This window comes from Mus musculus, chromosome 14, assembly GCF_000001635.26.
Source record: "Mus musculus strain C57BL/6J chromosome 14, GRCm38.p6 C57BL/6J".
Lineage (NCBI taxonomy): Eukaryota > Metazoa > Chordata > Mammalia > Rodentia > Muridae > Mus > Mus musculus.
In genome coordinates this window covers 41,919,032-42,063,210 of record NC_000080.6, presented here as the reverse complement: position 1 = coordinate 42,063,210, position 144,179 = coordinate 41,919,032, and the positions used below count along the sequence as shown (strand labels likewise).

The 144,179-nt window shown below is 40.9% G+C and overlaps 2 protein-coding genes, 1 long non-coding RNA gene and 1 other non-coding gene across 4 annotated transcripts in view; 1 reads left to right on the top strand and 3 right to left on the bottom strand.

Moving 5' to 3' along the window:
- Positions 1–59,389: 59,389 nt before the first annotated feature.
- Positions 59,390–119,227, bottom strand: 1700024B05Rik. Its single transcript, XR_874537.2, has 5 exons — positions 118,882–119,227; positions 66,878–67,040; positions 65,791–65,922; positions 64,929–65,109; positions 59,390–60,154 (listed from the first exon to the last, which is right to left on the bottom strand). It is a non-coding gene; the product is annotated as an RIKEN cDNA 1700024B05 gene (transcript).
- Positions 95,306–100,500, top strand: LOC115486427 (disks large homolog 5-like). The gene is made up of 5 exons (NM_001374187.1): positions 95,306–95,444; positions 96,234–96,396; positions 97,640–97,771; positions 98,432–98,615; positions 99,735–100,500. Exons 1-5 carry the CDS (start codon positions 95,312–95,314, stop codon positions 99,738–99,740), a joined length of 618 nt encoding a protein of 205 aa, NP_001361116.1. The 5' UTR covers positions 95,306–95,311; the 3' UTR covers positions 99,741–100,500.
- A 10,946-nt stretch (positions 119,228–130,173) lies between the features above and the next one.
- On the bottom strand, positions 130,174–138,262 carry 1700049E17Rik1 (RIKEN cDNA 1700049E17 gene, gene 1). The gene is made up of 5 exons (NM_001358038.1): positions 138,107–138,262; positions 137,216–137,378; positions 136,139–136,270; positions 135,277–135,458; positions 130,174–131,297 (listed from the first exon to the last, which is right to left on the bottom strand). Exons 1-4 carry the CDS (start codon positions 138,234–138,236, stop codon positions 135,287–135,289), a joined length of 597 nt encoding a protein of 198 aa, NP_001344967.1. The 5' UTR covers positions 138,237–138,262; the 3' UTR covers positions 130,174–131,297; positions 135,277–135,286.
- A 785-nt stretch (positions 138,263–139,047) lies between these two features.
- Positions 139,048–144,179, bottom strand: part of LOC115488376 — a 37,089-nt gene continuing 31,957 nt past the window's right edge. The window contains exons 2-3 of the long non-coding RNA XR_003951231.1: positions 140,708–140,810; positions 139,048–139,681 (exon numbers count right to left, since the gene is read on the bottom strand). This is a non-coding gene — a long non-coding RNA (uncharacterized LOC115488376). The remainder of the gene's footprint in view (positions 139,682–140,707; positions 140,811–144,179) is intronic.

The following is a 144,179-nucleotide window of genomic DNA, read 5'->3' as shown; positions in this document are numbered from 1 at the left end:
AAGTGGGAACAAAATACCCATGGGTGGAGACAGAGAGACAAAGTATAGAGCAGAGACTGAATGAAAAGTCATTTACAGGATGTCCTATCTGACTAATCATTCCCTATAGTGTCACTACACCAGGTGCTATTGTGGATGCCAACAAGGGCTTGCTGACCAGAGCCTGGTATAGCTATCTCCTGAGAGACTCTGTCAGTGCTTATCAAATACTGAGGAGGATGCTCTCAGCCAACCATTGGACTGATCACAGGGACCACAATGGAGGAGATAGAGAAAGGACCCAAGGTACTGAGGGGTTTTGCAGCCCCATAGGAGGAACAATATGAACCAACCAGTACCCCAGTGATCTTAGGGACTAAAGCACTGCCCAAGAGTACATATGGAGGGAACTATTTCTCTAGCTGCATATTTAGCAGAGGATGGCTTTGTTGGTTATCAATGAGAGAAGATGTCCTTAGTCTTGTGAAGGCTCAATGTCCTAATGTAGGGGAATGTCAGGACCAGGTAGCTGGAGTAGGTTGGTCAGTGAGCAGTGGGAGTGGGTAGGGGATAGGGGTTTTTCATATGAGAAACCAGGAAATGGGAAAACATTTGAAATATAAATAAAGAAAATAATTAATTAAAAATATTTTTAAAGTAATAAATAAACTGAACTTCTAAATTATACAGAGATTATGAGACTTGAGAAGATCTTGGCTAATCTTCTTAACCTATGTGTCCTTGTATAATTAAGACAGGTTTCTTTGTGTGCTGGGGAGGGTAGTTGAAGGAAACAATTTTAATTTTCATCTGGAGGTGGCTTGTTCCCTAAGGATGAGGATGAATTCTGACCTTGTCTGTCAGGAATGGCACCGAACCATACATTGTTGTCCTGTTTCCAGGCTGCAGAGCCCCACTGGTTTCTGAGCCTTATTGGCTGTTTGCTCTTCTCTACAAACCCTGCTCTCTCTTTTGGAGTAAATTGTTCCCCATTATATGTACTTAATTTTGTGTTTTGTCTTCCTACAGGATGTTGAGTAACTGCTTAAGTATTTTCAGGACCACTAATATTAGTTCTTTTATATAAGATTGAGTGGGATTATCATTTCAAAATCTGCACATGATCTCCAGAAAACAAAGAAAAGGAGTCAATTTGATAAACCAGAAATAAAATAACATGGGAAAAGCTTAAAAACCAGTGAATGAATTCTTTGCAAACTTCTATGATAGTGAAAGACTGTAGAAATCCCTAGGAATTGGAGTATGAAGTGAGACTTAGTACAACGTCTATGGGCACAGAAATCAAATGTTGAAAAAGCTTAGAAGACAGATAGGACAAAATATATTGAGTCCAACTGATGCTGGGGAGTCAATTAACAATTCAGAGAACATTGGCTCTGAACAATGGCCTCCCTGCTCCTTTCCTTCCAAGTAGGATAGGAGCAGGAGGAGAGGTACTTGGATAGGTCTTGAAGTTAGCCTTTGCTAAAAATGAGTAAAAAATCAATTTTTCACAGTCGGTACATTCATACAGGAAAGGAGGAGATGACTCAGCCACTAAAGGTCCTGAGAGGCCACACTGAGCTGGCATTCATGAACTCTCCATTATTCAGTAAGAACAACTTCACTTGATTAAGATGCTTACATGACCTTTATACCCAGCACTTCCCTCTCTGCTACTATCTGTCATGGTGGAGGATTTTCTCAGGGTTGTCTCTTCTGAGCTGTCAGGACAAAAGCAGGCTTTTCCTCTGATATGTTTTGGTCTCCACAAACTCTCCCCTCACCAGCCAGAAAATCTCTTCTTGAAATTTCAGCCACTACCTGGCCAAACTCTCAATTACCATAGATGGAGAAACCAAAGTATTCCACGACAAAACCAAGTTCACACAATATCTTTCCACGAATCCAGCCCTTCAAAGGATAATAACAGAAAAGAAGCAATACAAGGACGGAAATCACGCCCTAGAACAACCAAGAAAGTAATCATTCAACAAACCAAAAAGAAGACAGCCACAAGAACAGAATGCCAACTCTAACAACAAAAATAAAAGGGAGCAACAATTACTTTTCCTTAATATCTCTTAATATCAATGGACTCAATTCCCCAATAAAAAGACATAGACTAACAGACTGGCTACACAAACAGGACCCAACATTCTGCTGCTTACAGGAAACCCATCTCAGGGAAAAAGACAGACACTACCTCAGAGTGAAAGGCTGGAAAACAATTTTCCAAGCAAATGGACTGAAGAAACAAGCTGGAGTAGCCATTTTAATATCGGATAAAATCGACTTCCAACCCAAAGTTATCAAAAAAGACAAGGAGGGACACTTCATACTCATCAAAGGTAAAATCCTCCAAGAGGAACTCTCAATTCTGAATATCTACGCACCAAATGCCAGGGCAGCCACATTCATTAGAGACACTTTAGTAAAGCTCAAAGCATACATTGCACCTCACACAATAATAGTGGGAGACTTCAACACACCACTTTCTTCAAAGGACAGATCGTGGAAACAGAAACTAAACAGGGACACAGTGAAACTAACAGAAGTTATGAAACAAATGGACCTGACAGATATCTACAGAACATTTTATCCTAAAACAAAAGGATATACTTTCTTCTCAGCACCTCACGGGACCTTCTCCAAAATTGACCATATAATTGGTCACAAAACAGGCCTCAATAGATACAAAAATATTGAAATTGTGCCATGTATCCTATCAGACCACCATGGCCTAAGACTGATCTTCAATAACAACATAAATAATGGAAAGCCAACATTCACGTGGAAACTGAATAACACTCTTCTCAATGATACCTTGGTCAAGGAAGGAATAAAGAAAGAAATTAAAGACTTTTTAGAGTTTAATGAAAATGAAGCCACAACGTACCCAAACCTATGGGACACAATGAAAGCATTTCTAAGAGGGAAACTCATAGCGCTGAGTGCCTCCAAGAAGAAACGGGAGACAGCACATACTAGCAGCTTGACAACACATCTAAAAGCTCTAGAAAAAAAGGAAGCAAATTCACCCAAGAGGAGTAGACGGCAGGAAATAATCAAACTCAGGGGTGAAATCAACCAAGTGGAAACAAGAAGAACTATTCAAAGAATTAACCAAACGAGGAGTTGGTTCTTTGAGAAAATCAACAAGATAGATAAACCCTTAGCTAGACTCACTAAAGGGCACAGGGACAAAATCCTAATTAACAAAATCAGAAATGAAAAGGGAGACATAACAACAGATCCTGAAGAAATCCAAAACACCATCAGATCCTTCTACAAAAGGCTATACTCAACAAAACTGGAAAACCTGGACGAAATGGACAAATTTCTGGACAGATACCAGGTACCAAAGTTGAATCAGGATCAAGTTGACCATCTAAACAGTCCCATATCACCTAAAGAAATAGAAGCAGTTATTAATAGTCTCCCAACCAAAAAAAGCCCAGGACCAGATGGGTTTAGTGCAGAGTTCTATCAGACCTTCAAAGAAGATCTAATTCCAATTCTGCACAAACTATTTCACAAAATAGAAGTAGAAGGTACTCTACCCAACTCATTTTATGAAGCCACTATTACTCTGATACCTAAACCACAGAAAGACCCAACAAAGATAGAGAACTTCAGACCAATTTCTCTTATGAATATCGATGCAAAAATCCTCAATAAAATTCTCGCTAACCGAATCCAAGAACACATTAAAGCAATCATCCATCCTGTCCAAGTAGGTTTTATTCCAAGGATGCAGGGATGGTTTAATATACGAAAATCCATCAATGTAATCCATTATATAAACAAACTCAAAGACAAAAACCAAATGATCATCTCGTTAGATGCAGAAAAAGCATTTGACAAGATCCAACACCCATTCATGATAAAAGTTTTGGAAAGATCAGGAATTCAAGGCCCATATAATATCATATCATCCGCAAAAAGTGATATTTTGACTTCATCTTTTCCAATTTGTATCCCCTTGATCTCCTTTTGTCATCGAATTGCTCTGGCTAGAACTTCAAGTACTATGTTGAAGAGGTAAGGAGAAAGTGGGCAGCCTTATCTAGTCCCTGATTTTAGTGGGATTGCTTCCATCTTCTCAGCATTTACTTTGATGTTGGCTACTGGTTTGCTATAGATTGCTTTTATCATGTTTAGGTATGGGCCTTGAATTCCTGATCTTTGAAAGACTTTTATCATGAATGGGTGTTGGATCTTGTCGAATGCTTTTTCCGCATCTAATGAGATGATCATGTGGTTTTTGTCTTTGAGTTTGTTTATATAATGGATTACATTGATGGATTTTTGTATATTAAACCATCCCTGCATCCCTGGAATAAAACCTACTTGGTCAGGATGGATGATTGCTTTAATGTGTTCTTGGATTCGGTTAGCAAGAACTTTATTGAGGATTTTTGCATCGATATTCATAAGGGAAATTGGTCTGAAGTTCTCTATCTTTGTTGGATCTTTCTGTGGTTTAGGTATCAGAGTAATTGTGGCTTCATAGAATGAGTTGGGTAGAGTTCCCTCTACTTCTATTTTGTGGAATAGTTTGTGCAGAACTGGGACTAGATCTTCTTTGAAGGTCTGGTAGAACTCTGCACTAAACCCATCTGGTCCTGGGCTTTTTTTGGTTGGGAGACAATTAATGACTGCTTCTATTTCCTTTTGGGATATGGGACTGTTTAGATCGTTAACTTGATCCTGATTTAACTTTGGTACCTGGTATCTGTCTAGAAACTTCTCCATTTAATCCAGGTTTTCCAGTTTTGTTGAGTATAGCCTTTTGTAGAAGGATCTGATGGTGTTTTGGATTTCTTCAGGTTCTGTTGTTATGTCTCCCTTTTCATTTCTGATTTTGTTAATTAGGATGTTGTCCCTGTGCCCTCTAGTGAGTCTAGCTAAGGGTTTATCTATCTTGTTGATTTTCTCAAAGAACCAACTCCTCCTTTGGTTAATTATTTGAATAGTTTTTCTTGTTTCCACTTGGTTGATTTCGCCCCTGAGTTTGATTATTTCCTGCAGTCTACTCCTCTTGGGTGAATTTGCTTCCTTTTTTTCTAGAGCTTTTAGATGTGTTGTCAAGCTGCTAGTATGTGCTCTCTCCCGTTTCTATTTGGAGGCACTCAGAGCTATGAGTTTCCCTTTTTGAAATGCTTTCATTGTGTCCCATAGGTTTGGGTATGTTGTGGCTTCATTTTCATTAAACTCTAAAAAGTCTTTAATTTCTTTCTTTATTCCTTCCTTGACCAAGGTATCATTGAGAAGAGTGTTGTTCAGTTTCCACGTGAATGTTGGCTTTCCATTATTTGTGTTGTTATTGAAGATCAGCCTTAGGCCATGGTGGTCTGATAGGATACATGGGACAATTTCAATATTTTTGTATCTGTTGAGGCCTGTTTTGTGGCCAATTATATGGTCAATTTTGGAGAAAGTCCCGTGAGGTGCTGAGAAGAAGGTATATCCTTTTGTTTTAGGATAAAATGTTCTGTAGATATCTGTCAGATACATTTGTTTCATAACCTCTGTTAGTTTCACTGTGTCCCTGTTTAGTTTCTGTTTCCACGATCTGTCCATTGGTGAAAGTGGGGTGTTGAAGTCTCCCACTATTATTGTGTGAGGTGCAATGTGTGCTTTGAGCTTTACTAAAGTGTCTTTAATGAATGTGGCTGCCCTTGCATTTGGAGCGTATATATTCAGAATTGAGAGTTCCTCTTGGAGGATTTTACCTTTGATGAGCATGAAGTGTCCCTCCTTGTCTTTTTTGATAACTTTGGGTTGGAAGTCGATTTTATCCAATATTAGAATGGCTACTCCAGCTTGTTTCTTCAGACCATTTGCTTGGAAAATTGTTTTCCAGCCTTTCACTCTGAGGTAGTGTCTGTCTTTTTCCCTGAGATGGGTTTCCTGTAAGCAGCAGAATGCTGGGTCCTGTTTGTGTAGCCAGTCTGTTAGTCTATGTCTTTTTATTGGGGAGTTGAGACCATTGATATTAAGAGATATTAAGGAAAAGTAATTGTTGCTTCCTTTTATTTTTGTTGTTAGAGTTGGCATTCTGTTCTTGTGGCTGTCTTCTTTTTGGTTTGTTGAATGATTACTTTCTTGGTTGTTCTAGGGCGTGATTTCCGTCCTTGTATTGCTTCTTTTCTGTTATTATCCTTTGAAGGGCTGGATTCGTGGAGAGATAATGTGTGAATTTGGTTTTGTCATGGAATACTTTGGTTTCTCCATCTATGGTAATTGAGAGTTTGGCTGGGTATAGTAGCCTGGGCTGGAATTTGTGTTCTCTTAGTGTCTGTATAACATCTGTCCAGGCTCTTCTGGCTTTCATAGTCTCTGGTGAAAAGTCTGGTGTAATTCTGATAGGCCTTCCTTTATATGTTACTTGACCTTTCTCCCTTACTGCTTTTAATATTCTCTCTTTATTTAGTGCATTTTTTTGTTCTGATTATTATGTGTCGGGAGGAATTTCTTTTCTGGTCCAGTCTATTTGGAGTTCTGTAGGCTTCTTGTATGTTCATGGGCATGCCATTCTTTAGGTTTGGGAAGTTTTCTTCTATAATTTTGTTGAATATATTTGCTGGCCCTTTAAGTTGAAAATCTTCATTCTCATCAACCCCTATTATCTGTAGGTTTGGTCTTCTCATTGTGTCTTGGATTTCCTGGATGTTTTGAGTTAGGATCTTTTTGCATTTTGTATTTTCTTTGATTGATGTGCCGATGTTCTCTATGGAATCTTCTGCACCTGAGATTCTCTCTTCCACCTCTTGTATTCTGTTGCTGATACTCACGTCTATGGTTCCAGATTTCTTTCCTAGGGTTTCTATCTCCAGTGTTGCCTCACTTTGGGTTTTCTTTATTGTGTCTACTTCCCTTTTTAGGTCTAGTATGGTTTTGTTCATTTCCATCACCTGTTTGGATGTGTTTTCCTGTTTTTCTATAAGGACTTCTACCTGTTTGGTTGTGTTTTCCTGCTTTTCTTTAAGGAGTTGTAACTCTTTAGCAGTGCTCTCCTGTATTTCTTTAAGTGAGTTATTAAAGTCCTTCTTTATGTCCTCTACCATCATCATGAGATATGCTTTTAAATTTGGGTCTAGCTTTTCGGTTGTGTTGGGGTGCCCAGGACTAGGTGGCGTGGGAGTGCTGCGTTCTGATGATGGTGAGTGGTCTTGATTTCTGTTAGTAGGATTCTTACGTTTGCCTTTCGCCATCTGGTATTCTCTGGAGCTGTGCAGGATACACTCGGCAGGATCCTGGAACTAAGATGTCTGTGCAGGGTACACTAGGCAGGGTCCCGGAACTAAGATGTCTGCTGCCAATGCTCAGGCAAAGAGCTCCCGCACCAGGCAAGTCCCTATCCTCTGACTGGGAAAATAGTCACCTGCCTGTACAGGACACACTAGGCGGGATCACAGAACCAAGATGTCTGCTGCTGATGCTCAGGCCAAATGCTCCCACGCCGGGCAGATCCCTATCCTCTGGCTGGGAAAATGGTCATCTGCCTGTGCAGGATACACTTGGCGGGATCCCGGAACCGAGATGTCTGCTGCTGATGCTCAGGCAAAGCGCTCCTGCGCTGGGCAGATCCCAATCCTCAGAATTCTTAAGATCGCATGGCTAGTGTTGTGGGTATCTGGTGGTAGTTAGCCAACTGTGCGCCCTAGCTACCCAGGTGCTGCTCGGACCATAAGGGGCTTGTGCCCCTACTCAGACCGGGTTTTTGCTTCCCTGACTAATGCAGTCTCAAGTCCCACTCGATTGGATTGGTGCAGATGCTGTGTTCCACTCACCAGAAGTCTTAAGATCGCTTGGCGGGTGTTGTGGGTAGCTGGCGGTAGTCAGACGACTGTGCGCCCTAGCTACCCTGTGCTGATCGGACCGGAAGGGGCTCACCTTTAAATTCTCTTAAGTTAGTATGTAAATAATGATATCATTGTGTAACGATGATTTAATTTTTCACACCAAGAAATAGAATGTTGCTTTCTTTTTCTTGGACCTAAATGGTTAAATGGAACCAATGATGGAAATCTTCTGTCAAAGTTCCCTCTCTAAAGAAAATTCTTTTGATTCCTGACTAAGGAACAGAGTGTGGTATGTGTTTCTGGTTGAGGCCTCTTATCAAGTTAAGGAACTAAACCAAATTTCCTTTTTAGAAACCCATAAAAGTGTGCCATCTTGTATCAAAAGTTTCTTCTGAGTGTGATGAGAACAACTTTTTTTTTTTCCCACAGAGATATTGTCAAGACTGAAGCTTCTGTGTGCAAAGCAGAGATCTGCTCAACCTTTCCCAACTCAGTCCATGACTCAGTTTATGTTCAAATAATGTATGACCTTATTAGTGATGCAAGGTAGATGAATACCTCCTGTATTCTCCTCATGGGAATAGTCTAGACCAGAGTGAGATTATTTTTCTCTTTCTGACTCTCTCTTTGTCCCTTAATTATGTTTCTGTTTGCGTCTGTTTCTCTGTCTCTGTCTATGTCTGTCTCTCTGTCCCTGTCACTCTCTCTCTCTCATGGCGGTTTTGAGATAGTGTTTCTGTGTTTATTCCAAGCTGGTCTCTACCTCACTCTATACACCATGCTGTCCTTGGGAGACTCAGGTAAAATCATGCACCACAAATGCCTACTGCCTGATTCTAAGAAATCATATATATCTTAAAGTATAGTGGAAGTTCATTGTAACAGTGACTGGAGCCCTTGTTCATTTAATCTAGATAGGGAGATTAGAATTTAAGCTCTTTGGGATCTCCAGAGTTAAAAGATTATCCTGTGCTTCCTCCTTTTCTGAGTTCCTTCTTCCTTTCCTGTATCCCTCCCATGTTCCCTCTCTCCCGCCATACTTTCTTCCTTCTTTCCTACCCACCTTCCTTACATCCTTCCTTCCTTTCATCCACGTTTAATAATTTCCTTCTTCATTTGCTCTTGTTTCTTTTTATATCTCTGTTTATTTCATTATTTCTTCCTCTAATTAAATTTGTGAAAAATTTTGAGACTGCTTCTGACACTATGGCTCAAGTTGGCATAAATCTCATAATAATACTATGCCTAAGATTTCCAATTGGTAGAATTATAGATAAGGGACAATATGCCCCATAAGATTTTTCTCTTTGGATCACTACTTGGCTTTCATTTTCATAGTATTAGTTTATGTGTCCAGGCTTACAAATTATTGAAAAAAATTACTTTTCTTTGTCTCCTCCCCACTTCTGTCTAATTTGTGGTTGAAGTTATTTATTACTTTCTGAATCTTCTTCAAAAGTTAAGGTCAGAATGATGAAGAAGTCTACAGCATTCACAGATGGGAGGAAAACAGGAGGAAGCAACACGATGTAAGACAGGGCTTAGATGCAGACCCAGGACAAAAGAGAAGGTGAGTGGAACAATGAGTCGGGTGAGAAGAGGTTGACTAAAAGTGTCATTGCAGTCTGTACTTCCTGGTGTGGACCACATTGCTATGACTGTAAGCAGTTGACCTCTGGAGAAAGTGAGTGAAGCATGTACACACATATGTCTACTTTTATATTTTTTCCTGCTTTTCTTTTACATCCATAATAATTTTGAATGAAGAAAAAAGAAAATCCTGACAAGGGTGAACAAAATGAAAAAGCATTACTATAGAAATCATTCAAAGTCCTTAGTGATCGGAGAAGTGCAAATCAAAACGACCCTGAGATTCCAGGTTACACCCATCTGACATGCTAAGATCTAAACCTACACTGACAGTACATGTTGGCAAGGATGTGGAGAAAAAGGAACATTCCTCCATTGCTGGGGGGATTGGAAACTTGTAAAAACCACTCTGGAAATCAATTTGGAGCTTCCTCAGAAAATTGAAAATATATCTGCCTGAAGATCCAGCTTTTCCACTCTTGGGTTTGAACCCAAAAGATGCCCCACCATACCAAGGGGCTACATATTCCACTATGTTCATAGTAGCCTTATTTGTGATACCCAGATGCTGGAGAAAACCCAGATATCCCACATCAGAAGAATGGATATAGAAAATATGGTTCATTTACATAGTGGAATACTACTAAGCTACTAAGCACAAGGACATCCTGAGATTTGCATGTACATGGGTGGAACTACAAACTATCATACTGAGTGATGTAACTCGGACCCAAAAGACATGTATGCTGAGGGGCAGGGTGACCCTGTAGCAGGACCAGCAGACACAATTAACTTAGATCCCAGAGACCTCTCAGACCCTGTACCACCAACCAGGCAGCATTCATCAGCATTTATGAGGCTTCAAACACATATACAGCAAAGGACTACCAGGTCAAAGTTCAGTCAGAGAAGATGCACCTAACCCTTAAAAAACTGGAAGCCCAAGGAAGGAAATGGCTAGTGGGGTGACAGTTGTGGATATCGTGGGAACATCCAGGTAGAGATGGGGTCTGGATAGAGGTATGGGGTGGGGAAGAGTTAGATAGTAGACCTGGAAGGGGATAAAACCTGGAGTGTAAGAAGATGATTAAAAAAAAATAATGAAATAATTCAATTTACTCTACAGAAACCAACTTTTAGAGAGAAGACACCAAGCAATGAACTGTCAGAAAGTTGTTTGAACAGAGTAGAAGCCGAAGACATGATGAAGCATACTAAGTTTACAAGGGATGACATCAATACATTAGTCAGTAGTGCTTCATGACAATGTTCTTTTAGGGGGTTTGGGGTTGTGCATACAAGTTGAGGTCAGAGGTCGCTACTGGGAATCTGCCTCAAATACATTAAAATTGTAATTTTCAAGAATAGGTCTCTCACTGATCAGGGACCTCAGCAATTGGCTACACTACCCAGTGTACTCAGGGATTTGCCTAGGTGTCGCCCCCACTGCTGTTATTACAGGTGCATGACTCCATGAGAAGCTTTAGATAGGGGTGATAGGACTCTGAACTCAGGCTTCAAGCTTTTGTATAATATTATATACTGCCATGTATTATTACATAGGCTGTTATGCAAACAATGGATTTCATAGAATTCTCTCTGTTCATCATCTCCTATCACACCGCATCCTTTATACTGACCATTTCTCAGAATATTCCCAGTAAACCTTTGATATCATCTTAATTTAAGTTTGGATTCAGCATGATAGAGAAAATGTGTGGCATTTGTCCTTTTGATTTTGGTTCATTTCATCTCTTTGACTGTTTTCCATTCGACTCCATTCTTCAGCAGATGACATAAGTTCATTCTGAATAACACTTCCCATTTCCCAATGTTTTGGTCTAGTAATGTGTTTCCAGGCAGATTCTATAATGTGGCTTTTTTGTACAGTACTGCAGTTCACATCCTTGTATGCAAGCACCTCTACTGACATCAATCTTCCAGCTAAAAGTTTAAATGTAGGATTGCAGGATAGAATGGCAGTTCTATTTCAGGACTTTGAGCATTCTCTAAACCAAGGTTTTCTCCAGCAGCTTTGCTAGTTTCCAGTCTTAGTGAATAGTGCTCCTTTCCTCACATCCTCCACACCATTTGTTGTTTGTTCCCTTAATTGTGCACATGCTGTCTGGAATGAGATTGCACGTTGGTGTGGTTTTCTTTAAATTTACATTCCTTTTATGACTGAAAATATTGAATATGGTTCATTATTGATTCACCATTTCACTCCTTTTTGGAATCATCTGTTCATCTCATTTACTGTGAAACCCTGTATTACTACAATTCTACCCAGATACCTGTGTCCTTACCTACATCTTGGTGTGGCTTCTCTTAGGAATTTCTGCCTATTATAATAAGATCTTTAATTAATAGTGATATGACTTTAGTCCAGTGTCACATCTTGGAATCTGATTTCTTTTCACACATATGAGGACCCACATGGCCAGGCACCATTTGGTAAGGGTATCCTTTCTTCAATGTAAGTTTGACTTCCTTACTAGAACTCACATGCCTTTTCTCTGTCAGGACAACTCATTCTGGGTGAAAAGGTCATGGGTGCTTTGTTGAAGTCATATACTTTGAAGAGGAGTTCTGACCTAGTCATGCCTAAAGTTTTCTTGTAGTACCTGTCAACAGGAACCATTTTCCAAAGTTTTACTGAGTTCAGATTTGTAAAAATTCATCCACTAGGCACCAAGCTCCAGAAGTTTGAACCAGCCTTGCTGACTAATTTGAACTGATCTTACTTTTCTTCTTACTTCACCAAGACCACTTCCCTAATGAAAGTAGAGTTTGCAGGGATCCACATGTTTATTTTCTCTTTCTATCTTGTTTCTTTATACTTGCTCATTGCTTCTAAGTCTCAGGTATTATGTTGAATGAGGCAGAGAGAATGTATACTCTGGTCTTGTTTCTTGTTTTATACAGACCTTTTCTCTCTCCCATTACCATAATGTTGACTATGTTTGTTGAATAGAAGATTTATTCGGGTGAGGCATGTTTCTCCTATTCCTAGTTTCTTCAGGAATTTTATCATGAGGTGATGATGGACATGTGCAATGCATTTTCTGCAGGTACTGAGATGACAATTCAACTATTAATTTTTGAGACTATTTTTGTGCTGAGATACATTTATTTGATTTACATCTATTGTGTTATCCTTGCATAACTATATCACATTTTCATTGTGTGTATAGAACTTTATTTTTAGATTTATTTATTCTTTGAGATAGGGTCTCTCTATGAAGCCCTGCCTGTTTTGGGACTCATGGGACCATATTGGCCTCAAACTCACAGATATCTGCCTGCAAGTGCTGCCTTTCAAGTGCAGAGATTAAAGTATTCTTATGCTACTACACAAGGCATTTCTTTGTTTGTTTGTTTTTTTTAAGACAGGGTTTCTCTGTATAGCTCTGGCTGTCCTGGAGCTCACTTTGTATACCAGGATTACCTTGAACTGAATGCAGAAATCCACCTGCCTCTGCCTCCTGAGTGCTGAGATTACAGGCATGCACCACCATGCCCAGCACACCGACATGGTTTTAAATTTGTTCTGGAATTCAATTTTCAACTGCTTGTTAAGCTCATATAACTTTCAGGGATATAGGTATTGCAGTTGTTGCGAACTGCGGTGATGGTGTTTTACTGTTATCCACTTTATAACAGGGGGAGGCAACCATGATTTTTTGGAATCTGATAGTGTTTCTTCCATTTCTGACTCATACAAACATTTGCTCTCTTTGAAAGATCTGTAGCAAAATATGATTGTGTATCTGTTTTGTTTTGGGCTTTTATTGCTTGGAAGACATTATCATGGCTTATCATTCTGTGTGTATTTGAGGTTTCTGAGTATTGAATGGTATGGGAAGGACTTGAACTGGTGTAACGCAAAGGGACATTGCAAAGAATCTCCATAAATACTACCCAAATTAGTACTTGCCAGCATGCCTCTCTTCAAGGAGCATTAGGTAGTCCAAAAATAGACTCAAAAATAGAACGGAAGAAGGCTGGGGATATTGTGAATTCTTTTTATAGTGAGGAATTATTCTGTAATCTTATGAGTCCCATTACCTTTTACAGAGAAGAAAGGGGACAGAAGTAATTGAAGCTCATGGGTATTTAAAATCTATACTCAATTAGGTTAGGGAGGGGAGCTGGGAAACTGATAAGATAACAATCAATAAAGCTAGGGTCAGGAGGCCATTCAGGTGTGAATTTATATTTCTGAGTGACTTTTCTACTCTTTTTTATAATTTATTTTTATTCATTTTCTAATCAGAATTACAAATAGGGACAAAACCAACAAAGAATGTTTCATGACACATGAAGCAAAAATAAAAGCAACTATATGAAACACCAGGAAAAATACATATACCACCTATCAAAGACAAACAGATCCCCTTAAGATAGAAGGAACACAGAAGTCAAGGAAATTCTGGCATCCCAGTGCAAAATCAAGGTTGAGAAGGAGGGGATGACCCAAATCTGCTGAAAGAGAAGTATGCCTCTAAGACACACCGTCACACTCCTGAGAAAGAAATGCGTATGGTCAAATTCTCTTAGCTACCAGAATGACAGGAATCTTCGTCTCCACCAGACATATTTCAGTGGGCCTGTGGTTATTCCACATGACTGAATCAAGCATACACACACCACAGGATTGCTAAGTAGTGCCACTTATGAAAAACATCCATAATTGTTTAAATAACATAATCATCTATTCTCTACCCATGAGCTGAGTTTCCTAATAGTATTTTCACCACTAATCTTCAGCTAAATCAACTAGGGAATGTCCCCATGATAAAACACACTTGACGTCTGTCTGTACTGCCAAGCTGTATTAAATGCAAATGACATAGGCATAATGTAAGTATTTATGTTGCTCTGTATCTGAATTTAAAAAAAATGAGAAGAGCTCTCGAAGTAAAGAAGAGTAAAAGTGTTCACCTGAAGACATTGTGCAAGCCAAGATTTACTGGGAGAGGCAAAATCTCTCATCATGTATCTCTTTACATCATCATAGTAACATTGAAATTATATAAATATATATCAATAAGACTTTTCTACTCTTAACAGAATACTGGCTGACACTTGCCTAAATATTTCCACCAACTGACATTCCTCAACCACAGGGCATTTAAGCTGATTTCTCTGCAGAGTTGGATTTGAATTGGAGAGCATGCACCTATGTACCTGCTGCCCCTGGCAGCCGTGGTTCTAATAATGTGAGAGGGAGGTCACTTCCTTAGCCTGACAGCAAAATGAAGATCTTTGAGCTCCGGAGATATAAAAACGTATGGACCTTTAAATGACCTGAAAGAGCAGAATGGTAGCAATGGTAACCTAGGATGGTGTTTGCAGAGGTGCCTGTTATGAAGGTAAGCTTTCCAACTAGATATTTACTGATAAATGGGCTTTAACATATCTTAAATCTGAAGATTTTTAGACAGGGTAAGGCAATATTTTTTACATGAAGCACCCGTTGCGATGTTAAATGTCAGGTAATTCATTTTGGAAGATTTAACAAGTAAGCTGTGTTTATTGTAGTCAGCACAGTAATCAGTAGTAAATTAAGTGTACTGGTTCATGTTTTTATAAATGATTTTAACAGTGTGAGGAGCCGAGCACATGCATAGATATTTAACTAATAAATAGTAAGTGGTTGCTTCTGTTTCTTCATTCATACACTGTAATACATAAACACAGAGTTATTTTGACAACAAGCCCCCCCCCAAACATAAAACATTCTACCTGCACATCTTCAGCAACTGTCTAAACAGCAAAACTAAACAGAAATACGACAGCAGGTCCCTACTCTTAGATCAACCTGCTGCCAAGGCTTCGAAGGAGATTCAGCATGAGCCTAGTGAATCACAGTTGGTGCATCTTAAGGAAGTCATTTTAAAAGATTTCAAAGTAAAAGTGAAGTGCTTAAAACATGGAAATATTGTTTCCCCAAGGAAGAAAACCTACCTCATTTCTCTAAGGAAAAAAACAAGATTAAAGGTGATTCTAATTTTAATAACAGTATATGTCATTTGAGTGCAAAGATGCATGTGTGAGCCCACATCTGCAGTGCTTACGAATGTCTAGACAACAGGATCTCAGCTCTGTGCATGTCCTGCATCTTCTTCACACCCTCAGTTCCTTCTATATCCTTCTCATTGATCATTAAAGCTCTTAGGTATATAAATTAGACTATGAATACAATAAACCAGAAATTAGCAAGCTGTTTACACAAATGACAATTCTTAAAGTAATAATAATAATAATATTAATAATAATAATGGGAATGATGTTAACAGTCTTTTATAAAACATACAGTGAAATGAAACAAACTAGTATGTTTAATATGCAAATTAGACATTTTAAACCGAAACTTAATTAACCAGAAAGGCTATATTACACGTGTACCTCAGTCTAATAAACAGGAAGAGCAATGGTTCCCATAATTCAAATAAGTAAATCATGTGATTATAAAACAGCATGTGGTTATATTGAAAAGCCTTACATTATGGGATAACTTGATCCACTGACTCTTCTTCTGCCTCTGGTGTTGTCAATGAAATATTTCACAATTCTGTGTAGGATTACATTTTAAAGTGTTCTTTGTAAATATTCACTTTCTTGAATCCATATACTTTTTCCAATTAGTCAACCTCTAACCTATTCTGTTAAGTTAGTTGTTTCTTCTGATACTACCTGGAGCCTCACACTCCACATGACAAGCTGAAGACAATTCCCTGATACTTGTCTGGCTACTATTCTATTCTGTCAGCTGCTGTTTGTATCATAGTTAATATCAGATGATAAACTGTATAGAAATACTGATGGGTGGTTGCATGCCAACATTTACTCTTCATAGCCCAGTCATTAAACTCTGTGTTTGTGCCCTGTCTCTATTGATAGGGAGAACATATTTATTTATGTATGTATGTATGTATGCATGCATGTATGTATGTATGTATGTATGTATGTATGTATGTATTAAATATTTTTTACTATTATGTATTTTCCTCAGTTAGATTTAGAATGCTATACCAAAAGTCCCCCATACCCTCCCCCCTACTTCCCTACCCACCCATTCCCATTTTTTGGCCCTGGCATTCCCCTGTACTGGACATACAAAGTTGGGGTGTCCAATGGGCCTCTCTTTCCAGTGATGGCCAACTAGGCCATCTTTTGATACATATGCAGCTAGAGTCAAGAGCTCCGGGGTACTGGTTAATTCATAATGTTGTTGCACCTACAAGGTTGCAGATCTCTTTAGCTCCTTGTATATGTTCTCTAGCTCCTCCATTTGGGGCCCTGTGCTCCATCCAATAGCTGACTGTGAGCATCCACTTATGTGTTTGCTAGGCCCCGGCCTACTCTCACAAGAGACAGCCATATCAGGGTCCTTTCAACCAATGCTTGCTAGTGTATGCAATGGTGTCAGCATTTGGATGCTGATTATGGGGTGGATCCCGGGATATGGCAGTCTCAAGATGGTCCATCGTTTTGTCTCAGCTCCAAACTTTGTCTCTGTAACTCTTTCCATGGGTGATTGTTTCCAATTCTAAGAAGGGGCAAAGTGCCTACACTTTGGTCTTCGTTCTTCTTCAGTTTAATGTGTTTTGCAAATTGTATCTTATATCTCGGGTATACTAAGGTTCTGGGCTAATTTATTTATTTTACTGTTTGAAAATATTACACACACATATATATTGATCAGATTGACACTTTACTACCCTCACAATCATCCATATCTGCCCACACCACTCTTTCTGACCAAATTCATGTGCTGTGTATATATATTTATAAAATTTTAAATATAACTTATACATTATATTATAAATATATTTTAAGTATATAATTTATATTATATTACATAAATATTTATTTCATTAATGATAATAATAAATATATAAAAATTTATGTTTAATACATATAAATATACATAAATATGTTACCATTTACATACACCTGAGTGTGAAGCCATCTATTATAGTATGGTTCTTATTTGAAGTACAGGTACATAATATAATCTGAGGGTTCACAGGCTTCTTGGTTAGGTAAGACTGTTGATCACTTTTTCACAGCAGATTTCATAGTATGTAGTCTGTAGGGTTTTGATATTTCACTATCATGAATATTATTTTAAAAAAGAAAGCTAAGTAAAAGATACCAGACTCGAAAGATTACATAGAGCATGACATTCAGTAGGGCATGTACACAGTTATGTTAAAATATTTATGTAAAAACCCTCTCCAATCTCTGACAAAATTAGATATGATACACTAATCAGTGTAGTATGAGAACTCCCAGATCTCAGCTACTTCAGGCATCTCTAGAAAATGCCTCAAAACAGATGCCTTATTTTCATCTCTCCAATTCTACACAATTCCCCCTTCATCTGCATTTTCTTTTCCATATTTAAAAAGCTAACACACTATTATATTTCACTGATGTATGCTGAGAGTATAATACTACTTCCCTTATAGCTATTGGTCATTGCTAATATGTATTAGTGTTGTTAAATTTTTTCTGTAGAATAAGATTTAGGACATGAACCAAATCCTTGCTCCAGTTGTTGTTTTCCTGCAATAACAAGCTGGGCTGCAATTCTCACATAAAATCTTCCAGAACACCTGGCCAACATAACCATACTTTGGTCATTAGTGGTGATATTTTCCATTCTGTCCAGGTCAGTCGTCACAGCATAGAAACTGGCTGGACGTGTATTAACCTCTTCTGGATAGTTTCAGTACTGCAAGGGGATCTATCACACTTTATCTAGATGTGTTGTGTATTGCCCAGTGTCTTATTCTGGAGTCTGGGTATTTCATGTGTATTTGCATGGGGATCCAAAGGATCTCTTCTGGATACGTTTGTCATTGGAAGGTGATTGATAGCCACCTTTTAATATTTTGAGTACCAAAAGGCAATCTATCCCACACTCTGGAAAAGGCACTTTGACTTCAGGTAAATTAGGGTGAAGTACTGAGCAGGAAGGTAAGAGCTGTCCTGTGAGACGTCAGAAGTCCCTTCCCTAGATGTTGTGTTGTAACCTGGAGAGCCCTGGCATTTTCTGTGATGTTACTAATGTGTGGTGACTCCAACTGCTCTTGGAGCATCATTAACTACCTTTATGGTTCACCCTTAGACATGCTGACAAAACTGAGCAGGCCTCTTGGAGGAGAGAACAATGAACATACCGAGACCAGAAAGAGGCAGCCACAAGATGGCCATTGGTCTTAGTGTTAAAGAGCAAGAATTAATGGACCAGGGGAAGTCACTGTGAATCCTGGGCATGAAAGAGGGAGCTTCCTACAGAAGGTGGGCTTGAGCTTGGACTTCCAGTAATGGGAATCAGGAGCTTGGAGCTTCTGGGAAGCAGTTTGTTTGACAGAGAGCGGGAAATATCAATGCTGCAGCTGCTCTGCAAGAGTTCCTTAATTTCATTCTGACTGTCAGAAGAGGGCATCAGGATGCAGCCTCCTCCTCCTTGCTGCTAGGGCTACACCACAAGCTGACTTTGATCTTAAGATGCTCTCTGGATGTCTTTGGTACTGGATGGCAATCTGTCTTATCCCATCTTCTGGATACTTTGGGTACTGAGGATCTAGCACCCTCTTCTGGATATATTTGATATTACATGGAGGACTTTCATCCTTTTCTGCCTGCTTTGAGTATAGGAAATAAATCTGACCCATTCTTCTAGTCACTGAAGCTACTCCATGACACAGGCCTCAAGGATCATGTGAATTCAGGCTATGTCCTGGACTACCATCATGCAGTGGCTACCACAGTCTGCCTCCTATATACTGAGACCTTCTGGTGCTTATTAAACTCAGTATCCTGATGCCAGTACAACACAGGTTGGGGTTCCTTACTAAGGGATCAAGGGCTTCAAGACCTACCTCATGGGCCTGGAAGGAAACCCTTCTAAAAAGTTCCCAGGAAGTCTGTGCCACAGGGTCTCGCCCACCTCAAACCTGTTACCACTTTTTTTAAAAAATATATCTTCAGGGGGCTGGTGAGATGGCTCATTGGGTAAGAGAACCCGACTGCTCTTCTGAAAGTCCAGAGTTCAAATCCCAGCAACCACATGGTGGCTCACAACCATCTTTAACAAGATCTGACGCCCTCTTCTGGAGTGTCTGAAGACAGCTACAGTATACTTACATATAATAAATAAATAAATCTTTAAAAATATATATTTATCTTCAGAACACAGATTTTCAGTTGTAGGTTCTTATTGCTACACAGCTTCCCAGAGCAAAATAATCAGTATTTGCAGGGAGGAAACTCAATATCAGGATGGCTATATATAATCTTCGCGGGATTTCAATGTGCCACCAAGGTGAACATATAGACAAACAGCAGTGCTGACTAAGGTGGGTTTCCCTGTGCATGGAGACAGCATCACCTTGCAACAGGCCCCACTGTAGACTCCAGATTCCAAGGATTCATAGACCCATGGGGGACACAAGCACATACACACACACAGACATACAGACACACAGAGACACACACACAGGCACACACATACAATTGGTACTCTATGAGGAGTCCATGTCTGTAGGCTTTTGCTACACTGCATCCTTGGTGTATTTCTTTAAGGTCCATGGATGTCTGATAGCAAATATCAAGAAAAGAATATACCCCTGGACATATTTCAAGTTCTGAGACATTTACTACTTTCATCTTAGACACAGGCAATCACAGCTTGGTGGTGCTAAGCACTAGGGAATCCAGGACTTACTTGCATCACATCAGATACTGGCTGACATTGCCCTCCAAGCACAGCATGGCTGGCTAGCTTATGCCATCCAGAGCCAGTAGGACTGCAGTATGTGCTGAGGTACCTGACTAGCCACAGGGGTTGGGAACGATATCCTATCTTGAGAACAGCTGCCCTGATTTTAGGCCAAGAAGTGGGAGGGAGTGGGTAGGGGAGCAGGGCAGGGGGTGGGAGGGTATAGGGAACTTTAGGGATGGCATTTTAAATGTAAATGAAGAAAATATCTAATAAAAAAATAAAATATCTAATAAAACAAAATAAAATAAAGAAGAGGAAACTTCTCAAGGAGTAGCTAAAAAGCTCTTGAAGGTACTGGACCAACAGTTTTACCAGTCCCTTTGAACTGTGTCAAACCATAGCAAAGAATTCATAGCCAAACCTTGTCAATAAACAGTGAATGATTTATGAATAGATGGGAAACTTCATGGTGCATGCAGACTTCAGAGTTCTGGTCTCCGGAAGTAAAGAATTTTTCTTGAATGGAAACACTACAAAACTCTCAGTAGAGTTCAGGAAAAGGTGGATGGGCCTCATTCTTACTTTGGGCCTATTGTACCCAAATACAGGGAGGGATTCATGCCTATACTATTTGATTGGAATGCCTGCTGCATTGTTTTCCAGGCTCAGAAAGAATCAGCTACCCAAACTATAACTAATACTTATTCATTACCCGTTTTCTCCAGTTCTCCATAAAGGTTATTCATCTGACTACCTGAGAGACAGAGTGGGCTTCTGACTACCCCACCATCCCCCCAGACACCTTGGACCAATGTCATAGTGATATTGCATAGCTCAAGATGGTAGACAAAGACAACACAATCAATTTGGAAAGGCTTTATTTACATGATTTTTCCACTATTTTACTGGAGAGTTTAGGTAGCATTTTTGCATGCATTCATCACACCCAGGTCAAGAAGGCAGAAGGAACAGATGTCAATGCCAGAGCCCCTCCTGAAATTATGGATCCATTAAAATTGAGGTTTCACTGGACCCGAGGCCTGTTCATCCTCTATCCATCCAATTGAGTCTTAGGTATCTTATGAATACAGGATCATATTCCAATCTCCAACAGACTCAGGCCTAGAACTGGGAACTCAAAAATGTAGAAACTGGAGAAGTGAGAGCTAATGGGACTACGAAGAAGCAATCCAATGTCCCTGTTGGCCTTTGTTCACAGATGCCTATTTTGTCTGGTTGTTTTGGAGAAAGAGAGATTGTGGGATTTTAGCTTTTGAAGAAGGGATATAAACTTTACAATTTGATGTTGCCCCTGTCCCTGACTTCTTCTATTGCCAAGTACAAGGGAGTTTTCATTGCAAAGAAATGGGGTTGTAAATCAGAGATTTCATGAAAACCCATGGCTCACTTTATTGAAACAATGTCTCCTCTCAAGGCAGTTGCACACTAACACATATACTCCAACTTGTGTAAAGGTAAAGGTACAGAAGTAGGTTTCTGTCCTCTGGGAAACAGAGACACCTGGGTAAATCGACTGTTTATTACATGAATGGACCCCAGTAGTACATTTATATTGGAGAAGAATCTCCCTCATATAAGGATCCTAATGAAGATGAGCTAGCCATGCCATTGCACTAACAAACTCTCCCCATTCAAAGCACTGGACTTGTAGTGAAGCAGAGAGAAATCTCTAGCTTTGGAAGGAGAAGTTGCCAAGAGGTATCTCCAGGGGCAAAAGAGAGACTCCAGGAAAGGGCACCTCAGAAACTGGTCAGATGGGGCAAGCTGGTAAGCCGGTAGGCCATGGAAGTTCCAGGTGACATCATCAGTAGCCACTTCCCTGGACAATCTCTTGTATCCAAGAGAACCCTAGAATCTTCTGTGATGTCGCCAGTGTTGTGGTAACCAGCACAGCTTGTGGGGTATTCCTTCAGATCCTCATGGGTTCCCAAGCAGGCATGTTGTCCATGCTCCTCAGGGTATTTCAGAGAGAGAATAGAATACACACAGACACCAGACCAAGGCAGAAGGAGGCCGGCCGCCCATCATGGTGGGAAAGGGCAAGAAACAACTGGTCATGGAGAAGGCACAGTGAGTCCTGGGCAAGGTTTGGGGAGCTCCCTGGGGGATGTGGGCTTCAGCTGGTCCTTCCAGGAATAGGGATTGTGATCTGGATCCTTCAGATTCCTCAATGGTAAAACCAGAGTCAAGAGTGTCTGATGATTAGTTTTACAGACAGCCTGGTATTGACAAGCCTGCAGGGGCTTTGCTGAGAGATCTTAATTTCCCCCTGAATGGCAAACTATGCAAAGACCAAGCTCTGTGAGAATAGAAGTGTTGTTCTCAGGATACAGTGTTCATGTACTTCATCTTTTTTTTTAAAGATTTATTTATTTATTATAGGTAAGTACACTGTAGCTGTCTTCAGACACTCCAGAAGAGGGAGTCAGATCTAGTTTCAGATGTTTGTGAGACACCATGTGGTTGCTGGGATTTGAACTCCGGACCCTCAGAAGAGCAGTCGGGTGCTCTTACCCACTGAGCCATCTCTCCAGCCCTATGTACTTCATCTTAATATAGTTTCCTCTAGGTTACATGAGCATGTGATGCCAAGAACAGGGAGGGCTATTCCCCTGCCTATGAATCAAGGTCTCAGACAGTTTGGTATTAAACGCACATGATGTGGACTGATACACAGTCTGGGTTCCTGTAGCAGTGTACGAGCTCTAATCATGCATTTGAAGAAGACTAGAAAAGCGTTGGCTAGTATGCTGAGAGGTACAGATTTGGTTGTTAGATATGAGCTGACAATGCCCTCCATTTATTCTTGCCTGGCCCAGTTTATGCATTTCAGGGCTAGGGCGATTACAATAAGAAGTCGGGCATATGTTTAGTGGTGGTGGTTGTGAACAGGCACCTAGCTGAGGAGCCCAGCTTGAAGACAGCTATGATGCACTATCAGGGATTCTCAGTGTCTCTAGATTTTCCTCTTCCTCAGGCTTCTGTGTGGGACAAAGCATGGTTTCCCTTTCCCTGCCCTATTATCTCTACAAGGTTACTAGTGTTTTTCTACATACAGGGTCTGCTGGGGAGGCATCACCCCAAGGCCCCACCATCAATGAGCAGGAGAAGAGACATGAGAGGTTGGAGAAGCTCAAAAGAGAGCTCCAGAACATAAAAAATGCCAGAGACGAACTTCAGGAAATCCTGGCCAACTACACTAACAAGGATTTAAATGACAGGTAGTCATTATGCCCAGTTCTTTGCTGACTATCTTGGGCCATCCCTGTTAAGCCCAGATTCCCTCATACCACAGGTGGCTACAACTCCAGGCTGTTTGCATACCCAAATCAATTTTGCTGATTGGAATTTCGATGCAGAACTTCAAGTTCAGATAGGAGTGAGATGGGGTCACAGGCACTTTTGATTCCTCCAAAAGTAATTCAGAGCCTATGGCATGATTCACAGTCTGGGGATGAAGGTAGTAATGTGTGAGCTCCCCTCCTGCCATTTAAGAAGCTTACACAGGTGTTGCTTGGTGGGATTTGCTAGGTAATGTTTGTTTATAGCCAATCCTTTCCATAATTGACCAAGTGGTAATTTGGGTCCATTGGTCCTGTCAACAGCTGGAGGGGCCTGTCACACATACTGCCTTTCAGTATGACTGGATTGGCTGCAGTTCATAATTGCTTTTCTCAAATTTTTTTCATTATACTCTCAGATAAACCGAAATCAATTTATTAATTTGGCATTCTGATTGACTGTGTGTATGTGTGTGTGTGTGTGTGTGTGTGTGTGTGTATCTGTGTCTCTGTGTGTGTTTGTGTGTGTGTGTGTAAAAGAGAGAGATTGACAGAGACAGACAATGGGAGAGATACTGGGTGCATGTGAGCTTGTGTGTCCATTTGTGCATGTGTGTGTTCCTGTGTGTGTGTGTGTTCCTATGTGTGCAGCTTAAGATCTAGAGAGTCTGTATCATGTGATATATCCTGAGGTTGTGCCTGACTCCATTTCCAGGCAATAATAGTGAAGAAGCCAGGGAGGTTCATTTTTAGTAGCACAGCACTTAACCTCTGTGCTCACTGTGGATGCACATTGGAATCTCCTGGTAGGTTATAGAGGCTTTTCCCTGTAGATATGATTAGGTCCTTTAGGAATTGATGTAGCAATAGAGCCAAGGATTATCAATTCTGTGTCTAAAACCAGGAGGAGAATCATACAGATTTAACGTGGACCCAGGCCTGTGACACAGATTCCTTGAAATTTCTGGGAGAACTATTTTATTCTTTAAAACCCCTTCAGGAAGCTGGGGCAGATCAGCACCCTGCCTTTACTTCCCTGGGCTTACTGGCCCAAGCTGAAGAGTAATAAGTTTAATAAGCACCAAGTGGAACCGGTAACAAGGAGGTAGGTCAAGTGGCATATATGGGGTGTGGTAGTTCATGATTCAGCTTGCATTGAAATGATCCTTGTATCCTTAGTTCACGGGACAATTTGTTCCTTGTCCATGCCCTCCCACAGGATCAACTTTGAGACATTCATGCTTGAGATGCAACATGACCAGGTGAACTTACCTGAAGAGAATGCCCCAGGATATCAGTGAGGCCTTGTCCAAGTGCAAGCAGTTGACTAAAGAAAATCAGTTCTACAGGTGAGTGACTAACAGGGTCATGACCCAAGACCTAGGCACAGGATATGTCTGCCAATCCTTGTCTTTGAACTAAAGTGGGGACTCAGGTTCTATACCGTTAGTCTCTAAACAGGAAGCCTGACTCCTTCAAACAAGGCACTAAGATTTTAACGTCTTGGATCATTTTGGCCAAGTGTGAAGAGTCTGGGAGCCCCTCAAGTCACTGTCCTTTCCAACTAAGTATCCTCAAGATCGAAAAGGTTTCCACCATGATGGAGATCAATAAGCCTTGGGCCTCTTGGGCTCTAAAAGTAGATTCATAGATGGGGTTTCCAGGAGAAACATAGAAAGATTCTGTGATGCTTGGGTCTCTTCACTCCTAGAGAATTTTCCCCCAGGTGGGTTTTTTTATACCACAGACTTATAAGCACATATAGACCCCATGTTCTTTTCTGAGAGATACATGAGTCCCTGTTGGTGTCAGGGTTTTCAAAAGTACCTTGGGTCTTCTGGAAAGTGGCAGTCCTCAGGATTTGATCTCCCTCTATGGCCAATCTGGATACTTGTTTGGGGCTGCCTGGGGATCAGGGCCAATGATGAAGGAAGGGTCTTTGGAGGAATGGGAGGAAGATGGATGCTTCCTGGATTCACCATGTTTTGTTTGTGGCTCAGCTTCAGGAACAGCCACCTCCTGATTGAATCTAACCTCATCCAGCACAAAGTCAGGATGTTGAGGAAGGAGAACAGACAGCTGATAAGGGAGCAGATTGCATTGGAAGAATGCAACATAGAAACAAAAATACTATGTAATGAAGGCAGCCAGAAGATCAAAGACCACTATACTAAGCAGCAGCAGGTAGGATGAATGAAGCATCAGGGGCAGAATGCCCTAATGTGTGATCATAAACACAGTTAAGCCTATGTAACCATCCTGCACCTTACCCAGACTCTCTCCTATTTCTCATCCAGTTTTACACTTCTGTGATAATTTCCAAGAATTTCTGTGGACTTACCCTCTTTTGAAGAAATTGGATTTCTGCCATGCCCTCTCCTCCCCATCCTAGTCGGCCACCTCTAGCTTGCCACTCTAGGCAGAGGAGATCCTGGACCCCTGAAGGCAACCCCTTGAGGCTATAGGGTATGGAGAGGTGCCTCAGGATGCCACTTCCTGAATTATCTAGGAACCAGGTCCTCTGTTCTGCTCTATGGCAACTCATCCTGAGGGGCTTGGGCCTGTCCTCTCCTTGGACAAAAGGGCAGACTCCAATTTTATTATGTATGTGTGTGTGTGTGTGTGTGTGTGTGTGTGTGTGTGTGTGTGTCATGGCTTGGCTGAAAAGATGCAGCGTCCTTTCACTGTCTCCAAGATGAGGTACTAGCACAGGATGGCAGTACCTAAGGAGCCATAAGCATAGCAGGGCTATTGGTTTTTGTTTTTGTTTTTTGTTTTTTCCTTCATGAGTATCCCCTTTAGAGTTCAATGCTTACCCTTGGGAAGAATTGCATGAAGCACACTCTTGCTGATTACATTACCCTTTCAGTGTGCATGAATTTCCTGTGACATGGTTTCTCTGGGGATTCCCAGATATAGGGGTTCACAAAGAGAGCCAAGGAAGGATTCAGCACTCCAGAAATAATAAGAGCCTTCACTTCAAAGTTTGCTAGGCTCCCTAGAAGGCCTCTGTTTAATGTTAGATTCAGACACTGATACACACTTATTTTCAATATCAAGTATTTAGACTATTGGAGAAATGTGGTGTTTTCCTTTAACTCCAGCACACTGTGTAGTTCACAATCCATTGTCAAGCAATTTTTTACATTTCAGAAAAACATCCAGACCCAGGTGCTCTCTGCCCCTTCTCCTATGGGGATACAGGAAAGATCTCAGATGAAAGGTCATACTGGATTGTCCTGCTGAGTAAAGCTTGTATTTGCTGGATCGCTGACATGGAAAGATCTCACCAGGCTTTTTTCCTCTTCCTCCCGTAGGTCTGAAATATTCTGCAGAAGCTCAAACAGATCAGAGACCAGGTCAAGATCTTGCTCAGACACAACTGTTCACCAGGAGCACTGGGTGTGCAAAGCAAATTAACCACCATTGCATCTAATCCTTGTAACCATGGCAATCTTGGGCTGCATTTTCTTCTTTTTTTTGTTTGCTATGGGTAATGAGGCCTTTATTTTGTCTAGCCTCTGGTCCAGCAAGACTGCCTGTTTGGAAGGCTTCAGAGAAGTACTGAGATACATCAAGATCTGCTCGGCATCCAGGAGGGCTCTGAGAATGCCAATTTTGGCTGGTCCTGTTGGGTCATCTAGAATTATATCATGGTGATCAGTCAAGTGAATTTGAAAAACTTTGAGGTATCATCTGTAACATCTCTCATGTTAGCCTTGGAAGGACTAGTCCATCAGCAGAACACCTACCCCAATGAGGCATGCCTATATTCATCCTGAACAGATTATTACCATCAGTGACTGCCTTTGCACTATTTCACCAAGGCCAGCAACAGGCTGTGGGTCTGTGCTGAACATCTGCAGCAAGAGAATGATGCTTAGCTTAATTATTTTGTTTGGTTTTGGCTAGAGTTTTGATTTCTTTGTGTCCTTGTTTTTCCTGTGTTTTCATTTGAAGTTTCATTATATATTCATTATCCTTTTGTTACTGTAATTAATTTGCTTTTTTTTTTTGCTAAGTCTATATACTGTATAAACTGACTCGCCACTTTAAGATGTTATTGAATAAAATTAGTGTATTGTTATGGATAAAACATCATCTCTAATTATTTCTATCATAAGAACATTTTGCATTTATGTGTGGTTCATAGATAGTCCTGTATGATTCTGTCAAGACAAAAATGTACTAAAGTTCTGAAATGGTAAGCAGGCCCCCATTTAAATACTTTCATTAAAAGGACCTATCATGGTCCTGGTGTCTCTTTCTAGCAAGAGAACACAGAATCAGACACTATTTCAGAGCATATAGCCAAAGGCATTATCCTAAGACAATGACCCGGGTGTGCTCATGTTTCTTGCTGCTTTATTCACAATAGTCAGGAAATCAAAACAACCCAGATGTAATATAACTGATGAAAGGGTAATGAATATATGGTTCATATACACAATGGTAATGAACTGTGACAATATAAATGAAATTTACAGGTTAATGAATGGATACATGAATAATCTTTCTGAGTGATATAACCCACACCCAAAAAGACAAATACCACATCATGTGTCTTATGTGGATGGTAACATTGAATGTCTAGAGATGTGCATTTAAACTGCAGTATCCATAGAAGGTAATGCACTAGTGTTGGGTTATAGGAGGATATTTCAAGAAAATAATAGAACACATAATTTGTGAAGGAGAAAAAGGAAAACAGTAGGACAGAGTGAGGTAGATGTCTTGGGAGATTGCATAGGAGTGTGGTGGCTTGAATATGGGGGTGGTACTTTTAGGAGTTGTGGCCTTGTTAGAAACAGTGTGTCAGTGTGGAAGGTTGGCTTTGAGACTCACATACTAAACATATGTCTTGGTGTCTCCTCACATCAATAAATCTCAGACTAAGACCTGGGACAGTAGACTACCATGTCCAGAATTTGGTAAAGTTGAGTGGGTTGGAAGTCCCAGACCCACAGTAGATGGCAAAAGTCTAACCTGCTTCCTACCATGCCTCTTTCATGGGACCAAAATCTCTACATAGGAACATTGCCTGTGGTCATTTAGAACAGAATAGGGTTCTCGCTGCTAATGAGGTACCTAGAAGATGTTAGGGTTCAGTCAATAAGCTTCTCTTCCTGGACATTCCTTCCTCAGAAGGTACTTAACTTCTAGTCTAACCTCAAGACATGTTATGCTTTCATTTCCATGAAAAACAATCAATAAACAGTTTAGAACCAAGGACTGTCTCTCTCATCAAACCAACTGTGGGTTACATGGAGAAAAAGCCTTTGCCTACAGAGCCTTGCCATCTAAGTCTCCAACAGAAGGCCCCTCAATACTCCTGGGCTAGTCACCTCTGAGCTAATCCAGAATTCCCCATTCCCTGATTTCAGGGCTAGTTCTCAGCCTGCTGGCCTCCTCCGTGCTCAGCTCCCTCTGAGACTTCTGTAAGTGCCTGCATGTCCAAGATTCTGAGAACCCCTTGCCCTGGTCTCCTTGCAGGCCAGCAGGCTCAAACCTGCTGTGAACTCCCTGCAACCCAGCACTGTCTGGATATCCAGAATTTCATGGGTCCCTGTCCCCAGACTTCTTAACATAGGCCCATGGAATTCAGAACCTCCATTCTCCACTCTTGCCTGTGGATTTCACTGTCAAATGGACTCCAAGGAGTCAGGGAACCCCAGCTTCCACCTCCCATGCCCAAGTCTACATTCTTCTACCCCCTAAATAGTGTAATTTCATTTCCATCCAGGTCAATATCAGAAAGTGGGCTTAGCATAAATACAATCTACCATGTCTGCATTTGATCTGCCCAGTGGGTTTTCCACACCTGTACTTCAGGGCTGAAAGCAAAGCCACACTAAGACAAGGAAGTAGTAAAAAGGTGGGATAACTGACTGAAGACTTTTGAAAGGCCATGTGGAAACTTACAATTGAAGAAGCTTTATAATACACAAACCCATATAAAGGAGGTTTAAAATAAAATACCCTATTATGCTCTGACTATTCCTCCCCTGAACACAATATACTACCCAATGAAAAGCCCAGGGCCAAGTTTGGGTTACCTTGTATGGGGTTGCTCATCATTGAGTCTCATACACACTCCCCAATCATTAAAGACTGCTGCCATTGCTCTTCCTTCCTTTCTGGAAGTCAATGGTAAGACCACATTGCTGAAGAAGATGGTATCTGGCACAGCCAACAATTCAGACATCTATCTCATTATTTTTGTGTGTTGAGAACATATCTATTACTCTTTAGCAGTTACTTGGAGATATTTGGCCCATTGCAACCCACCAAGTTTCTATAGAAGAGGAAATCCCTTGGTAGCTGAGATTGCAACTCCCAGTCTGCCATCACCCTCCTAAAATCTGTCTTAAGATCGGGCAACTGATATTGTAATTTCAGCTTCTCTAACTGGTCTAAACTGGAGAGGGAGCCCAGGGCCTCATGCATACCAAGCAGCAAACACTACACGAAAATACACTACACTTCACCACAACACACCGCACCACACCAAACTACAGTATACTACACTAGAGAACCCCAGTCCTCCTGTTTCTCTGAGATCAAATTTGTTTCTTAGCCCTTTCTCAGACTTCCTGCATGGATTATCTGCCCAAACAAGGTGAATGTCATAAAACACAGTGAACATTTTCTACTTTCATAATCCACATTGAAATTTGCTGTGAACTCTCTGCAGAGTTCATGAGCACCAGGAACACCTGGCCTCCCTTCTCCCCATTGCTACTTACTGGGTTCCCTCTCCATTTTTTCTTTTAACTTTTCTAATCTGAGGATACAGCCTTGGATACTCAGATTTTGGGTACTTTGTCATTTCCTTCAGACCGCTGTATTTGCTGTGTTTCTCCTTAGGACTCTGTGCATCAGGCTGAGTACTTAGTAGAGCTGTTTCTAACTTTGCATCAGCAGATACCCACAAGAGCTTCTGGCCCTCAGACAGGTGGTTCTTCAAAGCTTTAGAGAAGAGATGTGACTCTGAAGAACACCCTAACTGCTGCAGATGGATGGCTGCTGAACAAACTCCATGACTAGTTGTCCCAGGAGGGTTTTGGGACTCCTCCAAATCTGGCTGCACTGCAGCTTCTCCTAGAATTCAATGTGGACGCCTTACAGGTTAAGAGGATCAGTCAAGTACCAACAAGGTGGCCACATGGTCACATCCAGAAAGGCATGGTACGGGAGAAGCTGAAAGTCCTACATGGTCATGTGAAGGCTGCTAATAGAACATTAATGTCAGGGCAGCTAGGGTGAGGGTCTTGACCACACACACAGTGTCCCATATACTCTAACTTGGCCACACCTTCTTATATTGCCACTCAGTGGGCTGAGCATATAAAAACCATAACAAATATTGATGCAAAAATAATAACTTCTTGGAAACTGAATCTAATAACACATGCAAATGATCATTCACCATGATCCAATAGGCATCATCCATATAATATAAGAATGATTCAATATTTTGGAATTCATCAAAGTAATATACTATGTAATAAATTTAAGAAATTATTACTTGATCATCTCATTAGATGCTGTATCATCCCACGGATGCAGGAATGATTCAATATATGGACATCCATCAATGTAATCCACTATATAAAATAACTTAAAATGTACTGGATAATCTCATCAGATGCTGAAAAAGTGTTTGACAACTTACTATACAACTTCAAGATAAATGCATTGGAGGATTCAGAAAGTCACAGTCTATGTCTGAATATAATAAGAGCAACATAGAGCAATCCAGTTGCCAACATCAAAATATATGGAGAAAAATTTGAAGCCATCCCATTAAAATCAGAGACAAGGAAAGACTTTGCCCTCTTCCCCTACGTATTCAACATAGTCCTTGACATTTTAGCCAGAGCAGTCAGGCAAAAAAGCAGATCAGTGATACAAATTGGAAGGGAGGAATTCAAGACACTACAATTTGAGGAGTATGGGATATTTCACACAAGTGAGCCCCAAAAAAATCCAGGAGAGAACTCCTACAACTGATAAACCACTTCAGCAAAGTCAATGGATATAAAATTAACTCAAACAATCCAGGAACTTTCATCTACTCAAAGGATAATTAGGCTGAGGAAGAAATTTTAAAAACCTACATACTTCATAATAGTCTCAAACAATACCTTTGTGTGACTCTAACAAAGCAAAGGAAAGATCTGAATGACAAGAACATTAAGTCTCAGGGGCTGGTGAGATGGCTCAGTGGGTAAGAGCACCCGACTGCTCTTCCGAAGGTCCAGAGTTCAAATCCCAGCAACCACATGGTGGCTCACAACCATCCGTAACAAGATCTGACTCCCTCTTCTGGTGTGTCTGAAGACAGCTACAGTGTACTTACATATAATAATAAATAAATCTTGAAAAAAAAAAGAACATTAAGTCTCTGAACAAAGAAATCAAAGAAGACTATAGAAGATGGAAAGATCTCCCATGGTCATTGATTAGCAGGATTAACATAGTAAAAAATTTTCATCCCGCCAAAAGGAATCTACGGATTCAATGCAATCCCTATCACAATTCCAACTCATTTCTTCACAGAGATAGAAAAAGCAATTCTCAGATTTATCTGGAATAACATAAACCCCAGTATAGCAAAAACTATTCCTAACAATAAAAGAATGGCTGAGGAAATCACCATCCCTGATCTCAAAATATACCACAGGGTAACAGTGATAAAAATGTCATGGTACTGGTATAGAGAGACAAGTAGACCTATGGAAGAGAATTGAAGACCTAGAAATGAACCTACACTCATATGGTCACTTGATCTTTGTCAAAGGAGCCAAAACCATCCAGTGGATAAAAGACAGCATTTTCAACAATTGGTGCTTGTTCAACTGGCAGTCTGCATATAGAAGAATGCAAATTGATGTATTCTTATCTCCTTGTACAAAGCTCTAGTCCAAGTCACTCAAGGACCTCCACGGAAAACAAGATACATTGAATCTAATACAAGAGAGAGCAGTAAAGAACCTCAAACACATTGTCACAGGGGAAATGTTCCTGTACAGGACACCAATGACTCATGCTGTAGGACCAAAAACAGTGTCAAATGGGACCCCATAAAACTGAAAAGCTTTGTAAGTCAAAGGATGCTGTCAAAAGGACAAAATTGCACACACATATTGGGAAAACATCTGTACCAACCCTACATCTGATAGAGGGTTAATATCCAAAATATACAAAGAACTCAAGAAGTTACACCCCAGAGATACTAATGACCCAATTAAAGAATGAGGTACAGAGCTAAACAGAAAATTCTCAACTGAGGAATCTTGAATGGTTGAGATGTACTTAAAGAAATGTTCAACATCTATAGTCATCAGGGAAATGCAAATCAAAATAACCCTAAGTTTCCACTTCACAGCACCCAGATGGGCGAAGAACAAAAGTCAGCTGAAAGGTGATTCTGGCGAGAATGTAAAGAAAGAAGAATATTCCTCCATTCCTGCTGGGACTGCAAGTTGGAAAAACCACTTTGGAGATCAATCTGGCAATTCCTGAGAAAGTTGGAAATGGTTCTACCTCAAATGCAGCTATACCACCATGGTACATATACCCAAAAGATTCTCCAATATATTAAAAGGACACATGCACCACTATGTTCATAGCAGCCTTATTTATAATGACTAGACGCTGAAAACAACCCAGATGTCCTTCAACAGAAGAATGGATACAGAAAATATGGTACATTGTACTCAGCTTTTAAAAACATTACTTCATGAAAATCAAAGGCCAATGTTTGGAAGTTGAAATATCATCCTGAGTGTGGTATCCTAGTCACAAAAGGATACACATGGTATGTAGTTATTGATAAGTGGAAATTGGTCAAAAAATGCATGGAATGCCCACATTACAACTAACAGACCATGGGAAACCAAAGAAGAAGGAAGATCACACCAAAGTGTGAATGCTACAGTTCTACTCAGAAGGGGCAAGAAAAGAATGTTTGGAAGTAGGAGGAGAGAAGGATCTGGGAGGGAGAGAAGAGTAGGAGGTAAAGGGGGTTCTGGTTCAGATATGGGAGGAGATGGGGAAGAACTACGGAGGGAAAGTCATTTGAAAGGAGGTCTGTACCCATTGTGGAGGGGGAACTGTGTGCAGCCACTATAAAGTCTCAGATGCCAGGGACCCAAGAGATTCCCAGAACCCAACAGGGAGGACATTAGCCTAAATACCAAACAAAGGGGGAGTAGGAACTATACAGACCATATTCATTAGATAAGCATGGCAATCTTTTAAGGTTGGGGCCACCCAATCACCTCAAAAGTATTAATCCAGAATTCCTTCTCTCAAAAAGAAATGCAGGGATAAAGAGAGGAGCAGAGCTTGAAGGAAAGGCGATCCAGAGACTGCCCAAATTGGGATCCATTACATCTGGAGACACCAAACCCAGTCACTATTGCTGATGTCAAGAAATCTGATGCTGTCAGGAGCCTGGTATATTTATTTCTCTCTCTCTCTCTCTCTCTCTCTCTCTCTCTCTCTCTCTCTCTCTCTCTCTCTCTCTCTCTCCTTTTTTCCCACAGGTGGAGGAACATTTTTGTTGCTTTACCCTAAACACATTGTAACAATGATAGATAACATTTATATCAGGTTAGGATTATGGGCACTCAGGAGATGATTCAGTATATCAGTATATAGCAGTGGTTGTCAACCTTCCTAATGCTGCAGCAAATCTTTTATGAACTTCTTCATGTTTTGATGATACTCCTGCCCCCAGACCATGTAGTTATGGCAATGCTACTTCATAACTGTAACTTTTGGTATTTGGTGTCTCTTGAAGTGCTATGCATGCAGCAAAACATGATAACGAGCGAGGGGACCCACACTGTGAAGTTAGGACAAGGACTGAAGAAACAGAAGGGGATTGCAAACCCATAAGGAGAACAACAAAATCAACCAAACAGAGCCTCACAAAACTCACATGGACTAAACCACCAAGCACATAGTACATGTCGAGGTATCCATAGTTCCAGCTGGATACGTAGGAGAGGACTGCCTTATCTGACATCAATGGGAGGGAATGCCCTCCTTCCTGTACAGGCATGATGATCCAGGGTTGGGCAATGCTAGGGCACTGAGGCAGGAGTGTGGGGAGGAGGGGTTATAGGAGCATCCTCATACATAGAGGCAACACTAGAAGTGGAGGGGATGGGGTGTTTGGAGTGGGAATTGAGAAGGAGGATAACATTTGGGATGGAAATACATAAGAAAATCAATAAAGAAAAAGTAAACATAAAGGTATAAAAATCACAAATGGGGCAACCCTGGAGAAGGACAACCTACAAAAGAGATCAGGATCTACCGATGCAAGCCTCACCAACAGAACACAGAAAAGAGAGACACAGGCAAAGGAATACCATAGATGATATTAAAAAGTCACTCAAAGAAATTACAAAGAGTAAAAAACTCCTAACTCAAAACATCTAGCAAATGCAGGACAAAATAAAAAGAACAAAACTAAGAATAATAGAAAAAGAAGTGGGTGAGGGTTAACAGTTCAAAGACCCAGAAAACACCTTCGTTTTTAAAAGTCCTTAATCTAAAGACAGAGATAGCCTTAAATTTACAAGAAACCTACAACACACCAAATCCATTGGACCAATACAGAAAATCATCGTGTCACATATTAAACAAAAGTATAAATGTACAGAATAAAGAAAGAAAATATTACAAACTCTAAGGGAAAAAAGTCAAGTAACATACAAAGGAAGACCTATGAGAATTACATCAGACTTTTCACCAGAAATGATAATACCTAGAAGATCTTGGACAAATGTCTTCCAGACTCTAAGAGAACACAAATGCCAGCCCTGGCTACTGTACCCAGAAAACTCTTTATGACCATAGTTGGATAAACTAAGATATTCTGTGACAAAAACAAATTCAAACAATATCTTTCCACTAATCCAGGACTACAGAGGATACTAGAAGCAAAATTCCAACAGAATGAGTGTAATTATACCCAAGAAAACACAAGAAATGAATAATCTCACAAGAGCCCCAAAGAAAAGGAAAAGCATGTTGTCACCATTCCCTGCCCTATTATCTCTACGAGTTTACTAGTGTTTGCCAACCTACATGGTCTGTTGGTAAGACATCACTCCAACCCACCACCACCAATAAGCAGGATCAGAGAATGAAGAGGATGTAGAAGCTCAAAAAGTTTCTCCAGAAGATCAAAAATGAGAGAAACAAACTCCAGGGAATCCTAGCAAATTACACTAACAAGGATTTGAACAACAGGTAGTCATTATGCCCAGTTCTTTGCTGACTGTCTTGGGCCCTCTCTGTTAACCTCAGATTCCCTCATATCACAGGAGGCTACAACACCAGCCTGTCCACACATCCAAATTCATTTTGCTGAATGGGTTTTTGACACAGAACTTCAAGTTCAGATAGTCGTGAAATGGGACTCAGGCAATTTGATTTTTCCAAAGGTAAATCAGAGCCTGAGGTATGAATTACTGTCTGGGCATAAGGGTTGTAGTGTGTGAGCCCTAAACCTGCATTGTAAGAATCCTATACAGGTGTAAGTTTGGGGGAGATGCAAAGTACACTGTGTTTATTGCCAATCATCTTTGCAGTTAACCTGGAAGTAATTTGGGTTCAACTGGTCCTGTCAACAGCTGGAGGGGCCTGGTCCCACATACTGTCTCTCAGTATAACTGGATTGGCCATAGTTCATCACTGCTTTTATCAAATTTTATTCACTATACTATCAGATAATGTGTGTTCATTTGGCATTCTGACTGTGTTTGATTATGGGTGGGAAATCAGTGTGTGTGTGTGTGTGTGTGTGTGTTCCATTTAAGAGCTGGAGTGTCTGTATAGTATGCTGGGGCCTGAGATTTTGCCTGACACAGTTTCCAGACAAAAATAGTGAAGACAAAGGGAGCCTCACGTTGAGCAGCACAGCACAAGACCTCTGAGGTCATCTTAGGTGCACACTGGAAATGTAGTATCCTGTAGATACTGATTATATCCTTTGGGAGTTTATGTAGCAACAGAAGCAAGGATTGACAATTCCTTGTATACAAACAGATGTGTCATCACAGGTTTTAGGTGGATCCAGGACTACGACACAGGTTCCTGGAAAGTTCTTGGAGAGCTAGTCTATTCTTTCATGCCCCTTCAGGGAGATAAAGTAGGTCAAATCCCTGCCTTTACTTTCCTGCCTCTACTGACCCCCGGCAAAGAGTAATAAGTTTGATAAGCTCCAAGTGGAACTGGTAACATGGAGCAATGTTGTGGCATATATGTGTTGGGGTAGTCCACGATTCAGCTTGAATTAACATGATCCTTGTATCCTTAGTTCATGGGATTATTTGTTCATTGGGCCATGCCCTCCCACAGAATCAAAATTAAGACATTCATGCTCAAGATGCAACATGACCAGGTGATGACTGACCTGAAGAGAATGCCCCAGGACATCAGTGAGGCCTTGTACAAGTACAAGGAGTTGACTAAAGAAAACCAATTCTACTGCTGAGTGACTAACAGGGTTGTGATCCAAGCACTAGGCACAGGATATGTCTGCCCATCCTTGTCTTTGAACCAAAGTAGGGGCTCAGTTTATATACTGTTTGCCTCTAAACCAGAAGCCTGGCTCCTTCAAAGCAAGGCTCTAGGATTTTTACCTCTTAAAGTCATTTTGGCCAAGTGTGAAGAGTCTGTGAGCAACTCAAATCATTGTCCTATCCAAAAAGTATATTTGAATGTAGATATATAGATAAGGTTTCCATGGGACACCTAGAAAGACTGTATGTTGGTTGGGTCTCTTCTCTTCTCCTAGAGAAGGTCTGCCTTCTACCTACAGGTGATTTTTAAATAACATGGACATATAAGCACATATGTGTTCCAGGTCCTCTTGAGAGATACTTAAGTCCCTATTAGTGTCAGGGTTTACAGATGTACCTCGGCTTCCAAAATATGGCTGTCCTCTGGATTTGACCTCTCTCAATGTGATGCTCCGTGGACAATCTGGACAGTTGTCTGGGCTGACTGGGCACCAGGACCCATTGTGGCAGGGATGGTACTTGGAGGAGTGGGAGGAAGATGGATGCTGACTTGTGTAATCATTTGTTTGTTTGTGACTCGGCATCTGGCACTGCCACCTCCAGAGTGAATCTAACCATCTCCAGCACAAAGTCAGGATGTTGTGGAAGGAGAACAGACAGTTACTAGAGGAGCAGATTGCACTAGAAAATGCTCCAACGAATCAAAGAGGCTGTGTAAAGAAGACAGCCTGAAGACCAATGACCTATGTACCAAGCAGCAGCAGGTAGGGTGCATAAATCATGAGGAGAAGGTTGCAGTCTTGTCTAACCTTAAACACAGTCAAGCCTAAGCAACCATCCTGTACCTTATCCAGGCTCTCTCCAATGTCTCATCCAGTTGTTCATTTCTGTGATCATTTCCAAGACTTTATGTGCAGTTATCCTCCTTCAAGAAACTACATATTTGGGAAGTAAACAATCCTGCTCAACTAAAAGCTGCATTTCCTTATGATAGATAGGTTGAACACACAGTACACAAGTATTAGTGAAATTTATTACTAATGCTAAATGTGTTCTATGTGCTTGCCTCCATTGTAGTAGCACAGAATGTTGATTGATGAAGTCATTTGCTTCTTAGGGGTCATGTGAGATCACAGGCAGGACAAAATTTGCATGTATTAGATGCCAGTGGAATTGCCATATGAGTGGAAATCATTGCCTTTGGGGGGAAGGCTTGTATGCTTTCTTTCCCCTTTCCCTGCATTGCAAGATGGTCTCATCACTCTGCCTAGTTCTTGGCTCACACTGAAAGAGCCTGAGCAGGTACTTGTCAGGACTGTTTTCTCTCAGTGTTGCTAGAGTTCTTTCCTAGAGCTTATATTCTGGAGCTGACTGGATCAACAGGGATGTGAGAAAGGCTTCTCTCAGTCTGAGTGTTGGTGTGAGAGATGTGAGGCTTCAAGAATGAAATTTCACTAACACTCTCAACCTAGCCTAATAAATGTCCCCCCTAAGAAATGTTAGGGCCCAAGGGATGGATAGCAGAGTCCAGTGTCTCACCTTAAACATAAGCCTTCCATAGTCCCCATTCAACTGTTTCTCTACCATCCATTGTTATCTCCTCATAGTTTTCTACTCACTTATGATTATTGGACAGAGAGAGTGAAAGGTATGTATGTATATATATATATATATATATATATATATATATATATATATATAGAGAGAGAGAGAGAGAGAGAGAGAGAGAGAGGGAGGGAGAGAGAGAGAGAGGGAGAGAGAGAGTATGTGTTTGTGTGTGGCATAAGCATGTCTGTACCAATATGTATATTTTGTGGGTGTGTTGAAAGTCCACTTGTTTTGTTCAGTTTTTCTTTTTTGGCTTTATTTATTTATTTATTTATTTATTGGGACAGCATCTTTTTGTTTATTGTTTGTTTTTTATTCAGTCCTTCTGTAACATATTCCCTAGAAACCAGGTCTGTCACTGAACCTGAGACTTCCTGTTTTGTTTAAGCTGTCTGACCAGCATCTTTGAATCTTCTGTCACCTCCCAGGCAGAGATCTTTGTATGGTTTGGTCTCAATTAACTGTTATGAGGTTCAATTGCTCATAGCTAGGAAGGTCATGGTGTTATTTTCTATAATTTTATACAAACATTTTAGTGTTTTGGGGTTTTTTTATTTGTTTGTTTTTTTAAGTGCCAATTCATTACCAAGGAGGAAGACAATGCTGTCTGCTTCAGGTGTCAGACACACAACTTGGCTCACTGTGCCTTCTCATGAGTTTTATCTCATCATGATGGAAACTTCAGAAAGAAGTAGTAGGGAGGGGGTAGACCAGAGGTGGTCTTACCCAAGAAACCTGGGCTACATGTTACCCACAGAAGAATGTTTCAACAATTAATACCTTTCTAAACCAAGAGAAACCATGTTGCCAACACATAAAAGTGAATGAAAACATAGATAGTCCAACCCACCTTTTCCAAATCTTACCATGTGACCTCTGATTCCCCCTTACCAGTACTTCCATCATTCATTACAACTTCCAGACCCTGGGTTTGGAGGCCCACCCATGTGAGAAAAAAACCGCAAAGCAGGCATGGTACCCTTGGAATACCAGTATAATATGGGGCACAAAAGGAGTGCTCAAAAACAGCTAGATGAAGAAATGAGACAAAACGGGGCTCCAAGGATCTCGATGTTCCTATTGAAAGAACACTTAGGAACCTAAAACAACAGCCTATCTGTCTAAGATGGGAGTGTAGGGCTCTTGGAGGTCAGGGCGCAGGAGTCCAGGCACCCCGGAGTCACAAAAGATGGTTCCCTGGCCTGGTGGGAAAGCATTGGTGTTGGTTGAGGGATCACAGAAGCCAACTTACCTGGATTATCGTGGCTCTCCATCCACTGGTCCTCAGACTCCAGTGGCCCTGGCATCAAGCTTCTTCATGAAGCTCCACTTCTGGGCCTCTCTTTTGCTGCAGGGCCTTCACAAAGCACTCTTTCTCTTGCCTGCCTCGTTGATGCTGGCAGAGATCACAGGAGATACTCAGACCCCGGTGTCAGGAGGTCAGAAGACCGGTCCAGATGTGACCTTCATGGCCACGTCCAATCCAGCCACACGCTCTGGTCCCCCTCCTAGTTGGTCACTGCTAGCTTTCCTTTCTAGGCAGAGGAGTTCCTGGACCCCTGACAGCAAGCCCTTCCAGCTCTATGGTATGGAGAGGTGACTCAGGATGTCACTTCCGGAATTATCTAGGAACCAGGTCCTCCAATCTTCTCTATGGCATCTATCTCATTGCAGAGCTCCTTAGGCCCAATACATTCCTAAGACAGGACAGTCTCCAGTTTTATTGTTTTCTAATAAACTCTTTAGTAATAAAAAGTTAAACATGTTAAGCATTTTAAAAATAAAACTTAGACTCCTTTGCCTTCATTGCACTAAGATAAACCTCTGGAATCTAATGAGTGCCTTACTGGCTTTCACCAAGTGGATTCATGGAATCCAACACTGCATCCCTTTGCTGATATTGTTTTCCTGCATCCATCATAGACATAACTTTGCTTCTGTACAGATTCCCTCTCATTGTTTTGCAGAGTGCTGCATTTCAGAAAAATCAAGGCATGTTAAGTCACTAACCTCTTTTTGGCTGACATTACTAACGTGTGTGTGTGTGTGTGTGTGTGTGTGTGTGTGTGTGTGTGTGCGCGCGCGCGCACGCGCGCGCACAACTGTGTTCTTAAATTGTGTATTTTCTTTACTCACATTATTCCATTTCTTGATTTCACATCATAAAAAAAAACACCTCCCCCAATTCCCTTTCCACTCCCCTTCTTACCAACCTACCCACTCCTGGTTCCTGGCCCTGGCATTATATCACATGAACTGTAATGTGTTGAATTGCAGCTACTGGATAATATCTATGGCTAACTGTTTTTATTGGTGCTAGAGAGTCTTATGAGAAGTAGCTAAGCTAGGTTTAGAGAGCAGAATATATTTCAGCTTGGAGCTTGCTGGAGGATGTACTTCTGAACTCTCTTTTTTAGAACCTTGAATCTTGTGTGGACCCACTTGTGTGTGCAGAGGACCCATTTGTCTGTTTTATATCATACTTGTAGAAGCAGCAAATATCTGTTTGGAAAAAGTTCCTGACAAGGAAATCAGCACAGGCCCAGGGAGCACAAGTTGGGTTAATTTAAGAATCGATTACACATCTCAGGTCTCAATACTTCCTCAGTTGTCAGGAAATGTGCTGTAATATAGCAGTGTTTTTATTGGTTTGATGTGTGTGTATGGTGTGTGTGTGTGTGTGTGTGTGTGTGTGTGTGTGTGTGTGTGTATGTGTTTTTGCCCAGGTGTTTGTGAGCATGTTTATGTGTCATATTTGTGTAATGGTAGGTGCTTGTTGTAGGTGCAAGTATATAGTACTGTTTATTCATGTATTCTTTTCTTTTATGTGTGTGTGCATGTATATGTTAAGGCACGTATTCATGTGTCTCTGTACACATATGTATGTATTTGTTTATATTCACATAGTCACTTGGTGGGCAAACACCTTAAATGATATAATAGAGGACAACTTAAAAGAGAAAAGTACTCTGTCAGTTCATTTTGCATTGGGGAAACAGCTCTTCATCATGCCTCTCCACCTAGCTCACTAGAACAAATGGAGACAAACATGGTATAAAGTCAGATTTTGAAGGGTTTGTAGAAGGAAAAGTGCTTATCTGTATTGAAATCATTTGTAAGAAAAGAAAGGAAGGTGGAACCTGGAATTAGCAATGAGCCTGCTGTGTTAAACCCATTTGGCTGAGAGTCAAAAAGGCTGGCTAAGCCTTTGTGTTCCTTCTCTGCACATCATGAATAGTGACTGCACAGTGGAAGACCAGGGTACTTCTTGCATCTTCTTGGCATCCTAGTTTGTTTTTCTGTTTGCCTGCTACCATTTTCTTTCCAACTTTGCCTATGCTTCACTCAGTCTCCCTTCCTTGGAGTTTGTTCAGGGTGTTATGATTTGAAAGACTGAGTTGTTTGGAGTTGAGACTGTCCCAAGCCAAAGGGCCATAAGTATGGTGAAGTGTAAGAACAGGGCTGCCTCAGACAGCCCCTTAGGCTCATGATAGTCAGAAGAGCAAACACTCTGTTCTGTCTGTAGCCCTCTGTAATTCCTGTTATTAAAAACAGCTTTAAAGTTTCACCAGCTCAGGACAGGTATTCTTGCTTCCTGGAGTTCCAGATACAGAACTCCCAGCACTATGTCTGCCCATATGATGCCGTGCTTTTGCCATAACAAAAATGTACTAAAATTTTGAAAATATAAGCCCAGTTTCATCCTCCCACATCCAAGGCTACATTTTCTTTTTTTTTTTTCAAAAAGACTACTCTGCTTTATTTGGGAAAAATATAATGAAGTTTGACACATTATCTATAAAAAAACACACACAGTTAAACAGAAATAATTGCTTGTTTCAGATGGTCATGAGATTTTATAAAATACATGGAAGGCATACACTGCATAGCAAAGACATATATGTATTAAGGTTATCAACTTTGTGCAAATTACCTAACTATATGCTAACCAGAAGAAGGTTATCTTAAGAAGATAATGATGTCAGTTTTATTATCTCTCTATTACATGTTGGTAGTGACAAGTATTTCATTTACCATTTAATAAGATAAAGCACTCAGATAACATCCAAAATTAGCTATTCTATGCCACTGCATTTCTAAATATGCTTTAATCTAATTAGCAACTTTTTTTTCTTTTTTTAAAATATTTTTTATTACATATTTTCCTCAATTACATTTCCAATGCTATCCCAAAAGTCCCCCATACCCACCCCCCCACTTCCCTACCCACCCATTCCCATATTTTGGCCCTGGTGTTCCCCTGTACTGGGGCATATACAGTTTGCATGTCCAATGGGCCTCTTTTGATACATATGCAGCTAGAGTCAAGAGCTCCGGGGTACTGGTTAGTTCATAATATTGTTCCACCTATACGGTTGCACATCCCTTTAGCTCCTTGGGTACTTTCTCTAGCTCCTCCATTGGGAGCCCTGTGATCCATCCAATAGCTGACTGTGAGCATCCACTTCTGTGTTTGCTAGGCCCCAGCATAGTCTCACAAGAGACAGCTACATCTGGGTCCTTTCGATAAAATCTTGCTAGTATATGCAATGGTGTCAGCGTTTGGAAGCTGATTATGGGGTGGATCCCTGGATATGGCAGTCTCTAGATGGTTCATCCTTTCGTCTCAGCTCCAAACTTTGTCTCTGTAATTCCTTCCATGGGTGTTTTAATCAGCTCCTGGTTTTGTTGATTCTTTGTGTAGTTTTTATTGTTTCTTTTTTTTTTAATTTTTTTTAATTAGGTATTTAGTTCATTTACATTTCCAATGCTATACCAAAAGTCCCCCATACCCACCCACCCCCCACTCCCCTACCCGCCCACTCCTCCTTTTTGGCCCTGGCGTTCCCCTGTTCTGGGGCATATAAAGTTTGCGTGTCCAATGGGCCTCTCTTTCCAGTGATGGCCGACTAGGCCATCTTTTGATACATATGCAAATAGAGTCAAGAGCTCCAGGGTACTGGTTAGTTCATAATGTTGTTCCATCTATAGGGTTGCAGATCCCTTTAGCTCCTTGGCTACTTTCTCTAGCTCCTCCATTGGGAGCCCTGTGATCCATCCATTAGCTGACTGTGAGCATCCACTTCTGTGTTTGCTAGGCCCCGGCATAGTCTCACAAGAGACAGCTACATCTGGGTCCTTTCGATAAAATCTTGCTAGTGTATGCAATGGTGTCAGCGTTTGGATGCTGATTATGGGGTGGAACCCTGGATATGGCAGTCTCTACATGGTCCATCCTTTCATCTCAGCTCCAAACTTTGTCTCTGTAACTCCTTCCAAGGGTGTTTTGTTCCCACTTCTAAGGAGGGGCATAGTGTCCACACTTCAGTCTTAATTTTTCTTGAGTTTCATGTGTTTAGGAAATTGTATCTTATATCTTGGGTATCCTAGGTTTTGGCCTAATATCCACTTATCAGTGAGTACATATTGTGTGAGTTCCTTTGTGAATGTGTTACCTCACTCAGGATGATGCCCTCCAGGTCCATCCATTTGGCTAGGAATTTCATAAATTCATTCTTTTTAATAGCTGAGTAGTACTCCATTGTGTAGATGTACCACATTTTCTATATCCATTCCTCTGTTGAGGGGCATCTGGGTTCTTTCCAGCTTCTGGCTATTATAAATAAGGCTGCTATCAACATAGTGGAGCATGTGTCCTTCTTACCAGTTGGGGCATCTTCTGGATATATGCCCAGGAGAGGTATTGCTGGATCCTCCGGTAGTACTATGTCCAATTTTCTGAGGAACCGCCAGACGGATTTCCAGAGTGGTTGTACAAGCCTGTAATCCCACCAACAATGGAGGAGTGTTCCTCTTTCTCCACATCCTCGCCAGCATCTGCTGTCACCTGAATTTTTTATCTTAGCCATTCTGACTGGTGTGAGGTGGAATCTCAGGGTTGTTTTGATTTGCATTTCCCTGATGATTAAGGATGTTGAACATTTTTTCAGGTGCTTCTCTGCCATTCGGTATTCCTCAGGTGAGAATTCTTTGTTCAGTTCTGAGCCCCATTTTTTAATGGGGTTATTTGATTTTCTGAAGTCCACCTTCTTGAGTTCTTTATATATGTTGGATATTAGTCCCCTATCTGATTTAGGATAGGTAAAGATCCTTTCCCAATCTGTTGGTGGTCTTTTTGTCTTTCTGATGGTGTCTTTTGCCTTGCAGAAACTTTGGAGTTTCATTAGGTCCCATTTGTCAATTCTCGATCTTACAGCACAAGCCATTGCTGTTCTGTTCAGGAATTTTTTTCCTGTGCCCATATCTTCAAGGCTTTTCCCCAATTTCTCCTCTATAAGTTTGAGTGTCTCTGGTTTTATGTGAAGTTCTTTGATCCATTTAGATTTGACCTTAGTACAAGGAGATAAGTATGGATCGATTCGCATTCTTCTACATGATAACAACCAGTTGTGCCAGCACCAATTGTTGAAAATGCTGTCTTTCTTCCACTGGATGGTTTTAGCTCCCTTGTCGAAGATCAAGTGACCATAGGTGTGTGGGTTCATTTCTGGGTCTTCAATTCTATTCCATTGGTCTACTTGTCTGTCTCTATACCAGTACCATGCAGTTTTTACCACAATTGCTCTGTAGTAAAGCTTTAGGTCAGGCATGGTGATTCCACCAGAGGTTCTTTTATCCTTGAGAAGAGTTTTTGCTATCCTAGGTTTTTTGTTATTCCAGATGAATTTGCAAATTGCTCCTTCTAATTCGTTGAAGAATTGAGTTGGAATTTTGATGGGGATTGCATTGAATCTGTAGATTGCTTTTGGCAAGATAGCCATTTTTACAATGTTGATCCTGCCAATCCATGAGCATGGGAGATCTTTCCATCTTCTGAGATCTTCTTTAATTTCTTTCTTCAGAGACTTGAAGTTTTTATCATACAGATCTTTCACTTCCTTAGTTAGAGTCACGCCAAGGTATTTTATATTATTTGTGACTATTGAGAAGGGTGTTGTTTCCCTAATTTCTTTCTCAGCCTGTTTATTCTTTGTATAGAGAAAGGCCATTGACTTGTTTGAGTTAATTTTATATCCAGCTACTTCACCGAAGCTGTTTATCAGGTTTAGGAGTTCTCTGGTGGAATTTTTAGGGTCACTTATATATACTATCATATCATCTGCAAAAAGTGATATTTTGACTTCCTCCTTTCCAATTTGTATCCCCTCGATCTCCTTTTGTTGTCGAATTGCTCTGGCTAATACTTCAAGAACTATGTTGAAAAGGTAGGGAGAAAGTGGGCAGCCTTGTCTAGTCCCTGATTTTAGTGGGATTGCTTCCAGCTTCTCTCCATTTACTTTGATGTTGGCTACTGGTTTGCTGTAGATTGCTTTTATCATGTTTAGGTATGGGCCTTGAATTCCTGATCTTTCCAGAACTTTTATCATGAATGGGTGTTGGATCTTGTCAAATGCTTTTTCTGCATCTAACGAGATGATCATGTGGTTTTTGTCTTTGAGTTTGTTTATATAATGGATTACATTGATGGATTTTCGTATATTAAACCATCCCTGCATCCCTGGAATAAAACCTACTTGGTCAGGATGGATGATTGTTTTAATGTGTTCTTGGATTCGGTTAGCGAGAATAAGGCTACATTTTCCAACCGTCTAAGTAGTGTATCTGCATTTCCATCCAGGTCAATACCAGACAGTGGGCTATTGGCAAATATAGTCTAAAATCTCTGCATTTGGTCTGCCCAGTGACTTTTTCACACCTCTACTTCAGGGCAAAAAAGCAAAGCCACACTAAGAAAAGGAGGTAGTATGGAGGTGGGATAACTAACTGAAGATTTTTAAAGGCTACATGGAAACCAACAATTGTAGAACCATTATAATATACAAATCCATATAAACGAGGTTTAAATAGAATTAATCTCTTATGCTGACAATGCGTCCCCTAAATCCCATAAACTATCAAAAGAAAAACCCAGGGGCAGTTTTAGGTTATTTTGTTTGGGTTGTTCATCATTGAAGTCTAATACCCACTCAGGAAACATTAAAGGCCATTGTGATTGTTCTTGGATACTTTCCAGAAGTCAATGGTAAGACCACATTGCTAAAGAAGATGGTAATTGGCATAGCCATCAAGTCAGGCATCTATCACATTATTGTGTGTGTGTGTGTGTGTGTGTGTGTGTGTGTGTGTGTGTGTGGTGTTGAGAACATACCAATTCCTCTTTAGCAGTTACTTTGAGATATATGGCCAATTGCTGCCCACCACAGTACTTATACAGAAGAGGTAATCCATTGGTAGCTGAGATTGCAACTCATTGCCTACCATCTCCTTCTCAACATCTGTCCCAAGATCTGTCACCTGCTCTTCTGATTTCAGCTTTTCAGCTTTTTTCTAGTCGGAATTACTAAAGAGGGAGCCCAGGGTCTCAGGCACACTAAGCAGCAACCACTATACTACACTACACTACACTACACTACCCCAGTCCTCCTGTTTTTCTCAGATCAACTTTTGAATTTCCACTGTGGGAACATGTCTCATTTATGTTTCTGCACTGGATTTAGGAAAATATGTTTTAACCAAAATCACTTTTGGCTTTGTCTAGCATTGTTGGCAATGTTAAGGATTTTCAACTGACATGCAAATTTATGCTTATGTGAAGATTCAATACAAGAACACAATGTAGAACTATCAAATCATTTAACATTTCTTTGCATTGTGAGCTTTGAACTCCCATTTTTGACTGACCTAATGTTTTGAATGTTTTCTTCTTTGTTGTGTTTTTTGGTAGAAGCAGCTTCTGACACTTTAATTTTATTCTGACATGTATAATGTCCATTACCATATGAACCTGAAGACACTGAACTTATCAGGTAGCTTTAAAGTTGCTAAATATTCTTTTGCAAAAAAAGAAAAAAGAAAAAAAAACATTATGGATTGTGGAGAAAGGCAGGGGGTGTTAAGATACTTTTCATCAAAATAGTCAGAATATAAAATCTCTTAATTGGTACCTTGTTTATTTTAAAGGATGAGTTTACCTGAGCACAGATGTGTAGGCCTCTCAACCTGGTACTTGGGATGCTAGAGCAAGAGTTCATGCCCAGCATGGACAACATGGAAAGACTCAGACTCATTAAACTGAGAAAGAGAAAGTGTCTGACTACCTGGTACAAAAATGACCTCTATAGCCTTAAATACATAGTGAGTAGTATATAAATGTTTTTCTTAAACAAGTACTTTCTCTAACCATAAACTTGCTGTCTATGAGGGTTAACTTTAATTGTCAATTGCATCCAACCTGGGGCCATCTGGGAGGAGAGGGTCATCAAGGGATTGTCCATGGGTGGCCTGTGGGCACATCTTTGGGGTTGGTTCTCTAAATCAAATTAATTGATGTAAAAAACCATAGCCCACTGTCTGAGGCCCTATTCCCTAGGCAGAGAGGGGGTCCTGAAATGCATAAAGGGGGAGAATTGCGCTGAATACAAGCAAGCCCACATCGATGTGCTAGTGAGCATCTATGTGTTCATTTCTCTCTGCTTTGGACTGTCAGTGTGATGAGACCTGTAATGTGAACCACCAGCTGTTATGACTTCCTGCAATGATGGACAGTCCCATGAAACTGTAAGCTAAATGAACTGCTTCTTCCCTAAGACACTTTTTGTCTTGGATATTTCATCACAGCATGAGAAATGAAACTATCACCTCTAATGAGCATTTTCATTTGTCCACCCTGTCACATCTTTTCATTCAGAGACTTTGAACTATTTACTTAAGCTCTCCATAAAATATATAGTAAGCTTCTGGGGAGTGAACTTTCCCTTCTACAGTGTTAAGTACTAGAGTATATTTCTAGAGTATATTGTAGTTTGAAATCTCTTATCTAACAGTATCCATCTCCTTCCTTCTAAACAAATCTCTGCAACAACCATCTCATCAACTCTGAAATCACACCACACATCATACATCCTTGCTCTACTCCCCACACAACCTATGCACTAACCACACCATAACCATAGCTTATGTCTTTTGGGCAAATTGGATCCTAAGAGGATATACAGTGGGGTGATACATGGAGGAGAGAAAAATACATTTAAAAAAAGGAAGACCTGGAAAGATGACCCAGACAGTAAGTACTCTCTGCAAGTAGTAGGACAGAAAGTAATAGAACAGGACACTTGATGTTCTTATCTGACCTAGACATGCCACAAATGTGTGTATCCCTCCATGTCATAGTATTCACGTGTACTACATATATCAGACACACACATAAACACACACACACAAAGACAGACACATTTTTATAAAAATGTTTTATCTAACAACCATTGAAGAATGTCAGGCCCTGCCCCAGACTTTCCATTCTTCAGAGAACGATGATCTGTAAGCAGACCCTGAAGATAGAAATGCATAAGGCAATCAGTACTTAGTGAAAGGCTTTGGTCTTGGGTGACCCACTAGGCTGCCCTACCATTTCTCCTTCCTTGCATGCCATCTGCTCCTCACTGTCATGGTGACTTTCTTCTACTCTGTACAGCTATAGTCCTGTCATCTCCTCAAACTTAGAAGGTGTACTGAGATTTGGTGAAGGTTTCCTCTTTTTTGTGTCAATAATCAAAGGAAAATAGACTAGAATAAAACCTGTGATGAGATCATCTCCAGTGTCCTCTCTATTATTCCTGCTAGGAAAAACAAGGGGCAATGCCCCTGAGCTTCAGTGAATGCCAACCCTGGTTATGCATGCTGACCACTGGAGGTGTCTTTATACTAAAGGCTCACTCTGATACTCTACAGTCCTTGACTCAAAACAGCAGGAATGGGACTCAGGCATTGGTGTGTTCAACGAAGCTCTAATGGTTAATCTAATATTCAGGCACTGCTGTAAGCCACAATTTTACCTTCTCCCTCATTAGAGCAGTATTCTCTAATCCCAAGAAATAGAGATTTGGTGCAAACTAATAAGAGGTCATTAGGATTTTGAGATAGTTGGTCTGGGGAGGAAAGGGCAGAATTAGAAATTTTGCATCGGAGGCCCGTTCAGGGGGTGTTCATGTTTTTAAAAAGCCCTTGCACAAACAGCAAAGATGCAAGTCTGGTACATTCAGATCCAATGTCAGTAGAGGCTGCTCCCTTACCTGGCACACCTTTGGGGAATTGGGGACAACATCTCTCCCATGCCTATGCCACAGCTCAGCTGACAAGTGGCAGAATCATCTCTGCTGTACTCACATTCTTGGGGCTGGGTCACTGTTGCTCCTGCAACCTGGCTCAGCTCTAGTGTGCATCCCAGGTGATATGCTGGGTGTGCTGCTCTAACAGCTATAGTTTGTGAGGGGTAGGTAAGCTGTCACTCTCTCTTGTCCCTTGGGCTTCATTCCTGTCTACCTAAGGTGGCAAAGGGTAAGGGCAGGTAGGGCATCTCCCCTGAATTCTGGCCACCTCACTGCAGATGACAGGCAGGACCAGCTCTCTTGTGGTGAAACTGGGAAAGATTAAGAGATGTGGCATTTGTGTGTGTGTGTGTGTGTGTGTTCATTGGGCTCATGCCATCCCTAGTGTCCCTCTAATTCTCTGGTTGAGGATGAAGTTGTAATCTCTCAGCTACTGCTCTAGCACAACGACTGACTGCCTGACTGCCTAATGCCATACTCTCCAGCCATGATGGCCACAGACACATTTTCTGAAAATGTAAGTTCCACATATACACTGAATGGTTAATTTCTTTTGCCAAATTTACTGGATTAAGAACTACCTAGTATCTGAATGAGGTAAAACCTACAGATATATGTATGGGGACATTTCCAAAGAGGATTAACTAGGTACAGAAGACCCACCCTGTAGTTTGGTGGCACAGTTTTATGGCCTGAAATCCCTGACATATAATGGAAGAAATATTATTAAAATGGAGGAACTTAGAGATATAAATTTCCCTTGTAGAACAGATTTTGACATGTGCTGGAGATTTTGTTGTGTTGTTCTTTCCTGGAAATTTTTATTTTTTTAAAAAGATATTTTCTTTATATACATTTCAAAAGCTATCCCAAAAGTTCCCTATACCCTCCCTCCGCCCTGCTCCCCTTCCCACCCACTCCTGCTTCTTGGCCCTGGCATTCCCCTGTATTGGGGCATATAAAGTTTGCAAGACCAAGGGGCCTCTCTTCCCAATGATGGCCGACTAGGCCATCTTCTGCTACATATGCAGTTAGAGATATGAGCTCTGGGGGTACTGGTTAGTTCATATTGTTGTTTCACCTATAGGGTTGCAGAACCCTTCAGCTCCTTGGGTACTTTCTCTAGCTTCCTTATTGGGGGCCCTGTGTGCCATCTTATCTGTATTTGCCAGGCACTGGCATAGCCTCATACCAGACAGCTATAACAGGGTCCCTTCAGCAAAATCCTTCTGGCATTGTGCAATAGTGTCTGGGGTTGGTGGCTAATTATGGGATGGATCCTCGGGTGGGGTAGTCTCTAGATAGTCCATCTTTACTTTTTTTCTTTTTGGATTTCTTCTTTGACGTATCATTATCCAGCACTGAGTTGTTTAATCACAATGAGTTTTGTACCTATTAGAGATTTGTTTGCTCTTGGTTTTAAATGTTACTGTACTGTGTTGCAATAGGGTATATGTACTTATTTCAGTTTTGCTCAAATGTGTTTTGTGGCCCACAAACTTCTCTATTTTAGAGAAGAGTCTCTGGATTGTTGAGTAGAATGTTTATTCTTTGGTACTTGGGTAGAATATTCTGCACATATCTGTCCATTTGATGTGTAATATCATTTAATTCTCATGTTTCTCTATCTTTTGTCTTGATGACCTGTGTTCTGGAGAGAGTAGAATACTGCAAAAAAAAGCTCACTATTATTCAATTGGTATTAATCTGCAGTAGCCATAGGAAAAAAAAATATAAATGGAGACCGTGGGAGTAGAATAGGCTAGCAGGATACAGGTGATAAGGTGATATGAAAAGAAAAATGAATAAAACAGGGAGAGGTTTAATCTGAGAAGGATGAAGGGGACAATACAGAAGGAGAGGAAATTTTAGGAATAACTAACACTAAATTGTTTGAAATAGACTTAAGGCGTCATATTAATTTACATATATAAAAATTATATAACACACACATACACACTCACACAAAGTCACATGGAGAGAAAGAGAGAGAGGAAGAGGGGGAGAGAGGGGGGAAGGGATTAGGAAGGGGGAGGGGAGGAGGAGGGAGAGAAAGAGAGGCAGAGAGAGAGAGAGAGAGAGAGAGAGAGAGAGAGAGAGAGAGAGAGAGAGTGTGACTGTTATGCTACTGAGATAAAAAGTCTCCCCCAAGAGCCATAGGCTATCTTATAAAAAATCCTATTGAAGGCATGGTGAACTTCCTTTTGGTTTGTTTTTCAGGAGACTCCAAGTGTCTCTTAATGAACTATACACTATTGATTTTTTGTGGGGCCAGGGAGCTTGGGGCTGAGGGAAGCAGGCCTGGAACAAGAGGCAGTTGAGACATGTCCAAACCCTGGAAATTTTATCCTCAGAGTGGCAGCAATAGAATACCTTTAGAGTTTCAGAGAGATTATCTGAAAAGGTGTAACTGTAAATCATTTTGCAAAAGAGCATTTCAGAGAATTTTACTGGTTGTAGTGTATAACTGGAGTTGTTCATTTCTCCAAGTTGTAGGGTTGGACAAGGTCACTATTAGAAATAACTGTTTATGGACAATAAGAGCTTCTCTCATGCTTCAAGCTGAGAACCTAAGAAACTTCACTATTTGCAGCTAATGCAGAAAGTGTAGACTTAGGAATGAACAAAGCTTTAATTTAAGTTCATTAGGCTCAACAGCCATTTCAAGAGCCAAGGGAGAAATACCATATTCAGGTCAGTGGTGCTGTGTGTAGTACATGTCAAAAAAAGGGGGAAGGGTGCTATGTGCTTCCAGGACAAAGCATCAAGAACACTTAGGTTGCTAGAAATTGTATTCTATACTATATTGTTTATATTAAGTTATATTTATTATACTACAAAATTTTGGTGTACATCAAGAAGACGTTCATCTCCTTAGGAGTAGAGAGACACGAATAGAGGTTAGATGATGTTCCAGGTAGGAAGGGGCAGTGTATTTCCACACAAAGGTATATGGGCTTCCCCTCTTGCTGAGGTTGCACCATGCAGGGCTTCAGAGAAGGCAGAAACACATCCAGATCTTCTCAGCATTCAGGAGAAAAAGTCCAAGACTGTAAATTAATATTTGTCAAAGTCTGCCACCAAGAATATTTAATGGAGGTGAGTTAAGTAAAGTTAAAAGACTTTGAGCAAAATCCTGTAATATGTCTCATCCTTGTCCTATGAAGACTTAACTTACAAAGCCCCCAAAGAAACATGGCAACACTTGCCTTGATAGGCTATTACATCTGAAACTGCCTTACTACCTTGTCTTCAAGATTGACCACATGTTGTAGTTCAGTGCCACTAAACTGCCCCAAGAGAATACAGTTTAACTTGATATTTTGTTTGTTTGATTGTTGGTTTGGGTTTTGTTTGCTTTGGGGCTTAGAATTTTGGTGGTATTGATTTAAGGATTTGATATTTATTTTCTCTTCCTTTTTTCTGGTCGTTATTTGGATATTTTGCTGAAGCTATATACACTGCATATACTGATCCAGCTGAGTAGAGGTTCTTTTTAAATCCGTACTGAGTGAAATATCTACATTTTTATGTATTAAACACCCATGGAAGAAGTTACAGAGACAAAGTTTGGAGCTGAGACAAAAGGACTAGAGACTACCATATCCAGGGATCCATCCCATAATCAGCCTCCAAATGCTGACACCATTGCATACACTAGCAAGATTTTGCTGATAGGACCCTGGTATAGCTGTCTCTAGTGAGACTACACCTGGACCTAGCAAACACATAAGTGGATGCTCACAGTCAGCTATTGGATGGATCACAGGGCCCCCAATGGAGGAGCTAGAGAAAATACCCAAGGAGCTGAAGGGATCTGCAACCCTATGGGTGGAACAACGTTATGAACTAACCAGTATCCCGGAGCTCTTGACTCTATCTGCATATGTATCAAAAGATGGCCTAGTCGGCCATCACTGGAAAGAGAGGCCCATTGGACTTGCAAACTTTATATGCCCCAGTACAGGGGAATGCCAGGGCCAAAAAGTGGGAGTGGGTTGGTAGGGTAGTGTGGGGGGGAAGTATGGGGGACTTTTGGTATAGCATTGGAAATGTAAATGAGGAAAATACCTAATTAAAAAAACAGTAAAACAAACAAACAAACAAACAAACAAACAGAAAACAAGTCCAAAGCCTTCACTCTTAGGCCAGTGTTTTTAGCCAGGTATGGTGTCACACTCCTGGAGCCCCAGAATTCACAGGCAGAGATGGTTTTCTTTAAGCTCGGGGCATCATGGTCTAAATTAAGAATTCCCAGACAGCCAGGACTTCGCAGGGGTACACCTTTGGGGGGGCGTGGATGTCATGACCTACTCTGTGGATAAGCACTTCATGATAGAAAATGTATCTATATTGTATCCTTTAGGTCATATATTTAGATACTCCTAAAACATGGTACATGGAATTCACATGCTCCTGTAATAGTCATGCCCACCAAATTAATGAGAGTCACAACTATATTGCTCTTAGGAGATGCATTTTCATTTGGGGCTCATAAGAAATTAGGAAACCCAGAGCTATCTGCTTCTCATTTCCTGGAAATACAGCATTGGTGATAACTGTAAAGCAGAAATATTGACTTCCCAGAAAAAAAGACTTCCCAAATACCCATGTTGAGATTTCCCAGACATGTTGAGACATGGCTTTCTTTTTAGGTAATTTTATTGTGGCTACACACTTGGAACCTTTTTGAGTTTTGTTTATTTGGGTGAATTTAGAGCGTTGCTATTTATTTCTTTTGTTTATACGTATTTTTTGCCTGCTAGATGTCTTTGCACCAAATGCATGCAATTCCTCCATAGGCCACAAGAAGGCATGGTATTCAACCCAGAGATGCATTAATGTGATAGTTAGCTACCCTCGGGGCCCTCTGGTGGATAGACAAATGCTCTTAATAGAAGAGCATTCTTTCCTGTCCCTACCCTACATTTCTTCTTTGTCCTTCCAGATTGTGTGGTTTTTAATTGAACAAGATCATCCACAATCAAAGATAGAAGTTTCTGGAGACCTATAGGTTCAGGTGCTTGAAGATGGAATGGTAATTTTCGTAGGTTACCTGGCACCCATGCAGAGCTCTTGTGGGTTCAAGATAATACCATAACTTATCGTCAAGGTTGGAGCAGATCTGTCACCTCTCGTCTAGGATAACCATGCAGATTAGTCGTGAAATGCCTAATTGATGAACAGCAGAATTGAGAAGTTCCTCCTGGGTGTAGAGGTAGAGGAAGGAATAACTATTTAAGGCCAGCTAACCAGTGTTGGGATGAAGCTTCAAACTATCCTGCATGGATGGATCCTGAGGCAAACATCATATGCCTATAGTGGAGAGCTTGTCTGTGCAAGGCTAAAAAGGGAGAGCGGTGGTTGATATTGATGTTTAACCACAGTAGATCTCAGAGTGTGTTGAAGAAATCTTTCTTCCAGTGGATGCTTCATGCTTGTGAAGGTCTCCTGGAACAGATCTGATTTGAGACTAACTGTGAGTCAGAGAATTAATGTGTGAAGGAATTAATCCCCTGGATCCCCAAACTGCTGCTGTCAAACCAGGGCTTTTAAGCAGAAGCCTGAGAAGGACCGGGGGATGTGTTAAGTTGCTCACTGTCTTTGGACACCTTCTCTTTCTAAGCTAACTCTGACACAGAAAGGGACACCTGTAAACACACAGGAAACCAATCATCATCAAGTGATGCGGGTCTTCTTGTCCATCTTTCAATTCTCTGGTGGACCCTGAGCCTTATTTACTTGAAGGTCTTCAGTGTAGTGCTTGGCTGTTTTGGTAAATGCTACCTGTCGGGTAGCTTAACCTGATATCTAGTGATGCTATTTGTGCAGGTAGATAACAGCTTGACATCAGTCTTTAAATGACTAAACTGTCCTGAGTATGCAGAGTGGACTGAGACACTTCCTTTTCTCTTTCAGATAGATATTCCTAGGCTTGAAAGCATTCTGTCAGCCACTCTCAAGGACAAATCTTGGAGCATCCAAACTGACTATGGAGTCTCAAATTGACATTTGCCTTGTAGCTGTTGTAGAAGATGAATGAAGTTGCAGGCCTGGAATGTAACTCAGGGAGCATGGACTTTTATTAGGTTCAATCATAGCCCTGGGAGGTCAAAGAAAAGGAAAAATTACCCCATCTCATTTAGACTTGTTGGAGACAAAAAAACTGTGAGGCTCCATGGAGGCTTTTAAAGTCTGCCACCCTCCTCATAGATCCCTCTCAGACTCCATTTATTGCCCTTAATTGAGTACATATATTCTCTGGGGAAAGCTTTCATAGTTGGGGTATAACCCACAATATAAATACAAATACATAGATCATTAAATTCTGTGTCTGTGGTGACTGGCTGATGAGATGGCTCAGTGGATAAAGGTAATGCGACCAAGCATAGAGACCTGAGTTCCTTCCCTGTGACCCACATCATAGGAGAAAAAAACTCCATGAGTTGTCCTCTGACTTTCATGTAGGTGGGGGTGCCAGGTCTTAGCCCACAGCAGCAAGTGCCACAGAGTAAAGGCACCATGGAGGAGAGGTACCATGAGCACATATGCAGGAGAAACAGCAAGTATTTGGGGTGCAGCACTGGGGAGGCAGCCAGGTGAGCTGTCAGAAAAGCAGATTAGGGGTCACCCCACCCACAGTAATTATCTCTGGTTTTGTTTTTTAAGACAGGGTTTCTCTGTATATCTGTGGCTGTCCTGGAACTCATTTTTGTAGATCAGGCTGGCCTCAAATCCTCCTGCCTCTTCCTCCCGAGTGCTGGGAGTAAAAGTGTGCACCCCCAGCTCACTGTAATTGTCAAAGCCAAATGTTATAAGCATAGTCTGAGTCATTTGTTTGGAAGCAAGTCAGAATGAGATTAAATTGGTTCTACTAAAACTTTGTCTCAGTACATAAAGTTCTGGGGAAGGAGAAGAGCATTGCCTTGAGGGGAGGGGAGGGAAGACCATGGAGAAAATGGTCAAAGTCATACTTGAACAGAAAGTCTCCAAAAGCCAAAAGATGTACACTTTTTCATTGAATTATTTATTTCCATCTGATCACAGCCCCTCCCTCTCTTCCCAGTCAGACTCAATGTCCCACTCCCCCCCCCCCAATTCTCTATCCCCTTCTCCCCAGAGAAAGGGACCCTCTTTTTCCCCCCAGTACCAACTCACCCTGCCACATCAAGTTGCATCAGGAATAAGTGTATCCTCTCTCACTGAGCCCAGACAGGGCAGCCAAGCTAGGGAAAAGAGATCTACAGACAGGTAACAGAGTTTAAATCTGAGACAGCACCCACTCCAATTGTTCATCACTCACATGAAGACCAAGATGCACATCTGTTTCTTATATGTAAGAGTCCTAGTTCAAACACCTACATGGTGTTGGCTCATGGTTGAGTCTCTGTGAGACCCCAAAGGCCCAGATTAGTTGGCTCTGTTGTTCCTCTAGTGGCTTCCTAACCATTCTGGCTCCGACAACCCTTCCACCAACAGGTCCACAAGACTCTCTGTCCACAGCCTAATGTTTGGCTGTGGGTCTCTGCATTTTTACATGTACAGGGTGATGGAGAGGGCATGCAATTAGAGGGACAGCCCACAACAGGTCAAAATGGAAACCTCTCAGGAGCCTGCAGCAGCTACTTCTAAAAAGGATGGTGTCTGTGGTCTTGAGAAGCAGGAGACACATTCCTCCTGGGTACCTGCCATTTGAAATAAGGGACTGTGATAGAAATAATTGAAATAAGGCTGTGATAGAAACATCTCAATAGCCTGTGGAAGCTCTTCCTACTAAAATGTAATTCCCCTTTATCTTAACCTTAGCCCTGTACAATCACTGTATAGAATTCATTGTGCATGACTGCTTTCCAGTTGGCTTTGATATGTATATTTATACTATTATATCTGAATTTCCTATTTCCTTCTTATTTTGCTCTTGTGTAGTCTATGAAACTTGATGTTTCTTGATGTAATGATTCTTAAACTATGAAAAATTGAGATATAAGGGCTCAGTACAGCATACTTCAAAATGAAGGTGTATGCTGTATGTTGTCATATTGGAAACAATGTAATAACTGTGTAATGGTAGTTCTAGATAAATGCATGACTTTTAAAAAATGTTTGAAGAAATTATTAGAAAATGAAATAGAGACAACATTGGGACCAGAGAAATGTAAAAGTTATTCATGTTATGAAATTACTTTCACAAAACATTTTAGAGTAGTCCTGAATAATAAAGTATAGAATATGTCATAATATATGTCAGTCAAACTAAGTCAAAGCACTGGGACTCTTTTACGAGAGTTATTGTGTGCAATGTACAGAATCAGAAAGCCAGCAGAAGTACTGAGTTAAGGATTAAGCACCTCTGACCCATTCAGTGCTTTTTTAGAGGCTTTCCCAGCAGAGCCCTACCCTGCAAAGCAGGGTTGGATCTCCAGTACACACCAGCTACTCAAATGGATACCATGTTTCCTTTTGTAAAGAAATGGAAGAGTCCATTCAGCCACCATCTGGGAAGGCTCTATCTCATTTTCAGAGCCACTTCAATTGTAGGATTTTAACTTAGCACCAGCTCCATTGTCTTATGCCAGTATTCTCTGCATTGTCCACTTTCCTGTGGTAGTGTCAGTGATGAGCTCTGCACTATGATTTGTCCCTGTTACCTGGTGTTACTGCTCCCAAAACCTGCTTCTCTGATCAAAAGAGAAACTTCAAATCACTTTATAAAAACTGCTTTGGCTCTGAAAGGAAATGGGTGCTTCTACTTTTTTTACAACAAAGTAAACATACCTCAAGAAACACTTTCTATAGGTATGATCCATTCCACTAATATAGCACACAAAGAAGGACAAAAGTCCATATTAGGGGATGGAGAAATAGCTCTTCATTTGAGAATATGTTTCTCAAAAGACCCACATGGCATCTAACAGTCCTCTGTCATTTTAGTTCCAGGTGAAACCCAATAACTTCTTCTGACCTTTGGGGAAAGGCGTGCAAGTGTTGCACAGTCCTACAGAAGGCAAATCATGCACAAATATAAAATAAATCCAAATAACAAACAGAATCACCACTGGGGGGAAAAAACAGAGGGAGAAAACTCATAGAGCATATGGGCCTGGATTTTGTCTCAGCTTTTAAAAACATCTGGATACTGAATACTGAACTACAAACTGTGCTTGTGTTAAAACCCCAAAAAGGAACCAAATGTATTGTGAAACACAAGAAAAACAACAAAATAACCCCCCAAAAATCCCTATCTCAAAAGGACCTAAAATTGAATATCTGTAGTAGTAGTTACCACTGATAGAACATTTGAAGGAAAGCAGAAGCATACATGTCTGTGTTTTCTAGAGCTTTTATATTCCCTTAGAATATGTTTTTATTTCCTGACATTACAGAAATACTGGTATATTTCCCATTAATTTTTTCAACACTATCATTCACAGTATTTTAGCAGCAGCTGAATATTTGACATACAAGGAAACAGCATGGATATTTTTTCCATCATGAAGTCGGTATCCACAGAGTTGAACACACTATCCACACTGACTGTACAATCAACCGCTTTTGTAGCTCAGTCTGGCTGGGAAGTCATTATGGAACCCAAGCCCCATACAGAGATCCATCTTTGTCTGATAGGTTTGGGATTTCAATAGGGTGATACCACAGCTGAATAAAGAAGTTTCTTAAGAGTGAAGAGTTAGAGATCACTGTTTTATTCTTAGAATACATCCAATTTACTCAATAGTAACTAAAAGTGGGCAGTCAATAAGTATACTGTATAGCCTTATCAAAACATTAAATCAATTACAAAACAAAACAACAGCAAAGAAACAAACAAAAAACTTCTAATGAAACAAAAGGAAACCAAATAACAAAAGTAATCAAAGCTCAAACCAAAATCTAAAAACAAGAATTGTGCTAAAGAGCCTTCTTTGGCTGTCATTTAGCAGCACAGACTTACAGCCCATGGCTGTCCTTGGCAACACAGTAGAAAATAAGTTACTTCTGGTAACAATCTTTACAAGAGAAATTTAAGTAGGTCTCCTTTTTGGGAGTATGGGTTTGAAAAATATGGACACCCAAGACTAAGCAGAAAACATGTTACAGAATTTGGCTCAAAGTCTTTGCAATTTTGTAGAATGATTTTGTAATTTTCCTTGATGACCTATAAGGACAAGAAAAATGTACACCCTCAGAATCTTCCTGTTTCCCCAGTAGCTCTTAATGTGCCTCAGCACATGTCTCACTCTTGCTGAGCCAGAGCACAGATGAAAATAAGTGCTATTCATTGCAAGGAAACAAAAGTAAAGGAAGAAAATGCAGCAGATGATAGCCATGATTACTGGGGATGAGATGAAATATTTGCTTCGCACACGCAGGGATCCCACTATAGAAGTTCTCTTCAAAGGAGACCTTGTCCTGGTCTCTTCCATGTTCCAGTTTCTGCTGGAGTATTTCACAACTAGGGAAGGAAGGAAGAAAGGCCTGATTAGGATTTGTCAGTTCAGCTCTCTGTCCCAACAAGATTTATTCAGCTGGATAATCTATTATGACTTACCATTGGCTGAGGTCATTCTCTGCATCCCCAAGTGTCGTAGAGCACCTGGGCTTGGAATTATTTCTCAGCTTTTAAAAAGTGCTATAATCTTAACTGTGAACTACACACTGTACTAGCGTTTAAAAGAAAAACACTATATTACTCCAATAGTCCATGTATAATATATTGAATAATAACATTGTAGCAATGTCCGAATCTGAGTTCAAGGGAGTTGTGAACAACCTAGAAAACCATGTGGATGCCTTATGGGAAACCTGCCTAGAATTGAAGTGAAGGCTATGATTATTTCTTTAGTGCATGAACCTGACAGGGTTCCACTCTTCAACCCCTATATCTTGAAATAACCAGAGAAAACATATCACATGAAATCCACAGGCACTGCATGGGTCTTAAAATCAGAAAGAATGTGCTAACTGAAAATACCCCCGGGATGGAGAGATGGCTAAGTGGGTAAGAGCACTGACTGTGCTCCCAGAGGTCCTGAGTTCAAATCCCAGCAACCACATGGTGGCTCATAACCATCTGTAATGGGATCAGATGCCCTCTTCTGGGGTGTCTGAAGACCACTACAGTGTACTCATATAAATAAAATAAATAAATCTTAAAAAAAAGAAAATATCCCCAAGGCTAGGAACTGAATTTTTTTTTCTGTTTTTTATTAGGTATTTAGCTCATTTACATTTCCATTGCTATACCAAAAGTCCCCCATACCCACCCACCGCCACTCCCCAACCAACCCACTCCCCCTTTTTGGCCCTGGCGTTCCCCTGTACTGGGGCATATAAAGTTTGCGTGTCCAATGGGCCTCTCTTTCCAGTGATGGCCGACTAGGCCATCTTTTGATACATATGCAGCTAGAGTCAAGAGCTCCGGGGTACTGGTTAGTTCATAATATTGTTCCACCTATAGGGTTGCACATCCCTTTAGCTCCTTGGGTACTTTCTCTAGCTCCTCCATTGGGAGCCCTGTGATCCATCCAATAGCTGACTGTGAGCATCCACTTCTGTGTTTGCTAGGCCCCGGCATAGTCTCACAAGAGACAGCTACATCTGGGTCCTTTCGATAAAATCTTGCTAGTGTATGCAATGGTGTCAGCGTTTGGATGCTGATTATGGGGTGGATCCCTGGATATGGCAGTCTCTACATGGTCCATAGGAACTGAATTTTAAAAGCAATGGTCATGAAGGAAAATAACAACACACCTGTAAATCTAAGACTGTTGTATAGCACTCTGTCAATTATGCAAATTACTTGTGTTCACACAACACAAGCACAGTATACCTCAGTAACATGTTTAGTTTAGTATCCTAGTTAATGCTATTATAAAAATCTCCCAGGATATTTTGGAGTCATAAAAAACAAATCTTGAATGTGATAGGTACGTAATGGGCTAAGCATATACACAGCTCAGTCAGTGATAAACTTTCCTCTCATAAACCAGACTCAGAATCAGGGTTCTTGGCATATTATCCAATCCATCTTAGCAAGTTCCAAAAGCTGTGTAGAGGAGGTTTCTTTGCCAGCAAAGGATCACATGTTGGTGGTGGACTAGCCTCACCTTCACCATTTCAGTTTTGTCCCAAAGTAAACAGTTCCTTCCATTAGAGGTTCCCTTTGCCATTGCCTGACTCACTTGATGTCCAAAGGTATGATCCCAGAAAAATAAGAAGTCACTATAAATAGGATCCAATGGAACAATTTTCTCCCAATAATATGTCTGTGTCAGGAATATTTTGAGTAAGATGAGGCTAACTAGTTGAAGGTCAAATACTTGCATGGACTATCTAACACTGAGCAATATTTCATGAAAGGGCTGCATCACATAGTACATTTTCACTCTTTAGCTGATGGACATCAGGATATCATCTTCTTCTGGACTACTCTGAGGACCACTACAGCCCTCATGTGCCCTAGAAACTCTCTGGATATCTACTCATTGTTCTGGAATCTCTGGGTCAAAGGGGACTTCTTTTCTACTTTCTGAACCTTGCTTCTCAAACACCTACCTGATTTTATACTACCAGACCTGTCTGAGGGTCCTCATTTCTCCCAACCCCCATTTAGGCTGATTTTAATTCTGAGAAAATGATTTTGAATAACAGCAATTGCAGAATTCTACACAGATAACATAGTGTGAGTTCTTTAGGTTATCATGACCCTCAAGGGGCTCCTGAAACAGCCCTCCTTTGCACCACAGCTACGGAAATTCTGCTGGATGCAGGTACAGCTACATGCAACTCAATCTCTCAATAATTAGAATCTAAGACAAACTATAAGGCAAAGTTTTCCTGAGTAGAGGTAGGTGGAAAAGCAATGGTAGCAGGCAATGAGGAAAAGAATCTGGGATGCTGAGAAGACACAGTAAGCCACCTGACATTCCAGAGGGCCTTCATAAGTCTTCCAGAAGAGAAAAGGGACATAACACATGGATTTTATACACCAACCTCCTCCTCAACATTATGTACCATATTCCATTGATTTTCTCCAAAGGATTTCAATGAGAATCAGTAGTATTGCCCCTAGTCAGTTGAAAGTCTGACTTTATATGAGTTTTCCATCCTTTTTTTCCCCCCTTGGGAGCTAGGTAGAGTTGCATACTAATTGTTCTGCTGTACTTGATTTTTCATGGGTGCAATCTGAAATCTCAGGGGCTTTACTCATCATGCTTGGCCTCTAGAGACAGACATGGTTGCATGTCTACACAAATACGCACACAAACATATATACATACACAAACATTGTATATTCAAGCATCCATACCATAAACACTTGCAAAGGCATTTTGCATTACACAAGCACACAATTTAGAATAAACACACTGATTCACAGCTGGTACACACACACACACACACACACACGCACACGCACACACACACACACACACACACAGATACAACAACACACACACCACATACCACACAAAGACTGACACAAAAACACATACATCAATGAAATTCTTGCTCTTATCTAGCATATTTACTGTTGCATGAGCATGTAGTGGAACCTATGATGTGTACAAGGCTCTTAGACTCAAGGCAGCTTTGTAGCCCTGACCTGTACTTATCTCCTCTTCAGGAACTTTTTCTATGCAAATACTTGCTGGTCCTATAAGGACATTACAAGCTCTACACAGATATCCTTGACAACACAGCACTAAATTGCCAAGAAAGAGATTTCTACCTATAGTCTCCAGTAAGCCACGTTTTGACTTAGCACGGTCCCCTCACTAAACCTACACTGAGCCCTTTTTAGCATCAGAGAAAGACTGTGACTTTTGATCATTACTCAGGAACTGTTCAACACATTACTTATTATGTGATATTAAATCATCCTCAATATCAGTCAGGGAAAATCTAGATAAATGACCTGCTGTGACATTTCTGAAATGCAGCACTCTGCACAACTCTGATTGAGAATCTATCCAGACACAAAGCCATGCCCAAAATATATTTAGCAAAACAATGTCATCATAGTGATGTAGTGTAGGCTTCTAAGTATGCCCATGGTTAAGCCAAAAAGACAAGCCAGAATCTCCCAGGCAATAACTCTAAGCAGGTAAAATTAAGAAATCTAAAACTTATTTTTTAAAATAGTAGTATTGTTTAATGATTTGTTGATATAAATAAGAGACAGATCTCCACTTGATAGTGGACAGGAGATGAAAAGTCTACTGGACATCGAACAACAGGAAGTATCAGGTTTATTGAGAGACCTAGGCTCAAAGAACTAAGTTAGAGAATGACTACACAAAATCAGGTGTCATTAACTGGCCTTACAAAATACCCACAAAGGTACAGATTGGCATAAGCATCCATAAACACACATACACAAACACTCACACACGCAAAATCATAAGGGAGCAAAAAACAATGAAGAATCTGTCATGCTAGAAGACCAAATAATTTAGAATATGCAGAGCAGATGTTTCAACTGAGAAATTCAACTCTAGTATTCTTACTAGAGAAATAGAAACCTCTAGAGAACATTCTTCTTGGTCAGAATGAGTGGTAGATATGGAGAAATTTTTTCATGAAGCCTCAAAACTCTCACACCAAACCTGAGATTGTGAGAAGCCTTTCCTACATCCCTGCTCATTCAGCCAGCTCCAGACCACAAGGCCCAGGAACTCCAACTCCAACAGCACTCAAAGAAATTAGGATTGGCAAGCTGCTAGTCAGTCAGTGTGAATCAAAATCTACAGGGGAAACGGTGGGGGTGAGGGACAAAAACTTCCAAAAGGCAACAATGAAATTCACTTATTTGTCAATTCCACTAAGCTATCATCCCTGCAAATTACTTCCTACCTGGAATCTCACATGACCTCCATAAAGCAAATGGGCTACAAGCCTTTACATCTTCCTTCAAAGCTCTCTACTATTCTAAGAAAGGCTCCAGCCCAGCACTGTTCAAACTTAATAGCATGTAGAGTTGTGATGTGTAATCAACTAATCTCCCCTAGTGAACTGCAGATTATAGCAGGGCAGAAAAATTTGTTTGCTAAACATGCAGTTTCTTGAAAAAGGCTACCTCCACAGAAAGCCTTGTAGATGATCACCTAAATAAACACTTGGAGGAGACAGAGGTGAGTGCCTGGATAAGTTGGTGGACTGTTACAATGGATTGTCTATATGTATGGTTAGCCATGAGGGCAATGTGCCTCTGATACACATCATCCTACCTGCTGCTGCTTTGCACTTGGGATGTATGTTCTTGCTGGTCTCATCACAGAACTCTTTTCTTCACCAAAGGATGCCTCCTGGTCAGCCTGCTCTACCAGCAGCTTTCTGTTCTCATTCAGCAACATCCTTACTTTTTCCTTCAATTGATTGCATTCTTTCAGGAGGTGGGTGTGCCTGATGCTGAACCACAAACAAATAAAACATAAATGTTGATTCCCACCTATCTTCGATTTGCCTGCCACTCTTCCAAATATTATGATCCCTGCAAGGGCTCTGATCCCCAGACAGCCCAAGACTAGAGTCCACTGTATATCCATAAGTACCAAATAGAGGCAGGTCAAATCCAGAGACCAGCCACATGTAAGAAGACTCAAAATATTTCTGATAACCCTACACCAAGAGTGTTCCATATACATCACAGAAGAGGAAAACTTCCTCATGGTTGCTTATATGTGTGTAGTACCAGAAAACCATCAGTAGGGAGAGGGCAATGCCATCTTAGGGAGGAGAGAAGACCCAAAAGGTATAAACTCTTTCCATTTTTGTCATGGATCCCAGATCTTGTAATCTGCTGTCAGAACCCTAGAAGTTCAGGGTTGCTTGAGATCCCCAGCATGGTGGAAATGATTTCTATGCAGAAGATCCTGAATTTGGAAGAATAAAGACTGGAGGGTCTTGGACAATATTCACACTTAGGAAACCTGAGTCTAAGAGGTACAAATCCAAGACCCATGCCTCAAGGGAGGGCTCCTATTAAGAAACAGAGAGTATAGGACTAGAGCTCTCACTTTTGTACAAAGTCCTAGAAGGCCACAAGCATTCCCTGCCTAGTGCTGGGTCTCAGCTGTGTCTGGGACTCACCTGTAGGAATCATTATCTTCTATGAATTCCTTGTACTTGTCAATGGAATCACTTATTGACTGCTTCATTTTTTCCATATCCAACATTGTCTTCTCATGTTGTGATTTAATGATGGTGAATTCAGTGTTCATCCTGTGGTAGAGCATGGCTCAAAGAGCAAATATCCTCTGAACAAAGCAATCAAGTATCATGTGCAAAAAGGCTGTATCTGGAATTCCCAAGATAATTGTATGCCACATCCTTGCTCCTTCCAACTGGGTCCTTTTGGTACTGATTAAACTTATTATCTTGGGCAGAGGACAGAGAGCCAGGGGACAAAATGGAGATAGCTGACCCTCAAGAAATCTTAGGTGAGCCTGAAGGAATACACTAGTTATGTGAAATGTTTCTACTAGACTGTCCCACAGGCTTTGGTCCTTAGTTTTAAGGCTTTTTTTCCTCTCTTAATTTTAAGGCAGGAACAATCCTTTGTTCTTATTGCTACATGAATTCTCAGAGGGCATAACTAGTATATAACGGAAAAGGCTTTATAACACTTCCTACTCCAGGAGAATCCTATGTGACATCAAGGAAAACACAGGGAATAAAGAACCCTGATGATCAATTTGGGCCTCTAAGGGCTCAACACTATCATGCCCTACAAAGTGTCCATCACACAAATCCTCAGACCCCATCGAAGGACCCACAACCCCAGATCCTGAACAATACACACTCAACTAACTTCACACACAGAAAAAAATTAAAATGCCAAATAAATCCAGGTAGGTTCCATAGTCTCAGAGTACAATGAATAAAACAAGAGTAAAGCAGTAATGGCCTGCAGACATTGCATTCTTACACAGTAAGGCAGCTATTGTGACCAGGTCCTTCCAGCTGTTGACAGAACCAATCAGACTCCAAGCACCTCAAGGCCAAGTACAAAGGAGGATTACCATAGAACACACAGCACTTATCTCATCCAACAATTAAACAACTGTCAAGACTTCTTATAATGATTGTGAGAGATGACACACTCCATTCATGGGAGAAAATGTGGGTCAACAGAGAGGGCACAATACAGTCAACAGGATACAGGGCATAATTTTACCTGTAGTTCAAATCAGTATTCATGTCAATGTCCAAGATTCGAAAAAGTTCTTCCAGCTCAGCATTTATCTTCCTGATATAAAATTTCATATCGTCTAGTTTATTCATATTCTTCATATGATTAGTGATGTTGCAATTTTGGGATGATGTTCTCCCAGCAGACACTGAAGATAGATAAACACAAATGCATTTGCATAGTTGATAGCCCAGGGCAGGGGAGACCATTTTGAGTCCCAGAGAGAAGGTTGAGGAAGAGAAAAGCTAGAGACAGGATTAATCACTGAAAAAGCAGAAAGGCTATATTTGAGCTGATCTGCTAAGCTATATTCCTCTTCCCAACCACCACTGTTGGTCACAACTACCACCACACTCCTTATAGCATTTCCCCTTGCCCTGAAATCCAAAAGCTGCCTCAGACATAAAGGTTTGGGGAACATTTCCAGCTCATGTCATATGTTATGCCAAAAAAACCTGAAGTTCATAGTGCTTAGCAAAGGTCAACCTGGACTGTACAAATTACTGCATTGTAGACTCCTGGCCATCACTTCTCTAATATCTGTCTTCCTGAATTCCCAAGTGCAGGCATGAGGATGCTGGCGGTTGTACCATAATACTTTACTCATCAATACCTAATCATGTGTGTTCAAACTCAAAGTGTTTGAGACCTCAACACATGACCAGGTTAGAATCCTTCTCTGTTCTCTGCATCAGAGACTCATGTATCCTACAATAATCTAGAAGATGAAGACTTCAACTCCCTACCAATAAGGGACACATTGTTATTCTCATAGTGCCTTCTCAGGGCAGTCTTTGACACTAAATGAAATTAAATAGCTCCCAGAAAAATAGCTGCAGGCTTGTCAATTCCTGGCTCTGTCAAATGAATTATCAGAAATTCTAGACTCTTGGTCTGTCATTAAGAAAGTCCAAGGCGGCCACAGAGCCTCTGAGGCGGCGCCATTTCCGGCTCCAGACAACCGGCCACCTTCCTGGTGAGAGCACAGGGGTCCACACGGCCCGAGAGGCTTCTGCCTCACGTTCCGTGGGGGCCACCTTGGTTCCGGGACTCCCCAGCGGACGGTCTGTGGGTGAGAGTGTGGAACACAGAGGTCAGCACCTTCTGGAACGGGCGAGAGCCACAGAGTCTCTGAGGCGGCGCCATTTCCGGCTCCAGACAACTGGCCACCTTCCTGGTCAGAGCACAGGTGTCCGCACAGGCCGGGAGGCTTCTGCCTCACGTTCTGCAGGGGCCACCTTGATTCTGGGACTCCGCAGCGGGCAGTCTGCAGGCCAAAGCAACATAGCTTCTGGGAAAGATCCTGTTTTGGGCCTTCATCTTCGGCCAGGAGGAGGTCCAAACACCAGATAACTGTGCACCTCCCTGAAAGAGGAGAGCTTGCCTGCAGAGACTGCTCTGACCACTGAAACTCAGGGAAGAGAGCTAGTCTCCCTGGTCTGCTGATATAGTGTAACAAAATCACCAGAGGAACAATCAATCTCTAAACAGAGACAACTATAACAACTAACTCCAGAGATTACCAGATGGCGAAAGTTAAACGTAAGAATCTTACTAACCGAAACCAGGACTACTCACCATCATCAGAACCCAGCACTCCCACTTCGCCCAGTCCAGGGCACCCTAACACACCTGAAAAGCTAGACCTGGATTTAAAAGCATATCTCATGATGATGGTAGAGGACATCAAGAAGGACTTAAATAACTCACTTAAAGAAATACAGGAGAACACTGCTAAACAAGTAGAAGACATTAAAGAGGAAACACAAAAATCCCTTAAAGAATTACAGGAAAACATAACCAAACAGGTAGAAGACATTAAAGAGGAAACACAAAAATCCCTTAAAGAATTGCAGGAAAACACAACCAAACAAGTGATGGAATTGAATAAAACCATCTAAGACCTAAAAAGGGAAGTAGACACAATAAAGAAAACCCAAAGTGAGGCAACAGTGGAGATAGAAGCACTAGGAAAGAAATCTGGAACCATAGATGCGAGCATCAGCAACAAAATACAAGAAATGGAAGAGAGAATCTCAGGTGCAGAAGATTCCATAGAGAAAATCGGCACAACAATCAAAGAAAATGGAAAATGCAAAAAGACCCTAACTCAAAACATCCAGGAAATCCAGGACACAATGAGAAGACCAAACCTACGGATAATAGGAGTGGATGAGAATGAAGATTTTCAACTCAAAGGACCAGCAAACATCTTCAACAAGATTATTGAAGAAAACTTCCCAAATCTAAAGAAAGAGATACCCATGAACATACAAGAAGCCTACAGAACTCCAAATAGACTGGACCAGAAAAGAAATTCCTCCCGACACATAATAATCAGAACAACAAATGCACTAAATAAAGATAGAATACTAAAAGCAGTAAGGGAAAAAGGTCAAGTAACATATAAAGGCAAGCCTATCAGAATTACACCAGATTTTTCACCAGAGACTATGAAAGCCAGAAGAGCCTAGACAGATGTTATACAGACACTAAGAGAACACAAATTCCAGCCCAGGCTACTATACCCAGCCAAACTCTCAATCACCATAGATGGAGAAACCAAAGTATTCCACGACAAAACTAAATTCACCCATTATCTCTCCACTAATCCAGCCCTTCAAAGGATAATAACAGAAAAAAACCAATACAAGGAGGGGAACCATGCCCTAGAAAAAACAAGAAGATAATCCCTCAACAAAACTAAAAGAAGACAGCCACAAGAACAGAATGCCAACTTTAACAACAAAAACAACAGGCAGCAACAATTACTTCTCCTTAATATCTCTTAATATCAATGGTCTCAACTCCCCAATAAAAAGACATAGACTAACAGACTGGCTACACAAACAGGACCCAACATTCTGCTGCTTACAGGAAACCCATCTCAGGGAAAAAGACAGACACTACCTCAGAGTGAAAGGCTGGAAAACAATTTTCCAAGCAAATGGTCTGAAGAAACAAGCTGGAGTAGTCATTTTAATATCGGAAAAAATCAACTTCCAACCCAAAGTTATTAAAAAAGACAAGGAGGGACACTTCATACTCATCAAAGGTAAAATCCTCCAAGAGGAACTCTCAATTCTGAATATCTATGCTCCAAATGCAAGGGCAGCCACATTCATTAAAGACACTTTAGTAAAGCTCAAAGCACACGTTGCACCTCACACAATAATAGTGGGAGACTTCAACACACCACTTTCATCAATGGACAGATCGTGGAAACAGAAACTAAACAGGGACACAGTGAAACTAACAGAAGTTATGGAACAAATGGACTTAACAGATATCTACAGAACATTTTATCCTAAAACAAAAGGATATACCTTCTACTCAGCACCTCACGGGACCTTCTCCAAAATTGACCATATAATTGGTCACAAAACAGGCCTCAACAGATATAAAAATATTGAAATTTTCCCATATATCCTATCAGACCACCATGGCCTAAGACTGATCTTCAATAACAACATAAATAATGGAAAGCCAACATTCAATTGGAAACTGAACAACACTCTTCTCAATGATACCTTGGTCAAGGAAGGAATAAAGAAAGAAATTAAAGACTTTTTAGAGTTTAATGAAAATGAAGCCACAACGTACCCAAACCTATCGGACACAATGAAAGCATTTCTAAGAGGGAAACTCATAGTTCTGAGTGCCTCCAAGAAGAAACGGGAGAGAGCACATACTAGCAGCTTGACAACACATCTAAAAGCTCTAGAAAAAAAGGAAGCAAATTCACCCAAGAGGAGTAGACGGCAGGAAATAATCAAACTCAGGGGTGAAATCAACCAAGTGGAAACAAGAAGAACTATTCAAAGAATTAACCAAACGAGGAGTTGGTTCTTTGAAAAAATCAACAAGATAGATAAACCCTTAGCTAGACTCACTAAAGGGCACAGGGACAAAATCCTAATTAACAAAATCAGAAATGAAAAGGGAGACATAACAACAGATCCTGAAGAAATCCAAAACACCATCAGATCCTTCTACAAAAGGCCATACTCAACAAAACTGGAAAACCTGGACGAAATGGACAAATTTCTGGACAGATACCAGGTACCAAAGTTGAATCAGGATCAAGTTGACCATCTAAACAGTCCCATATCACCTAAAGAAATAGAAGCAGTTATCAATAGTCTCCCAGCCAAAAAAAGCCCAGGACCAGACGGGTTTAGTGCAGAGTTCTATCAGACCTTCAAAGAAGATCTAATTCCAGTTCTGCACAAACTATTTCACAAAATAGAAGTAGAAGGTACTCTACCCAACTCATTTTATGAAGCCACTATTACTCTGATACCTAAACCACAGAAAGATCCAACAAAGATAGAGAACTTCAGACCAATTTCTCTTTATGAATATCGATGCAAAAATCCTCAATAAAATTCTCGCTAACCAAATCCAAGAACACATTAAAGCAATCATCCATCCTGACCAAGTAGGTTTTATTCCAGGGATGCAGGGATGGTTTAATATACGAAAATCCATCAATGTAATCCATTATATAAACAAACTCAAAGACAAAAACCACATGAGCATCTCGTTAGATGCAGAAAAAGCATTTGACAAGATCCAACACTCATTCATGATAAAAGTTTTGGAAAGATCAGGAATTCAAGGCCCATACCTAAACATGATAAAAGCAATCTACAGCAAACCAGTAGCCAACATCAAAGTAAATGGAGAGAAGCTGGAAGCAATCCCACTAAAATCAGGGACTAGACAAGGCTGCCCACTTTCTCCCTACCTTTTCAACATAGTTCTTGAAGTATTAGCCAGAGCAATTCGACAACAAAAGGAGATCGAGGGGATACAAATTGGAAAAGAGGAAGTCAAAATATCACTTTTTGCAGATGATATGATAGTATATATAAGTGACCCTAAAAATTCTACCAGAGAACTCCTAAACCTGATAAACAGCTTCGGTGATGTAGCTGGATATAAAATAAACTCAAACAAGTCAATGGCCTTTCTCTATACAAAGAATAAACAGGCTGAGAAAGAAATTAGGGAAACAACACCCTTCTCAATAGTCACAAATAATATAAAATATCTTGGCGTGACTCTAACTAAGGAAGTGAAAGATCTGTATGATAAAAACTTCAAATCTCTGAAGAAAGAAATTAAAGAAGATCTCAGAAGATGGAAAGATCTCCCATGCTCATGGATTGGCAGGATCAACATTGTAAAAATGGCTATCTTGCCAAAAGCAATCTACAGATTCAATGCAATCCCCATCAAAATTCCAACTCAATTCTTCAACGAATTGGAAGGAGCAATTTGCAAATTCATCTGGAATAACAAAAAACCTAGGATAGCAAAAAGTCTTCTCAAGGATAAAAGAACTTCTGGTGGAATCACCATGCCAGACCTAAAGCTTTACTACAGAGCAATTGTGATAAAAACTGCATGGTACTGGTATAGAGACAGACAAGTAGACCAATGGAATAGAATTGAAGACCCAGAAATGAACCCACACACCTATGGTCACTTGATCTTTGACAAGGGAGCTAAAACCATCCAGTGGAAGAAAGACAGCATTTTCAACAATTGGTGCTGGCACAACTGGCTGTTAATGTGTAGAAGAATGCGAATCGATCCATACTTATCACCTTGTACTAAGGTCAAATCTAAGTGGATCAAGGAACTTCACATAAAACCAGAGACACTGAAACTTATAGAGGAGAAAGTGGGGAAACGCCTTGAAGATATGGGCACAGGGGAAAAATTCCTGAACAGAACAGCAATGGCTTGTGCTGTAAGATCGAGAATTGACAAATGGGACCTAATGAAACTCCAAAGTTTCTGCAAGGCAAAAGACACCGTCAATAAGACAAAAAGACCACCAACAGATTGGGAAAGGATCTTTACCTATCCTAAATCAGATAGGGGACTAATATCCAACATATATAAAGAACTCAAGAAGGTGGACTTCAGAAAATCAAATAACCCCATTAAAAAATGGGGCTCAGAACTGAACAAAGAATTCTCACCTGAGGAACACCGAATGGCAGAGAAGCACCTGAAAAATGTTCAAAATCCTTAATCATCAGGGAAATGCAAATCAAAACAACCCTGAGATTCCACCTCACACCAGTCAGAATGGCTAAGATCAAAAATTCAGGTGACAGCAGATGCTGGCGTGGATGTGGAGAAAGAGGAACACTCCTCCATGATTGTTGGGATTGCAGGCTTGTACAACCACTCTGGAAATCAGTCTGGCGGTTCCTCAGAAAATTGGACATAGTACTACCGGAGGATCCAGCAATACCTCTCCTGGGCATATATCCAGAAGATGCCCCAACTGGTAAGAAGGACACATGCTCCACTATGTTAATAGCAACCTTATTTATAATAGCCAGAAGCTGGAAAGAACCCAGATGCCCCTCAACAGAGGAATGGATACAGAAAATATGGTACATCTACACAATGGAGTACTACTCAGCTATTAAAAAGAATGAATTTATGAAATTCCTAGCCAAATGGATGGACCTGGAGGGCATCATCCTGAGTGAGGTAACACATTCACAAAGGAACTCACACAATATGTACTCACTGATAAGAGGATATTAGCCCCAAACCTAGGATACCCAAGATATAAGATACAATTTGCTTAACACATGACTCAAGAAGAATGAAGACTGAAGTGAGGACACTATGACCCTCCTTAGAATTGGGAACAAATCTCCCATGGAAGGAGTTACAGAGACAAGGTTTGGAGCTGAGATGAAAGGATGGACCATGTAGAGACTGCCATATCCAGGGATCCACCCCATAATCAGCATCCAAACGCTGACACCATTGCATACACTAGCAAGATTTTATCGAAAGGACCCAGATGTAGCTGTCTCTTGTGAGACTATGCCAGGGCCTAGCAAACACAGAAGTGGATGCTCACAGTCAGCTAATGGATGGATCACAGGGCTCCCAATGGAGGAGCTAGAGAAAGTACCCAAGGAGCTAATGGGATCTGCAACCCTATAGGTGGAACAACATTATGAACTAACCAGTACCCCTGAGCTCTTGACTCTAGCTGCATATGTATCAAAAGATGGCCTAGTCGGCCATCACTGGAAAGAGAGGCCCATTGGACACGCAAACTTTATATGCCCCAGTACAGGGGAATGCCAGGGCCAAAAAGGGGGAGTGGGTGGTTAGGGGTGTGGGGGTGGTTGGGTATGGGGGACTTTTGGTATAGCATTGGAAATGTAAATGAGCTAAATACCTAATAAAAAATGGAAAAAAAAAGAAAAATAAAACAGAGCCTATTTATTCATCCCTGAAGAAAATGGACTCTCCTCTCCTCAGCAGCAGTCAGTAACCAATAGCACCTCACTTAAGAATAGGACTTCATGAGTCCCTCCCTCATTAATGCCTGTGTTACTTGGAAAAAATCTTTTGTAGGTCTTATGCATACAGTTACAGTTACGGTGCTTTCATGTGTACAGCATCCCTGTCATAGCCAGGAAAATTGTTTTATTATTACCTACCCACTATGTGTAGCTCTTACAATATTTTCTTCTTTTTCTTCTGATGTGTTCCCTAGGCCTGGGATTTATGGTTGATGCATAGCCGTGTCATGGAGCTCTGAGCAGTCAACTGTCTCTTATTCCATTTACAATTACAAACTGGTGCTATGGGTCTCTAATAATCATTGTCTACTGTAAAGGGAATTTTCTCTGATGATGTGAAAGGTGTACTCTTCTTTATATCTAAAGGTAAAACTAAGAGACAGTTTTATGCCATTTCCATATAGCAGGATAATGCTAGTAAGAACTCCTTTAGGTCCTGTGCTCGGAGCATTCATGGGCATTTGGTTCAATCAATAGTGCCAGTCATGAGTCTTGTCAGACTTTATATCCAGTGAGAAAGTGGTTGGTTGTGCTCACACCATCATACCACTGTTTCCACTGGGAGCATGTCTTGCCAGGCTGACAATCATTGTATATCTCAGGGTTCAGAGTTGGGTAAGAATGTTGATTATTTTCTCCCATGTTAGCATGTAAGCCATATTCTAATAACAGGAATACTAACAGGAAGGGATTACAGATTAGCAGGAAATTGATTTCTCCATGTCCTAAGACACAAGCATACAATGTCTTGAGTGAAAGGAATTTACCATTAAGTTTTATGTGGTAACCAGCTCCAGAGCAATAAACCATTCTGGTGGTATGTAAAAATATGTATGAATATATAAATATTGACTCAAAAGAAGGATAACATATGCCTAGCACTGCACTTTTTAGTAGACTGTATTGTGTGGCATAGAAACTGTACTCTGTTATAGAGCAACAACATTGAAGTACACACACACAGACACATACACACACACATAGACACACACACATGTGTGTGTATATGTATATATATATATATAATTTTAAATATTATGTATACATTATATTATAAATATATTTAATTATATAATTTATATATATAAAATATATGTTTAATACATGTAAATACACATAAATATGTTACCATTTACATACACCTGAGTGTGAAATCCATCTACATTTACTATAGTATGGTTCTATTTTGAATTAGAGGTACAGAATATAATCTGAGGGTTCACAGACTTCTTGGTTAGGTAAGACTGTTGATCACTTTTTCACAGCAGATTTCATACTACGTAGTCTGCAGGGTTTTGATATTTCACTAACATGAATATTATTTAAAAAAAGAAAGGTAAGTAAAAGATACCAGACTCGAAAGATTACATAGAGCATGACATTCAGTAGGGCATGTACAGAGTTATGTTAAAATATTTATGTAAAAAACCCTCTCCAATCTCTGGCACAATTAGATATGATGCACTAATCAGTGTAGTATGAGAACTCCCAGATCTCAGCTACTTCAGGTTTCTCTAGAAAACGCCTCAAAATAGATGCCTTATTTTCATCTCTCCAATTCTATGTAATTACCCCTTCATCTGATTTTCCTTTTCCATATTTAAAAAGCTAACACACTATTATATCTCACTGATATATGCTTAGAGTATAATAGGAATTCCCTTATAGCTATTGGTCATTGCTAATATGTATTAGTGTTGTTAAATTTTTTCTGTAGAATAAGATTCAGGACATGAACCAAATCCTTGCTCCAGTTGTTGTTTTCCTGCAATAACAAGCTGGGCTGCAATTCTCACGTAAAATCTTCCAGAACACCTGGCCAACATAACCATACTTTGGTCATTAGTGGTGACATTTTCCATTCTGTCCAGGTCAGTCGTCACAGCATAGAAACTGGCTGGACGTGTATTAACCTCTTCTGGATAGTTTCAGTACTGCAAGGGGATCTATCACACTTTATCTAGATGTGTTGAGTATTGTCTAGTGTCTTATTCTGGAGTCTGGGTATTTCATGTGGATTTGCATGGGGATCCAAAGGATCTCTTCTGGATACATTTGTCATTGGAAGGTGATTGATAGACATCTTTTAATATTCTGAGTACCAAAAGGCAATCTATCCCACACTCTGGAAAAGGCACTTTGACTTTAGGTAAATTTGGGTGAGGTACTGAGCAGGAAGGTAAGAGCTGACCTGTGTGACATCAGAAGTCCCTTCCCTAGATGTTGTGTTGTATCCTGGAGAGCCCTGGCATTTTCTGTGATGTTACTAATGTGTGGTGACTCCAACTGCTATTGGAGCATCATTAACTACCTTTATGGTTCACCCTTAGACATGTTGACAAAACTGAGCAGGCCTCTTGGAGGAGAGAACAATGAACATACAGAGACCAGAAAGAGGCAGCCACAAGATGGCCATTGGTCTTAGTGTTAAAGAGCAAGAATTAATGGCCCAGGGGAAGTCACTGTGAATCCTGGGCATGAAAGAGGGAGCTTCCTACAGAAGGTGGGCTTGAGCTTGGACTTCCAGTAATGGGAATCAGGAGCTTGGAGCTTCTGGGAAGCAGTTTGTTTGACAGAGAGCAGGAAATATCAATGCTGCAGCTGCTCTGCAAGAGTTCCTTAATTTCATTCTGACTGTCAGGAGAGGGCATCAGGATGCAGCCTCCTCCTCCTTGCTGCTAGGGCTACAACACCAGCTGACTTTGATCTTAAGATGCTCTCTGGATGTCTTTGGTACTGGATGGCAATCTGTCTTATCCCATCTTCTGGATACTTTGGGTACTGAGGATCTAGCACCCTCTTCTGGATATATTTGATATTACATGGAGGACTTTCATCCTTTTCTGCCTGCTTTGAGTATAGGAAATAAATCTAACCCATTCTTCCAGTCACTGAAGCTACTCCATGACACAGGCCTCAAGGATCATGTGAATTCAGGCTATGTCCTGGACTACCCTCATGCAGTGGCTGCCACATTCTGCCTCCTATATACTGAGACCTTCTGGTGCTTATTAAACTCAGTATCCTGATGCCAGGACAACACAGGTTGGGGTTCCTTAGTAACTGATCAAGGGCTTCAAGACCTCCCTCATGGGCCTGGAAGGAAAGACTACCCTTCTAAAAAGTTCCCAGGAAGTCTGTGCCACAAGTCCTGGCCCACGTCAACCCTGTTACCACTTTTTTTTTTTTTAAAAACTATATCTTCAGAACACAGATTCTCAGTTGTAGGTTCTTATTGCTACACAGCTACCCAGAGCAAAATAATCAGTATTTGCTGGGAGGAGACTCAATATCAGTATGGCTATATATAATCCTCGCGGGATTTCAATGTGCCACCAAGGTGAACATATAGACAAAGAGCAGTGCTGACTAAGGTGGAGTTCCCTGTGCATGGAGACAGCATCACCTTGCAACAGGCCCCACTGTAGACTCCAGATTCCAAGGATGCATAGACCCATGGGGGACACAAGCACAGACACACACACACACACACACACAGACACACTCACACACACACACACACACACACACACACACACACACACACACACACAATTGGTCCTCTATGAGGAGTCTATGTCTGTAAGCTTTTGCTACACTGCATCCTTGGTGTATTCCTTTAAGTTCCATGGAAGTTTGATAGCAAAAATCAAGGAAAGGATATAAACCTGGACACATACCAAGTTCTCAGACATTCACTGCTTTTGTCTTGGACACAGGCAATCACAGCTTGGTGGTGCTAAGCACCAGGGAATCCAGGAACTCCATCAGACACTAGCTGACATTACACTCCAAGCACAGCATGGCTGGCTAACTTAAGCCATACAGAGCCAGCAGGACTGCAGTATGTGCTGAGGTATATGACTAGCCACAGTGGTTGGGAGCAATATCCTATCTTTAGAACAGCTGCCCCGATTTTAGGCCAAGAAGTGGGAGGGAGTGGGTAGGGGAGCAGAGCGGGGGGAAGGTATAGGGAACTTTAGGGATAGCATTTTAAATGTAAATGAAGAAAATATCTAAAAAAAAAAAATTAAAAAACAGAAGAGGAAACTTCTCAAAGAATAGCTGAAAAGCTCTTCCAGATACTGGACCAACAGTTTTTCTAATCGCTTTGAATTGTGTCAAACCATAGCAAGGAATTCATAGACAAAACTTGTCAATAAACAGTGAATGATTTATGGATAAATGGGAAACTTCATGGTGCAGGCAGACTTAAGAGTTCTGGTCTCATGAAGTAAAGAAGATTTCTTAAATGGAAACACTACAAAACTCTCAGTAGAGTTCAGGAAAAGGTGGATGGGCCTCATTCTTACTTTGGACCTATTGTACCCAAATACAGGGAGGGATTCATCCCTATACTATTTGATTGGAATGCCTGCTGCATTGCTTTTCAGGCTCAGAGATAATTAGCCTCCCAAACTATAACTATTACTTTTTCATTACCCATGTTCTACAGTTCTCCCTAAAGGCTATTCATCTGACTACCTGAGAGACAGAGTGGGCGTCTGACTACCCCACCATCCCCCCAGACACTTTGGAGCCTTGTCATAGTGATATTGCATCGCTCAAGATGGTAGACAAAGACAACACAATCAATTTGGAAAGGCTTTACATGATTTTTCCACAATTTTACTGGTGAGTTTAAGTATCATTTTAGCATGCACTCAGCACACCCAGGTCAATAAGGCAAAAGGAATAGATGTCAATGCCAAACAGATCCCCTACTGAAATGGTGGATCCATTAAAATTGAGGTTTCACTGGGCCAGAGGCATTTCCATCCCCTATCAATCGCCTATCCATTATATTGAGTCTTAAGCATCTTATGAATACAGGATCATTATCCAATCCTGAACAGTCTCAGGCCTGGAACTGAGGACACAAAAAAGTAGAAACTGGAGAAGGGATAGGTAATGGGACTATGGAGCAGCAATTCAATATCCCTGTAGGCTTTTGTTCACAGATGCCTATTTTGTGTGGTTGTTTTGGAGACAGGAAGAATGTGGGATTTTAGCTTTTGAAGAATGGATGTAAAATTTACAAGTTGATGCTCTCCCTGTATCTGCCTTGCTCTATTGCCAAGTACAAGGGAGTTTTCTTTGCAAAGAAATGGGGTTGTAAAACAGAGATTTAATGAAAACACATGGCTCAATATAGTGAAACAATGTGTGCTTCCAAGGTATGTGCTCACTAAAAAATATAATCCAATTTGCATAAAAATAAAGGTGCAGGAGAATGTTTTTGGCCTCTGGGAAACAGGGCCTCTTGGGGAATAGGATTGTCTGTTACATGAATACACCCCAGAACTAGATTTATATTGAAGAAGAATCTCCCTCATCCAACGATGCTAGAGCTTTAGATCCTATCAAAGATGAGCCAACCATACCATGGCTCTAACAAAATCTCCCCATTCAAATCATTTGACTTGTAGTGAAGCAGAGAGAAATGTCTGGTTTTGGAAGGAAAAGTTGCCAAGAATTAACCCCTGGGTCAAAAGAGAGACTCCAGGAAAGGGCACTTCAAAAACTGGTCAAGATGGGGCAAGCTGGCAAGCAGGTAAGCCATGGATATTCCCAGTGACATCATCAATAGTCATTTCCCTTGACAATCTCTTGTATCCAGGAGAACCTTAGAATGTTCAGTGATGTCACCAGTGTTGTGGTAACAAGAGTTGCCTGTGAGGGATTCCATCAGATCCTAATGGGTTCCCAAGCAGGTATGTTGTCCATGCTCCTCAGGGTATTTTGGAGGGAGAATATAATACAAACAGAGACCAGATCAAGGCAGAAGGACACTGTCCCTATATCATGTTGGGAGTGGGCAAGAAAGAACTAGTCATGGAGAAGGCACAGTGAGACCTGGGCAAGGTTGGGGAGCTACCTGGGGGATGTGGGCTTGAGCTGGTCCTTGCAGGAATATGGCCTTTGATCTGGATCCTTCAGATTCCTCAATGGTTAAACCAGAGTCAGGAATATCTGATGATTAGTTTTACAGACAGTGTGGAATTGACAAGCCTGCAGTTGATTTGCTGAGAGATCTTTATTTTCCTGGGAATGGCAAATTATTCAAGAAACAGCTCTGTGAGAATAACAAAGTGTTGCTCTCAGGAAAGTGTGTTGAAGCACTTCAACCTAATATAGTTTCCTCTAGGTTACATAAGGATGGGGTGCCAAGAACAGAGAGGTATATTCCCCTGCTCATGTATCAAGGTTTCAGAAATTTTGGTATTGAACACATATGATGTGGACTGATTCACAGTCTGTGGTCAGTGTAGTAGTGTATGACCTCTCATCACACACTATAAGAAGTCTAGAATGGTGTTGGCTCATGGGATGTTAGGGGCTGGTGTTTATGGTCAGTTTGTTTTGTGCTACGAGGGATGGAATAAGTTGTAAGATATGAACTGAAAATGCCCTCCAATTCTTTCTGGAGCAGTTTATTATGCATTTCAGTCCTTGGAGAATGCAATAGGTTGTCAGGCATATGTTTAGTGATGGTGGATGGGAACAGGGACCTAGCTGAGGAGACCAGCTTGAAGATAGCTTTCCTGCTCTTTCAGGGATTCACAGTGTCTCTAGATTTCCTTCTTCCTCATGCTTCTGTGTGTGACAATGCATGGTTTCTGCTTTCCCTGCTTTATTTTCTCTACAAGTTTAAGTGTTTATCTACCTACAGGGTCATTTAGGAAGGCATCACCCCAAACTCCCAACATCGATGAGAACGAGAAAAGAATCAAGAGGTTGGAGAAGCTCAAAAGAGATCTCCAGAACATTAAAAATGAGAGAGACATTCTCCAGGGAATCCTGGCCAAGTACAAGGATTTGAATGACAGGTAGTCATTGTGCCTACTTCTTTACTGACTATCGTGGGCCCTTCCTGTTAAGCCCTGATTCCCTCATACAACAAGACGCTACAACTCCAGGCTGTCCACATATCCAAACTCTTCTGCCTGATTGGAGTTTCAACAGAGAACTTGAAGTTCAGATAGGAGTGAGATGGGGGTCACAGGAATTTTGATGCCTCCAAAAGTAAATCAGAGCCTTTAGCATGAATCACAGTGTGGGGATGAAGGTAGTAATATGTGAGCTCTCATCCTGTCTTTAAAGAAGCTTACACAGGTGGGGGAGTTGCTAGGTATTGTGTGTTTATGGCCTATCCTTTTAAAATTGATCTGGAGGTAATTTGGGTGCAATTGACCCTGTCAACAGCTGGAGTTGCCTGGTCCCACATATTACCTCTCAGTATGACTGGATTGGCTCCAGTTAATCACTACTTTTCTCAAATTTTATTCATTATACTCTCAGATAATGCCACATCATTATATTTATTTGGCATTCTGATTGAGTGTAAGTGTGTGTATATGTGTGTGTGTGTGTGTGTGTGTGTGTGTGTTTGCTTATCATCTGAAGAATCTATGTAATGTGACAGGTCATTATGTTTTGCCTGACACAGTTTCTAGGAAATAACAGTGAGGAAGCAAGGAAGGATCATTTTGAGCAGCACAGGACTTGACTTCTGTGCTTACATTCGAATCTCCTGGTAAATGTTATGAAGGCTTTTCCCTGTAGATATGATTATGTCCTTTGGAAATTTTTGTAAAAATAGAACCAAGGATTGGCAAATCCTTGTCTAAAAACAGGAGGGGAGTCATATAGATTTAACGTGGTCCCAAGCCTGTTACCCAGGTTCCAGGAAAGTTCTTTGAGAGCTAATCTATTATTTCAAGCCCCTTCAGTGAACTGAAGCAGGTGAGCTTCCTGCCATTACGTCTCTGTCTCTACTGGCCCCAGGCCAAGGGTAATAAATTTAATAAGCACAAAGTGGAACCAGTAATAAGGAGCTAGGTCGTGGCATACATTGGTTGGGGGAGTGCATGATTCAGCTTGAATTGAAATGATCCTTGTGTCCTTAGTTCACGGGATTATTTATTCCTTGGGCCATGTCCTCCCACAGGATCAACTTTGAGACATTCATGCTTGAGATGCAACATAACCAGATGATGACTGACCTGAAGAGAATGTCCCAGGACATCAGTGAGGCCTTGTCCAAGTGCCAGCATTTGACTAAAGAAAATCAATTATACTGGTGAGTATCTAACATGGTCATGACTCAAGAACTAGACAGAGGATATGTCTGCCCATCCATGTCTTTGAACCAAAGTGAGGGCTCAGGTTCTATATTGTTTTCTCTAACAGGAAGCCTACCTCCTTTCAAGCAAGACTCTAAGATTTTAACATCTTGTACTCATTTTGGGAAAGTTTGTAGAGTCTGTGAGCCACTCAAGTCATTATCCTTTACAACTAAGTATCCTTGAGATAGAAAAGGTTTACACCATGATGGAAATATTAATCAATCTTCAGCCTCTTGGGCTCTGAAATTAGATTCATAGATGAGGTTTCCATGAGGAACATAGAAAGACTGTGTGCTGCTTGGATCTCTTCTCTCCTAGAGAAGTTTTGCCGTATACCTACAGGTGGTTTTTTAATACTGTAGACATATAAGCACACATGGACCCCATGTTCTCTTTTGAGAGATACATGAGTCCCTGTTGGTGTCAGTGGTTTCAGAAGTACCTTGGGTTTTCTGGAAAGTGGCTGTCCTCTGGATTTGACCTCCCTCTATGTGATGCTCCATGGCCAATCTGGATACTTATCTGGGGCTGTCTGGGGATCAAGGCCCATGATGGGTGGGAGTGGGAGGAAGATGGATGCTGCCTGGAGTCACCATATTTTGTTTGTGGCTCAGCTGCAGGAACTGCCACCTCCTGATTGAATCTAACCTCATCCAGCACAAAGTCAGGATGTTGTGGAAGGAGAACAGACAGCTGCTAAGGAAGCAGATTGCATTGGAAGAATGCAACATAAAAACAAAAATACTATGTAAAGAAGGCAGCCAGAAGATCAAAGACGAATATAGCAGGCAAGCAACAGGTAGGCTGAATGAAGCATCAGGGGCAGGCTGCCCTAATGTCTAAGCATAAACACAGTCAAGCCTATATAACATCCTGAAACTTATGCAGGCTCTCTTCTATGTCCCATCCCGTTGTACAATTCTGTGATCATTACCAAGACTTTCTCTGGAGTTGACATTTTTTCAAGAAATTTAATTACTGCCATGCCCTCTCCTCCTCCTCCTCCTCCTCCTTTTCCTCCTCCTCCTCCTCCTCCTTTTCCTCCTCCTCCTCCTTTCCCTCCTCCTCCTCCTCCTTTCCCTCCTTCTCCTCCTCTTCCTCTTCCTTTTCCTCCTACTTCTCCTCTTCCACCTCCTCCTTTTACTCCTCCTCCTCCTCCTTTTCCTCCTCCTCCTCCTCCTTTCCCTCCTCCTCCTCCTCCTTTCCCTCCTCCCAGTTGGACACCTCTAGTTGGCCACTATAAGGCAGAGGAGATCCTGGACCCCTTATAGCATCTCGTTCTTGCTCTATGGTATGGAGAGTGCCTCAGGATGCCACTTCCTGAATTATCTAGGAACCAGGTCCTCTGTTCTGATTTATGGCAACTCACTCAGAGGGGCTTGTGTCCACTCCCCTCCTAGGACAGTAGGGCAGCCTCCAATTTTAATGTTTTATAATTAAAGTCTTTAGTAAAAAAGAGTAAGTTCCACAATATACATATTTTAAAAATAAAAATAAGACTCCTTTTACTCTCTTGCACTAAATTAACCACCTAGAAATTCAAGGTATGTCTGATTGGCTTCACCAAGAGGATTTATAGAATCCTACTCTGCATCCCTCTCTTGATGTAGCTTTCCTTAGTATATCATGGCCCTGGCTTTGCTTCAGTACAGATTCCCCCTCAGAGTTTTTCAGAGTGCTGCATTTCAGAACAATCATTGCATATCAATTCACTAGCCTCTTTTGGACTGACATTGGAGATGATTTTTATGTCACATGAACTGCAACATGTTGAAATGTTCCTGTATAATAACCGTTGTTAACTGTTTTTATTGCTGCTACCAGGGTCTTCTGAGACATAGCCAAGGTAGGTTTAGGGAGCAGAATATATTTCAAATTTGAGCTGGCTGGAAGATGTTCTTTGAACCCTATTTCTTAGGACCTTGAATCTTGTGTGCCAGCTTGTCTGTGCAGAGCTTATACCATACTTGTAGAATCAGCAAGTACTTGCATGGAAAATGTTCCTGACAAGGAAATCAGTACAGGCCAGGGCAGCAGAAACTGGGTTAGTCTAAGAGACTTGTACACATCTTAGGTCACATTAATTCCTGAAGTGACAGTAAACGTTCTGAAACATAGCAGTATTTTCATAGAGGAGTTTGTGTTTCTATGTGTGTGTGTGTGTGTGTGTATGTACTTTTGTGTGTGTGTGTGTGTCCTTTTGTCCAATGGTGTTTAGCATGTGTGTTTTGTATTTCAGTAATGGTAGGTTCTTGTTGTAGTTGCTTCATTATACAAGTGTGTACTCATGTACCCTTTTTGTATGTGTGTGTGCATGTGTCTTTGAAGGGATGCAATTGTGTGTCTCTGTACATATATGTATGTAATGGTGTCTATAAATATTCATACATTTGCTTGGTCATTAAACATCTTAAATGGTAATAGAGGAAACCTTTAATGAGAATAGTACTCTGTCTGTTCATATTGCATTGGAAAAACCTCAAACATAGTAGCCCATCATCATGCCTATCCACCTAGGTCACTAGAACTAAAGATGACAAAAAATGGTGTAAAGTCTGATATTCCAAAATTTGTAGACTGAAAAATACTTATCTGTTTTGATTCTATTTGTAGGAAAACAAATAATTGTGGTACCTGGAAGTAAAGAGGAGGCTGCTATGTCAAATCCATGTGCCTGAGAATCAAAAACGCTGGCTAAGGCTTTGTGTTCCTTCTCTGCACTTGGTGAATAGTGATTGCCCACTGGAAGAGCAACAACAGGACCAAAAACAACAACTTAAATAATGGACTTTATGTGAATCTAAGGGGAATGTCTCTCTTAAAAAGAAAAAAAAATGTCTTCTTCTAATGGAACTGAATATGTTTGCTATGTATTAGTCAGTTTGTTTCACTAGCATTAGAAAGGTATGAGGAAGAATTTATTAACATCTCATCATCAATAAAAATTAAGGTTTTAAAATTATTATTAATGTTAAATAATTATTTATATCCAGATCTCAGCTTCACACTCCTCACTTCACAATCCCTCTTTCCAGTGGCTCCCTGCTATCCACCTGTCTTAGTCAGGGTTTTTATTCCTGCACAAACATCATGACCAAGAAGCAAGTTGGGGAGGAAAGGCTTTATTCGGCTTACACTTCCATACTGCTGTTCATCACCAAGGAAGTCAGGACTGGAACTCATGCAGGTCAGGAAGCAGGAGCTGATGCAGAGGCCATGGAGGGATGTTCTTTACTGGCTTGCGTCACCTGGCTTGCTCAGCCTGCTTTCTTATAGAACCAAGACTAGCAGCCCTGAGATGGTCCCACCCACAAGGGCCTTTCCCCCTTGATCACTAATTGAGAAAATGCCTTACAGTTGGATCTCATGGAGGCATTTCCTCAACTGAAGCTCCTTTCTCTGTGATAACTCCAGCTGTGTCAAGTTGACACAAAACTAGCCAGTACACCACCCTTCCTAATCTTCTCCTCAGAATTGAGGCAGCCTCCTATGAATAACAACCAGCCTTGCATTATCAAGTTGCAGTACACCTAGGTGCATCTTTGTCTTTTCAGGCTAGATAAATCATGACAGTCAAGACAAGAGGATCCAAAGTTAGGCAATATTGTTGGAGACAGTCTCTTCTCTAGTTTTAGGATTCCCACAAGAAGACCAAGCTATGAAACTGTTACATGTGTGGAGAGGGCCTAGGTCCATCCCTTACATATTCTTTGGTCCACAGTTCAGTCTCTATGAGTTACTATGGGCTCAGATTAGTTGAATCTGTAGGTTATCATGTGGTGTCCTTGACCACTGTGGCTTCTTCAACCCTTCCTCTCCCTCTTCCACAAAATTCCCCAAGCCTCTGCCTCTGTTTCCAGAAGCTGCTGAGTGACGGCTCTCTCTCTAAAGATAGTAATGCTAGATCCATGGCTGCACATATAGAAGAATATCATTAACTATGTCGGGGGGTGTGTTTCCATTTCTTGGCATGGGTCTCAAGTTGGGCAAGCCATTATTTGGTCCTTTCATAAAATTAAACTTCATTTTTACCATGCACATCTTTTTTTTAATTAGGTATTTTCCTCATTTACATTTTCAATACTATCCCAAAAGTCCCCCATACACTCCCCCCCCACCCCTCTACCCACCCACTCCCACTTTTTGGCCCTGGTGTTCCTCTGTACTGGGGCATATAAAGTTTGCAAGTCCAATGGGCCTCTCTTTCCAGTGATGGCCGACTAGGCCATCTTTTGATTCATATGCAGCTAGAGTCAAGAGCTCCGGGGTCCTGGTTAGTTCATAATGCTGTTCCACCTATAGGGTTGCAGTTCCCTTTAGCTCCTTGAGTATTTTCTTTAGCTCCTCCATTGGGGGCCCTGTGATCCATCCATTAACTGACTGTGAGCATCCACTTATTTATTTGCTAGGCCCCGGCGTAGTCTCACTAGAGACAGATATATCAGGGTCCTATCAGCACAATCTTGATAGTGTATGCAATGGTGTCAGAGTTTGGAGGCTGATTATGGGATGGATCTCTGGATATGGCAGTCTCTAGATGGTCCATCCTTTCGTCTCAGCTCCAAACTTTGTCTCTGTAACTCCTTCCATGGGTGTTTTGTTCCCAATTCTAAGAAGGGGCAAAGTGTCCACACTTTGGTCTTCGTTCTTCTTGAGTTTCATGTGTTTTGCAAATTGTAACTTATATCTTGGGTATTCTAAGTTTCTGGGCTAATATCCACTTATCAGTGAGTACATATCATTTGAGTTCTTTTGTGATTGGGTTACCTCACTCTGCATAATGCCCTCCACATCCAACCATTTGCCTAGGAAATTAATAAATTCATTTTTTTAATAGCTAAGTAGTACTCCATTGTGTAAATGTACCACATTTTTTGTATCCATTCCTCTGTTGAGGGGCATCTGGATTTTTTACAGCTTTTGGCTATTATAAATAAGGCTGCTATGAACATAGTGGAGCATGTTTCTTTCTTACTAGTTGGAACATCTTCTGGATATATGCCCAGGAGAGGTATTGCGGGTTCCTCCTGTAGTACCATGTCCAATTTTCTGAGAAACCGCCAGACTGATTTCCAGAGTGGTTGTACAAGCTTGCAGTCCCACCAACAGTGGAGGAGTGTTCCTCTTTCTCCACATCCTCGCAGGCATCTGCTGTCACCTGAATTTTTGAATCTAGCCATTCTGACTGGTGTGAGATGGAATCTCAGGGTTGTTTTGATTTGCATTTCCCTGATGATTAAGGATGCTGAACATTTTTTCAGGTGTTTCTCAGCCATTCGGTATACTTCAGGTTAGAATTCCTTGTTTAGCTCTGAGCCCCATTTTTTAATGGGGTTATTTGATTTTCTGGAGTCCACCTTCTTGAGTTCTTTATATATATTGGATATTAGTCCCCTATCTGATTTAGGGTAGGTAAAGATCCTTTCCCAATCTGTTGGTGGCCTTTCTGTCTTATTGACAGTGTTTTTGCCTTACAGAAGCTTTGCAGTTTCATGAGGTCCTATTTGTCGATTCTCCATGTTACAGCACAAGCCATTGCTGTTCTATTCAGGAATTTTTCCCCTATGTCAATATCTTTGAGGCTTTTCCCCACTTTCTCCTCTATAAGTTTCAGTGTCTCTGGTTTTATGTGGAGTTGCTTTTGTCAAGATGGACCTTTTTTACAAAATTATTCCTGGTCATCATTGACCATGGGAGATATTTCCATCTTCTATGGTCTTCTTTGATTTCTTTGTTCAGAGATTTTATGTTTTTGTTATTCAGTTCTTTCCCTTGTTTGTTTAGAGTCACAACAAGATATTTTATACGTTTGTGACTATTGTGAAGTGTGCAGTATTTTTTTTTAATTTTTTTCAACCCCAATAACTTTTGAGTAGATGAAAGTTGCAGGATGGTTCAAGCTAATTTTATATCCATCTATTTTGCTGAAGTTGTTTATCAGCTTAGGAATTTTCTCCTGGATATTTTAGGGTCACATATATGTAGTATTGTATACTCCTCAAATAGCAGTCTCTTGAACTCCTCCTTTCCGATTTCTATGTCTTTGATCCTCATTTTTTTCCCTGATTGCTCTGACTAGAAACTCAAGTCCTATGTTGAATACATAGGGGGAGAGTGACTATCCTTGTCCTGTCTCCAATTTTAATGGGATTGCTTCAAATTTCTCTACATATGTTTTTATGTTGGCCACTGGATTGCTATATGTTGCTTTTATTATATTCAAATATGGACCGTGACTTTCTGACCCCTCCAGTACTTTTAACTTGAAGCTGTATTGTATTTTGTCAAAGGCTTTTTCAGCACCTGATGAGATGTTACAGTACATTTTTAAGTTATTTTATATAGTGGATTATGTTTATGATCTTCATATACTGAATCATTCCTGCATCCCTGGGATGATGCAGCATCTAATGAGATGATCAAGTGATAAATTCTTAAGTTTGATTACATAGTGCATTATCTTGATGAATGTCAACATATTGAATCATTCCTACATCCCCTGCATAATGCCTATTCATCATGGTGAATGATCATTTGCATGTATTAGATTCAGTTTCTGAGAATTTTTTGAGTATTTTTGCATCAATATTTGTTATGGTTTGTATATGCTCAACTCAGTGAGTGGCACTATAAGAATGTGTAACACTGTTGGAGTAGATGTGACATTGTGTGTGTTGTCAAGACCCTCAACCTAGCTGTTTTGAAATTAGTGTTCTATTAGCAGCCTTCAGATGAAGATGTAGGACTCTCAGATTCTCCTGAACCATGCCTTTCTGGATGCTGTGATGTTGCCACCTTGTTGATACTGGACTGATGCTCTGAACATGTAAGACATCCCAATTAAACTGTATGGTTGGACCTGGAGGTCATTATCCTGAGTGAGGTAACCCAATCACAAAAGAACTCAAATGATATGTACTCACTGATAAGTGGATATTAGCCCAGAAACCCAGAATACCCAAGATATAAATTACAATTTGCAAAACACATGAAACTCAAGAAGGAAGTCCCAAGTGTGGACTCTTTGCCCCTTCTTAGAATTGGGAACAAAATACCCATGGAAGGAGTTACAGAGACAAAGTTTGGAGCTGAGACAAAAGGATGGATCATCTAGTGACTGCCATATCCAGAGATCCATCCCATAATCAGCCTCCAAACACTGACACTATTGCATACACTAGCAAGATTGTGCTGATAGGACCCTGATATAGCTGTCTCTAATGAGACTACGCTGGGGCCTAGCAAACACATAAATGGATGCTCACAGTCAGTTAATGGATGGATCACAGGGCCCACAATGGAGGAGCTAGAGAAAATACTCAAGGAGCTAAAGGGAACTGCAACCCTAAAGGTGGAACAACATTATGAATTAACCAGTACCCCAGAGCTCTTGACTCTAGCTACATATGTAACATAAGATGACCTAGTCGGCCATCACTAGAAAGAGAGGCCCACTTGACATGCAAACTTTATATGCCCCAGTACAGTGGAATGCCAGGGCCAAAAAGTGGGATTGGGTGGGTAGGGGAATAGGGGGAGGGTATGGGGGACATTTGGGATAGCATGGGAAATGTAAATGAGGAAAATACCTAATAAAAAAGGAAAAAAAAAAAGAAGATGCAAAGATCTCCCATGGTCAATGATGACCAGGATTAATTTGGTGAAAAAGGTCCATCTTGACAAAAGCAATCTACAGATTCAATGCAATCCCTATCACAATTCCAACTCATTTCTTCACATAGATAGAAAAAGCAATTATGAAATTTATCTCATATTTATAAATTCCAGTATAGTGAAAATCATTCTCAACAATAAAAGAATGGCTGAGGAAATACCATTCCTGATCTCAAACTATACTACAGAGCAATAGTGATAAAAACACGCATGATATTGGTACAGAGAGAGGCATGTAGACCAAAGGAAGACAATTAAAGACCTAGAAATGAACCTACACACATATGGTCACTTTTGTTTGTCAAAGGAGCCAAAACCATCCAGTGGAAAAAAAGATAGCATTTTCAACAAATGGTGCTGGTTCAACTGGCAGTCTGCAGATAGTAGAATGCAAATTGATCTTTTCTTATCTCCTTGTACAAAGCTCAAGTCCAAGTTGCTCAAAACCTCCACATAAAACAAGATACATTTAGTCTAACACAAGAGATAGCAGTAAAGAACCTTGAACACATTACACAGGGAAAATGTTCCTGTACGGAACAACAATGGCTCATGTTCTAAGATCAAAAATTTGGCAATAAGGACTCCCATAAAATTGAAAAGCTTTGTAAGACAAAGGACACAGTCAATAGGACAAAATGGCAATCCACATACTGGGAAAACATCTGTACCAACCCTATATCTGATAGAGGGCTAATATCCAAAATATACAAAGAACTCAAGAATTTACACTCCAGAGAACCAAATAACCCTATTAGTGAATAGGGTACAGAGCTAAACAGAAAATTCTCAAAGGAGGAATCTTGAATGGCTGAGATGTACTTAAAGAAATGTTCAACATCTTTCGTCATCAGGGAAATTCAAATCAAAATGACCCTGAGATTCCACTTCACAGCAGTCAGATTGGCTAAGATCAAAACTCAGCTGACAGCTGATGCTGGCAAAGATGTGATGAAAAAAAGAAAATACCTCCATTTCTGCTGAGACAGCAAGTTGGCAAAATCACTTTGGAGATCAATCTGGCAATTTTTCAGAAATTTGGAAGTAGTTCTACCTTAAATGCAGCTATGCCACTATAGTGCATATAAGCAAAAGATTCTCCAATACATTAAAAGGAATATGCAGTATTATGTTAATAGCAGCCTTATTTATAATAACCAGAAGATGAAAACAACCCAGATGTCCCTCAACATAGGGATAGGTACAGAAAATATGGTACATTGTACAGTGGAGTACTATAGAGCTATTTAAAAAAAGGACTTCATGAAATTTGAAGACTGTGATTTCTGACAAACAAATCAAAATTACCTCGTGGAATTTCCTGTATACACAGAGCTGGCCCTGAAATTTGTTCTACCTCATAGGGAAACAAGCCATGGAAACAGACAGGTATACTTAAGAAACTCCTGATTCCTGGTTGACTCTGCTGCTTCCAAGATCTGCCATCTGAAGCAGATCTCTGAATGTTTCAAGGATGCTGTTTGCTCAAATCATTGTTAATCTCCACCTTCTGGGGACCTAAAGAAGAGTAGTGGCTTTCAAGAATGGTGGAAATCTTAGCCCTTTCTCAGCCTCTCTGCATGGATTATCAACCCTAACAGGGTAAATGTAATAAAAAAAGTGAACATTTTCTATTTTCATAATCCACATTAAAATTTGGTGGGAAATCTCAAAAGAGTTCATGACTGCCAGGAGCACCTGGCCACCTTCTCCCCATTGGCTCTTACTGGGTTCTGTTGTCTTGTCCAATCTGAAGAAACAGCCTTGGGTACTCAGATTCTGGATAGTTTGCCTTTCCCTTAAGACCTGTGTATGAGCTGTGTCTCCTCTTATGTCTCTGTGTATCAGGCTGAGTACTTAGTAGAGCTGTTTCTAACTCTGCATCACCAGATACCCACAGGAGCTTCTAACCCTCACAGACAGGTGGTTCTCCAGAGCTGAGATAGTAGATATGACTGTGAAAAACACTCCGACTCATTTGAACAAACTTCATGCCTAGTTGAACCAAGAGGTATTTGAAGCTCCTCTGCAGCTTCCCCTTCCATTTTAAGGGGGATGGCTTACAGATTGAGAGGTTCAATCCCAAAATATCAAGGTGGGAACATGGTGGCCTCCAGGAGGGAATGGTACAGGAGAATCTGAGAGTCCTACATCTTCATCTGAAGGCTGCTAATCGAACACTAACTTCCAGGTAGTAAAGTAAGGGTTACTCAGGGTCTTGCCCACACCAACAGTGACACATCTACTCGAACAGGGCCACAGCGTCTTTTAGTGCTACTCAATGGATTAAGCATAGACAAACCATAACAAATATTGATGTAAAAATGCTCAATAAAATTCTCAAAAAATGGAATCTAAGAACACATCACAATGATCATTCATGAGGATCTACTAGGTACCATGCAAGGAATGCAGAAATGATTCAATTGGCAAGAAGTGTGGAACTACATAATTCAGGTTCATAGAATCACAAAATAATTGCAACCTGTCCAGATATTGAATCCTTTATCCTCAGGCTGGTCCTCTTGTCTAAGAGCTGTGGTGGCTACCATTATTCTACTGAGAAAAGCAGAGAAGTTACTTCTGGGTCAGCATCTTATACTTACATCACCCCATGCAGTTAAGTTTCTTCTCAAAGAAACCCCACAACACTGGCTGTTCAATGCATGGGTGAAGGGCCTACTCTTGGACCATCCTGGAGTCTGGTTTGAAAAACACATTGTCTTCATTTCTGTTACCATCTTGACAGATGATGACCTACAGAAGCTCATTAATAATTGCATGACAAAAGAAACATGAAGATACAGAACTGACTAGAGCTAATGGACACCTGCTTATCGCATGAAAGATTCTGAGGGAATGTTCTACACGAATGGAACATCTTCATTAAACCTGGAAGAAGATACACAATGTCTTCAGCAGATAATTACTCCCTTAAGGACACAAGTAATCAGGGCACTGAGTTGGCTGGCCAAAAATTGTCCTGAAGAACAGTAGAAGCCGGGCATGGTGGCACAGCCCTTTAATCTCAGCAATTGGAAGGCAGAGGCAGGGAGATTTCTAAGTTTGAGGCCAGCCTGGTCTACAGAGTGAGTTCCAGGACAGCCAGGCGATATAGAGAAACCCTGTCTCGAAACAAACAAACAAACAAACAAACAAACAAACAACAGTGGATTCTACTGACATTCTGGTCACATACTGTGACCCACTGCTGCCTGAGACTCTATAATATAAACAGGGGAAATAGGGGATGTAAATATATCCAAAGTGTAGCTGAAACCAATGGTTGGTGGTGGACACCAGAGGGAAGAATCACTCTGCCAGGAAATATGGGCAGGTTTCTGGAAACAAACCTTCACCAGACTACTTGACTTATATCCACACTACTTTCTAAGTTGCTCATAACACGGTATGGTATAACTGGACTTAACAGCCAGGCTCAGTTCCTTTAAGGAACATGTCAGCTTTATAGTAAAATATGTGTAAAGACAGATATTTTTGCCAGAAGTGGGAACATATGAGGGGCCAAACTATGGTCAATTGTGGGAAACTGACTTCACTGATATGTGTCCTGCTGGAGGAGGATAAGAGTCCATGCTTGTTTTTAATGAAACCTTCTATGGGTTTATCCACTAGTCTGAAACTTCTAAAAGAGTAGCTGAAAAGCTCTTCAAGGTACTTGACCAACAATTATACCATGCCCTTTGAATTGTGTCAAACTATAGTAGAGCATTCATAGCCAAAAGCTGTCAATAAACACTGAATTATTTATGAATAGATGGAAAAATTCATGGTGCATGCAGACCCCAGAGTTCTGGTCTCATGCAAGTAAAGAAGAGTTCCCTAAGGGAAACTCTACAAAACTCTCAGTAGATCTCAGGGAAAGGTGGATGGTCCTCCTCATTACTTTGGGCCTATTGTACCCAACACTGGGAGAGATTCATCCCTATACTCTTTTATTGGAATGCATGACCCATTGCTTTCCAGGCTCAGATATCATCAGCTAGCCAAAATATAACTATTTGTTTATCATTAGCCATGTTCTCCAGTTCCCCATAAAGGCTCTTCAATCAACTACCAGAGAGACAGCGTGGACTTCCTACTACCCCACCATCTCCCCAGACACCATTGAGCCTTGTTGTAGTGATATTCCATAACCGAAGGTGGTAGCCAAAGACAACACAATCAATTTGGAAAGCCTTTGCATGATTTCTCCACTCTTACACCTGCAAGGTTAGGTGGCATTTTACCATGCACTCAGCACACCCAGGTCAAGAAGGCAGAAGGCACTGATGTCAATGCCAAAGAGAGCCCTTTCTGAAATTATGGATCCATTAAAATGGAGGTTTCACTGGACCCGAGGCCTTTTCATTCCCTATCCATGCAATTGAGTCTTAGGTATCTTATGAACACAGGATCATATTCCAACCCCCACGAGACTCAGGCCTAGAACTGGGAACTCAAAAAGGTAGAAACTGGAGAAGTGAGAGCTAATGGGACTACGAAGAAGCAATCCAATCTCCCTGTTGGCCTTTGTTCACAGATGCCTACTTTGTCTGGTTGTTTTGGAGATAGAGAGAATGTGGGATTTTAGCTTTTGAAGAAGGGACATAAACTTTACAATTTGCCCCGTGGCTGACTTCTTCTATTGCCAAGTACAAGGGCGTTTTCATTGCAAAGAAATGGGGTTGTAAATCAGAGATTTCGTGAAAACCCATGGCTCACTATATTGAAACAATGTCTCCTCTCAAGGCAGTTGCACACTAACACATATAATCCAACATATGTAAAAATAAAGGTGCAGGAGTAGGATTTTGGCCTCTGGGAAACAGAGACACCTGGGTAAATCGACTGTCTGTTACATAAATGGACCCCAGTAGTAGATTTATATTGGAGAAGAATCTCCCTCATAAAAGGATCCTAATGAAGATGAGCTAGCCAAGCCATGGCACTAACAAACTCTCCCCATTCAAAGCACTGGACTTGTAATGAAGCAGTTAGAAATCTCTAGCTTTGGAAGGAGAAGTTGCCAGAGGTACCCCAGGGACAAAAGAGAGACTCAGGAAAGGGCACCTCAGAAACTGATCAAGATGGGGCAAGCTGGTAAGCCGGTAGGCCATGGAAATTCCAGGTGACATCATCAGTAGATACTTCTCTGTATCCAAGAGAACCCTAGAATCTTCTGTGATGTAGCCAGTGTTGTGGCAACCAGAGCAGCTTGTGGGATATTCCTTCAGATCCTCATGGGTTCCCAAGCAGGCATGTTGTCCATGCTCCTCAGGGTATTTCAGAGAGAGAATAGAGTACACACAGACACCAGACCAAGGCAGAAGGAGGCCGGCCACCCATCATGGTGGGAAAGGGCAAGAAACAACTGGTCATGGAGAAGGCACAGTGAGTGCTGGGCAAGGTTTGGGGAGCTCCCTGGGGGATGTGGGCTTCAGCTGGTCCTTCCAGGAATAGGGATTGTGATCTGGATCCTTCAGATTCCTCAGTAGTAGAACCAGAGTCAAGAGTGTCTGACGATTAGTTTTACAGACAGCCTGGTATTGACAAGCCTGCAGGGGCTTTGCTGAGAGATCTTAATTTCCCACTGAATGGCAAATTATGCAAAGACCAAGCTCTGTGAGAATAGAAAAGTGTTGTTCTCAGGATTAGTGTTCATGCACTTCATATTAATATAGTTACCTCTAGGTTACATGAGCATGTGATGCCAAGAACAGAAAAAGCTATTACCCTGCCTATGAATCAAGGTCTCAGACAGTTTGGTATTGAACACACATGATGTGGACTGATACACAGTCTGGTTTCCTGTAGTAGTGTATGAGCTCTCATCATGCATTTGAAGAAGACTAGAAAAGTGTTGGCTAGTATGCTAAGAGGTGTGAATGTTGTTGTCAGATATGAGCTGACAATGCTCTCCATTTATTCTTGCCTGGTCAAGCTTATGCATTTCAGGGCTAGGGCGATTACAATAGGAAGTCAGGCATATGTTTAGTGATGGTGGTTGTGAACAGGGACCTATTTGAGTAGCCCAGCTTGAAGTTAGCTATGATGCACTATCAGGGATTCTCAGTGTCTCTACATTTTCCTCTTCCTCAGGCTTCTGTGTGGGACAAATCATGGTTTCCCTTTCCCTGCCCTATTATCTCTACAAGGTTACTAGTATTTTTATACCTACAGGGTCTGCTGGGGAGGCATCAACACAAGCCCCCACCATCAATGAGCAGGAGAAGAGACAGGAGAGGTTGGAGAAGCTCAAAAGAGAGCTCCAGAACATAAAAAATGCCAGAGACGAACTTCAGGGAATCCTGGCCAACTACCCTAACAAGGATTTAAATCACAGGTAGTCATTATGCCCAGTTCTTTGCTGACTATCTTGGGCCATCCCTGTTAATCCCAGATTCCCTCATACCACAGGTGGCTACAACTCCAGGCTATCTATATACCCAAATCAATTTTGCTGATTGGAATTTCGATGCAGAACTTCAAGTTCAGATAGGAGTGAGATGGGGTCACAGGCACTTTTGATTCCTCCAAAAGTAATTCAGAGCCTATGGCATGAATCACAGTCTGGGGATGAAGGTAGTAAGGTGTGAGCTCTCATCCTGCCATTTAAAAAGGTTACACAGGTGTTGTTTGGTGGGATTTGCTAGGTAATGTTTGTTTATAGCCAATCCTTTCCATAATTGACCAGGTGGTAATTTGGGTCCAATTGGTCCTGTCAACAGCTAGAGGGGCCTGTCACATATACCGCCTCTTAGTATGACTGGATTGGCTGCAGTTCATAACGGCTCTCCTCAAATTTGGTTCATTATACTCTCAGATAAAGCCAAATCAATTTATTTATTTGGCATTCAGATTGAGTGTAAGTGTGTTTGTGTGTGTCTGTGTATGTGTGTGTGTGTGCGCGCGTGTGCGTGCGTAAAAGAGAGAGATAGAGACAAAGACAGAGAGAGATACTGGGTACGTGTGATCCTGTGTGTGCATTTGTGAATGTGTGTGTTCCTATGTGTGTAGCTTAAGATCTAGAGAGTCTGTGTCATGTGATATATCCTTAGGTTGTGCCTGACTAGATTTCCAGGCAATAACAGTGAGGAAGCCAGGGAGGTTCATTTTGAGTATCACAGGACTTGACATCTATGCTCACCGTGGATACACATTGGAATCTCCTGATGTGTTATAAAGGCTTTTCCCTGTAGATATGATTATGTCCTTTGGGAATTGATGTAGCAATAGAGCCAAGAATTGGCAATTCCGTGTCTAAAACAAGAAGGAGAATCATACAGATTTAACGTGGACCCAGGACTGTGACACAGATTCCTGGAAAGTTCTGGGAGAACTAGTCTATTCTTTCAAATCCCTTCAGGGAGCTGAGGCAGATCAGCACCCTACCTTTACTTCCCTGGGCTTACTGGCCCAAGCTGAAGAGGAATAAGTTTAATAAGCACCAAGTGGAACCGGTAACAAGGAGCTAGGTCGAGTGGCATATATGGGGTGGGGTAGTACATGATTCAGCTTGAATTGAAATGATCCTTGTATCCTTAGTTCACGGGACAATTTGTTCCTTGGGCCATGCCCTCCCACAGGATCAACTTTGAGACATTCATGCTTGAGATGCAACATGACCAGGTGATGACTGACCTGAAGAGAATGCCCCAGGACATCAGTGAGGCCTTGTCCAAGTGCAAGCAGTTGACTAAGGAAAATCAGTTCTACTGGTGAGTGACTAACAGGGTCATGACCCAAGACCTAGGCACAGGATATGTCTGCCAATCCTTGTCTTTGAACTAAAGTGGAGACTCAGGTTCTATACTGTTAGTTTCTAAACAGGAATCCGGCCTCCTTCAAACAAGGCACTAAGATTTTAACATCTTGGATCATTTTGACCAAGTGTGAAGAGACTGGGGGCCCCTCAAGTCACTGTCCTTTCCAACTAAGTATCCTCAAGATCGAAAAGGTTTCCACCATGATGGAGATATCAATCAGCCTTGGGCTTCTTGGACTCTGAAAGTATATTCATAGATGGGGTTTCCAGGAGAAACATAGAAAGATTGTGTGATGCTTGGGTCTCTTCACTCCTAGGGAATTTTGCCCTAAACCTACAGGGGGTTTTTTAATACCACAGACTTATAAGCACATATAGACCCCATGTTCTTTTCTGAGAGATACATGAGTCCCTGTTGGTGTCAGGGTTTTCAAAAGTACCTTGGGTCTTCTGGAAAGTGGCAGTCCTCTGGATTTGATCTCCCTCTATGGCCAATCTGGATACTTGTTTGGGGCTGCCTAGGGATCAGGGCCAATGATGAAGGAATGGTCCTTGGAGGAATGGGAGGAAGAGGGATGCTTCTTGGATTCACCATGTTTTGTTTGTGGCTCAGCTTCAGGAACTGCCACCTCCTGATTGAATCTAACCTCATCCAGCACAAAGTCAGGATGTTGAGGAAGGAGAACAGACAGCTGCTAAGGGAGCAGATTGCATTGGAAGAATGCAACATTGAAACAAAAATACTATGTAACAAAAGCAGCCAGAAGATCAAAGACCACTATACTAAGCAGCAGCAGGTAGGAATAATGAAGCATCAGGGGCAGAATGCCCTAATGTGTGATCATAAACACAGTCAAGCCTATGTAACCATCCTGCACCTTATCCAGGCTCTCTCCTATGTCTCATCCAGTTTTACACTTCTGTGATCATTTCCAAGACTTTGTGTTGACTTACCCTCTTTTGAAGAAATTGGATTTCTGCCATGCCCTCTCTTCCCCATCCTAGTCGGCCACCTCTAGCTTGCCACTCTAGGCAGAGGAGATCCTGGACCCCTGAAGGCAACCCCTTGAGGCTCTATGGTATGGACAGGTGCCTCAGGATGCCACTTCCTGAATTGTCTACGAACCAGGTCCTCTGTTCTGCTCTATGGCAACTCATCCTGAGGGGCTTGGGCCTGTCCTCTCCTTGGACAGAAGGGCAGACTCCAATTTTATTACGTATGTGTGTGTGTATGTGTGTGCATGTGTGTCATTGCTTGGCTGAAAAAAATGCAACGTCCTTTCACTGTCTCTGAGATGAGGTACTAACACAGGATGGAAGTACCTAAGGAGCCATAAGCATAGCAGGGCTATTGGTTTTTGTTTTTGTTTTTGTTTTTCCTTCATGAGTATCCCCTTTAGAGTTCAATGCTTACCCTTGGGAAGATTTGCATGAAGCACACTCTTGCTGATTACATTATACTTTCAGTGTGCATGAATTTCCTGTGAGATGGTTTCTCTGGGGATTCCCAGATATAGGGGTTCCCAAGGAGACCCAAGGAAGGATTCAGCACTCCAGAAATAATAAGAGCCTTCACTTCAAAGTTTGCTAGGCTCCCTAGAAGGCCTCTGTTTAATGTTAGATTCAGACACTGATACACACTTATTTTTCAATATCAAGTATTTAGACAATTGGAGAAATGTGGTGTTTTACTATAACTCCAGCACAGTGTGTACTTCACAATCCATTGTCAAGCAATTTTTTACATTTGAGAAAAACATCTAGGCCCGGGTGCTCTCTTCCCCTTCTCCTATGGGGATACAGGAAAGATCTCAGATGAAAAGTGATACTGGATGGTCCTGCTGAGTAAAGCTGCTATTTGCTGGATCGCTGACATGGAAAGATCTCACCAGGCTTTTTTCCTCTTCCTCCCGTAGGTCTGAAATATTCTGCAGAAGCTCAAACAGATCAGAGACCAGGTCAAGATCTTGCTCAGACACAACTGTTCACCAGGAGCACTGGGTGTGCAAAGCAAATTAACCACCATTGCATCTAATCCTTGTAACCATGGCAATCTTGGGCTGCATTTTCTTCTTTTTTGATTTGCTATGGGTAATGAGGCCTTTATTTTGTCTAGCCTTTGGTCCAGCAAGACTGCCTGTTTGGAAGGCTTCAGAGAAGTGCTAAGATACATCAAGATCTCCTCGGCATCCAGGAGGGCTTTGAGAATGCCAATTTTGGCTGGTCCTGTTGGGTCATCTAGAATTATATCATGGTGATCAGTCAAGTGAATTTGAAAAACTTTGAGTTATCATCTGTAACATCTCTCATGCTCAGACTTGGAAGGACTAGTCCATCAGCAGAACACCCACCCCAATGAGGCATGCCTATATTCATCCTGAACAGATTATTACCATCAGTGACTGCCTTTGCACTATTTCACCAAGGCCAGCAACAGGCTGTAGGTCTTTGCTGAACATATGCAGCAAGAGAATGATGCTTAGCTTAATTATTTTGTTTGGTTTTGGTTAGTGTTTTGATTTCTTTGTGTCTTTGGTTTTCCTGTGTTTTCATTTGAAGTTTCATTATATATTCACTATCTTTTTGTTACTGTAATTAATTTGCTTTTTTTGCTAAGTCTATATACTGTATAAACTGACTCCCCACTTTAAGATGTTATTGAATAAAATTAGTGTATTGTTATGGATAAAACATCATCTCTAATTATTTCTATCATAAGGACAATCTGCATTTATGTGTGGTTCATATATAGTCCTGTAACACTAGAAGTTTCAGGCAAGAATGGGACTCTTCAAGTATCATGTTGTTTAGGCTTCATAAGTAGTACCCAGCCAGCCATAGCTCCACAGAAAATTGAGATTTTGATGTGGATAATGTGTCAAACTATGTGGATCCCAAAGTCAGGATGAAAAAAGTATCCATGCTCTATCTCTATAGTCATAAATTTAGCTACAGTTATGATGTACTCTCCTGTGCATGACCACGTCGGACAAACACATAAGATACACAACAGTATATTTCTAATACATCCCAGGAAATAAAAATATTCAAATTGAGTAATTAAAATCTTGTGAATTATATAGTAATTTGGATAAAAATGACCATCAAAAGTCATTTCATAATTGAATGTTTGATACCTACCTCATAAAATTGTTTTAGGAAGGACTAGTATTTATGCCTTGCTGGAGGAATTTTGGCACTGGAGGTTGGCATTGAGGTTTCAAAAGCTCATACCAGTCCCTGCCTCTGTCTTTGTCCCGGTCTTTGTCACTATCTCTCTGTCTCTGTTGATCTCACAATGTTTCTCTCTTTTTCTCTATATCTCAGTCTACACTCTCACTGTCTCTGTCTCTGCTTCTGTCTGTCTGTCTGTCTGTCTGTCTGTATCTATCTCTTTCCTCTGCCTCCTTTATATTTATCCGATGTAAGTTCACCTACTCCTCTAGTGCCATGATGTCTGTATGCATGCCTGCCTGCCTCCTGCCATGTTCCCCACCTTGACAATCCTGGATCACCCTTTTATATTGTTGGCCAAACCCAATTGAATATTTTCTTTATACGTTATCCTGGTCAAGGTGTGTCCTAGCAATAAGACACTGAATAAGAAAGCAAAACAAACTCTTAATCAATGGAAAGATCAGCTACGAGATGGGAGAGGAACTTCACTAAGTGTACATATGACAGAGAGTTCATTTCTAGACAATCGGATGGTGTTAAAAACTAAACACCAGGAAACCTGCCTGTTAAACATTAAAACATTTTAAATTTAAACATTTCAAAATGTTCTATGGCTGTCCATGGTAGAGCACACCTGTAATCCCAGCAGTCAGATGGCAGAGGCAAGAAGAACTGCATGAGCCTCCGGACAGTCTGGTCTATGTACTAGATTCTGGGACAGCAGGGATAAGTAGAGAGTCCCAGTCTCAAACACACTCCCTTCTAATGTTCTGTCAAACTGAACAGAATCTTCAAAAGAAGAGAAAGAAATGGATCATAGATATGTATTTAAATGTTTAATATCCTTCTTCATCAGAAAAATGCAAATTAAAATAGTTTTAACCTTGTATCTTACTGCAGTCAGAATGGCTATTACAAGTAGACTAAATGACCACAAATCTTGGCATGACTGTGGGGTAAGAGAGTATATATTCACATGTACAGTCATTATGAAAAACAGGAGAAATGTTCTGGAAAACATTGTTAGAGATAGATCTTCCATAAGAACTAGCTGTACTATTTGTGGTGGTTTGAATGAGAATATATTTGAATACTTGGTAAACAGGGTATAGCACACTTTGATGGTATTCAGAGCTATGGCCTTGTTGTGGAGGTGGGCTTTAAAGTTTCAAAAGCCCAGCTCAGGGCCAGTATCCCTGCTTCCTACAGATCCAGATCTAGAACTCTCAGCTACTTCTCCAACACCATGTCTGCCTCTGCATTATTCTGTCAAGACAAAAATGTACTAAAGTTCTGAAATGGTAAGCAGGCCCCCATTTAAATGCTCTCATTAAAAAAAGGTCCATCATGGTCCTGGTGTCTCTTTCTAGCAAGAGAACACAGACTCAGACACTATTCCAGGGCATATAGCCAAAGGCATTATCCTAAGACAGAGACCTGGGTGTGCTCATGTTCCCTGCTGCTTTATTCACAATAGTCAGGACATAAAAATAACCCAGACATAAATATAACTGATGAAAGGATAATGAGTACATGGTTCATATACACAATGGTAATAAACTATGACAACATAAATGAAATTTACAGGTTAATGGATGGACACATGAATAATATTTTTGAGTGATATAACCCAGACCCAAAAAGACAAATACCACATCATGTGTCTTATGTGGATGGTAACATTGAATGTCTAGAGATGTGCATTTAAACTGCAGTATCCATAGAAGTTAATGCACTAGTGTTGGGTTATAGGAGGATATTTCAAGAAAATATTAGAACACATAATTTGTGAAGGAGAAAGAGTAAAACAGTAGGACAGAGTGAGGTAAATGTCTTGGGAGATTGCAGAGGAGTGTGGTGGCTTGAATATGGGAGTGGTACTTTTAGGAGTTGTGGCCTTGTTAGAAACAGTGTGTCAGTGTGGAGGGTAGGCATTGAGATCCGCATACTAAACATATGTCCTGGTGTCTCCTCACATCAATAAATCTCAGATTAACACCTGGGACAGTAGACTACCATGTCCAGAATTTGGTAAAGTTGAGTGGGTTGGAAGTCCCAGACCCACAGTAGATGGCAAAAGTGTCACCTGCTTCCTACCAGGCCTCTTTCATGGGACCAAAATCTCTACATAGGAACATGGCCTGTGGTTGGTTATTTAGAACAGAATAGGGTTCTCCCTGCTAATGAGGTAATAGAAGATGGTAGGGTTCAGTCAATAAGCTTCCCTTCCTGGATATTCCTTCCTCAGAAGTTACTTAACTTCTAGTCTAACCTTAAGACATGTTATGCTTTCATTTCCATGAAAATCAATCAATAAACAGTTTACAACCAAGGACTGTCTCTCTCATCAAACCAACTGTGGGTTACATGGAGAAAAAGCCTTTGCCTACAGAGCCTTGCCATCTAAGTCTCCAACAGAAGGCCCCTCAATACTCCTGGGCTAGTCACCTCTGAGCTAATCCAGAATTCCCCATTCCCTGATTTCAGGGCTAGTTCTTAGCCTGCTGGCCTCCTCCATGCTCAGCTCCTCTGAGACTTCTAGCAGTGCCTGCATGTCCAAGATTCTGAGAACCCCTTGCCCAGTTATCCTTTCAGGCCAGCAGAGTCAAACCTGCTGTGAACTCTCTGCAACCCAGCACTGTCTAGATGTCCAGGATTTTGTGGGTCCCTGTCCCCAGACTCCTAAACATAGGCCCGTGGAATTCAGAACAATATACTACCCAATGAAAAGCCCAGGGCCAAGTTTGGGTTATCTTGTTTTGGGTTGCTCATCATTGAGTCTCAAACACTCTCCCCAATCATTAAAAACTACTGCCATTTCCTTCCTTCTTTTCTGGAAGATAATGGTAAGAACACATTGCTGAAGAAGATGGTATCTGGCACAGGCATCAATTCAGGCATCTATCTCATTATTTTCTGTGTGTTGAGAACATATTTATCACTCTTTTGCAGTTACTTGGAGATATTTGGCCCATGGGAACCCACCAAATTTCTATAGACATGGTAATCCCTTGGTAGCCGAGAAAGCAACTCCCTGTCCCCCATCACCCTCCCAACATCTGTCTTAAGATCTGGCAACTGTTATTCTAATTTCAGCTTCTCTAAGTGGGCTAAACTGAAGAGGAAGCCCAGGGCCTCATGTATACCAAGCAGCAAACACTACAGGAGAATACACTGTACTTCACCACAACACACTGCACCACACCACACTACAGTATACTACACTAGAGAACCCCCAGTCCTCCTGTTTCTCTGAGATCAACTTTCTTTCTTAGCCCTTTCTCAGCATTGCTGCATGGATTATCTGCCCAAACAAGGTGAATGTAATAAACCAAAGTGAACATTTTCTACTTTCATAATCCACATTGAAATTTACTGTGAACTCTGTGCAGAGTTCATGACCACCAGGAACACCTGGCCTCCCTTCTCCCCATTGTCACTTACTGGGTTCCCTCTCCATTTTTTCTGTTGTCTTTCTAATCTGAGGATACAACCTTGGATACTCAGATTTTGGGTACTTTGTCCTTTCCTTCAGACCTCTGTATTTGCTGTGTCTCCCCTTAGGACTCTGTGCATCAGACTGAGTACTTAGTAGACCTGTTTCTAACTCTGCATCAGCAGATACCCACAAGAGCTTCTGGCCCTCAGACAGGTGGTTCTTCAAAGCTTTAGAGAAGAGATGTGACTCTGAAGAACACCCTAAGTGCTGCAGATGGATGGCTGCTGAACAAACTCCATGACTAGTTGTCCCAGGAGGGTTTTGGGACTCCTCCAAATCTGGCTGCACTGCAGCTTCTCCTAGAATTCAATGTGGATGCCTTACAGGTTAAGAGGATCAGTCAAGTACCAACAAGGTGGCCACATGGACGCATCCAGAAAGGCATGGTACAGGAGAAGCTGAGAGTCCTACATGTTCATGTGAAGGCTGCTAATAGGACATTAATGTCCAGGCAGCTAGGGTGAGGGTTTTGACCACACACACAGTGCCCCATATACTCTAACTTGGCCACTCCTTCTTATGTTGCCACTCAGTGGGTTGAGCATATAAAAACCATAACAAATATTGATGCAAAAATACTCAATAACGTCTTGGAAACTGTTTCTTTTTTTTTTTTTTTTTTTTTTTTTTTTTTTTTTTCCATTTTTTATTAGGTATTTCGCTCATTTACATTTGCAATGCTATACCAAAAGTCCCCCATAGCCACCCACCCCCTCTCCCCTACCCACCCACTCCCCTTTTATGGCCCTGGCGTTCCCCTGTACTGGGGCATATAAAGTTTGCGTGTCCAATGGGCCTCTCTTTCCAGTGATGGCCGACTAGGCCATCTTTTGATGCATATGCAGCTAGAGATAAGAGCTCCGGGGTACTGGTTAGTTCATAATGTTGTTCCACCTATAGGGTTGCAGATCCCTTTAGCTTCTTTGGTACTTTCTCTAGCTCCTTCATTGGGGGCCATGTGATCCATCCAATAGCCGACTGTGAGCATCCACTTCTATGTTTGCTAGGCCCAGGCATACTCTGACAAGAGACAGCTATATCAGGGTCCTTTCAGCATAATCTTGCTAGTGTATGCAATGGTGTCAGCATTTGGAAGCTGATTATGGGATGGATCCCCGGATATGGTAGTGTCTACATGGTCCATCCTTTTATCTCAACTCCAAACTTTGTCTCTGTAACTCCTTCCAAGGGTGTTTTGCTCCCACTTCTAAGGAGGGGCATAGTGTTCACACTTCAGTCTTCATTTTTCTTGAGTTTCATGTGTTTAGGAAATTGTATCTTATATCTTGGGTATCTTAGGTTTTGGGCTAATATCCACTTATCAGTGAGTACATATTGTGTGAGTTCCTTTGTGAATGTGTTACCTCACTCAGGATGATGCCCTCCAGGTCCATCCATTTGGCCAGGAATTTCATAAATTCATTCTTTTTAATAGCTGAGTAGTACTCCATTGTGTAGATGTACCACATCTTCTGTATCCATTCCTCTGTTGAGGGGCATCTGGGTTCCTTCCAGCTTCTGGCTATTATAAATAAGGCTGCTATGAACATAGTGGAGCATGTGTCCTTCTTACCAGTTGGGGCATCTTCTGGATATATGCCCAGGAGAGGTATTGCTGGATCCTCCGGTAGTACTATATCCAGTTTTCTGAGGAACCGCCAGACTGATCTCCAGAGTGGTTGTACAAGCCTGCAATCCCACCAACAATGGAGGAGTGTTCCTCTTTCTCCACATCCACGCCAGCATCTGCTGTCACCTGAATTTTTGATCTTAGCCATTCTGACTGGTGTGAGGTGGAATCTCAGGGTTGTTTTGATTTGCATTTCCCTGATGATTAAGGATGTTGAGCATTTTTTCAGGTGCTTCTCTGCCATTCGGTATTCCTCAGGTGAGAATTCTTTGTTCAGTTCTGAGCCCCATTTTTTAATGGGGTTATTTGATTTTCTGAAGTCCACCTTCTTGAGTTCTTTATATATGTTGGATATTAGTCCCCTATCTGATTTAGGATAGGTAAAGATCCTTTCCCAATCTGTTGGTGGTCTTTTTGTCCTATTGACGGTGTCTTTTGCCTTGCAGAAACTTTGGAGTTTCATTAGGTCCCATTTGTCAATTCTCGATCTTACAGAGCAAGCCATTGCTGTTCTGTTCAGGAATCTTTCCCCTGTACCCATATCTTCAAGGCTTTTCCCCACTTTCTCCTCTATAAGTTTCAGTGTCTCTGGTTTTATGTGAAGTTCCTTGATCCACTTAGATTTGACCTTAGTACAAGGAGATAAGTATGGATCGATTCGCATTCTTCTACATGATAACAACCAGTTGTGCCAGCACCAATTGTTGAAAATGCTGTCTTTCTTCCACTGGATGGTTTTAGCTCCCTTGTCGAAGATCAAGTGACCATAGGTGTGTGGGTTCATTTCTGGGTCTTCAATTCTATTCCATTGGTCTACTTGTCTGTCTCTATACCAGTACCATGCAGTTTTTATCACAATTGCCCTGTAGTAAAGCTTTAGGTCAGGCATGGTGATTCCACCAGAGGTTCTTTTATCCTTGAGAAGAGTTTTTGCTATCCTAGGTTTTTTGTTATTCCAGATGAATTTGCAAATTGCTCCTTCTAATTCGTTGAAGAATTGAGTTGGAATTTTGATGGGGATTGCATTGAATCTGTAAATTGCTTTTGGCAAGATAGCCATTTTTACAATGTTGATCCTGCCAATCCATGAGCATGGGAGATCTTTCCATCTTCTGAGATCTTCTTTAATTTCTTTCTTCAGAGACTTGAAGTTTTTATCATACAGATCTTTTACTTCCTTAGTTAGAGTCACGCCAAGATATTTTATATTATTTGTGACTATTGAGAACGGTGTTGTTTCCCTAATTTCTTTCTCAGCCTGTTTATTCTTTGTGTAGAGAAAGGCCATTGACTTGTTTGAGTTAATTTTATATCCAGCTACTTCACCAAAGCTGTTTATCAGGTTTAGGAGTTCTCTGGTGGAATTTTTAGGGTCACTTATATATACTATCATATCATCTGCAAAAAGTGATATTTTGACTTCCTCTTTTCCAATTTGTATCCCCTTGATCTCCTTTTGTTGTCGAATTGCTCTGGCTAATACTTCAAGTACTATGTTGAAAAGGTAGGGAGAAAGTGGGCAGCCTTGTCTAGTCCCTGATTTTAGTGGGATTGCTTCCAGCTTCTCTCCATTTACTTTGATGTTGGCTACTGGTTTGCTGTAGATTGCTTTTATCATGTTTAGGTATGGGCCTTGAATTCCTGATCTTTCCAAAACTTTTATCATGAATGGGTGTTGGATCTTGTCAAATGCTTTTTCTGCATCTAACGAGATGATCATGTGGTTTTTGTCTTTGAGTTTGTTTATATAATGGATTACATTGATGGATTTTCGTATATTAAACCATCCCTGCATCCCTGGAATAAAACCTACTTGGTCAGGATGGATGATTTCTTTAATGTGTTCTTGGATTCGGTTAGCGAGAATTTTATTAAGGATTTTTGCATCGATATTCATAAGAGAAATTGGTCTGAAGTTCTCTATCTTTGTTGGATCTTTCTGTGGTTTAGGTATCAGAGTAATAGTGGCTTCATAAAATGAGTTGGGTAGAGTACCTTCTACTTCTATCTTGTGAAATAGTTTGTGCAGAACTGGAATTAGATCTTCTTTGAAGGTCTGATAGAACTCTGCACTAAACCCATCTGGTCCTGGGCTTTTTTTGGTTGGGAGACTATTAATAACTGCTTCTATTTCTTTAGGGGATATGGGACTGTTTAGAAGGTCAACTTGATCCTGATTCAACTTTGGTACCTGGTATCTGTCCAGAAATTTGTCCATTTCGTCCGGGTTTTCCAGTTTTGTTGAGTATAAGCTTTTGTAGAAGGATCTGATGGTGTTTTGGATTTCTTCAGGATCTGTTGTTATGTCTCCCTTTTCATTTCTGATTTTGTTGATTAGGATTTTGTCCCTTTGCCCTCTAGTGAGTCTAGCTAAGGGTTTATCTATCTTGTTGATTTTCTCAAAGAACCAACTCCTCGTTTGGTTAATTCTTTGAATAGTTCTTCTTGTTTCCACTTGGTTAATTTCACCCCTGAGTTTGATTATTTCCTGCCGTCTACTCCTCTTGGGTGAATTTGCTTCCTTTTTTTCTAGAGCTTTTAGATGTGTTGTCAAGCTGCTAGTATGTGCTCTCTCCCGTTTCTTCTTGGAGGTACTCAGAGCTATGAGTTTCCCTCTTAGAAATGCTTTCATTGTGTCCCAAAGGTTTGGGTACGTTGTGGCTTCATTTTCATTAAACTCTAAAAAGTCTTTAATTTCTTTCTTTATTCCTTCCTTGACCAAGGTATCATTGAGAAGAGTGTTGTTCAGTTTCCACGTGAATGTTGGCTTTCCATTCTTAATGTTGTTATTGAAGATCAGTCTTAGGCCATGGTGGTCTGATAGGATACATGGGACAATTTCAATATTTTTGTATCTGTTGAGGCTTATTTTGTGACCAATTATATGGTCAATTTTGGAGCAGGTCCCCTGAGGTGCTGAGAAGAAGGTATATCCTTTTGTTTTAGGATTAAATATTCTGTAGATATCTGTCAGGTCCATTTGTTTCATAACTTCTGTTAGTTTCACTGTGTCCCTGTTTAGTTTCTGTTTCCACGATCTGTCCATTGATGAAAGTGGTGTGTTGAGGTCTCCCACTATTATTGTGTGAGGTGCAATGTGTGCTTTGAGCTTTACTAAAGTGTCTTTAATGAATGTGGGTGCCCTTGCATTTGGAGCGTAGATATTCAGAATTGAGAGTTCCTCTTGGAGGATTTTACCTTTGATGAGTATGAAGTGTCCCTCCTTGTCTTTTTTGATAACTTTGGGTTGGAAGTCGATTTTATCCGATATTAGAATGGCTACTCCAGCCTGTTTCTTCAGACCATTTGCTTGGAAAATTGTTTTCCAGCCTTTCACTCTGAGGTAGTGTCTGTCTTTTTCCCTGAGATGGGTTTCCTGTAAGCAGCAGAATGTTGGGTCCTGTTTGTGTAGCCAGTCTGTTAGTCTATGTCTTTTTATTGGGGAATTGAGTCCATTGATATTAAGAGATATTAAGGAAAGGTAATTGTTGCTTCCTGTTATTTTTGTTGTTAAAGTTGGCATTCTGTTCTTGTGGTTGTCTTCTTTTAGGTTTGTTGATGGATTATCTTCTTGTTTTTTCTAGGGCGTGGTTCCCGTCCTTGTATTGTTTTTTTTCTGTTATTATCCTTTGAAGGGCTGGATTCGTGGAGAGATAATGGGTGAATTTAGTTTTGTCGTGGAATACTTTGGTTTCTCCATCTATGGTAATTGAGAGTTTGGCTGGGTATAGTAGCCTGGGCTGGCATTTATGTTCTCTTAGTGTCTGTATAACATCTGACCAGGCTCTTCTGGCTTTCATAGTCTGGAAACTGTTTCTAATAACACATGCAAATGATCACTCACCATGATCCAATATGCATCATGTATAGGATGTAAGAATGATTCAATGTTTTGGAATTCATCAAAGTAATATACTATGTAATAAATTTAAGAGATTATTATTTGATCATCTCATTAGATACTGTATCATCCCACGGATGCAGGAATGTTTCAATATATGGACATCCATCAATGTAATCCACTATATAAAATAACTTAAAATATATTGGATAATCTCATCAGATGCTGAAAAACTGTTTGACAAAATACAATATAATTTCAAGATAAATGCAGTGGAGGAATCAGAAAGTCACGTTTCAGAAAGAAATGAGCAAAATAGAGCAACTCAGTTGCAAACATCAAAATATATGGAGAAAAATTTAAAGCCATCCCATTAAAATCAGAGACAAGGAAAGACTTCCCCCTCTTCCCCTATGTATTCAACATACTCTTTGACATTTTAGCCAGAGCAATCAGGCAAAAATGCCGATCAAAGTGATACAAATTGGAAGGGAGGAATTCAAGACACTACAATTTGAGGAGTATGGAATATTACACATAAGTGAGCTCAAAAAATCCAGGAGAGAACTCCTACAGCTGATAAACCACTTCAGCAAAGTCAATGGATACAAAATTAACACAAACAATCCAGGAACTTTCCTCTACTCAAAGGATAATTATACTGAGGAAGAGATTTTTTAAAACTACACACTTCACAATAGCCACAAACAATATCTCGGTGTGACTCGAACAAAGCAAGGGAAAGATCTGAATGACAAGAACATTAAGTCTCTGAACAAAGAAATCAAAGAAGACCGTAGAAGATCGAAAGATCTTTCATGGTCATTGATGAGCAGGATTAATGTAGTAAAAAAGGTCCATCTTGCCAAAAGCAATCTACGGATTCAATGCAATCCTTATCACAATTTCAACTCACTCCTTCACAGAGATAGAAAAAGCAATTCTCAAATTTATCTGAAATAACATAAACCCCAGTATAGCAAAAATTATTCCTAACAATAAAAGAATGGCTCAGGAAATCACCATCCCTGATCTCAAAATATACCACAGGGCAATAGTGATAAAAATGTCATGTTTCTGGTATAGAGAGACAAGTAGACCAACTGAATAGAATTGAAGACCTAGAAATGAACCTACATTCATATGGTCACTTGACCTTTGTCAAAGGAGCCAAAACCATCCAGTGGATAAAAGACAGCATTTTCAACAATTGGTGCTTGTTCAACTGGCAGTCTGCATATAGAAGAATGCAAATTGATCTATTCCTATCTCCTTGTACAAAGCTCTAGTCCAAGTCACTCAAGGACCTCCACGTAAAACAAGATACACTGAATCTAATACAAGAGAGAGCAGTAAAGAACCTCAAATACATTGTCACAGGGGAATTGTTCGTGTACAGGACACCAATGACTCATGCTGTAGGATCAAAAACAGTGTCAAATTGAAAACCTTTGTAAGTCAAAGGATGTTGTCAAAAGGACAAAATTGCACACACATATAGGGAAAACTTCTGTACCAACCCTACATCTGATAGAGGGCTAATATCCAAAGTATAAAAAGAACTCAAGACGTTACACTCCAGAGATCCTAATAACCCTATTAAAGAATGGGGTACAGAGCTAAACAGAAAATTCTCAACTGAGGAATCTTGAATGGCTGAGATGTACTTAAGAAATGTTCAACATCTTTAGTCATCAGGGAAATACAAATCAAAATGACCCTAAGTTTCCACTTCACAGCACTCAGATGGGCCAAGAACAAAACTCAGCTGACAGGTGATTCTGGCAAGAACGTGAAGAAGAAGAACATTCCTCCATTCCTGCGGGGACTGCAAGTTGGAAAAAAACACTTTGGAGATCAATCTGACAATTCCTGAGAAAGTTGGAAATGGTTCTACCTCAAATACAGGTATACCACAATGGTACATATACCCAAAAGATTCTCCAATATATTAAAAGGAAACATGAACTTCTATGTTCATAGCAGCCTTATTTATAATGACCAGACTCTGAAAACAACCCAGATGTCCCTCAACAGAAGAATGGATACAGAAAATATGGTACAGTGTACAGAAGTACTACTCAGCTTTTAAAAACATTACTTCATGAAATTCAAAGGCCAATGTTTGGAAGTTGAAATATCATCCTGAGTGTGGTATCCTAGTCATAAAAGGATACACATGGTATGTAGTTATTGATAAGTGGAAATTGGTCAAAAAATGCATGGAATGTCCACAATACAATTAACAGACCATGGGAAACCAAAGAAGAAGGAAGATCACACCAAAGTGTAAATGCTACAGTTCTACTCAGAAGGGGGAAGAAAAGAATGTTTGGAAGTAGGAGAAGAGAAGGATCTGGGAGGGAGAGAAGAGTAGGAGGTAAAGGGGGTTCTGGTTCAGATATGGGAGGAGATGGGGAAATACTACAGAGGGAAAGTCATTTGAAAGGAGGTCTGTACCCATTGGGGAGGGGGAACTGTGTTTAGCCACTATAAAGTCTCAGATGCCAGGGATCCAAGATATTTCCAACAGGGAGGACATTAGCCTAAATACCAAACAAAGGGGAAGTAGGAACTATACAGACCATATTTATTGGATAAGCATAGCAACCTTTTAAGGTTGGGGCTACCCAACCACCTCAAAAGTATTAATCCAGAATTCCTTCTCTCAAAAGGAAATGCAGGGATAAAGAGAAGAGCAGAGCATGAAGGAAAGGCCATCCAGAGACTGCCCCAACTTGTGATCCATTCCATCTGGAGTCACCAAACCCAGTCACTATTGCTGATGTCAAGAAATCTGATGCTGTCAGGAGCCTGGTTTCTTTCTTTCTTTCCTTTCTTTCTTTCTTTCTTTCTTTCTTTCTTTCTTTCTTTCTTTCTTTCTTTCTTCCTTCCTTCCTTCCTTCCTTCCTTCCTTCCTTCCTTCCTTCCTTCCTCTCTCTGTCTCTCTCTGTCTCTCTCTCTCCCCCTCCCTCCCTACCTCCCTCCCCCGTCTCCTTCTTTCCCCTCAGGTGGAAGAATATTTTTGTTCCTTTTCCCTAATCACAGTGTAAAAATGATAGATAACATTTGTATCAAGTTAGGATTATGTAGGATTTTGGGTAATCAGGAGATGACTCAGTACATCAGTATATAGCAATGGTTCTCAACCTTCCTAATGCTGCAGCAAATCTTTTATGTACTTCTTCATGTTTTGGTGATAATCCCGCCCCCACATCATGTAATTATTGCAATGCTACTTCATAAATGTAACTTTTGGTATTGGTGTCTCTTGAAATGCTATGCATGCAGCCAAACATGAGAACGAGCGAGTGGACCTAGATTCTGAAGTTAGGACAAGGACTGAAGGAACAGAAGGGGCTTGCAACCCCATAAGTAAAACAACAAAATCAACCAAACAGAGCCTCACAAAACTCACATGCACTAAACCACCAAGCACATAGTACATGAGGGGATATCCAGAGTTCCAGCTGGATACCTAGCAGAGGAATGCCTTATCTGGCATCAATGGGAGGGAGTGCCCTTGGTCCTGTACAGGCATGATGATCCAGGGTTGGGCAATGCTAGGGCACTGAGGCAGGAGTGTTTGGACGAGGGGGTATAGGAGCACCCTCATACACAGAGGCAACACTAGAGGGGATGGGGTCTTTGGAGGGGGAACTGAGAAGGAGGATAACATTTGGGATGGAAATACATAAGAAAATCAATAAAGAAAAAGTAAAAATAAAGGTATAAAAATCACAAATGGGGCAACCCTGGAGAAGGACAACTTACAAAAAACATCAGGGTCTACAGATGCAAGCCTCACCAACAGAACATAGAAAAGAGAATCTCAGGCAAAGGAAATACCATAGATGATAATCATAGATGATATTAAAAAGTCACTCAAAGAATATACAGAGTAAAAAATTCCTAACTCAAAACATCTAGCTAATGCAGGACACAATAAAAAGAACAAAACTAAGAATAATGGAAAAAGAAGTGGGTGAGGGATAACAGTTCAAAGACCCAGAAAACATCTTCAACAATATGATTTTTAAAAGTCCTTAACCTAAAGACAGAGATGGCCTTAAATTTACAAGAAACCTACAACACACCAAATCATTTGGACCAATACAGAAAATCATCCTTTCACATAGTTAAAAAAAGTATAAATGTACAGAATAAAGAAAGAAAATATTACAAGCTCTAAGGAAAAAAAGTCAAGTAACATACAAAGAAAGACCTATGAGAATTACATTGACATGTCACCAGAAATGGTAATATCTAAAAGATCTTGGACAAATGTCTTTCAGACTCTAAGAGAACTCAAAAGCTAGCCTTGGCTACTATACCCAGAAAATTCTTTAAGACCATAGTTGGAGAAAATAAGATATTCTGTGACAAAAACAAATTCAAACAATATCTTTCCACTAATTCAGCACTACAGAGGATACTAGAAGCAAAATTCCAACAGATTGAGTGTAATTATACCCAAGAAAACACAAGAAATGAATAATCTCAAAAGACCCCAAAGAAAGGGAAAAGCATGTTGTCTCCATTCCCTGCCCTATTATCTCTACGAGTTTACTAGTGTTGGTCAACCTACATGGTCTGTTGGAAAGGCATCACCCCAAGCCTCCACTACCAATAAGCAGGAGCAGAGAATGAAGAGGATGGAAAAGCTCAAAAGGGATCTCCAGAAGATCAAAAATGAGAGAGATGGACTCCAGGGAATCCTAGCCAATTACACTAACAAGGATTTGAACAACAGGTAGTCATTATGCCCAGTTCTTTGCTGACTGTCTTGGGCCCTCTCTGTTAACCTCAGATTCCCTCATTTCACAGGAGGCTACAACACCAGGCTGTCCACACATTCAAATTCATTTTGCTGAATGGATTTTCGACACAGAACTTCAAGTTCAGATAGTCCTGAAATGGGACTCAGGCAATTTGATTTCTCCAAAGGTAAATCAGAGCCTGTGGTATGAATTACTGTCTGGGCATAAGGGTTGTAGTGTGTGAGCCCTAATCCTGCATTGTAAGAATCCTATACAGGTATAAGTTTTGGGGAGATGCAAAGTACACTGTGTTTATGGCCAATCATGTTTGCAGTTGACCTGGAAGTAATTTGGGTTCAACTGGTCCTGTCAACAGCTGGAGGGGCCTGGTCCCACATACTGTCTCTCAGTATAACTGGATTGGCCATAGTTCATCATTGCTTTTATCAAATTTTATTCACTATACTATTAGATAATGTGTGTTCATTTGGCATTCTAATTGTGTTTGATTATGAGGGGGGTGTCAGTGTGTGTGTGTGTTCCACTTAAGAGCTGGAGTGTCTGTATAGTATGCTGGGGCCTGGGATTTTGCTTGACACAGTTTCCAGCCAAAAATAGTGAAGACAGAGGGAGCCTCACTTTGAGGAGCACAGCATATGAGCTCTGAGCTCACCTTAGGTGCACACTGGAAATGTAGTATCCTGTAGATACTGATTATGTCCTTTGGGAGTTTATGTAGCAACAGAAGCAAGGATTGTCAATTCCTTGTCTACAAACTGATGTGTCATCACAGGTTTTAGGTGGATCCAGGACTACGGCACGGGTTCCTGGAAAGTTCTTGGAGAGTTATTCTATTTTTCTTGCCCCTTCAGCGAGATAAAGTAGGTCAAATCCCTGCCTTTACTTCCCTGCCTCTACTGACCCCAGGCAAAGAGTAATAAGTTTGATAAGCTCCAAGTGGAACTGGTAACATGGAGCAATGTTGTGGCATATATGTGTTGGGGTAGTCCATGATTCAGCTTAAATTAACATGATCCTTGTATCCTTAGTTCATGGGATTCTTTGTTCGTTGGGCCATGCCCTCCCACAGAATCAAAATTAGGACATTCATGCTCAAGATGCAACATGACCAGTTGATGACTGACCTGAAGAGCATGCCCCAGGACATCAGTGAGGCCTTATACAAGTACAAGGAGTTGACTAAAGAAAATCAATTCTACTGGTGAGTGACTAACAGGGTCGTGATCCAAGCACTAGGGACAGGATATGTCTGCCCATCCTTGTCTTTGAACCAAAGTAGGGGCTCAGTTTATATACTGTTTGCCTCTAAACCAGAAGCCTGGCTCCTTCAAAGCAAGGCTCTAGGATTTTTACCACTTAAAGTCATTTTGGCCAAGTGTGAAGAGTCTGTTAGCAACTCAAATCATTGTCCTTTCCAACAAAGTATATTTGAATGTAGATACAGAGATAAGGTTCCCATGGGACACCTAGAAAGACTGTATGTTGGTTGGGTCTCTTCTCTTCTCCTAGAGAAGGTCTGCCTTCTACCTACAGGTGATTTTTGAATAACATGGACATATAAGCACACATGTGTTCCAGGTCCTCTTGAGAGATACTTAAGTCATTGTTAGTGTCACAGTTTACAGATGTACCTCGGCTTCTGAAATATGGCTGTCCTCTGGATTTGACCTCTCTCAATGTGATGCTCCGTGGCCAATCTGGACAGTTGTCTGGGGCTGTCTGGGCACCAGGTCCCATTGTGGCAGGGATGGTCCTTGGAGGAGTGGGAGGAAGATGGATGCTGACTTGTGTAATCATTTGTTTGTTTGTGACTCAGCATCGGGCACTGCCACCTCCAGAGTGAATCTAACCATCTCCAGCACAAAAAACATCTCCTTCCACACAAAGTCAGGATGTTGTGGAAGGAGAACAGACAGTTGCTAGAGGAGCAGATTGCATTAGAAGAATGCTCCAAAGAATCAAAGAGGCTGTGTAAAGAAGGCAGCCTGAAGACCAATGACCTATGTATCAAGCAGCAGCAGGTAGGATGCATAAATCATGAGGAGCAGGTTGCAGTCATGTCTAACCTTAAGCACAGTCAAGCCTAAGCAGCCATCCTGTACCTTATCCATGCTCTCTCCTATGTCTCATCCAGTTGTTCATTTCTGTGATCATTTCCAAGACTTTATGTGCAGTTATCCTCCTTCAAGAAACTACATATTTGGGAAGTAAACAATCCTGCTCAACTAAAAGCTGCATTTCCTTATGATAGATAGGTTGAACACATAGTACACAGGTACATGCCAGTATGCTAAATGAGTTCCATGTGCTTGCCTCCATTGTAGTAGCACCGAATGTTGATTGATGAAGTCAGAGCTTTAGCTCATTTGCTTCTGAGGGGTCATGTGAGATCATAGGCAGTACAAAATTTGCAAGTATTAGATCCCAGTGTAATTGCCATATGAGAGGAAATCATTGCCTTTTGTGGGGGGGGGGGCGGGGCTTGTATGCTTTCTCTCCCCTTTCCCTGCATTGCAAGATGGTCTCATCACTCTGCCTACATCTAGGCTCACACTGAAAGAGCCTGAGCAGGTACTTGTCAGGACTGTTTTCTCTCAGTGTTGCTAGAGTTCTTTCCTGGAGCTCATATTCTGGAGCTGACAGGGATGTGAGAAAGGCTTCTCTCAGCCTGAGTGTTGGTGTGAGAGATGTGAGGCTTCAAGAATGAAATTTCAATAACACTCAACCTAGTCTAAGAAATGTGGCCCCTAAGAAATATTAGTGCCCAAGGGATGGATAGCAGAGTCCTGTGTCTCACATTAAACATAATCCTTCCATAGTCCCCATTCAACTGCTTCTCTACCATCCATTGTTATCTCCTCATAGTTTTCTACTCACTTATGATTTGTGGACAGAGAGAGTGACAGGTATATATATATATATATATATATATATATATATATATATATATATATATATTTATATAGAGAGAGAGGGGGGGGGAAATGTGTTTGTGTGTGGCATAAGCATGTCTGTACCAATATTTATATTGGTGGGTGTGTAGAAAGTCCAGTTATTTATGTAAGGTTTTGTTCAGTTTTTCTATTCTTTCTTTCTTTCTTTCTTTCTTTCTTTCTTTCTTTCTTTCTTTCTTTCTTTCTTTCTTGGGACAGCATCTTTTTGTTTGTTTGTTTGTTTTTTATTCAGTCTTTCTGTAACATATTCCCTAGAACCCAGGTCTGTCACTGAACCTGAGACTTCCTGTTTTGTTTAAGCTGTCTGACCAGCATCTTTGAATCTTCTGTCACCTCCCAGGCAGAGATCTTTGTATAGTTTGGTCTCAATTAATTGTTAGGAGGTTCAATTGCTCATATCTAGGAAGATCATGGTTTTCAATAAATTTTCAAGAAATTTTCTATAATTTTATACAAACAGTTTAGCATTTAGGGTTTTTTTTTATTTGTTTGTTTTTGTAACTGCCAATTCATTAACAAGGAGGAAGACAATGCTGTCTGCTTCAGGTGCCAGACACACAACTTGACTCACTGTGCCTTCTCATGAGTTTTATCTCATCATGATGGAAACTTAAGAAAATGGAGGCAGGGAGGGGGTAGACCAGAGGTAGTCTTACCCAAGAAACCTGGGCTACATGTTATCCACAGTGGAGTGTTTCAACAATTAATACCTTTCTAAACCAAGAGAAACCATGTAGCCAATACTTAAAAGTGAATGAAAACATAGATAGTCCAACCCACCTTTTCCAAATCTTACCATGTGACCTCAGATTCCTCTTCCCAGTCCTTCCCTCATTCATTACCACTTCCAGACCCAGGGTTTGGAGGCCCACCCATGTGAGAAAAAATCGCAAAGCAGGCATGGTACCTTTAGAATACGAGTATGATATGGGGCACAAAAGGAGCGCTCAAAAACAGCTAGCTGAAGATATGAGACAAAACGGGGCTCCAAGGATTTCGATGTTCTTATTGAAAGGACACTTAGGAACCTAAAAAAAACAGCCTATCCTTCTAAGATGGGAGTGTGGGGCTCTTGGAGGTCAGGGGGCAGGAGTCCAGGCACCCCGGAGTCACAAAAGATGGTTCCCTGGCCTGGTGGGAAAGCATTGGTGTTGGTTGAGGGACCACAGAAGCCAACTTACCTGGATTATCATGGCTCTCCATCCACTGGTCCTCAGACTCCAGTGGCCCTGGGATCAAGCTTCTTCGTGAAGTTCCACTTCTGTGTCTGTCTTCTGCTGCAGGGCCTTCACAAAGCACTCTTTCTCTTGCCTGCCTCGTGGATGCTGGCAGGGATCACAGGTGATACTCAGACCCCTGTGTCAGGAGGTGAGGACACCAGGCAAGATGTGACCTTCGTAGCCACTTCCAATCCAGCCACATGCTCTTGTCCCCCTCCCAGTTGGTCACTGCTAGCTTTCCTTTCTAGGCAGAGGAGTTCCTGGACCCCTGACAGCAACCCTTTCCAGCTGTATGGTATGGAGAGGTGACTCAGGATGTCACTTCCGGAATTATCTAGGAACCAGGTCCTCCAATCTTCTCTATGGCAGCTATCTCAGAGCAGAGCTTCTCGGGCCCAATACACTCCTAGGACAGAAGGACAGTCTCCAGTTTTATTGTTTTCTAATTAAACTCTTTAGTAATAAAAAGTTAAACATGTAAGCATTTTAAAAATAAAACTTAGACTCCTTTGCCTTCATTGCACTAAGATAAACCCCTGGAATCTAATGAGTGTCTTACTGGCTTCACCAAGTGGATTCATGGAATCCTACACTGCAACCCTTTGCTGATGTTGTTTTGCTGAGTGTATCATAGACATAACTTTGCTTCTGTACAGATTCCCTCTCATTGTTTTGCAGAGTGCTGCATTTAAGAAAAATCAAGGCATGTTAAGTCACTAACCTCTTTTTGGCTGGCATTATTAACTTGTGTGTGCGTGTGTGTGTGTGTGTGTGTGTGTGTGTGCGTGTGCATGCACGCACACAACTGTGTTTTTAAATTGTGTATTTTCTTTACTCACATTTTCCCGTTTCCAGGTTTCCCCTCATAAAAAAAAAAAAAAAAAAAAAAAACCTCCCCCAATTCCCTTTGCACTCCCCTTTTACCATCCTACCCATTCCTGTTCCTGGCCCTGGTATTATATAGCATGAACTGTAATGTGTTGAATTACAGCTACTGGATAATATCTATGGCTAACTGTTTTTATTGGTGCTAGAGAGTCTTATGAGAAGTAGCTAAGCTAGGTTTAAAGAGCAGAATATATTTCAGCTTGGAGCTTGCTGGAGGATGTTCTTCTGAATTTTCTTTTTTAGAACCTTGAATCTTGTGTGGACCCACTTGTGTGTGCAGAGGACCGATTTGTCTGTTTTATATCATACTTGTAGAAGCAGCAAATATCTGTTTGGAAAAAGTTCCTGAAAGGAAATCAGCACAGGCCCAGGCAGCACAAGTTGGGTTAATTTAAGAATCGATTACACAGCTCAGGTCCTAATACTTCCTCAGTTGTCAGGAAATGTGCTGTAATATAGCAGTGTTTTCATTGGTGTGTGTGTGTGTGTGTGTGTGTGTGTGTGTGTGTATATATCTTTGTGTGTGTATGTGTTTTTGCCCAGGTGTTTGTGAGCATGTTTATGTGTCATATTTATGTAATGGTAGCTGCTTGTTGTAGGTGCAAGTATATAGTACTGTTCATTCATGTATTCTTTTATTTGTGTGTGTATGTATATGTGAAGGCACGTATTCATGTGTCTCTGTACACATATGTATGTATTTGATTGTATATATTCACATAGTCACTCTGTGAGCAAACACCTTAAATGATATAATAGAGGACAACTTAAACGAGAAAAGTACTCTGTCAGTTCATTTTGCATTGGGGAAACAGCTGGTCATCATGCCTCTCCACCTAGCTCACTAGAACAAATGGAGACAAACATGGTGTAAAGTCAGATTTTTGAAGGGTTTGTAGAGGGAAAAGTGCTTATCTGTATTGAAATCATTTGTAAGAAAAGAAAGATTCCACTTTACTCCAGTCAAAATGGCTAAGATCAAAAACTCAGGTGACAGCAGATGTTGGCGATGATGTGGAGAATGGGGAACACTCCTCCATTATTGGTGGGATTGCAAGCTTGTACAACCACTCTGGAAATCAGTCTGGCGGTTCCTCAGAAAATTGGACATAGTACTACCGGAGGATCCAGCAATACCTCTCCTGGGCATATATCCAGAAGATGTCCCAACCGGTAAGAAGAACACATGCTCCCACTATGTTCATAGCAGCCTTGTTTATAATAGCCAGAAGCTGGAAAGAACCCAGATGCCCCTCAACAGAGGAATGGATACAGAAAATTTGGTACATTTACACAATGGAATACTACTCAGCTATTAAAAAATGAATTTATGAAATTCCTAGGCAAATGGATGGACCTGGATGGTATCATCCTGAGTGAAGTAACCCAACCACAAAGGAACTCCCACAATATGTACTCACTGATAAGTGGATATTAGCCCAGAAACTTAGGATACCCAAGATATAAGATACAACTTCCCAAACACATGAAATTCAAGAAGAACGAAGACCAAAGTGTGGACACTTTATCCTTTCTTAGAAATAGGAAAAAAACACCCATAGAAGGAGTTACAGAGACAAAATTTGGAGCTGTGACGAAAGGATGGACCATCGAGTGACTGCCATATGCAGGGATCCATCCCATAATCAGCTTCCAAATGCTGACACCATTGCATACACTAGCAAGATTTTGCTGAAAGGACCCACTTATAGCTCTCTCTTGTGAGACTATGCTGGGGCCTAGCAAACACAGAAGTGGATGATCACAGTCAGTTATTGGATGGGTCACACAGCCCCTAATGGAGGAGCTAGAGAAATTACCCAAGGAGCTATAGGGAACTGCAACCCTATAGGTGGAACAACAATATGAACCAACCAGTACCCGGGAGCTCTTTTCTTTAGCTACATATGTATCATATTGGACTTGCAAACTTTATATGCCCCAGTACAGGGGAATGCCAGGGCCAAAAGGGGGGAGTGGGTGGGTAGGGGATTGGGGGGGTTGGGTATGGGGGACCTTTGGGATAGCATTGAAAATGTAAAAGAGGAAAATACCTAAAAAAAAAAAAAAAAAGAAAAGAAAAAAAAAAAAAAGAAAGGAAGGTGAAACCTGGAATTAGCAATGAGCCTGCTGTGTTAAACCCATTTGGCTGAGAGTGAAAAAGCCTGGCTAAGCCTTTGTGTTCCCTCTCTGCACATCATGAATAGTGACTGCACAGTGGAGGACCAGGGGGCTTCTTGCATCTTCTTGGCATCCTAGTTTATTTTCATCCTTGCCTGCTACCATTTTCTTTCCAACTTTGCCTATGCTTCACTCAGTCTCCCTTCCTTGGAGTTTGTTCAGGGTGTTATGATTTGAAAGATTGAGTTGTTTGGGGTTGAGACTGTCCCAAGCCGAAGGGCCATAAGTATGGTGAAGTGTAAGAACAGGGCTGCCTCAGACAGCCCCTTAGGCTCATGATAGTCAGAAGAGCAAACACTCTGTTCTGTCTGTAGCCCTCTGTAATTCCTGTTATTAAAAACAGCTTTAAAGTTTCACCAGCTCAGGACAGGTATTCTTGCTTCCTGGAGTTCCAGATACAGAACTCCCAGCACCATGTCTGCCCATATGATGCCATGCTTTGGCCAAGACAAAAATGTAATAAAATTAAAATTAAATTAAATTAAAATTAAAATTACTTGAAAATATAAGCCCAGTTTCATCCTCCCACATCCAAGGCTACATTTTCCTACCATCTAAGTAGTGTAGCTGCATTTCCACCCAGGTCAATACCAGACAGTGGGCTTATGGCAAATATAGTCTAACATCTCTGCATTTGGTCTGCCCAGTAGCTTTTCCACACCTTTACTGCATGGCAAAAAAGCAAAACCACACTAAGACAAGGAGGTAGTATGGAGGTGGGATAACTGACTGAAGACTTTTGAAAGGCTACATGGAAACCAACAGTTGTAGAACCATTAAAATATATAAATCTATATAAATGATGCTTAAATAGAATTAATCTCTTATGCTCTGACAATGCCTCCCCTAAATCCAATAAACTATCAAATGAAAAACACAGGGGCAGTTTTAGGTTATTTTGTTTTGGGTTGTTCATCATTGAAGTTTAATACCCACTCAGGAAACATTAAACATTAAGCATTACATTATACTACACTTCACTACACTACTCTAGCCAACCCCACACAATGTTTGTATCTCTCCATGTTAAAATGTTCATGTGTACTACATATATCAGACACACACACACACACACACACACACACACACACACACACATTTTTATAAAAAAATGTTTACCTAACAACCACTGAAGAATGTCATGTCCTCATGTCCTGTCCCTGACTTTCCATTCTTCAGAGAATGATGATCTGTAAGCAGAGCCAAAAGTTAGAAATGCATAAGGCATTCAGTACTTAGTGAAAGAAATGCATAAGGCATTCAGTACTTAGTGAAAGGCTTGGTCCTGGGTAACCCCCTAGGCTGCCCCTACCATTTCTCATTGCATGTCATCTGCTCCTCACTGTCATGGTGACTTTCTTCTACTCTGTACAGCATTAGTCCTGTTGTCTCCTCATACTTGGAAGACCTACTGAGATTTCTTGAAAGTTTTGTCTTTTTTTGTGTTAATAATCAAAGGGAAGTAGACTAGAATAAAACCTGTGTTGCTGTAAATCTCTCCAACCCAAATATATCCCGGCAAGCAACATTACAATATGATTACATGCAGTGCACCTATATTGGGGAGATATACCACTACATTACCATCTTTCTGAGCTTGTGAGAACCTTTCGAACTTGCAGTTTTTCCAGACCATGTGCTTCTGCTCCACTTTTCTCCTTCCTCCTGTGTGTCCTCTCGCTCTTCCATTTTTGCCTTCACCCCCCAACCCCTTCTGCTCCACCTTCCCTTTTACCAGCCTGGTCATCAGCTCTCCTTTATTTTACAAATTAAAATGGGAATCAGGTTTACAGGAAATCACCTGAGTGCTGACTCATTCCTCTTTCACAAACACTCCCAGGAGAACAGAATTAACATCTTATATAATTAGCCCCAGGGCTTCCACAGGAACCCTGTGATGGGATCATCTCCAGTTTCCTCTCTATTATTCCTGCTAGGAAAAACCAGGGGCAAAACCTTGAGCTTCAGTGAATGTCAACCCTGGTGATGCATGCTGACCTCTGGAGGTGTCTTTCTACTAAAGGCTCACCCCTATACTCTATAGTCTTTGACTCTAAACAGCAGGAATGGGATCAGGCATAGGTGTCTTCCAGGAAGCTCTAATGGTTATTCTTTTTTTTTTAATTAGGTATTTTCCTTGTTTATATTTTCAATGCTATCTTAAAGGTCCCCCATACCCACCCCCCCCATTCCCCTACCCACCCACTCCCCCTTTTTGGCCCTGGTGTTCCCCTGTACTAGGGCATATAAAGTTTGCAAGTCCAATTAGCCTCTCTTTGCAGTGATGGCCGACTAGGCCATCTTTTGATACATATGCAGCTAAAGACAAGAGCTCCCGTGTACTGATTAGTTCATATTGTTGTTCCACCTATAGGGTTGCAGTTCCATTTAGCTCCTTGGGTAATTTCTCTAGCTCCTCCATTAGGGGCCGTGTGACCCATCCAATAGCTGACTGTGATCATCCACTTCTGTGTTTGCTAGGCCCCGGCATAGTCTCACAAGAGACAGCTATATCTGGGTCCTTTCAGCGAAATCTTGCTAGTGTATGCAATGGTGTCAGTGTTTGGAAGCTGATTATGGGATGGATCCCTGCATATGGCAATCACTAGATGGTCCATCCATTCGTCACAGTTCCAAATTTTGTCTCTGTAACTCCTTCTACAGATGTTTTGTTCCCATTTCTAAGAAAGGGTAAAGTGTCCACACTTTGGTCTTCGTTTTTCTTGAATTTCATGCGGTTGGCAGGTTGTATCTTATATCTTGGGTATCCTAAGTTTCTGGGCTAATATCCACTTATCACTGAGTACATATTGTGCGAGTTCCTTTGTGATTGGGTTATTTCACTCAGGATGATACCCTCCAGGTCCATCCATTTGCCTAGGAATTTCATAAATTCATTTTTTTAATAGCTGAGTAGTATTCCATTGTGTAAATGTACCACATTTTCTGTATCCATTCCTCTGTTGAGGGGCATCTGGGTTCTTTCCAGCTTCTGGCTATTATAAACAAGGCTGCTATGAACATAGTGGAGCATGTGTTCTTCTTACCGGTTGGGACATCTTCTGGATATATGCCCAGGAGAGGTATTGTGGGATCCTCCGGTAGTACTATGTCCAATTTTCTGAGAAACCGCCAGACTGATTTCCAGAGTGGTTGTCTAATGGTTATTCTAATACTAAGGCACTGCCCTAAGCCACAATGTTACCTTCTCCCTCATTAGAGCAGGAGTCTCTAATCCCAAGAAATAGAGATTTGGTACAAACTAGTAAGAGGCCATCAGGACTTTGAGACAGTTGATCTGGGGAGGAAAAGGGCAAGATTAGAAATTTTGCATCTGAGGCCCCTTCAGGAGGTTTTCATGTTTTTAAAATGCCCTTGCACAAACACCAAAGATGCAAGTCAGATACATTCTACAGGAAACAAACAGATCCCATGTGAGTGGAGGCTGACATCATTTCCCCTGAAATAAACTTCAGCAAATGTTTGAAGAATAGCCATTTGATAAGTCCCATGTTGATTTTCTGGAGCTATCATTACAAAGTACCACTAAGTGGATGCCTTAATCAATACAGGATTTTTATCCTCTATTCTGAAATTCAGGAGTTCAAAACTATGGTGACTTAATTTCTTCTCCTGTTGCTGTGATATAATATCCTTAGACAAGGGCTAGTTTTCTTTGCTGCCCAGGCAATTTGCAGGGCCTGCTCTCCTGAGTGCTTCAGCTTGTGAGGAGCAGAGCCAGGTGTAACACTGTCGGGTAGCTTAACCTGATATCTAGTGATGCTATTTGTGCAGGTAGATAACAGCTTGACATCAGTCTTTACATGACTAAACTGTCCCGAGTATGCAGTGTGGACTGAGACACTTCCTTTTCTTTTTCAGATAGATATTCCTAGGCTTGAAAGCATTCTGTCAGCCACTCTCAAGGACCAATCTTGTAGCATCCAAACTGACTATGGAGTCTCAAATGGCCACTTGTCTTGTAGCTGTTGTAGCAGATGAATGAAGTTACAAGCCTGGAATTTAACTCAGGGAGCATGGACATTTACTAGGTTTAATCATAGGACTTGGAGGTCAAAGAGAAGGAAAAATTACCTCATCTCATCCAGACTTGTTGGAGAAAAAAACTGAGGCTCCATGGAGGCTTTTAAAGTCTGCCACCCTCCTCATAGATTCCTCCCAGACTCCATTTATTGCCCTTAATTGAGTAGATATATTCTCAGGAGAAAGTTTTCATAGTTGGGGTATAACCCAGAATATAAATACGAATACATAGATCATTAAATTCTGTGTCTGTGGTGACTAGCTGATGAGATGGCTCAGTGGAAAAGGTAATTTGACCAAGCATAGAGACCTGAGTTCCTTCCCTTTGACCCACATCATAGGCAAGAAAAAACTCCATCAGTTGTCCTCTGACTTTCATGTAGGTGGGGGTGCCAGGTCTTAACAGCTCAAGTTTCCCACTGCTCACTTACACTGAGAACTCTCCATTAGATACACACATGTAAATATATGACTCTGTGCACCATTTGGGAGGTTCAGTAATTTTTTATTTTCACTTTTGTTGCCCAGAAGCTAGAGAAACCAAGGAGGCCAGCATCGGATCATCACCTAAAACACAGCTTAGGGATTATGGATATAGGGAACTTGTGACTGAGGTGTGAACATCATGTGTTCCAAACTGCTCTAAATGGTTTTCAATACATACATGGCCAACTGTAGTAGATGCTGTTATTTCATTGCTGTTTCTTTGTTGCTATAGTTTTCTTTTACTGTCTACCTCTGATTACATCAAAGAGATACAAAAACTGTGAAGAAATTTGCACTAATCCCTGTGGCCTGTTGAAACCTTATTAACTGTCAGAGTCTGCTTTAGTGAGGATGCTGGCCTGGATGACGTACAGCTGCTTCAGGTCACCTGTACTGCCATATGCTAATATCTTCCTCTGACAAAATAGCAGTTATCAGTGACACAGAGTGAAATGATTTACAGTGCTAGCACTCCTAGGTTTAAGCAGACACCAGTTGCAAAGTACGAAGGGCCCTAAGAGGGAGGCATATGCCCAGGCTGACACAGTAGGCTTTGAAACAATTAAATTGACCTGGGAGTTGACAGTGGACTGTGAGGTGCAGGCAGAGGCCTAGTGCAGAGTGTCTGACAGTTTTCCAGGTAGAAGGTATTCCCAGCACTAGAAGGTCTTTGGATCTGTGCTCTAGGCAGCATAAGGAGAGTAATGAAAGTCACTGTCTTGTGAAATTGCTGCTGAGACAATTGCTTCCTCTTCTGAATATACACAGTGGAGTTGGCTCAAGGTCAAGAAGAAACAGCCATAGCTGTAGTTCATTCCTCTGTAGAACATTCTCCTTCTCTTTTCAGCCCACATGGATTAATCATGTACCACCTTGTTGTCTGGACACTCATATGACAGGGATATGGTCCTACTTTCCTGTTATGTGTACCAGAAGATCACTTTAAAATGGCCCAGGTGGCATATCAAGTTGCATCAGGAATAAGTGCATTCTCTCTCACTGAGCCCAGACAGGGCAGCCCAGCTAGGGAAAAGAGATCTAAAGGCAGGTAATGAAAGGAAATAAAACTTGAGACCTGTGGTTCATGTAATTTATGTCAAATAGCCCAAGAGTTGTTTGTGAATCTTTGAAACCTGAGGCTGAGAACATAGCAGAACAGGCCAGGTCATGCCAGTCATTACATGTCCTGACTGGCCTAGTGCCTCCCTATCTCCCGCCCTTCAGACAGTCTGTTGATGTTTAAATGGACCAATCATGTAAAACCACGCCAATTCCTCCCCCAGCCCCACCCCTTTTCTATAAAAGTCCCTAGCTTCCAAGCCTCGGGGTGGAAAACACTGTGTCCTGTGTGAGATATGTTTCGAACCGGAGCTCCGCCATTATGGCTCCACCATGTGGTCGAAACCTCTGTCTCCTGCGGGACATACGTGTCTGCCCGGAGCTCCATCATTAAACTACCTCATGCATTTACATCATGATAGTCGTCTGTTCGTGATTCTTGGGTGCGCACCTAACGGAAATTGAGTGGGGGTTTCCCCACTAGGTTCTTTCAGTAACAGAGTCTAAATCCGAGGCAGCACCCACTCCAATTGTTAGTCACCCACATGAAGACCAAGATGTACATCTGTTTCATTTATTGTTCAAGCCCCTACATGGTGTTGGCTCATTGTTCTGTCTCTGTGAACCCCAAGAACCCAGATTAGTTGACTGTGGCTCCTCTTGTGGCTTCCTAACCCTTCTGGCTACTACAACCCTTCCACCAACACTTCCACAAGACTCTCTGACCACAGCCTAATGTTTGGCAGTGGTTATCTGTATTTTTACATTTAAAGGGTGATGGAGAGAGCATGAAATTAGAGGGACTGCCCACTACAGGTCACAATGGAAACCTCTCAGCAGCCTGCAGCAGCTCCTTGTAAAAATGGATGGTGTCTGTGGTCTTGAGAAGCAGGAGACACATTCCTCCTGGGTTCCTGCCATTTGAAATTAGGGATTTCCTGATGTAGGCTGTGATAGAAACATCTCAATATCCTGTGGAAGCTCTGCATACTAAAACGTAATTCTCCTTTGTCTTAATCTTAGCCCTGAACAATCACTGCATAGAATTCATTGTGCATGACAGCTTTTCAGCTGGCCTTGATATGTATAATTATTCTATTATATCTTAATTTCCTATTTCTTTCTTCTTCTGCTCAGGTGTAGTCTGTGAACCTCGATGTTTCTTGATATAATGATTCTTAAACTACGAAAAATTGAGATATAAGGGCTCAGTACAGCACAGTTTAAAATGTTACAAGTGTATGCTGTGTGTTCTCATCTTGGAAACAATGTAATGATAATTGTGTAATGGTAGATCCAGATTAATGCATAACTTTCAAAGAAAGTTTGAAGAAATTATTAGAAAATGAAAGAGAGATAACATCGGGAACCGAGAAATGTAAAAGTTAGTGATGTTCTAAAATTAGTTTCACACAACAATTGAGAGTAGTCCTGAATAGTAAAGTATAGAATATGTCATGCCGTATGCCAGTCAAACTAAGTCAAAACGATGGGACTCTTACAAGGGTTATTGTGTGCAATGTAAAGAATCAGAAAGCTAGCAGAAGTACTGAGTTAAGGGTTAAGCACCTCTGACCCATTCAGTGCTTTGGTAGAGGCTTTCCCAGCAGAGCCCTACCCTGCAAAGCAGGTGTTGGATCTCCAGTAGACACCAGCTACTCAAATGGATACCATGTTTCCCATTGTAAAGAAATGGAAGAGTCCATTCAGCCACCATCTGGGAAGGCTCTATCTCATTTTCAGAGCCACTTCAATTGTAGGATTTTAACTTAGCACCAGCTCCATTGTCTTATGCCAGTATTCTCTGCATTGTCCACTTTCCTGTGGTAGTGTCAGTGATGAGCTCTGCACTATGATTTGTTCCTGTTACCTGGTGTTGCTGCTCCCAAAACCTGCTTCTCCGATCCAAAGAGAAACTTCAAATCACATTCTTAACTGCTTTGGCTCTGAAAGGAAATGGGTGCTTCTACTTTTTTACAACAAAGTAAAAATACCTCAAGAAACACTTTCTATAGGTATGATTCATTCCACTAATATAGCACACAAAGAAGGACAAAAGTCCATATTAGGGGATGGAGAAATAGCTCTTCATTTGAGAATATTTTTCTCAAACACCCACATGGCATCTAATAGTCCTCTGTCATTTTAGTTCCAGCTGAAACCCAATAACTTCTTCTGGCCTTTGGGAAATGGCATGCAAGTGTTGCACAGACCTACAGAAGGCAAATCATGCATAAATATAAAATAAATCCAAATAAAAAACAGAATCACCACTGGGTGGGGGGGGGAAACGAGGGAGAAAACTCATAGAGCATATGGGCCTGGATTTTGTCTCTGCTTTTAAAAACATCTGAATACTGAATAGTGAACTACACACTGTGCTTGTGTTAAAAACCCAAAATGGAACCAAATGTATTGTCAAGCACAAAATTCACTCTCATAATAAAGAAAAACAACAAAATAACAAAGATAATACATCCCTATCTCAAAAGGTCCTAAAATTGAATATATGTAGTAGTATTTACCACTGATAGAACATTTGAAGGAAAGCAGAAACATACATGTCTGTGTTTTCTAGAGCTTTTAAATTCTTTTAGAATATGTTTTTATTTCCTGAAAGACATTTCAGAAATACTGATATATTTCCCATTAATTTGTTCAACACTGTCATTCACAGTATTTTAGCAGCAGCTAAATATTTGACATGCAAGTATACAGCATGGATAATTTTTCCATCGTGAAGTTGGAATCCACAGAGTTGGACACACTATCCACACTGAATGTACAATCTATTACTTTTGTAGCTCAGTCTGGCTGGGAAGTCATTATGGAACCCAAGCCCCTTACAGAGATCCATCTTTGTCTGATAGGTGTGGGATTTCAATAGGGTGATACCACACCTGAATAAAGAAGTTTCTTAAGAGTGAAGAGTTAGAGATCACCGTTTTATTCACAAGAATACATCCAATTTACTCAATAGTAACTAAAAGTGGGCAGTCAATATGTACAGTGTATAGTCTTATCAAAATATTAAATCAATTACAAAACCAAACAACACCAAAGAAACAAACAAAGAAAAAAACTTCTAATGAAACTAAAGAAAACCAAAGAACAAAAGTAATCAAAGCTCAAACCAAAATCTAAAAACAAGAATTGTGCTAAAGAGCCTTCTTTGGCTGTCATTTAGCAGCACAGACTTACAGCCCATGGCTGTCCTTGGCAACACAGTAGAAAATAAGTTACTTCTGGTAACAATCTTTACAAGAGGAATGTAAGTAGGTCTCCTTTTTTGGAGTATGGTTTTGAAGAATATGGACACCCAAGACTAAGCAGAAAACATGTTACAGAATTTAGCTCAAAGTCTTTGTGATTTTGTAGAATGATTTTCTAATTTTCCTTGATGACCTATCAGGACAAGAAAAATTTACACTCTCAGAATCTTCCTGTTTTCCCAGCGGCTCTTGGTGTGTCTCAGTACATGTCTGAATCCCTCTACATGCTCACTCTTGCTGAGCCAGAGCCCAGATGAAATTAAGGGCTATTCATTGCAAGGAAACAAAAGTAAAGGAAGAAAATGCAGCAGATGATAGCCATGATTACTGGGGATGAGATGAAATATTTGCTTTGCACACGCAGAGATCCTCCTATAGAATTTATTTTCAAAGGAGACCTTGTGCTGGTCTGTTCCATGTTCCAGTTTCTGCTGGAGTATTTCACACCTGGGGCAGGAAGGAACAACGGTCCGGTTAGTGTTTTTCAATTCAGCTCTACGTCCCACACTAGATCTATTCAGCTGGATAATCTATTATTATGACCTATCACATGCTGAGGTCGTTACCTGCATCCCCAAGTGTCATAGAGCACTTGGGCTTGTAATTATTTCTCAGCTTTTAAAAATGGCTAGAAACTGAGCTGTGAACTACACACCGTACTGGAGTGTAAAAGAAAAACACTATATTATGCCAATAGTCCAGGTATAATATATTAAATAATAACATTGTAACAATGTCTGAATCTGAGTTCAAGAGAGATGTGAACAACCTAGAAAACCATGTGGATGCCTTGTGGAGAACCTGCCTAGAATTCAAGTGAAGGCTATGATTATTTCTCTAGTGCAGGATCCGGACAGGGTTCCACAAATCAATTCCTATATCTGGAAATAACCAGAGAAAACATATCACATGAAATCCACAGGCACTGCATGGGTACTAAAATCAGAAAGAATGTGCTAACTGAAAATATTCCCATGGCTAGGAACTGAATTTTAAAAGTGATGGCCATGAAGGAATATAACAACACACCTGTATATCTAAGCCTGTTGTAGAGCACTCTGTCAAATATACAAATTATTTGTATTCACATAACACTAGCACCTTATACTTCAGCAAACTGTTTAGATTCCCCAGTTAATGCTATTATAAAAATCTCCCAGGATATTTTGTAGACATAAAAAACAAATCTTAAATGGGATAGGTACATAGTGGGCAAAGCATATAGACAGCTCAGTCAGTGATATGCTTTCCCCTCATGAACCGGGGTTCTTGGTACATTATTCAATCTGTCTTAGCAAGTTCCAAAGGATGTGTAGAGTAGGCTTCTCTGCCAGCAAAGGATCACGTGTTGGTGGTGGACTAGCCTCTCCTTCACTGTTTCAGTCTTGTCCCAAAGTAAACAGTTCCTTCCATTAGAGGTTCCCTTTATCATTGCCTAACCTATTTGGTATCCAAAGGTATGATCCCAGAAAAATAGGAAGTCATTATAAATAGGATCCAATGGAACAATGTTCTTCAAATAATATAACTGTGTCAGGGATATTTGGAGTAAGATGAGGCTAACTAGTTGAAGGTCAAATACTTGCATGGATTATCTCACACTGAGCAATAGTTCATGAAAGGGCTGCATCACATAGTACATTTTCACTCTTTAGCTGATGGACATCAGGATATCATCTTCTTCTGGACTACTCTGAGGACCATTACAGACCTCATGTGCCCTAGAGACTCTGTGTATATCTACTCCTTGTTTTGGAATCTCTGGGTCAAGGGGAAATTCTTTTCTACTTTCTGAACCTTGCTTCTCAAACACCTACCTGATTTTATACTACCAGACCTGTCTGAAGTTCCTCAATTCTCCCAACCCCCATTTAGGCTCATTCTAACTCTGATAAAATGATTTTGAATAACGGCAATTGCAGAATGCTACACAGATAACATAGTGTGAGTTCTTTAGATTATTATGACCCTCAAGGGGCTCCTGAAACGTCCTGTTTTGCAGCACAGCTATGGGAATTCTGCTGGATGCAGGTACAGCTAAAAGCAACACAATCTCTCAATGATTAGAATCCAAACCAAATTATAAGGCAAAGTTTTACTGAGTAGAGGAAGCTGGAAAGGCAATGGTAGCCAGCAATGTGGAAAGAATCTGGAATGCTGAGAAGACACAGTGAGCCACCTGACATTACAGTGGGCCTTCATAATTCTTCCAGAGCAGAAAAGGGACATAACAGGATTTTATATACTAACCTCCTCCTCAACTCTATGTACCATATTCCGATGATTTTCTCCAAAAGATTTCAATGTGGTTCAGTAATATGGCCCCTACCAGTAGAAAGTCTGACTTTATATGAGCTTTGGTGTCCTTTTTTCTCCCCCTTGGGAGCTAGGTAGAGTTGCATACTAAATGGACTGCTGTATTTGATTTTTCATGGGTGCAATCTGAAATCTCAGGGGCTTTACTCATCATGCTTGGTCGGTAGAGACTGACACAGTTGCATGTCTACACAAACAGACACAGAAAAACATATACACACACAAACAAAGTTGTATATTTAAGCATCTATACCACAAACACTTACAAGGGCATTTTGCATTACACAAACACACAAATTAGAATAAACACACCTAGTCACAGCTGGTACACACACACACACACACACACACACACACACACACACACACCACATAACACACAAAGACTGACACAAAAACACATACATCAATGAAATTCTTGCTATTATCTAGCATATTTTTGTTGTATGAGCATGTAGTAGGACCTACGATGTGTACAAGGCTTTTATACTCAAGGGGGCTTTGCAGCCCTGACCTGTACTTATCTCCTCTTCAGGAACTTTTTCTATGCAAATACTTGCTGGTCCTATAAGGACATTACAAGTTCTACACAGATACCCTTGACAACAGAGCACTAAATTGCCAAGAAAGAGATTTCTACCTATAGCCTCCAGTAAGCCACATTTTGACTCATCACAGTCCCCTCACTAAACCTACACTGAGTCCTTTTTAGCATCCGACGAAGACTGTGACTTTTGATCATTACTCAGGAAGTTTTCAACACATTACATATTATGTGATATTAAATCATCCTCAATATCAGTAAGGGAAAATCTAGTTAAATGACCTGCTGTGACATTTCTGAAATGCAGCACTCTGCACAACTCTGAGTGAGAATTTATCCTGAAACAAACACTTGTCCAAAAATATGTTTAGCAAAACAATGTCAGCAGAGTCATGCACTATAGGCTTCTATGTATGCTCATGGTTAAGCCAATAAGACAAGCCAGAATCTCCCAGGCAACAACTCTAAGCAGGAAAAATTAAGAAATCTAATACTTATTTTAAAAATAGTAGTATTGTTTAATGATTTGTTGGTAGTGGGTAGGAGATGAAAAGTCTACTGGACATCAAATAACAGGAAGTATCAGGTTTTTTGAGAGACCTAGGCCCAAAGAAATAAGTTAAGAATGACTACACAAAATCAGATGCCCTTAACTGGCCTTACAAAATACACACAAAGGTACAAATTGGCATAAGCACCCATAAACACACATACACAAGCACACACACATAAAAACAAGGGAGCAAAAAACAATGAAGAATCTGTCATGCTAGAGGAACAAATATTTTAGACTATGCAGAGCAGATGTTTAAACTGCGAATTTCAACTCTAGTATTCTCACTAGAGAAATAGAAATCCCTAAAGAACATTCTTCTTGGTAAGAATGAAGGGTATATATGGAGAAATTATTTCATGAATCCTCAAAACTCTCACACCAACTGAGATTGTGAGAAGCCTTTCCTACATCCCTGCTCATTCAGTGAGCTCGAGACCACAAGGCCCAGGAATGAAAACTCCAACAGCACTCAAAGAAAATAGGACTGACAAGCTGCTACTCAGGCTCACTCAGTGTGAATCAAGATCTACAGGGGAAAGGGTTGGGGTGGGGGACAAAAACTTCCAAAAGGCAACAGTGAAATCCACTTATTTGTCAGTTACACTAAGCTATCATCCCTGCAATCGATGTCCTTCCTGGAATCCTACCTGATCCCCATAAAGCAAATGAGCTTCAGGACTTTACTTCTTTCTTCAAAACTCTCCACTGATCTAAAGAAGGGCTCCAGCACAGCACCCTTCAAACTTAATATCATGTAGAGTTGTGATGTGTAATCAACTAATCTCCCCTAGTGAACTGCAGATTGTAGCAGGGCAGAAAAATTTGCTTGCTAAGCATATAGTTTCTTGAAAAAGGCTACCTCCAGAGAAAGCCCTGTAGATGATAACCTAAATAAACACTTGGAGGAGATACAGGTGAGTACCTGGATAAGTTGGTGGACTGTTACATTGGATTGTCTATGTATATGGTTAGCCATTAGGCCAATCTGCCTCTGATACACATCATCCTACCTGCTACTGCTTAGGATTTGGGATGTATGTTCTTGCTGGTCTCATCACAGAACCTCTTTTCTTCACCATAGGATGTTTCCTGGTTAGCCTGCTCTACCAGCAGCTTTCTGTTCTCATTCAGCAACATCCTTACTTTTTCCTTCAATTGATTGCATTCTTTCAGGAGGTAGGTGTGCGTGAAGCTGAACCACAAACAAACAAACAAAAAAAGGTGATTCCCAGCAAGCTTCCATTTGCCTGCCACTCCTCCAAGAACTATGATGCCTGCAAGAACCCTGATACCCAGACAGCCCTAGACTAGAAACCGCAGTATACCCATCAGTCCAAAATAGAGGCAGGTCAATTCCAGGGACCAGCCACATGTCACAAGAATCAAAGGACTTCTGAAAACCCTGACACTAAGAGTGTCCCATGTACATCACAGAGGAGGAAATGTACCTCATGGTTGCTTATATGTCTGTGGTACCAGAAAACCATCAGTAGGAAGAGTGCAAATCCCCTCTGAGGGAGGAGAGGAGACCTAAAAGGTATGAACTCTTTTGATTTTTTCATGGATCCTAGATCTTTTATTCTGCTGTCAGAACCCTAGAGGTCAGGATTGCTTGAGATTCCCAGCATGGTGGAAATTGTTTCCATAGAGAGGATCCTGAATTTGGAAGAATAAAAACTGATGGTCTTGGACAATCTTCACACTTAGGAAAACTGAGTCCAAGAAGTACAAATCCAAGACCCTTTCCTCAAGGGAGGGCTCCTATTAAGAAACAGATATTATAGAACTAGAGCTCTTACTTTTGTTCAAAGTCTTAGAAGGTCACAAGCATTCCCTGCCTAGTGCAGGGTCTCAGCTGTGTCTGGGACTCACCTGTAGGAATCCTTATCTTCTATGAATTCCTTGTACTTCTCAATGGTATCACTTATTGACTGCGTCATTTTTTCCATATCCAACATTGTCTTCTCATGTTGTGATTTAATGATGGTGAATTCAGTGTTCATCCTGTGGTAGAGCATGGCCCAAAGAGTAAATCATCCGCTGAACTAAGCAATCAAGTATCATGTGCTAAAAGGCTGTATCTGGACTACCCAAGCCAATTGTATGACACATCCTTGCTCCTTTAAAGTGGGTCCTATTGGTGCTGATTAAATATCTTGAGCAGAAGACAGCAGAGCCAGGGGACCAAATGGAGATGGCTGACATTCAAGAGCTTCTTATGTGAGCCTGAAGGAATATACTAGTTCTGTGAGATGTTTCTAAAGACTGTCCCACAGGCTTTGGTCCTTAGATATAAGGCTTTTTTCTCCTCTTTGTTTTAAGGAAGGGATAATCCTTCCATCCTATTGCTACATGAATTCTCAGAGGACATAACTAGTATTTACAAAGAAAAAGGCTTTATAACACCTCCTACCCCAGGAGATTCCTATGTGATACCAAGGTAAACACAGGGAACAAAGTACCCTGATGATTAACTTGGGCCTCTAAGGACTCAACACTATCATGCCCTACAAACTGTGTATCAAACAAATCCTCAGACCCCATCAAAGGTCTCAGAAACTTAGATCCTGAACAAAACACACACAACTAATTTCACACACACACACACAATTAAAATTCCAAATGAATCCAGGTAGGTTCCAGAGTACAATGAATAAAACAAGAGTAAAGCAGTAATGGCCTGCAGACATTGCACTTTTACACAGTAAGGCAGCAGTTGTGACCAGGTCCTTCCAGCTGTTGACAGAACCAATCAGACTCCAAGCCCCACAAGGGCAAATACAAAAGAGGATGACCATAGAACACACAGTACTTATCTCATCCAACAATTAAACAACTGTCAAGACTTCTTATAATGAATGTGAGAGATGACACACTCCATTATGAGAGAAAATGTGGGTTTACAGAGAGGACACAATACAGTCAACAGAATACAGGGCATAATTTTACCTGTAGTTCAAATCAGTATTCATGTCAATGTCCAAGATTCGAAAAAGTTCTAACCTCTCAGCATTTATCTTCCTGATATAAAATTTCATATCATCTAGTTTATTCATATTCTTCATATGATTAGTGATGTTGCAATTTTGGGATGATGTTTTCCCAACAGACACTGAAGATAGATAAACAAAAATGCATTTGCATAGTTGATGGCCCAGGGCAGGGGAGACCATTCTGAGTCCCAAACAGAAGGTTGAGGAAGAGAAAAGCTAGAGACAGGATTAATCACTGAAAAAGCAGAAAGGCTATATTTGAGCTGGTCTGCTAAGCTATATTCCTCTTCCCAACCACCACTGTTGGTCACAACTAACACACACTCTTTATTACATTCCCCCTTGCCCTGAAATCCATAACCTGTCTCAGATATAAAGATTTGGGGAACATTTTCAGCTCATGTCATATGTTATGCCAAGAAAACCTGAAGTTCATAGTGCTTAGCATCATCAATACCTAGTCATGTGTGTTCAAACTCAAAGTGGCTGAGACCTCAACACATGACCAGGTTAGAATCGTCCTCTGTTCTCTGCATCAGAGACACATGTATCCTACAATAATCTAGAAGATGAAGTGCTTCAACTCCCTACCAATAAGGGACACATTGTTATTTCCATAGTCCCTTCCCAGGGCATTCTTTGACACTTTAAATGAAATTAAATAGCGACTACAAAAGGAACTGCAGACTTGTCAATTCCTGCCTCTGTCAAATGAATTGTCAGAAATTCTAGTCTCTTGGTCTGTCATTAAGAAAGTTCAAGGCTCCAGCTCTTAAGATCTACTCAGGGAAGACTCAGCTCAAGCCTACCTGTTCCAGAAATTTCCCCAACTCTGCCCAGGACTCACTGTGCCTTCCCCAGAATGATTTCATTCTTCTGTTTTTACAAGAAGGGATGGCAGATTCCTTCTGCCTTGGTCTTGTCTCTCCTTGATTGCCATTCTCCCTGTGAAATAGCCTGCGCAGCCAGGAAAACATGCCTGATTGAGAATGCAAAAGGCACTGAAGCAATATCCCACAAGCAGTTGTTGTAACCACAACACAGTTGACATCACAGAAGATTCTAGTTCTCTCCTAGATACAATAGAATGTCCAAGGAAGGCATTACTGATGATGTCACTGGGAAAGGCTAAGGCCTATTTGATATCTAGTTCTCCTCAAATTGACCAGTTTCTGTTGTGCCTTTCCTGGAGCCTCTCCTGTAACCTGGCAAATACCCTATGGCAAAAATCTCTTTCTAAATTCAGAGCTTTCTCATCTGCTTCATTAGAAGACAAGTGCTTTCAATGGGAAGCATTGATTAGGACCCTGACATGCATAAGAGATTTTTGTTAGCATCCAAATCTCTAGGGATGGTGAATGGAAGAGATATTTCTCAATAACAAATATACTATCTGAGTGAATTCATGTGACATACGGTCTAATTCCCCAGGTTTTCCCTGTTTCACAAAGGCCAATATCTTTCTCCAATACCTTTAATTGTATAAAACCTGGATAATATTTTCTTACTGTGCATATCTTGATAGTTGGCATTGTTCCTATATACATATCCATGTGTTTCACAAAATCTCCCGTTTACAATCCCATCTTTTGCAAGGAAAACTCCCTTTTCTTTGGAACATACAAGCTCATTGACAGGACAAATATAAAGTGGTAAACCTTCTGTCCCATCTTCAAATTATTAACTTGCACACCCTCCCTTTCTAAATACAACCAGACAATTATAGTCGGCATCAATGAAAAAAGGTCAACCTGGACTGTACTGCATTGTAGCCTCATAGCCATCAGTTCTCTAATATCAGTCTTCCTGAATTCCCAAGTGCAGGCATGAGGATGCTGGGGTTGTATCATAATACTCTACTCATAGCAAACATAAATCTCAGGAGCTAGGGCAAAAAGTAGAATGGCCTGAGTTCAGGTTAAACTTCATTTTTCATGGGTCCATAAGTTCAGGATGGAGTCCCTTTGGCTCTGTCATCTGAGGCTTCTGTGTTCTTATGCTGGGTGTGCTGAATGTGTGCTATAATGCAACCTGCCCTCAGAGATGCAAGATGAAAAATCATGTATGTCTTTTGCGGGAAGACATCTGCCTTTGACTACAGCCTGGAGTCACACAATACCAACATGCAGAGCTCACAATTGAGGGGGTGGATATTGTTGATACCTTAGAAGTTGAGGGCCTTTTCTTCCAATATGGAGCCCATATTTTGGCAATGTGATTTTTCCTTTGGTTTTTCACTATCTGTGGCTTGGTTGTTTCCTGGCCTAAAGGATTCCGGATGCACCAACAAGGGGTCTACTCCATACAGGCTCTTTTTTATCAAGAAAAGGATTGTTGCAGAATCATGCCATGCCAGTAGGAAGGTCAACTAGGCTGTTCTTAGGTCCAGCTCACCTGGTACAGGACTGAAGACCTGAGGTATCTGGGGAAAGGAAGCAGCACACAGAATCACACAGCTCCCTCTACTGCAACTGTGAAAACTGTAATAGGGTTGTTTGTTTTTTATTACATATAAAGCTAACCAGAGTGGGTACATGGCTTTAATCCCAGCACTCAGAAGGTTCTTTAAAAAATGTTGTTAGTATTCCCATTGTTTCCTTTGGCTTTTGTTGTTAACTCCCCCAGCTATTTGCACTGTACCTAGAACGTTAAGCCCATGCTCTGTACAATCCTATCATTCATGTTAGTCAGGCGTGGTTACTCCTCAGATGATCGATCTCATTACTCACTTTCAAAGAAGGAAAACAGTCACAGAGACATTAGTTACCTTGTATGGTCTCATGTAACCAACTCACCATGACTCTAGAGCGGTATCTCAATATTTTGGATTAACTTAGCTTCTCTTTTTGCAATGACAGGCCTTTGTGAAAGTCTCCATTTAGGTGGCAGAGGGCCTGGTATAGCTGAAAGAATGGCTGCCTCAGAAGGCCAAAGCTGGCCCTTCAGTGCCTCTGAACCCTGAGGCAGAAGTCTGCCAGCAACACAGGAACACATAGCCAGAGCATGTTTGGTACTGTATTATGGATGAGCCCTGAGACCAGGATAAAAAGAAGCCTCCAGATTTCTATTAAAGGTGGCACAGTCAGTTTGATATGAGGGGAGTAATGGATCTTTGGGATGTAAGTCCTCCATTTTATTCATCTTTGCTATGTACACAGTATGTGTCAATGACACAGTCACCCTACTTTACAACATCTAGCCATTCTAGATGTTAAAGTGTTTGCCAGTGTATACATACTAGAGTTAGTAGAACAATATATTTTGTCCCATTTTGATAATACTTTAACTTTGTTTTAGTATTAATATAGTTTTTGCTCATTCACATTACATGATGCTTACTGCAACCCCACAATCACAATGTTTCCCCAAAATTCATGAACTCTTATTCTCTGATCAGATGAGGGGCAACTATCTCAGGACATCTCTTCTTCTACCAAAGTCAACTTACCCCGTCCTGTGAAAAGGTGTTGAGGGTGCTGGAAATGGATGCCTTCTGCTTGGCTTTCCTCTTGCTCCATTTCCTGGATATGAGAAGTTCATACAGAGCTGTCCTGGAACATGGTGCTGCATTCAGATGGTTCACAAGAAGCCCTGGTTTTGTTAATGTCCCATCAAACCTACTCCCACTAGTGTCCTAAGCCTGGCAAAGGCAATGAGACATGAGGCATCTATTCCAGGAGTTTCCAATTGTTCTCCGAGCAGCAGTACAGCAGCCCACAAAGCTGGCAAAGTTAAGTGAGGTCACACAGGGGACCTAAGAGCATACTGCTTCTTTCCTAAAGTATGTCCTAGAGGTTTACCATATCTAAACACATAGTTTCATAAGCACTGGACACTAAAGTGCTCAACATACATTGCCTTTGTCACTCAGTTTCCCCAAATATTAGAAGTCCCCAGATTTGGAGAAATTTGAAGAAAGAAAATATGTCCCTGGGGCTGGAAATACCTCAAAAATGTGTGAGGACAGAGAACAGTTTGAGAATCAAAGAGACCAAATGCTTACCAAGATCAAAGTCAAAGCCCAATAGGAAGATCTAAATAATAAGCCATTGGGTGAAACATGAAATTAGGAAGCCATAGGCCACGAAGGTAAGTCTTTGGCCTTCAGGAAGATCTATTTCCAATTTTCTGAGGAACCTCCAGATTGATTTCCATAGTTGTCATAGCACTTTGTACTCCCACCAGAAATGAAGTTTTGTTTCTCTTTTCTCACAGTCTCACCAACATGTGCTTTTACCAGTTTTTGATCTTGGCCATTCTTTATTGGAAATTATACGGCCTTATACCAATCTCAGTCGCTTTGGTTTTCATTTCCCTAAAGACTAAGGACTTTCCACATTTCTTTAAGTGCTTCTCAGCCATTCAATGTTCCTTGTTGTGAATTTTTTCTATAGTTCTTTACGACATTTTCAGACTGGGTTCTTTTCTTTTTGGTGTTTAGCTACTTGAGTTCTTTAGATATTTTGGAATGGAAGGTTAGTGAAATTTTGTCCCAATATGTAGGTTACCAATTTGTCCTACTGGCTTTGCCCTTTGCCTTACATGAGTTTTTCAGTTTCATGAGGTCCCATTTATCAATTTTTGATGTTAGAACCTGAGCCATCTGAGCGTATTTAGAAACTTTGCCCCTATTCCTGTGAGTTAGAAGCTCTTTCTCAATTTCTTTTTAATTAGATTCAGTGAATCTGGTTTTATGTTGAAGTCTTTGATCCACTTGGACTTGAGTTTTATTCCTGGTGACAAATATGGATCTACTTTCATTTTTCTACATACCTACTTACTGCCAGTAGGACCAGCACAATTTATTGAAGAAGCTTTCTTTTTTCCACTGTATATTTTTGGCTTCTATGTCAAAGATCATGTGTCCATATATGTGGTTAAATTTCTGGGTCTTCAATTCTTTTTTTTTTCTATTTTAAAATATTTTAATCTTACACTTTAAATTTTATCCTGTTTCCTGGTTTCTGGTTCAAAACCTATTATCTCATGCCCCCTCCATTGCATCTATGAGAGAGTTCCCCACTCACACAAATACTGCTGTCTCCTTGCCCTGGCATTCCCCTACACTGGGGCATTGAGCCTTCAAAGGAACAAGGGCCTCTCTTCCCATTAATATCTGATAAGGCCATTGTCTGCTGCATATGTAGCTAGAGCCTTCAGTTGCTCCATCTGTACTCTTTGATTGGTGGTTTAGTTCCTGTGAGCTCTGGAGTATCTGGTTGATTGACTTTGTTGTTCTTCCAATTGTTGCAAACCCATTTAGCTCCTTCCGTCCTTTCCCTAACTCCTTAATTGGGGACCCTATGCTCATTCCAAAGGGTTGCTGCAAGCATCTGTCTCTGTATTCATCAGTCTCAGGCAGAGCTTCTGAGGAGACAGCTGTAGCAGGCTCCTGCCATCAAACACTTCTTGCCATCTTTGATAGTGTCTGAGTTTGGTGTCTGTATATGGGATGGATCCCCAGGTGGGAATTCTCAGGATGGCCTTTGCTTCAGTCTCAGTTCCACAGCTTGTCTCCACATTTCCTCCTGTGACTCTTTTGTTCACCCTTCTATGACATTTTTTTTTTGTTATTCTAAATGAATTTGCAAATTGCTTTTCTAAGTATAAGAACAATTGATTTGGAATTTTGATGGGGATTGCGTTGAATCTGTAGATGCATGATGGCCATTTTTACTATATTAATCCTGCCAATCCATGAGAAGGGGAGATCTTTCTACCTTCTGAGATGTTCTTTGATTTCTTTCTTCAGAGACTTGAAGTTCTTGTCATACAGATCTTTCACTTGCCTGGTTAGAGTCTCCTTCAAGGTATTTTCTTTTGTTTGTGACTATTGAGAAGGATGTGGTTTCCCTAATTTCTTTCTCAGGCTGTTTATTTTTTGAGTAAAATAAGGATACTAATTTGTTTGATATAATTCATATCCAGCTACTGTACTGAAGTTGTATATCAGGTTGAGCAGTTCTCTGGTGGTCAGTGCTTCTAACCATTGGTTGTGTGCTGACCCCTGTGGTTGAATTATGGAAAGCTGCTAACCCCTGTTGTTGGAAAGCTGGAAGAAGCTGAGGGCGGAGGCAACCCTGTTGGAGAACAAGAACACACAGTAAACCTGACCCTGGAGATCTCACAGACACTGCAATACCAACCAGGCTGCATACAACAGCTGTTATGAGGCCCCCAAAATATATATAGCAGAGGACTGCCAGGTCTGGATTCAGTCAGAGAAAATTCACATAAGCCTCAAGAGAATGGAGGCCCTAGAGAGTTCAAAGGTCTGATGGGCGTGGGGGTGGGGACATCCTGTGGACACAGGGGTTTAGGGGTGGTGGTATGGCATATGGTATGGGGGTGGACCAGGAGAGGAATAAAATCTGGAGTTTAGCCTGGTGTGGTGACACACACCTTTAATCCCAGCACTCAGGAGGCAGAGGCAGATAGATTTCTGAGTTCCAGGCCAGCCTGGTCTATAAAGTGAGTTCCAGGACAGCCAGGGCTACACAGAGAAACCCTGTCTCGAAACAAAACAAAACAAAACCAAGCCAAACAAAACAAAAACAAAAAGAAAACAAACAAAAAACCTGGAGTTTAAAATATATAAAGGAAAAAATTTTTAAAAATAAAAGAAAGAAAAAAAAGAAGGAATTGTCTGGTGGAACTTTTGTGGTCAGTTAAGTATATGATCCTATCATCTGCAAATAGTGGTATTTTTAACTTCTTCCTTTCCAATCTGTATCCCTTTGTCCTCCTTCTGTTGTCTAATTGCTCTGGCTAGGACTCTGAGTACAATATTGAATAGGTAGGGACTTAGAAGGCAGCCTTGTCGACTCCCTCATTTTAGTGAGATTGCTTCCAGTTTCTCTCCCTTTAGTTTGATGTTGGCTACAGGTTTGTTGTATATTGATTTTACTATGTTTAGGTAT

Bases quoted from the DNA above. Each gene is read 5' to 3' on its own strand.
- 1700049E17Rik1 (NM_001358038.1), bottom strand. From the start codon at position 138,236: ATGTTTTCCTGGCTGCGCAGGCTATTTCACAGGGAGAATGGCAATCAA. The intron at 136,271-137,215 runs GTAAAATTATGC...GCTCTACCACAG, and splicing joins AATACTGATTTGAACTACAG to GATGAACACTGAATTCACCA. The intron at 135,459-136,138 runs GTGAGTCCCAGA...TTTGTGGTTCAG, and splicing joins GAAGATAAGGATTCCTACAG to CTTCACGCACACCTACCTCC.
- LOC115486427 (NM_001374187.1), top strand. From the start codon at position 95,312: ATGTTGTCCATGCTCCTCAGGGTATTTCAGAGAGAGAATAGAGTACAC. The intron at 95,445-96,233 runs GTGAGTGCTGGG...TTATACCTACAG, and splicing joins CTGGTCATGGAGAAGGCACA to GGTCTGCTGGGGAGGCATCA. The intron at 96,397-97,639 runs GTAGTCATTATG...GCCCTCCCACAG, and splicing joins AACAAGGATTTAAATCACAG to GATCAACTTTGAGACATTCA.